The sequence below is a fragment of the Lycium barbarum genome, chromosome 4 (assembly GCF_019175385.1).
Source record: "Lycium barbarum isolate Lr01 chromosome 4, ASM1917538v2, whole genome shotgun sequence".
Taxonomy (NCBI): domain Eukaryota; kingdom Viridiplantae; phylum Streptophyta; class Magnoliopsida; order Solanales; family Solanaceae; genus Lycium; species Lycium barbarum.
Genome location: NC_083340.1, coordinates 145,737,706 through 145,881,884, shown reverse-complemented (window position 1 = coordinate 145,881,884; position 144,179 = coordinate 145,737,706). Strand labels below are relative to the sequence as shown.

At 35.4% G+C, this 144,179-nt stretch overlaps 10 protein-coding genes, 1 long non-coding RNA gene, 1 other non-coding gene and 1 pseudogene across 22 annotated transcripts in view; 3 read left to right on the top strand and 10 right to left on the bottom strand.

The window, feature by feature from the left end:
• The window catches only part of LOC132636861 (mitochondrial carrier protein CoAc2), a 5,640-nt gene extending 1,425 nt beyond the window's left edge, over positions 1-4,215 (bottom strand). Inside the window, exons 1-5 of the mRNA XM_060353916.1 lie at positions 3,887-4,215; positions 1,747-1,832; positions 1,446-1,653; positions 641-767; positions 375-559 (exon numbers count right to left, since the gene is read on the bottom strand). Coding sequence (XP_060209899.1) covers positions 375-559; positions 641-767; positions 1,446-1,653; positions 1,747-1,832; positions 3,887-4,030 — 750 coding nt within the window. The 5' untranslated portion in view covers positions 4,031-4,215. The remainder of the gene's footprint in view (positions 1-374; positions 560-640; positions 768-1,445; positions 1,654-1,746; positions 1,833-3,886) is intronic.
• A 14,230-nt stretch (positions 4,216-18,445) lies between these two features.
• On the bottom strand, positions 18,446-19,246 carry LOC132637991 (uncharacterized). Its single transcript, XM_060354991.1, has one exon. It carries the CDS (start codon positions 19,244-19,246, stop codon positions 18,446-18,448), a length of 801 nt encoding a protein of 266 aa, XP_060210974.1.
• A 792-nt stretch (positions 19,247-20,038) lies between these two features.
• On the bottom strand, positions 20,039-29,311 carry LOC132636860 (probable protein arginine N-methyltransferase 1). Of its 2 annotated transcripts, XM_060353913.1 has the most exons (9): positions 29,080-29,311; positions 27,276-27,286; positions 27,020-27,175; positions 26,216-26,279; positions 25,977-26,119; positions 22,239-22,326; positions 21,717-21,832; positions 21,483-21,633; positions 20,039-20,569 (listed from the first exon to the last, which is right to left on the bottom strand). In XM_060353913.1, the coding sequence occupies exons 1-9, from the start codon at positions 29,228-29,230 to the stop codon at positions 20,364-20,366; spliced, it is 1,086 nt and encodes a 361-aa protein (XP_060209896.1). In that variant the 5' UTR covers positions 29,231-29,311; the 3' UTR covers positions 20,039-20,363. The 2 variants fall into 2 exon arrangements, with proteins under 2 accessions (XP_060209896.1, XP_060209897.1); XM_060353914.1 differs by lacking the exon at positions 27,276-27,286.
• A 2,192-nt stretch (positions 29,312-31,503) lies between these two features.
• On the bottom strand, positions 31,504-33,586 carry LOC132636859 (splicing factor U2af large subunit A). 4 transcript variants are annotated; one of them, XM_060353909.1, is made up of 4 exons: positions 33,430-33,586; positions 32,673-32,808; positions 32,472-32,539; positions 31,504-32,026 (listed from the first exon to the last, which is right to left on the bottom strand). In XM_060353909.1, exons 2-4 carry the CDS (start codon positions 32,800-32,802, stop codon positions 31,889-31,891), a joined length of 336 nt encoding a protein of 111 aa, XP_060209892.1. In that variant the 5' UTR covers positions 32,803-32,808; positions 33,430-33,586; the 3' UTR covers positions 31,504-31,888. The 4 variants fall into 4 exon arrangements, with proteins under 4 accessions (XP_060209892.1, XP_060209895.1, XP_060209893.1 ...); XM_060353912.1 differs by having other exon boundaries at positions 33,454-33,572; XM_060353910.1 differs by having other exon boundaries at positions 33,425-33,570.
• An 11,025-nt stretch (positions 33,587-44,611) lies between these two features.
• Positions 44,612-56,426, bottom strand: LOC132636858 (splicing factor U2af large subunit B-like). Of its 5 annotated transcripts, none has more exons than XM_060353903.1 (14): positions 56,278-56,426; positions 54,846-54,997; positions 53,128-53,363; positions 52,717-52,971; positions 51,785-51,855; positions 51,110-51,189; positions 50,986-51,030; positions 48,047-48,106; positions 46,785-46,845; positions 46,586-46,698; positions 45,853-46,299; positions 45,553-45,688; positions 45,355-45,422; positions 44,612-45,064 (listed from the first exon to the last, which is right to left on the bottom strand). In XM_060353903.1, the coding sequence occupies exons 2-14, from the start codon at positions 54,975-54,977 to the stop codon at positions 44,927-44,929; spliced, it is 1,842 nt and encodes a 613-aa protein (XP_060209886.1). In that variant the 5' UTR covers positions 54,978-54,997; positions 56,278-56,426; the 3' UTR covers positions 44,612-44,926. The 5 variants fall into 5 exon arrangements, with proteins under 5 accessions (XP_060209886.1, XP_060209887.1, XP_060209890.1 ...); XM_060353904.1 differs by having other exon boundaries at positions 51,110-51,180; XM_060353907.1 differs by lacking the exons at positions 51,785-51,855; positions 52,717-52,971; positions 53,128-53,363; positions 54,846-54,997; positions 56,278-56,426 and adding an exon at positions 51,422-51,533.
• A 9,405-nt stretch (positions 56,427-65,831) lies between these two features.
• LOC132638795 (1-aminocyclopropane-1-carboxylate synthase 7-like) lies at positions 65,832-68,965 on the top strand. The gene is made up of 3 exons (XM_060355563.1): positions 65,832-66,246; positions 67,022-67,311; positions 67,944-68,965. The coding sequence occupies exons 1-3, from the start codon at positions 66,076-66,078 to the stop codon at positions 68,830-68,832; spliced, it is 1,350 nt and encodes a 449-aa protein (XP_060211546.1). The 5' UTR covers positions 65,832-66,075; the 3' UTR covers positions 68,833-68,965.
• A 902-nt stretch (positions 68,966-69,867) lies between these two features.
• Positions 69,868-69,989, bottom strand: LOC132638856 (U2 spliceosomal RNA; annotated as a pseudogene).
• A 9,465-nt stretch (positions 69,990-79,454) lies between these two features.
• LOC132638794 (uncharacterized) lies at positions 79,455-81,414 on the bottom strand. Its single transcript, XR_009581891.1, has 2 exons — positions 81,049-81,414; positions 79,455-80,552 (listed from the first exon to the last, which is right to left on the bottom strand). It is a non-coding gene; the product is annotated as an uncharacterized LOC132638794 (long non-coding RNA).
• Positions 81,415-94,199: 12,785 nt separating this feature from the next.
• LOC132636857 (uncharacterized) lies at positions 94,200-99,280 on the top strand. The gene is made up of 3 exons (XM_060353902.1): positions 94,200-94,359; positions 97,697-97,894; positions 98,819-99,280. The coding sequence occupies exons 2-3, from the start codon at positions 97,713-97,715 to the stop codon at positions 99,003-99,005; spliced, it is 369 nt and encodes a 122-aa protein (XP_060209885.1). The 5' UTR covers positions 94,200-94,359; positions 97,697-97,712; the 3' UTR covers positions 99,006-99,280.
• Positions 99,281-100,718: 1,438 nt separating this feature from the next.
• TRNAP-UGG (transfer RNA proline (anticodon UGG)) lies at positions 100,719-100,790 on the bottom strand. Its single transcript has one exon. It is a non-coding gene; the product is annotated as a tRNA-Pro (tRNA).
• A 1,120-nt stretch (positions 100,791-101,910) lies between these two features.
• Positions 101,911-104,997, bottom strand: LOC132636856 (large ribosomal subunit protein eL31). 2 transcript variants are annotated; one of them, XM_060353900.1, is made up of 3 exons: positions 104,864-104,997; positions 104,384-104,505; positions 101,911-102,340 (listed from the first exon to the last, which is right to left on the bottom strand). In XM_060353900.1, the coding sequence occupies exons 2-3, from the start codon at positions 104,464-104,466 to the stop codon at positions 102,061-102,063; spliced, it is 363 nt and encodes a 120-aa protein (XP_060209883.1). In that variant the 5' UTR covers positions 104,467-104,505; positions 104,864-104,997; the 3' UTR covers positions 101,911-102,060. The 2 variants fall into 2 exon arrangements, with proteins under 2 accessions (XP_060209883.1, XP_060209884.1); XM_060353901.1 differs by lacking the exon at positions 104,864-104,997 and adding an exon at positions 104,601-104,736.
• Positions 104,998-107,084: 2,087 nt separating this feature from the next.
• On the bottom strand, positions 107,085-124,638 carry LOC132636855 (zinc protease PQQL-like). Of its 2 annotated transcripts, none has more exons than XM_060353898.1 (21): positions 124,337-124,638; positions 121,994-122,240; positions 121,795-121,920; positions 121,261-121,398; positions 120,688-120,822; positions 120,199-120,456; positions 119,995-120,132; positions 119,778-119,847; positions 119,401-119,614; positions 118,085-118,190; positions 117,257-117,490; positions 116,024-116,188; positions 115,792-115,941; positions 115,622-115,713; positions 109,659-109,740; positions 109,474-109,557; positions 109,278-109,394; positions 109,093-109,203; positions 108,836-108,916; positions 108,074-108,268; positions 107,085-107,560 (listed from the first exon to the last, which is right to left on the bottom strand). In XM_060353898.1, exons 1-21 carry the CDS (start codon positions 124,546-124,548, stop codon positions 107,483-107,485), a joined length of 3,033 nt encoding a protein of 1,010 aa, XP_060209881.1. In that variant the 5' UTR covers positions 124,549-124,638; the 3' UTR covers positions 107,085-107,482. The 2 variants fall into 2 exon arrangements, with proteins under 2 accessions (XP_060209881.1, XP_060209882.1); XM_060353899.1 differs by having other exon boundaries at positions 121,994-122,235; positions 124,337-124,476.
• A 17,019-nt stretch (positions 124,639-141,657) lies between these two features.
• The window catches only part of LOC132636854 (small ribosomal subunit protein eS30z/eS30y/eS30x), a 2,736-nt gene continuing 214 nt past the window's right edge, over positions 141,658-144,179 (top strand). Inside the window, exons 1-3 of the mRNA XM_060353897.1 lie at positions 141,658-141,808; positions 142,584-142,721; positions 144,136-144,179. The exon at positions 144,136-144,179 is cut by the window's right edge and continues 214 nt beyond it. Coding sequence (XP_060209880.1) covers positions 141,805-141,808; positions 142,584-142,721; positions 144,136-144,179 — 186 coding nt within the window. The 5' untranslated portion in view covers positions 141,658-141,804. The remainder of the gene's footprint in view (positions 141,809-142,583; positions 142,722-144,135) is intronic.

Sequence of the window (144,179 nt, the reverse complement as noted above, 5' to 3'; positions counted from 1 at the left end):
TATTGCTAAATTCTAATTTTAGTCCTTGTTATATCTGACTAAACATATTTAACCTCCAATTACTTCAAATGTGCACTTTTGATCCCTTTCCCTATATATTCACTATTTTTCAGAATTATTAACCGTTCCACAGTTTAATTAATGCAGGTGTTATGTTAAACTTGTTCTGTTACTCTATAATCGAGTGTAATATACTTCAAAAAATGGTCTAAATATAACATTTTTTCTACGTAAAGAGACCAAAAACACAAATTTTAATTAATTGAAGGTCAGATGTGAGGACCAAGATTATAATTTACTAATAACTAAGGGACCAAAAGTGTTATTCTCCGAAAAGAAAAGATCTTCGGCTTATGGAATCTCACTAAAATTACCTGCATTTGCCGCCTGACAACATCTAGAGGATAAGTAAAAGTTTGACCTAGAAGCCCTGCAACAGATCCACATGCTAGTTTTATGGTGATGTCCTTCTTGCGCTCCTGGGGGACATGGCTCTTCATTTTCTCATAGAAGTAAAATTTCAGCCCGGCATATGGAAAGATTCCATAGAGTGATGGAGCTGGAAAGCAACATGCGAATTACTTAAGAAAACTTGCCAATAACAGTAAATACAAGCATCGAAGGACAAAGCACGTCATACCAACTCCACGGTATAGGCCTTTTATTCCAGCCTCCTTGTATGTCTTTGAAAAACAATCCTTTATTCCTTTGTAAACTTGTTCACTAGTAACAAGCCCTTGTATATTCAACTTTTGGGATCCAACTACCTAGCTGATCATATGTGAATCAGTCTTCAATTACTCAAGGAACAGTAAAGTGAATTCAACTTAGTTTCATTAGAGTAACAAAGCTAAGCTTGGAAGAAGCTGGAGCTAATCAAGAGAGAAAATAGTCAATAAAGTATGCTCTGAACAGTTTTGATCCAAGTTTGCCAAAAGTTAACACTTTTGGTCTTCGTCAAATATTTAACGAACTTTGTGTGTTAGATTTGACTGGAATTGTGACAAAAAAGAAAATAGCGGAAACTCACATTTGGACGTTAATTTTTTGCAATTTCTGCCATTTTTGTATACTTTTTGGTGTCTAATATAGTTTTCTGTGTTGCAGTTTCTAGGATCTCATGAACTTCCCTAGTTTTTTGATTAAAATTTTTTTCCACAGTTTCTGTCAAAAACTTATAGACGAAGTTTGTTAAATATTTGATGGAGACCAAAAGTGTTAACTTTTTGGCAAACTCAAAAGACCAAAACTGTGCAGAGCATACTTGAGGGACTATTTTGAACCTGCTCCCAAAATTAAGGGACCATTTTTGTCATTCTCTCCTAATCAAGATGCCGACATCTGCTCTGCTTTCACATAGATGTGATAGAGGGATGTTGTGTAATACAAAGTGCTTTCAGATGGAGAAAAAAAAAATTCAAACAATATGCCTTTATGCTTCTCACCTGGTAAGCCAATTTAGTTCGAACTAAATCAAGTGGATAAGTAAAAAGCACAGCTGTCCCACCAGCAAATGATCCTGCTACGAGATCGAGAGTGGGACCCTTCCCAACTCCGGGAATTCCATCTATAATCCAACGGCGATACTCTTCATAGGCCATGTAGTGCAGTGCTGCATAAGGGACAATGCGAGCAACACTAGCTCCATTTCCCCTGAAGAGGAGTTCCACCAAAAAATACATGTTAACTTAAAGACAAATTCATCTGAAAAGTTAAAATCGAGGAAAAAAATGTTGCATTCCCCACCTGAAAAACCCAAGAGGTCCTTCTGTCCTGGCAATCTTTGTAAAGGATCCTAACAGCCCCAAACTCCGAAATTCAGTTTGTCTGGTCTAAGGAAAAGAAAATTAAATATAAGGAATTCAACTTTTTCCTAGATTCAAGAATTCATGCTTACTCTTCATAGCATGTTCTGCATTTTAATATACAAAAGCACCAAATTTTTCTAGATTCTAGAACTCATCCTCACTATCCATATTATTCTTCGACTTTGTAATATCAGTCATGGACCGAGCTAGGGCACCGAAAGGGGGCTCGTCAAAATTTACGTTGTTTCTACAAGGTCAAAATCATTTTTTATGTATATACAGTTGAATCCCCTTGGCTGCTTCGTATGTTTACTTCTTTATATTTTGGATTCCTTAGGGAAAATTTTGGCTCTGCCACTGATGATATCAGCAGCATAAAGCGTGCAAATTATTGGGCACATTTCGAAGCCTTATTTTGGTAGGTCTAACTAACAACTGTCGAACAAAAAACAAACGTATCTCTAATGCTTGTATGAGGAAAATAGAAAAGAACGCAAAATAAAGGAACAAAAAAGTAAAAAGAAATTTTTGCTGGTACTGCCACATCCAGCATTCATTCCTCGAGTTTCAAGCAATTTTTCCTTCTCTTTGTGCTCTTACAGATCAAACTAAATACATTCCGGTAAATGGCAATCAAAGTAAAACTAGTTGATCACATGCATTTTTAAATAAGAAATATCAATTAACTACACCTTAATCCCCATTTAATTGATATGCTTCTATGAATCTTCAGTATTTTGTCTCTGTCCTTAAGTAAGAATTATCATAAATAAATAGCAATTTCTCAAGTGATATACACAACTTAGCAATCACTCTGTAAACCTCCAAATGACTAACAAGTGAGAAAGAAAAGGGGTCCCCTAGCTGCAATTTGAAAACACGCTCTCGAGCAAGAAAGGGCCCCTTATTATAGCTAGGGTATTAGCGCTTTGCTAATAACGGATATAGGGCTGACTTTTTTCAGCTTGATCGGAATGATTCTACGCGCAAACCACATATTCACAGCTAAACAATGTGTAGTGAAAGGTCAGGCAGACAGGTTTATGCCACCTCAGGTACTCGTTCGGGTTCCATCTGGCACAAATTCTTATGGACATGCAAAAGTTCTATAGCATAAATCATAGTACTTCACAACTGAGATTGGTTGATGCTCTTATAAACGCAAGGGCAGAGCTAGAATACGAATTACGGGTTGATCCAAACACAGTAGCTTTGGTCCATACCCTATATTTGTCTTAAACAATCTATTGAATATGTACAAATTATTTATTTAGAACCCAGAAAGTTTATTTAGACTAGAATCCCAAACCCATAAGCTTCAAATCTTGGCTTCCCCTCGGTAATAATAGATGCTAACTAAGCTCCTCAAATCTCCCTCTCTTTCTCAAGAACATAAACAAATATCAAATTCTGAGAAAAATACACTTTGGAACTTGCCAACTACTGCAATTATTTCCATTTAAGTAGTTAATCATCCTCCACTACTAAAAATAATAGGAATTAGCACGGACAAATCCTGTAGCTAAACAAAAAATTCCATCACTAATCTTTATTTAGCTACGGATTATCTACAAGCAATTTAGCAACGAAGTTCATAGCTAATTCCAGCTTTTTTTTAGTGCTCCACATTCAATTCAACAACAACAACAACAACAAGCCCAATATAATCCCACCATGTGTGGTCTGGGAAGGGTAGAGTGTATGCAAACCTAACCCCCACCTTGAAAGATAGGGCGGCTGTTTCCGAAAGACCCTCGGCTCAAGAGGGGAAACAAGACAAAAGGTCAGATAGGGTCAAGCATATCGAAAACAATATAAAAACAAGGAATAACAAAAGCGATAAAGTCACGGTAGAACAGTCCAGAGCATTAACTACTATAAATAAATAAGATAACCAAATATTTCCCTGTAACTTATGACACTTCTAAAACCAAATTCACTACAAATCAATCATCAAATTCCCACCACAAAAGACCAAGAAAAAAATCACCCATAAACCAAAAAGTCAAAACTTTCAACCCCAAAACCACAATTAATCATAAAAATCAACAAAAAAAAAAATTGCAATGAATTAATACCTGAAACAAGATCTTGATACGTTCAAAAGGGGCAACAGCAGATTTCGCAAAGCCACCAGCAACACCACCAGCTATTAGTTCTTTAGCAAATAAAGGCATCCCTTCTATAACACCATCCCAAAATTCATCTTTTTCTTTTGCCATTTAAAACACACAAAAAAAAAAAAAAAAAATTGAAACAAACACAAAAAATTGAGAGAGGAGAGATTAATTGGGTCTCTCCTTCTCTCTACACAATTCTTGAAAAACCCCACAAAGAAAAAGTAAAGAATTTAAGATGTTAAATGGACTCTATTTTCTGTAGGCTGTAGTTATAAACTTGGCTTTGATTTCCAAGCGGTCAATTAATGAAACTTTGGGCTATAATAGCTTCGCTTATTTGGTTAAGTTTTTAAAATTAGCTTCTTCGTTTTTAAGTATTTGTGGCAAAATAATTCGTATTTGACTAATTAATTTAAAAAATATTTTTGAGCAATAATTAGTATTTAACTAAGCTTTTAAAAAGTGTTTCGAAATATATTTTTATCAAAAATGCTTTTCAAAAAGGTATTTATAGACAAAAACTATTTTTTAGCTTCTGAAAAATTATTTTTATTATTCTCAAAAGCTTGATCAAATACCTTGCTTTTTTAAAATAAATACTTATTGAAAAAATAAGCGTGGCCAAATAGGTTATTATCCATTTTGACAAGTCAGATAAGCCAACCAAACGCTAATTGTTATAGCAAAAATATTATAAACATTGCTCCTTCGTTTTTTTTAGTTGTTTATATTTAACTTGACACGCTCACAAGAAGTAAATTACTTAAAATGATTTAATATTCATATTGCTAATATATATTTATATTTCATATTTATCGTGCATAAAATAATAATAAGTCCGTCCCAATATCCCTCCGTTCCAAAAAGAGTATCCCTCGATTTTAATTTATGTGAACTCATTTGATTGAACACGAAATTTAAGAAACAAGAGAAGACTTTTATACTTGTGGTGTTAAATGAGTCACATATATTTTGTGTAGCTATAAATTATTTTCAAATATAAAAAGGGATCATTCTTTTTAGCATGGACTAATAAAAAAATAGGTTCACATAATTTTTTTTTATATATATATATAATTAGAAACAATTTAAAGGCATCCCCTCTATAATTCCATCCCAACTCACCTCTCTATTTTGCCATTGAAAAAAAAAAAACTCTTTGAAATAAACACAAAATTGAGAGAGGAGAGATTAATTGGGTCTCTCCCACTCTCTACACAAATCAAAAGATTAAAGGGACAACTACGTATATATACATCTTAAGGAAAAATATTTACGAAACATGACGATAGTTTTATATTTACAAAACATAACATTACAAACCCTATACAAAACATGCTTTAAAAAAATTAATTTTTTTTTTCGCTAAAAAATTTATGTATGAAAGTTGTATGAAATGTGTATATCTCACTCAAGACTTAAAAAGTTCGCTCAAAATTTAGTATATGAAATGTGTATATCTCGTTCAAGGCTTAAAAAATCCGATCAAAATTGTGTGTATGAAAACAATATGAAATTTGTATCTCACTCAAGTCTAAAAATTTCGCTTACATTTTCGTATATAAAGTTCATGTTAGATTTCTGTAAAATTAATACAACTACAACAACATTGTATACAACTTTGATATCACATTCGAGACTTAAAATAATCGCTCAAATTTTTGTGTATGAAATGTGTATATCTTGCTCAAAGCTTAAAAAGTTCGCTCAAATTTTATGTATGAAAAACGTATGAAATGTGTATATCTCGATCAAGGCTTAAACATTACCATCAAAATTTTATGTATAAGAATGGTATGAAATTTTATGTACGGCTAATTACACGTTGTTTTTTAGCCGATGTCTATTGGAAATAACTTCTCTAGCTACAAGGATAGGGATAAGATCTGTTTACACCACACCCTCCTCAAGTTTATAGGTTTTTACGATGATTTCAAGTTAATATACAATTGTAAATGAGTTCATGATCAAATATTTATAAAATATTATTTAGTAATCTATTAATACATATACAGGGTCCGAATAAAATTATATGCGAATTTTATATAGAATTATTCTTTTTCTAATCCCTAACAAACGACCCTTTATAGCAAAAAGCTTGTTCGGTATCAAACAAAATTCATTTACCTGATTTGCTTTGAACAATAGGATAATTCTTTTTTTATACTTTAACCTGTACGTGTTGATTCTATTCTTTTCCAAAATAGTACACAATGTAAGAGAAAAAAATAAAGTGGGCATCTTTAAGATAGTTGACCTCATGAAAGGGAATTTCTGACATTCCGTGTTGATAAAAAGATTCGATTCCTTGTAAATGCGTATATTTTAGTTTTTTTTTCTTGTTTAAGTTAATGAAAGTTTGCATAATAAATTGTAAGTTGTAAGGAGAGATCTGTGCTTCTTTTTTTTTTTTTCCAGCAAATATTCTTTGGTACCTGAAATTGAAGGTCCAAAATTTCCATTGTTATTAGATTGGAATAATCCTGATTTTATTTACAATTTTGGGAGATTTAGTTTTGGAGTTTTAGGTAAAAGGTATTAAAACGTTGGTGGAATTAATGATGAAGGTAATAGGATTATAACGCAAATTTAGGCACCTTTCCAATTTAAGCACCTAACTTTTGACCAGGATTAAGAAGGACTGTGCTGGGATGGATATGATCCTGTCGTCCTTAATTAGAGGTTTCAGGCTTCAGTCTGAGGACTTAGTGTAAAAAAAATACTGCTAGGGTGCGTTTTCCCCCTTAAATAGACCTTACGATGAGCGAATTCAAATTAGTCGAACCCAATGCAGGTATTGAACGTCGGACGAAAGCAGCAAAAAAAAAAAAAAAAACTTTTGACTTGGAACTTTCTTTTTCCAGGTATCAAAGCCAACAAGAGAATTAGGGTGCTAAAAAAAGCCAAAATCTGCTTGTTTAAAGAATCAAACTGTTCCGGTCTGCTTTTTCTTTTTTTTTTGTTTTATAACCGAGTACCGAACAATACTATTTGGCCGAGATCCATCACTTCAAATGGACTCAAAATATTGTTTTGTTCACAAGGATTTCACACGAGAACATATTTATACATAGATTTTATTCACTTTAATCTATTGTGAATAATGAAACATAAATGTTAGTAAACTATATTACGTGAAAACTCCTTAGTTACATATACTAAAAGTTAATAAATAGATAAATATCTGCAATAGTACTCTGTAATTCTTGCAAATCTCTTTGTATAATGTATACTCTATTGAAAATTTATAGTCAAATAATTCATTCATCTATCTATCTACATATATTAAAAGCACGAATAATTTACGCTAAATGTTGATGGATCAAAATTTCCTCGAAATATTAAACGACTTTTATGCCCTTTAAAAGCTAAAATATCTCTTTAATATAATGTACAAAAATGTAAAACTAAACATTTTTTTCTTAGAAGTCAAGTAATTTTAGGAGTCTTTACGCTAAAAGGACATGTCATTAAACTCAAACATGGTTTGAAAGAAAATCTCACTCTCGCAGATATATAGCGGATACTTCTCCGCCCAAAAGAAAAAGGGAAAATACTAATGGAAATTGAGGTCTAATTGTCCACCAACAGCTAGCACAACATTTGAGATAAATCATGATATAAAGTCGAAATTAAAATTTTGCGCAAATTTCATAAACAAACGTTGATTTGAAATCGGGCTTTCAAATCGTATGGTCAAATGCCTACTAATTATTCTCGAACTTAAAGTAAAGTGTTTTGAAGCCAGAGTATTAAAGTTTGGAGTCAAAAAATAAAAGTGTTTTTTTAAGAATGATTTCAGAGATCACCCCTCTAGTTTTGCTTACTAACTTCCCTTGTGATTTAAATATTATGTTTACCTCTCTTATTTTTATCTCTTTATAACGACTCGTTTCGCCTATTTTCATTCGTGTTAAAAAAATTATGATTTGACAAATATGTGTCCTTTATAATAGTATTGTGAAAATAAAGGGACTAACTATGGTAAAATGTTTGTGTTATCATTGTTTTTGAAGATATAAAATTAAGAACTTTTAAATTCCATGCACATGTTTTGATATAAAATTGAGAAACTCTCAAAGCACGCTAATAATGTTTGCTAAATAAAAATACATTCAACCAAGCACAAGCAAAGTACAATCATCTTTTGATGCATATATATTTAGTAGGCGTTTGGACATGCGATTTCATGTCATGATTTCAAGTTATAAGATGAAATCAGTGTTTGGACATGCAATTTCGTCTCATGATTTCATCTAAATCCCAAATCATCCAAAAAGGCATGATTTGGGATTTCGAATCATGATTTTAAAATTTTTAAATGTAAAACTTGACTCATAAGTTTATATTTTGTAAAAAAGACCCATAAGTTGGTAGATATTCTTAACAATTACTCTCATCAACCTCATTAACTTCTACCAACCATTATTTATGTTCCTACTATATGGGAAGATTATATTAAGGAGTACTTAAATTACTATTCATGTTAAATTTTCCTTTTTATTGATCTAAAGTTTGATCAATTGATGTTATATTTTTTTAGAAAGGTCTTCTAGTAGCGTACTCCTTCCGGATAAAAAAGAGTGTCCACTGAGCCATTTGCACATCCCTTAAGAAAATACTAACTCCTAGACAACAATATGTAATTTGACTAAACTGCCCCTAACTAAATAGGTATTGGGAGTTGATCACTTAGCACTTAATAGGAGCAAATTTGGAAAGATAATGTTAATTCTTTTCTTGATTTGATAAGTGGACACTCTTTTTGACCTAAGAAAAAAAAAGGTTAAGTGGACACTCTTTTTAATCCGGAGGGAGTATTAATTTTGTTATGAACTTGCTCATTTGGTAAGATTGTATAAGAATTGAGAAAGTCTTGATAGTTTTCACAACTTGTGGGTTTTTATGCCTATAAGAAAAAATATAACTTAAGAAATTCAAATTGCACGTCCAAACATAATTTCATCTCATGATTTCAAATCATGTCCAAACGACTCCTTAGTAGCAAACTCTTAATATCAAAGTCTTCTCATGAAAATGTTGTTTTAATATAACTTAACATAATGTCAAGACAAAAGAATATTGCATAAGAGTCAGATTTGCCTATTAACTATTCAAACTTATTATGTACTAGTTTATTGTACGCGCGAATCAAAATGCGTACCTCATTTGACAACAAGCATTACAGAAAAAATTGGACGTAGCTACGAACTTCATCATTAATCAGTTCTTAAATTGCTCGTAGCTATTTTTTTTTATAATTCGTTATTAATCGTCGCTAAATAGAATTAGCAATGAATTTTACCTTTTAACGTTCCGTCAATAGTTCATATTTATTTAGTAGTGAAATAACTTAATATATAGAAGAATATTGAGAGTTTTCATTTGTTAGAATAAGTGTACCAAAAAAATAATGACAATTAATTTAAAATATATTTTGTTTTATACTATTTCATCCTTGTTACTTTAAATTTGCAATTTACCAATTTGACATTTAACATTATACTACAATCGAATTTGCTTAATTTCTAGTTTCTTTCACCACTAATAATTTTTCTTATTTAAGAAATCTATATACTTAATAATTTTGTGACCCTATTCTATTCAACCATAGTAATCACATGGGCATCTGAGATTGAGAATTAAAAAAAAAAAAAATCCCTTCTTTAATTCACTATTTCAGAGCATTAATGATGCATAGTTACCGTGCGACATAAAATTTCTTCCTAAATAGTAGGAGCTTTTATATATTTCAAATAAGGAAAACAAATATTTTAGTTGATGTCAACGAAGAAAATTAATTAATATGGGAGGTGATATAGTTAGGTTACATAGTCCAAATAGGATAGAATTTATGTAAGGTAAACACTTAATTGACTTTAAAGTCTTATATATTATAAATTAGTTCAAATAAGGAATTTAATAAGGTAAAATAATTAAATAATAATTTCAGGAAAATAATAAATGACTATTTTACGTGCTTTTAATATAAACTTTGCGTGTGTACTTATATCTTGAGTATAGATTAAGAAAATTAAATTAATATTATTGAATAATGTGTTTGGGCTATAAGATAATTAAAAAAGGTGTAAGTTCTCGAAAATGATTAATGTTGATCATATTTAGCTAGATCAGCAACGGAAAAGAAATATTGGCCATTCAGAAATCCTCAGACATATAATACAAACACTAATAGGATATAATGTTAAAATTAAATATTGATTGAAAATATTATTCAAATATTACATACGTTTATCCTTGAACCTTACGACCCAGCATAAGCTCTTAGTGATGGATTTGGAGATTAAGAGGAAGAAGAAAAAGAGGGTCGTGGATGGCCGGCAGAAGATCAGGTGGGGGAGTCTGACTTTGTCTAGTGCCCAGGAGATGGGGGAGAAGTTGATGATATGGGGGCTTGGGAGAGTAGGGGGGACACGAGCAGTATGCGGGAGAGGATGGCCAACTGTATTAGGGAAGCAGCTAGAGATGTACAGAGGGTCTCGAGAGGTCATCATGGTAGGCACCTAGGGGACTGGTGGTGGAATGACGAAGTCCAAGGGAAGGTGGAAGCAAAGAAAGTGGCGTATGCCAAGTTGGTAGATAGCAAAGACGAGAAGGAAAAGCGGACGAATAGGGAAAGGTATAAGATTGCGAGAAAGGAAGCGAAGTTGGCAATTTTGGCGGCAAAAACGACAGCTTTTGAACGCCTATATGAAGAACTATAGGACAAATGCGGGGATAAGAAGTTGTTTAGGCTAGCCAAGGTAAGGGAGAGGAAGGCACGGGATCTGGATCAATTAAAGTGCGTCAAGGACGAAGATGGCAAAGTATTGGTGGAGGATGCTCTCATTAGACGGAGATGGCAGTCATACTTCCATAAACTCTTGAACGAAGAAGGTGACAGAGACATTGTGTTGGGTGATTTGGAGTACTCTAAGGGGCGGTGTGATTTTGGTTATTGTAGGAGTATAAAAGTAGAGGAGGTTAAGGGAGCTGTCCGTAGGATGCGTAGAGGAAGAGCGACCGGGCCTGACGAGATTCCTGGGGAGTTTTGGAAGAGTGCAGGCAGGGCAGGTTTGGAGTGGCTGATTGGGTTGTTTAGTGTCATTTTTAAGACGACGAATATGCCCGAGGAATGGAGGTGGAGTACGATGGTTCCTTTGTACAAGAACAAGGGCGACATTCAAAATTGCAACAACTATCGAGGTATCAAGCTACTAAGTCACACTATGAAAGTGTGGGAAAGGGTGGTGGAGATGAGGGTGAGGAGAGGCGTGTCCATTTCAGAGAACCAGTTCGGATTCATGCCGGGCATTCGACTACAGAAGCCATTCATCTTGTGTGGAGACTGGTGGAGCAGTATAGGGAGAGGAAGAGTGTCACGACCCAACCCCGTAGGCCGTGACTAGTGCCCGAGTTGGGCACCCTAACGAACTTATCCAAATCGAATCACATACAGATAGCGTATATAGGCACTCATATCACACGCTGCCTCAAAATTTTTATCAAACTATCTCAGACACATTTCAACACCACCATGTGTACACACACACACACACACACATATATATATATATATATATCAAAAGCCGACAAGGCTATCAAATGGCACAAATATCAAAAGCCGACAAGGCTACCAAATGGCACCACGGCCCAAAACATATACAAATGCAAGCCGACAAGGCTGCTATAGCGAATAGGATCATACAAACACATCTGAACAAAAGTAGGCACACACACCCACAAATACGTCTACAGACCTCTAAACAGACCAACCGAAACATATGACGGGACAGGGCCCCGCCGTACCCCTGAACAAATATATACATACACAGCGAACGAATATATACCAAAATATATGCTCTGAAATGAGAAGAGCACTCCAAACGGCAGAAGAGGGTGTCCTAGACTGGTGGATCACCAAACTGTACGTCTGTACCTGCGGGCATGAAACGCAGCCCCCGAATGAAGGGGGTCAGTACGAAATATGTACTGAGTGTGCAAAGCAGAAGATACAGAAACAAATCTGAGACGTAAACAAAATAGTAGCACAAAAAATAAGTACAAATCCACTATATCGAAATGTTTAATTTTCAAAAATATAAGTCATGCATAGGGTGCAGAAGAATATGGTCGCCCGCCCGTCAATGGCGCCATAACACAGCATAACACCAGAAAGTTTCAAATCTCCATATTCCCCGTCACATATCATAACACAGCATAACACCATACACATCATAACACCAAATGTAAGTGGAACATAGCCCTCTAACGAGTGGCTCGATGAATCATAAACACAGCATAACTCCGGAGTATATCCAAGTGCGCACGACAACAGAACCGGCCCGGGACTCGGCGAAAGAGATAACAGAATGCACGAGTAGAGTCGTGAGTAGCCATATGCATAAAATCATTGTCATGAACTCAAACATAAGTAAAATGATCATACTTGAAAATCGAAATAATAGTCATAACAAATTCTTTCAAAAATTCTCCGAATTACATAAAGGAAAGTCGCGGGACCCACGGACGGGTATCGACCCGAGTCGGGCCCGCCTATGGAAAACATACTCACTATACATCATGCCAACTTCTATAAAAATATTGGAACAATCCGAGCCTTTATGCGAAGGATATGGCATTCCAGAATTTCGAAATTCCTTAAAGTGAAACCTTTCTATGCAAAGTTCGGAAAGCGATTATTTCAAAGGCATAATGGTTCATATTTCACCAAATCATACATAAGAGTGCCAAGGAATGTATAAGGATCATAACATGCTCGGATTTCGAATCTTAGAATTTTCCTCAAGGCTTATAATCTAGCCTATTGAAAACTAAAGCATGCCAAAAGAAAGAAGGATTGGGCTTTACATACCTCGTACGCACTCCAAGCTAGCCAATCTAAAGTAAATCCCAATCTACGCCTCGGGCTCCCCAAGGTCTACAAATATGCCAACGAATATCCAATATTAAACATAGGCACTTAAGCGATTTATTCCAAACTAACTCTAAATTCTACAGAAAATTCGGCAGCATTTCCCCTGTAAATAGGCCAACCCGAGAATTTAACTCGTCCAAAATCAACAACAACAACAACAACAATAACCAACCTAGCAACTCCAACAACCAATCCGAAAGGCCATATTACATTAATAACTCTCTTTTTCATCATTCAACAACATTCATAATAATTAATTCGACGGCTTACATTCAAGCCACATTATCGCTTATACATTCAAATACTAACCCAAACTCATGCTAACAACATTCAACAACACTTTAAACAATTTACATAATATTTCCAACAATCCCACATTGTTCTCCAACTTGGCCGAAAACAGCCCCTAAACCGAGAACCTCACTATAACACACGTTCCGACTTTCGAATCATGATTTGCACCAAAAATCCCCATTCTAACAATGCCATTCTCATGAAAATAAAAATTGTATTAATTGCACAAAATTCCCCAAGTCAGCCCGCACACTTACCATGTCAATTTTTGGACATTAAACTTTCATTTCCAAACTAGAATTCATAATGACAACAACTAAAACACCAAGCGATATTAACTCATCCTTTGCTACAAATTGGAGGCTATATACACGGCCATACACCCATATACACATTTAGATGATTCTAATTTATTTCTTCACCCTACAACAATCAAACATGCTACATGGAACTAATTCATCAATTCAATACCACACAACACACACACACACCTCACACGGCTAACACACCCATCACACAACCCACTTCCAACATACTATATTTCACCAATTTCCTCCATATTAACATACTACAACATGAATAAAATGTTCACAACACATAAAACAAGACCAAAACTTACCTTTCTTCTTCAATTCCACAATGGGTTAGGGTTTGCGATCTCTTAAACGAATGACTTGATCGCTCCAACAATGCTTCCACGCTACTTAGGGACCTCCAAATAGTGGGTTTGTACCAAGGAATTAATTTTGGGGTGGCTTGAAATGGACTTGGTTTTTCATGGTCTTGGCCGTGAGGTTGGGGTTTTGTTTCTCCAACTTTTTTTTTTTTTTGGCTAAATGTAATGAAGAAAGATGACTTGAAAGTCATCTTTTAAGTCACACTAAATATCTCCCCTTGGTTATGGCCCACACATGTGTTGGACCAATTAAAATTGGCCACAACAATGTGTGGGACCATTCCAAGTCCACACGGCCAAAGGCCCTTTATTGTGCAAGATTTTTAATTCCAATTATGTGAATTTTGGTCCCAATTTTTCCTAAGTGTTCAATGCCAACAATTTCATATATAACTTATGTCTCAAAATAAAATCACAAGTCAAAAGTCCCGACTTCAAATCCCGGAATAGTCTTGGCCCTAACTTATCATAGTTAATCCGGGTTGTCCCAAAGTATAAAAATATGAGATATAACAAAGAGAGACTTACACATGGTTTTCATCGACCTTGAAAAGGCTTACAATAAAGTGTCAAGAGAGGTTTTATAGAGTTGTTTGGAGGTTAGAGGTGTACCTGTGGCGTACATTAGGGCGATCAAGGACATGTATGAGGGAGCCAAGACCAGGGTTAGAACAGTGGGAGGAGACTCGGAACACTTTCCAGTGGAGATGGGGTTGCATCAGGGATCAACTCTTATCCTTTTTTGATTTGCCTTAGTGATGGATGGTTTGATGCGACAAATTCAAGGTGAGGTGCCATGGTGCATGCTATTCGCGAATGACATAGTCCTGATTGACGAGACCCGCAATGGAGTGAATACTAATCTAGAGGTTTGGAGACAAACTCTGGAGTCTAAAGGGTTCAAGTTGAGTAGGACCAAAACAGAGTACATAGAGTGCAAGTTTAATGATGAAACACATGAGGCTGGCGTGGAAGTGAGGCTGGGTACCCAGGTCATCCAAAAGAAAGGAAGCTTTAAGTATCTTGGGTATATTGTACAAGGAGATAGGGATATTGAAGATGATGTCACGCATCGTATTAGTGCAGGATGGACGAAATAGAGGCTCGCTTCAAGAGTGCTGTGTGATAAGAAGGTGCCACCAAAGCTTAAAGGCAAGTTCTACAAAGTGGTAGTGAGATCGACTTTGTTGTACGGGGCGTAGTGCTGGGCAGTCAAGAACTCGCACGTCCAGAAGATGAAAGTTGCAGAAATGAGAATATTGCGATGGATGTGTGGGCACACCGGGCGAGATAGGATTAGGAATGAAGATATCCAAGATAAGGTGGGAGTGGCATCAGCGGAGGACAAGATGCGGGAAGCGCGGCTGAGATGGTTTGGGCATGTTAGGAGAAGTGACACAGATGCCCCAGTGCGGAGGTGTAAAAGGTTGGCTATGGACGATTTCAGAAGAGGTAGAGGTAGGCCGAAGAAGTATTGGGGAGAGGTGCTTAGACAGGACATGGCGCAGTCCCAGCTTACCGAGGACATGACCTTAGATAGGAGGCTATGGAGGACTCAGATTAGAATAGAAGACTAGTATCCCGTCGTACTAGTAGTCGCAGTTTTGATATTCATTTTCTTGTCCTTTGATTCGTGCAACTATATGTTAGTCCGTGTAGCACGATTATCGTATTTATCTGTGGTAGCTACTGGTTCTGTTTTCTCATACTGCTTTATCATGGCTTTTTCGCTTTCGTTAGTTTCATTTTCGTATTGCTTTGAACTGTTCCTGCTTATCTGACCTTTTCTCATCATGTTTTCTCTTGAGCCGAGGGTCTTCCGGAAATAGCCTCTCTATCCTCTGAGATGGAGGTAAGGTCTGCGTACATTTTACCCTCCCCAGACCCCACACTGTGAGATTTCACTGGGTATGTTGTTGTTGTTGTTGTACATACGTTTATCCGAGTTCCATTTATAAATAATATTTACTAACTTAATCTAATTATTCATATACCAAAAAATTAAATTTTAATCTACTTCATTCGTCGGCAACATCGCTCGTTTGGTCCAACTTCTCGATCAAAAATTTTCATAAAAAACACAAGAAATTATCAAAAGAGGAGAATCAATTATCAATTGTTGATTTTTAGCTAACTTACATGATTAGAGCAATTGATATAGACAAATCATCTTACACTTATATCATAGATTTTCGAAAGTCGCAAACATGCCAACACAAGTTCTCAAAGTATTGATGTGGAGCAATGCAATCTACACAAATCTTAAGGTCTTCTTCTTGTCAGTTCTGACCGTAATAAGAATTAATAAAAAATAATATTTAATTATGTAATTCATATATAATCTTAAAGGTTATTAAGTAAAAGAAAAAGAAAGTCACAAAGGAAGATACATGATGGTGAATGCAAGAAGCACTTGAATCAAAACTAAAAAGAAACGAAGAAGTAGAAGAAAGCGCATGTTTCCCTCAAATACGATCCAAAATACTACTTAAATAGAATTGTAGAAACCTTTTTTATATAGGGTAAATTTTGAGTTTAAAATATATTAGGATTTCTTACCTAGTTCTAATAAGGATAGATTATATAACCAAAATTTTAGCTAATTTTCTCATAATAAGTAACAAATTTCAAAGACTTCCAAAAAAGAAAACAAATTTGAAAAATATCAATATTGAAACGGAAAAAAAAAAACGTTGGTGTGGGATTGTGGTCTTTTTATCCAAGTTAAACATTAACTCATTAATTTTTTTATTTTTTTTTTGAATATGTAGGAGTTTAAAACAAAGAATAAGGACTTCTAAACGTAAAAGGAGTTTTAAGTGCACACTTTATTTATATTTTCCGATGTATTCTCTTTCAGTTAATTTCTTAAACAAAAACAAAAAAACTTTAATGAAAAATGTATAAACAATTAATGGCTTATAATTCTACATTTTACAAGGAATAAGGACTTCTACCGTAAAAGGAAATCTAAGATGCACGTTCAAATAAGGAAGGATTGTTCAAATAAAAAGAATTTAAAATACAAAATTTAGTTGATTTCGAAATCCTAAATATTAGGAAATTATTATTTTAAATATTATTGGGAAAATAATAAATGACAGTTTTGTCTATCAACGAGTCATTTAATGAAGGACAAAAAGTTCAATCAACATTTCTAAGGTCCTTCGTGCTTTTAATATAGCATAGATTATAGACGGATGACTAATAAAACAAACGGAAAAGGGTCAGATTTGCCCCTATACTCTCATAACTAAGCTATATTTGTCCTTTGTTATACTTTTTTGAAAAATTTGCCCTTGTTATCTAACTTTAGAGACATATTTGCTTTCTCGCAATTTAATCACTGGTCACAATTAAACTCGACCCCCCCCCCCCCCCCCGCGTTAAAACCCCACCCTGTACAGGGGCGGAGCTAGGTAGGCTCCAAGGGGGTTCATCCGAATCTCCTCTGCGAAAAATTACAGTGTAGATACAAGATTAAAAATATTTTTTATGTATATAAGTAGATGTTGAACCCCCTTGGCTTCTTCGGGTATTTACTTTTTCATATTTTTGAACCCCTATGTGAAAATCTTGGCTCCGCTATTTTTTTTTCTCCCAATATAAATCTGATCATAATTAAACCTGGCCCGCCCATTAAACCCGATTTTGTCAGCCAAAAATGGTGTATATATGTCTTCCCTACAAAGAAAGTTCTGATACATTTTAATTAAACACAAGTTCCTTCAATAATCTTAAGTGTTTTTTTTATCAGACGTACTAGATATGTTTTTGCGAGACAAATGGAATAACGTATAATAGGCTGATTATTAAGAAAGTTTCTCTGACGTTTGGAGATCCCACTTTGAACAGTAAACGTTAATGGAAAAGAGAATCTAATTAGTAAATGGCGTGTTAAGAAAATAAGAAACGTAAGGTAAGATTTTCTTGAAACACCTCAGTACTAGTCCCTCACTTTTTATCATTTTTTCTCCTTCTGGTACTCCATCGGTTTCTCCATGCCACTTTCAGAATCAAGAATGGGGATACAAAGGTGGGGGTAAGGGGAATTAACGGAAGGAGGGTAAATATGACCCGAAAATAGAGTATAGAAGCAAATATAATCCTAAAGTTGGATGACAAGGCCAAATATATCAAAAAAATATAACGAAGGGTAAATATAGCTTATTTGTGAGAGTACAAGGGCAAACCTGAAGCCTTTTCCGTAAAACAAAGGATATTTTTCTATGAGGGCGGTGTCAGGAAACCAAGTAATTCTATTCATCAAAGCTTTAGGCTTTAGGGTAGGAATGATCCACGATGCTGGTGGCATTGTGGCGTGCGTATCATGAATTAAATTGTCGAAAGAACAGTGGGTGTTGAAGCTGCCATCTTGAAGGTGAACAATGTCTACCGAATAATATTCACTCCGTGAATTGTACCGATCCTTGTAGTATATAGAATTCGATTTGCATCCCGAAAATTGGAAGCCAAAACAGACATTGAACTATGTCGACACAAGAATAAGGCTTCATCTCCCAAGTTGTCCAACTGTTCAAAGCTAGACTCTCGGGTCATCGGGCTTGCAACCAATTTCGAAATCTTAACACTAACACATGATGGCTTATCATGTGGGCTTATCATGTGGACGAAGTATTTGAACTCTTAGCAACTCATTAGTTGTGGTCTTTACGAGATAAAATTCTCTGAAATCACTACACTCATAATCAATTGATGGTGGTGCAATCTTCTTATATTTAAAAGTAGTGTTGTCTATAGAGAAAACCGTACCAGCATAATCCACAGCGTAGTATCTCTCATAGTAGTATATCACATCACGTGTAGGGGATCCACTGAGAATACAAACGAATTTCCAATAACTACTACCAGGTTTTAGGATAGCCAGTCTATTGTCGTCCCAGTACCAGGACATAGCCATGACCTCATAATCGTTTGGATTGGTCGAAGGGTTCTTGGATAAAATGACTTTAGTGGCCCTAAGTTCAAGACGAGGAAGATCTATTTTCTCGCGTGTGAAAGGATTGTAAAGTGCGAAACTAAAGTCACCTTGAAAAGCCAACCAACCATGAGAAGAACCACAACATCTTTGAGTCCCATATATTAATGGTATCTCGAGATCCATAACTATTTTACCTCTGGTCACACTGTATAAGCTTGTGTTAGTTGTAGACGCGCTAGCTCGACCTTTAAAGATCATTAGCAGAGGAAGCTCTTCGACAGAACTAGAACCGTTGCGTTGTCGTAGGGCGTCATAATTGTTGTTGGATACGAAGAAAAACCATGGCTTGCATACAGCGCCAAAACATAAGCAATCAGAGAGTGAAGGCCATTTTTGAAAAATCATGTCGAGTATCAAATCCGAAACCCTTGCCCAGTCTCTTAATTTTAACTTTGTATCCATGGCCATGTGTATTTCAAAAACTGAATCCTCAGAATGTGCGTGTGTGTGTGTGTAAGTATTTGTGTTTGTGTAGGAGAATGAAATTAAGGTAGGGTTCCTTTGTTTTTAATACTATCTCTTTTTCTTTTCTTGTTTCTGTTGGCCGTATACAGGGCCAAAATAATTGGGCAGGGATCCAACTTCCTTTAAAATAGGAGAGTCTCTATGGCCTGAGATTTTATTCTGAAGCTAAACTAGATTCAATTATTTCCTTTTTCCTGACATTAATTTAAAGAAAAAATGGTGTACCTGTAACCTAATACTACTATATATGTACTACAAGAAACGGGGGTTTCGAATCTGCACAATTCTTAGTTTTCCAGAAATAGAAGATCTTATTTTACTTTTTTGTCATATTTAGGAAAATCCAGATGCTTAATAAGAAGATATTCTAAAGTTATGTCCCCACTAAATTAGGTATCCATTTATGCAAATACACCCCATTAGTGAATTCTCACATATCTGCTTTTAGTTTTTCCTACTTAAGGTCGAATAGCTTACAGAGCTTAACTTGTTCGAGCTCATGTTAATGGAGGAGTTTGCTTTTGAGATGGAATAATATATGGAATTTGAACCTGGATATTCACGGTCGTTGGGCTTGCAATCAACTTGGAAATTTAACACATAGCGGATCATGTTGACGAAGTATTTGAACCCTTAGCAGCTCGCTAGTTAAGGGTGTCTTTACGAAGACCAGGGAGCAAATTCAACTAGAAAATAACATTCACAAGCATGCATGACACGGTTAACAGGGAATAATGACATCGAACATAGCACTTAATTGAGCTTTAACCAGTGTATCAAGAAACAAGGAACGTCATTCTATCAAAAAAAAAAAAAAAATTGGTTACAATTGCCTGTTTGGCCTCAAACATCAGACAATGCAACAAATGAATTTCTTGTTTGTGTAACTGAGCAAATAGAAAGGAAAATAATCAACAGTTTAGTGGGGAAAAAACGGAGAATACATTAACATTAATTGCCTTTGGGAAGCAGCTACCTGCTTCCATGATATTTTCTGCTCCTGTATATCCTGAAAGGAGGACAACGCAAGAACTCATCTGCCTTTTTCAACTTTAACGCATCATCGCATCCGATAATACTGAGTTCTTGAAACGCGACAGTGCCGACCATTTACAGAGTATTTGAGCATTATATCGACATCTCGAGGATTTTTCTTGTTAGGAGCCACAGTCATGCTCCCCTCTACAGCTTCCCCTTGGCAAACAGAAATCACATCTTCCAGGTAGAGAACTGTCTGCTTCCAATGTGTGCCTCGAGATTTTGGCCCTGCATATCATTAATAATTTTCATGGAAACAACAACAAGAAGAAGCCCAGTAGAATCCCACCATGTGGGGTCTAGGGAGGGTAGAGTGTACGCAGACCTAACCCCAACCTTGAAAGGTAGGGCGGCTGTTTCCGAAAGACCCTCGGAATAATTTTCATGGTCAGAAAGGAGGAAAAATACATGGAACCTTTTCTATGGGGAAGGTCAAACATCCTGACCCCACTTCACGAGAAAAACGAAGAGAGCCTTAATATCCTATTGCGTAGATCATTAAGGGGTCGTTTGGTTGCTGCTTAGAGTGATGCCGGTATTAGTAATGGATGGATTAGTTATCCAGAATTTAGTTATTCATATATTAGTCAGTCCATATTTTTCCTTGCATAAAAGGTACATAGATTCCCTCGTAACTCATAAATGTATTAGTTATAAAGTTTCTGATAACCAAACACCGTACTTGGTGTGCTGAATTTTATACGAAGCAACTAAGATGCTAACAAACATGGTACCTAGTTATGTTGATTTTAATACATGAATAATTCGCTCCCTAACCAGCAACCAAATGATTCCTTAATATTCTATTGCGTAGATCATATGGGTCCTTGGATCAACTCTTTTGAATCTTACATACTACAAAAATATTGAGCTGACACGAGAGAAAAAGATGGTCTTGTCTACCGTAATCATCAGGTGCATGTTTATAACTTGTATTATTCCCCTTCCCTCATATCTTCCACATAACCCCCAAAAAATGTGAAAAAATAAAATTACAAAGTGACCTATCTAAGCACCACAGCCCCTTTTCCCCTTTGAAAAAGGAAAGTGACAAAGCAGAAAAGAATAATATATTAAAAAAAAATATACTACAAAGCCTAGAGTCATAATTAAAAGCAAATGCAACGACAAAAGTACAAACCTGTTGAGAAGCCCATCAACTTGTGACACTTGGTGAAAGAGACATCAAAATAGGCTACAAAGGCATGGATGTAATCGTCACGTTCTGCAATGAGCTTAAATGGAGCCGTGAAGGAAGCATCCCCAGAAGTCATCTTAGAAATGTCCATTGTCTGAAAGGAAAAAAGGAAAGATTGTGCATGGGACGGCTATTTAAGTAAAATCCCGAGGCAAACTATGAACTTGACCAGATTACCTTCAGCAACTGGCAGTTTGTAACAATCTGATTTTGATCTACTGTGTCAACGAGAGGTTCCATCATAGCTTGCTTCCGGATGCAGCTCATGTCGAAACCGTACACACTATTCCAAACTGTAATAGAACACAGAGGCCAAAATTAACAAAGGCGAAAAATAGAATATAAGATGACAGTTGAAGCTCAACTAGTGGAAAAAATTCGATGTCACTAGAAAAGATACATTCAAAGTGCATACTAAGGGTGTGTTTGGTACGAAGGAAATTGTTTTATTCGAAAATAAGTGGCTTTCTTACTCACTTTTAGTCACTTATGGTGCTTGTTTTCCCTACATCCATTAGGAAGCCATTTTCCTTATTTTTAAGGAAATTGTTTTCCTAGAGAAAATGTTTTCCAAAATATTTTGACCTAACTAACATTGAGAAAATTGAAAACATTTTCAAGAAATATTTTCCACCATGCCAAAAAAAAAAAATTAAAAATACTATCAAGTACAAACATGAAAGAGGAATAAATACTTACATTCAATCTTATCTTCCTTGTAGTCAGCATCTTCAATAGCTGTCAAACAGAGAGAAGCTTTATCCGGCAGAACAAGACCGTCCTTTACCTGTAACAGGAAAGAAAGAGGACGTGATTAGAGAAAAGCTCTTTCTTTCTTAAGTAGAATCCATCAACCAAACAAGAAAACCTCAAGTGAACACATCCAGCAAGCAAGGCTAGGCCAATATCTCCCGAAAGCAGCAATATGAAAGAGCTGGTTCATGGGGAAAAAACCGACTTCGCTAATGGATGTAGGGAAAACAAGTTCCATAAGAGCCTGTTTGGAAAGCCACCTAAGAATTTGATTTGTGTGTAATTGGGTGTAATTACACAGTTTGGCATGTTCGTCTGGCCAAATAATTACTTGGTCAGCATGGAATTGGGTGTAATTGGAGGAGTGTAATTACACTCTAATTCTCAAGGAGAAGGTGAGAATTGGTGGTAATTACACTGTGTAATTACAAGGTTACTTTAAATTTCTTTTCTTTTTTATGTGTTTATTTTAATTTGTTTTCTTTATCATTTTTTTATTTCTATTATTTTAATTTCTTTTTTATTTTTACTTTTTAATTTCTATTTAATTTTAAAATTTATTTTTCTTTTTCACATTATTTACCATTTATTTCTCTACCTTTACTTCTAGTGATTCCATGTAATTGCAAGTATTTTTTTTATTTCTTATTTATTTTATTTTCTTCATTTAGCGAAACTGTGTTATTATTCTAGTTTTTGAAATTACACCTCCTAATATTATAAATAATGAGTAATTAACAAACTTCCCATATAAGAGTGATGTCATTAAAATAGAATTTCATTTTTCAGTGAGGTTATAAACTTATAATGTTTTCCTTTTTTTTTAATTATATTTACTTAAGTTATATTGAAACTTATTTTATATTATGTTGGAATTTGACATATGTTAAATAATTTATTTATTTTTGGATTTTGAAATTATGTTATATTTATGGTTCCAATTTACTTGCTTTAGTAGAATTGGTTCGTTATTTCACATTGCATGTTATTCATTTTTTAGTTAGAATTGATCGATTAGTAATAATTTATATGATTACCAATTAATGTATTTTCAAGAAAAAAAATAAATATATATATATATATATATATATATATATATATCTTAAATACAAAATCTAACATCATTTATACTTATAAGAAAAATCATTTATAGACATATATTTATCATATTAACTTTTAAGTTTTGATAATTACTTTATTTAAAAGGTAATCTAACTGTGTAATTACACTTCTGCAACCAAACAGTACGCATGTAAATACATTGTGACAAACAAACAGGTCATCATAATTACTATACTGTGCAATTACTGAGCTGTGTAATCACTACCCTAGTAATTACACCAATTCCAATTACCAAGTGGCTTTCCAAACAGAACCTAACCCTCTGTTTGGATGGTTGTTTCCCGTGGTTCATTATTGTACAGTATGGTGTTGTATTGTATTGTACTGTATTAATGAACACAATGTTTGGATAGACTGTATCGTTTGTTGTAGTTTAATAACATTTGTATTGTTTGGTTTGACTGTATGGTATTGTATAATAACTTGTAAGTTTACTAAAATACCCTTAACTCTTAATTAGAAATTAGTTTAACTATATTAAAGAATAAAATAGAAACTTTAAAAAATAAGTAGTTATTGAGTGGGGGTGGTGGAGGGGTGGGTGGTGTGAGGTGGGATGAGGGTGGGGGTAGTGGTGGTGAGGGGTAGTGGGCGGTTGTGGGATGAGGATGGGGGTAGTGGGTGGTAGGGTGGGGTTAGGTGGTGGTGAGGGGTAGTGGGTAGTGGAGGGGTGGGTGGTTGTGGGATAAGGGTGGGGGTGGAGTGGATGGTGGAGCGCGTGGGAGTGGGGGTGAGTGGTAGGGTAGGGTGGATGGTGGGGTATAATGGAGAAATGAAATATGTAACCACGAAAAAATCACCAAATCCGTGGTTATAAAAATTAGGACTTTTCATGGTTATATAACCATGGGATGAACCACGGGTTTACAACACCATACCACATAATTTTAAGAACAATGAAAACAAACATGATTTCATATAAAACCATACATTAATGAACCATGGGAAACCACCATCCAAACAGAAGGTAAGTGTCATTCCAAGTTCATTGTCTCTTCCTTACCCACCCAATGCTCCAACCCAACACCTACCCCTTGACCATCCCAACTCCCGCCACCCCAAAACCCCCGCCCCCCCCCCCCCCCCCATTCTACTCCATAGTGTTTTGCTAGACTACATTTTTTTTTTGAGAAGGTAACAGTGTGTTTTGCTAGATTACATATAAATGCACTTTTTTTAGATGAATGCTCTTGGGATAAAAAATATTTGCTTACTTACTGAACACTAGAAAATAAGTAAGAAACCCGCTTATTTTGCTAGAAAACATTTTCCTTCATACCTAACACACCCTAAATGATAAATCATTAGCACACTCACAGTTTAACACTCTTTTTTACTGTTCAATATAGTTTAATAGGAAATAAATCACCACAGAAGCACTCTATTAATATCCGCTAAACACAAATATTGAAATACATTCAACCAAGCACACACGAAAGTCAAATCACATATTCTTTTCTTTGCTTTTATAGACAGATGAGATGAAAAGGTCTAAGTTGGAAGGAATGAGGATCAGCAAGAAGGTTTGATCAATGCAAGTGAATGTGATGATAGCTGAAATATGTTTCACGTGCGGCAACAAAATGTCGGGACAAAATCTAGATTAGCATTCAATGATAGAATGTAATCACGCCTTTTTTTTGAACCCGTGACCAAGCTTCAATAATAAGCATGGTCTATTTAATGTAGAAGAGGTTGCGAAAGTCACAGTATCATAGCTTGGAAAAGGACAGGGGCCCTCTCCCTTGTTCCACACATATTTCATTACTACCAACACTTCCTCCTGCTCAGACCTTTTACTTTGTGGCATCATTTCCATTTCCTCTTCAAAACGTCAAACCCACAACATATGGTTGATCCATCAAGTATAATACAAGACTTCCTGCTGCACGTGTACTGCAAAGGCTTTCTTACATTGTTTCAGAAAACAGGAAAAAAAACACCACAAAGAAGGAAAATCCACCAGAAAGTCGAGGGGGGAAAAATTCAAAGAATTCTCATCGCTATCCAAAATTATTCGTGCAATTCCACCAATAGATAGTCAAATCAGCTTCCTAATATAAATAAACAAGCTTAGCCACCAAGCAGGAAAACCCGAAAAGAATTCAAAAGTGGCTAGGCAGAAAGACAATGCCTATGCATTGAGAGAAGATAAATTTGAAATATGGTACCGAATGGACAAGTAGAAACAATATTTCACAGGGAGCTACTTTTCAGTTAGTAGTTCAACCAGCAGTCATTTTTACTACACTCAGGGGCTAACGCATCAAAACACTATGCCAACAGTCTTCAGTCCCCTTCATGGTGTCTTCAAATGACTACATAAATTTCTTTATGGATAAGTATCTATTGTGCTACACATTTCTATTCATCCATAAAAGCACTCAAAACCTAATCTCTATGAATCCATGCTTTCTCTTCATCCATAAAACTACTGAAAACTTAATTTCCTATTGATGCATAAGCAGTCTCGTTGCTCGCTCAGAAAACCGAATCTGAAGAGCTAATATCATCGTTAATCCAAGTGACAAGTTATACATCATAACAAATAAAGAAACTTACCAGCCACTTGTCACGAGCATATAAGACTGTATCTAACATGTTCTCATACAGCAGAAAGTATCCCATCCACTCAGAGATTATTATATCTACTTGTGGAACGGGTAGGTCAATCTCCTCTACCTTTCCCTTGATAACTGTTATAACTGAGATAGAAAGAGAACAGACTCAGTAAAGTAACATCAGCATAAACATACCAAAACACATCACAAAGTACATGATGTAGTGATAATCAGTCTCACCGTCGGAAAATCCATTCTGTTTTACAATCTCTTGTGCCATGTCAGCCATACTGGAGCATTCAATCTGAAAATTAAGTTGTAAACAGAGGCGGACCCAGGATTTTAAAACGGCGGGGGCACTATTATCTTAACATAAACACCAACAAAAATTTTAATGACGATTGAGGGATAATACTGTGTCGGACCGGTCACTAATAGAGTATCAATGGCGAAAATACAAGTATATAGGGCAAATATGTGTAATAAATAAAATTTAACACATTGAACCAAATGAAAGAGATAGCTCAGTGGCTAAGGCTGTGCAACATGTGGTGACAGTGCAGATTTGAATCTGGACGAGCTGATTTGACGCTTATTGTTTTCATAAAAATAGGCTCAAAAAAATAATTAAAATTGATATTCGGGTTCAATCCGGGGTGACATGTAAGGGAAGCAGCGGTTGCAACCAACGTGCCCCAAAGCCACTTTCGTTTGTTAGAGTGCACAATTAAATATATACTAATTTTTCAAAGTATATACATAATTTTTTCCGAAGGGTGGGAGTGCACGTGCACTCCACCCTTCCAATGTAGGTCCGCCTCTGGTTGTAAAGGATCAGCCATACCCACTAGACTAATTCAAATTGGCTTCTTCTAGCACTTTTACATATTTAGTTTGATGATATTGCAAAGACAACTGCCAGTTCCACATAGCTTTATACCAGGACCCACCACAAGATAAGAACCATGGACCAATCATGAAAGAACGAGAAATTATATAAAGTGGAAGTACTAAATGAGGACAAGGAACAAGCGGAATGCATACCGCGTAAACATGTTTGGCACCAACTTTTGCGCAAAAGAGTGACAGGATTCCTGTCCCAGCTCCCACATCAAGGACCACTTTATCCTTGAAAAGAAAGGAATTTTTATAGATTACATTTTGGTAGGTCTTAGTTCTTACCACATCCTTCAACATCTCCTGTTACCACGGAAAAATAACAATTAGAACAATGTAAAAATCACCTATAAGCAAAATTGTATCAACAAAAGATACAACTTGAACAACAATGGATGCTTACTTCGTGAATACCTGCAAAAGCATCAAAAGACAAAATGTGGATAGTTAGCTTCTATAAGTAACCTCGATCAAGCCAGATGCATAAGATGTGTTAAGCTGGTAATGAAGTTGAAGGTCAAGCGAATACTATAGGTCTAAGAACCAATGGATACATGAAAAGACGGCTTATCTATCACCAAGGAAACAATTCCTCCAACTCAATATTTAATAGTTAGAGGCAATCAACAATAAAATATATTCCATTTGCCAGACCATAAAAGGAACGGAAGGGATGTAAGTTGAAGAATACTGAATCATAGTGGTAGTCAAAACTCAACCAATTACCCCAAGCAACTCTGACCAAAAGCAAAAAGATGAAACAGAATAACACAATAAGAAGAAACGGCATGTTTATGTTTTCATTTCCATATCGCTTTGAATCTCTTAGCCGTATCTGACCTCTTTTTATGTTTTTATTGAGTCGAGGGTCTCTCGGAAACAGCCATCCTACCTTGGTAGGAGTAAGGTCTGCGTACACTCTACCCTCCCCAGACCCCACGTTGTGGGATTTCACTGGGTTGTTGTTGTTGTTGTTGTTGTATATGCTAAGTGAAAGGGAAAATACATGAGATATCTCCTCAGAACAACGCAAGAACTCTTTTTTATCTCCAACCAAGAAAATAAGCATAAACTAGTGTTTTTATCCGAACTGGTCATGAACTTCTCCAAGCTACTTATTTTTGTCAACTATATCAACCAATCAACTAGAACTCAATCTCAAAATAGTCACTGCGGGTTTATTAAATCCTCTACATCCATTCTGCTCTAGTTGGACTCATCCCAATACAGGTTAATTACAACCTTATCTAAAACCAAGATTGCAAATTCAGGTGGTTAATTTTGCAAGTTATGAAAAACTAACGGTGTTAATTTTGCAAATTATGAAAAACTAACGGCCCATTTGGCCATGGATAATTCTCACTTTTTTCCGGTATAGAAATCATGTCTTTTCACATTTTTCTCTCCAAATCACCCACAAGCACTCAAAATTTATCCAAGTAGTATTCATATCCAAATACAACTCCAATTTCCAAATACCATTTTCCAACTTTTTTCCAAATACTAATCCCCTGTTCCATAATAAGTGAATTTTTAGGCTTTTCAATTTTTTTTCAAAATAAGTGATGCTTTAGGTTTTCAAGAAGACTTTGGGGAGATTCTTCCAAGATTACCCTTATTTAAATAGTCAAGATTCATTAATCAACTTTTCTTTTTCTAAAAAGTAGTAGTAAAACTTAATTAGGAGTAAGTTAGTAAAAACACTCCTAATTTTCGTAAGCAATTTCTTAAGGGGTGTGCATGAACCTAAAATAAACACTTATTATGGAACGGAGGGAGTACTTTTTTTTTCAAAAATTTCACATTTTTAATGTCCAGACACCCACTAAGTTAGGAATCTGAACATTTTGAGTTTTTGCAAGACTCCAAAATCTGAGCTTGCAAACTTCCAAAAAGAAAATTACTTGTAAGCCAATAAAAACAAATACTTTCTCCAAAACTCAAAACATATTAAGCAATAAACTAGAAGAAGCTCAATTTAAGAAAAAGACAGTTCAACTATACTGATTTACTATACAACAACAACAACAACAACCCAAACCCAGTGACATCCCACAACGTGAGGTCTGGGAAGAGTAGAGTGTACGCAGACTTTACTCTTACCAAGGTAACGGCTGTTTCCGAAAGACCGTCAGCTCAACTATACTGATTTACTATCTAACAGATAAAAACGTATAGAAGTAAAAACATGGTGAAAAATGACTGACCAAAATGAGAGTATGAGTCAAAATAATAATCAGCACTAGTCTTATCACCACCAACCACCATAGAGTCACACATAGCAGTATCTTCATCAACTTCAAGATTTGAGCTTGTGCTTGCTGAATTCTGATTCTCATTATTGCTTTGTGAATCCATTGTTTTGATGAGTTTATGTGAATGTAAGGTTTAAGAACAACAAATGGGTGGCTCCAAATTAGGGTTTATGAGAGAGCAAATGTGTGGGACTTCTTTTGGGTTTTTATATATTGGCTACATTTAGGGGTCGTTTGGTGTAAGGTATTAAACTGCATATTCAGCACTAATTTTTATATCATATTTGGTAGAAGGTTATACCTTGCATCAAATATGATATAAAAATTAGTACCTTCTATCAAATATGGTGTAAAAATTAGTGTTGGGATATGATATAAAATAATCCTAATAGATGGGATAAATTAGTTCCGGAATTATAATCCCGGGACTAATGAATCAATCTACCAAACGACCCCTTACTGTTGGACAGTATTACTACTTTTTTTTTTAATTTCTCACCCGGTGTCACGTAAATTCTTTTGTGGTTGGAAGAAAAATATATCTTTATTTTTTTAGACTTGATATTCTTTCATTTTATTCTCATATTTAGACCGACTAAATGTGAATTGCGTCGTAAAATCACATATAAAAAATAAAGTACTCGCTAACAAAGACGGCTGTTAATAATGTTGACAGCTCACCTCTTAAGTTTTCTCTAAATTTTGAAGTAGTTTGACTAGGTATAAAATTGAAAAAGAAAAAAATGATTTTTATAGCTTGTGATTTTAAATATATTACACTTGAGCCAAGAGTCTTTCAGAAATAGTCTCTCTATTTCTACGAGGTAGGGGTAAGTTGTGATTTGTGCGTACGTACTACCCTGCTTCCTAGATCCAACTTATGGAATTACATTAAATATATTGTTGTTGTGATTTTAAATATATTACTTATAGCATTTATGAAACAATAAATCTTCTGAAACTTTTAATATAATAAATTGAAAAGTTTATGTGGGTGTAAAAGCTTGCTATAAAGCGTGAATTTAATAGTCCAGCAAAATTATTTTCAGAATTTAGAAACAATATCTTTTTTTAAAATAGATAAAATAATATGTCACATAAACTCCAAAAAAAAAAAGAGTAATATATGTGTGCATGCAGCCAAGTAAAGTAAGTATTTCACGTCCACCACATTATTTTACCATAAGTTTTTAAATTCTATGTATCTCTCTGTAATATTAAAATTATTGGTTTTGTATTCTTGATAGTGGGGCTAACAATTTTTTAAACAAATTTAATGACTTATGCAGTATGTATAAGGAGTAGAAGCGTCAAAAATAACTTTGTGATAAGTACATACGAATTAAGATATGTAAAAGATTTGGCTGATTCTTCGACAACAAAGTCCGCTGTAGCACTGGCAATTCCCATCGGTTGTAAAGGATCAAACGAACGGAATCCGGGTTCAAGCCCCGGCAGCGGAAATCTTTTGTAAAATTTGTTTCGTCCTTTTGAAAACATTAATCCCACTGATGAGAGGAAAAAAAGTTTCATAATACTCCATATTAAGAATATTTTTAATGGTGTGGTATTTTTTTGAGATAAATATATTGAACTTGGCATGTTACAAAGGATGTGGTGAATGAATGTGGTTTAGTCATGTGTACCTTCAAACTCATGTCACACATTTGTTGATTGGCTGGTAATGTGAAATTTTGAGGAAAATTCAATAAATACGAATAAAAATGGGGGAAAAAAGAGTTTAAGTGCATATACTTTTTCTTGTTTCCCACTCTGTGTCTGATATCATCGTATCGAAATCCGGACTAATCCAAATTCACGCCGCATAATATTCTCATCAGAGGGAAAGCACTCCCTACTGGAAAAAAATATTCATATCCAAAGCTAGACTCCGAAACTTCTAATTAAAGATGGAGAGCGAAATCCCGACTAATCCAAATTCACGCTGCATAATATTCTCATCGGAAGGAAAGCACTCCCTACTGGAAAAAAATATTCATATCTAAAGCTAGACTCCGAAACTTCTAATTAAAGATGGAGAGCTCATATTCTTCCCACCATGGCGCAAATAATTGCATTATATGGAACTTCTGTAAAAGTACAGCAGAATCCATTGACTACAATATGATATAGCTACTTTATTTCACAAAGGAGGAATTCCACTATACAAATTTAGCTAATTTATTTTACAAAAATCGGTTTCTAGCTCAACCAACGATAGCCTGCTGCAAGGATTTGAATTACTTTCAAACATCCAATGAGTTTGTCAATATAGTCTAAATAATAGCTACTAGGCATTGACCCCTACAAACTGGGGCTCTCCTTCACCCTGATGAGGATGGCACAAGGTTCACAACTAACTACTACCCCTATAAATTTGAGATAACAATTTGTATTAGCCACAATAACTTATTAGTTCTACATAGAGAAAATATGCAGGATGGTTAAAGATACATATATCGGAAGTAATAATGCACAGATCAGGCTATTGTAAAGCCATGCACGGGTAAAATACACGATGCCTCTTTGCCTAGGCAAAAACTGCTTTCCTACTAGCTCTATTGATATCTACCACAATAGTTGGCATCAAAGCAGCAGGCTAGTCTTATTGCAGGTTACTTGAAATCCCCACACCGACCTAACATTTCCAACGTTAATGACAGGAAACTAGAGTACAACTAAGGGAGAAGGCTACATTAGCTAGCTATTTAGTACAAGACATCATTTTGGCTGAGTATCAAGGCCAATCCAGAGAAGAAAACTAGCCCTCGTAATCCCCCTCCAAGAACTTGTTCTCTGCATAAAAGACAGCAACAACTGGGTTTCCTCCGAATTTTCTGCCACTCAACCCTTGTTGAGCTCTCGAAGAATTCTCCACGTCGACATACTCCAAAAAGACCTGAAATAAGTAGCAAATGTGTATAACCAACAGCAAACATACTGAATAAACATAGGTCTTTTAGAGGTGGTCCAATAGTATCATTTCAAGAGCCAGTGAATTTGGCAAGTAACACATTATATAGAAGTGATCAAATTAAATTCAATAAGAGTTGCCCAACTATAAAGAAAAAATTGAATGGAAATCTACTAGAACAGAAAATTAGAATCTCAAGAGTAACATCAATTCATCTACATGACCAAACCCTAATTGACAATAAAAATATTATTAACAGTTACTGCTGACAAAACCAAGATAATTGCAGAACATGTATCCTAAGAATACTCGTATATAGTATTTATATTTGTGTAGAATACTGGTGCAAGGTTTACATTACTTTAGAAAGTATATTGGTGCATAATAAAATTCTGCAGAAAGCATCATACTGCATACTAAAGTTACTGACCTTTCCAACCCCTGGTGTAGGTTCACCATCAAGCCTTGGGCGTGGGATGACTAAGTTCACTAAATTACCTGCAAATTGAAGAAAGATAGTATGGACATCACGTCAGACGAAAGAGCTGTCAAACATGAAGCTAGACTAGTTATTAAAACGAAAGAAAAACATGTCTAGCTTGATAGGTCTAAAGTGACTGAATGTACACACCGAACTTTGCACACTCCGTTCTCATATCTTCCGTTATATCTTCATAGTTTTCATCATCTTTGAGCTCATCCGGGCTAACCACATTTGTTAGGCATAAGACTTTCGTAGGAGATCCACCAGGTTGTAGCATGATTCTCTGCAAATCAGATGACACAAACAAGCCAAATTGCCAATGAGCAGTCACCATTGTCCGCGATGCAGCTAAGCAAGATATTTGCAGTAAAATGAGCCATTCAGAAGATGAATATCTTGAATGGATAGTATATTATGCTGCAGCCAATTTCAAAATGTTAAGCAGAGCATCCCGCTCGCAAGTGTATAAAAAAGAAGAAATTCGAAAATCTCCCAACAGCAAGGCTAAATAAAATTGGTGGACTTGCTTATCCCGAATAAAATGAGCCAGAATTATTATCCAACACCTTTGCTACCCAAGGTTCAGGTGATATATGCAGGAAACATAGCCACCCCTGATCACAGAACAACGCAATAGCCATAAGACATCAAATAATTGTTGCCCAAAGAAAAGGAAATAGGCATCTGATCATACACAATCCTTCAGCGGGTTGGATTTGCAGACAAAATTTACAACTTTGTGGGAAAGTAAAAAAGGCCAAAGTAAGCTAAATCTTCCATGCAAGATTCAAAACACAGAACAAAACATTCTTCAAATTAAAACTCAACAAAATCTTAAATCTAAATAACACTGATAATCAAAAAAGATGGAAAGAAGAAAGGGAAACAGGGAAAAAAACCTTACTTAATAACTCTAGGAGCAACACACCTGAGCGTCCAAAAAAACTTATTGCTCTCCTTCACAAGTGAAAAGCGGTGCTTTATTGGAGTTGAATTGACCCTCGGGATGAAGCAGACATTTTTGACCCTGAGATGCCTGCTTATGACCGCTTATCTATTGGTAGTTGAATTAGAAGTTGGAGTAGATATTCCCTCGTGATTAAAAAAAAAAAAAGTCCACTTAGCCCCTTTTTCTTATGGACCGTTGCTGTTAATGGACCGTTGGCAACGGTCCATTTGCAAAAATGGCCGTTGCCAAACGGTCATTTTCTTAATTTTTGGCCCCCAAATTTTTTTTAACACTTTAACCCATCCCCCACACCTATATAAACCCTTCTTCATTTTCATTTTAATTCACATCAATTCACTCTTCTTCATCTTTCTCTCAAATCTCAATCTCCCAATTATAGTTACTTTGCAATAATTAGCCACAAAGTCTTATTATAGTTTCAACTTTCAATTATTAATTTTGCAATTATAATATTGTTGGTGGAGTTGGTGATTTTGCAACAATCCGAAGTAGTTTTGGTGGATTTGCAATTCTAGCCGCCTTCACTTTGTTGGAAATTAATCCGGCAATTTGGTACCTTCGTTCCAACTCTATCTTTAATTTTCGCAATTTAATTCTAGCAATTTATTTTTCGCAATTTAATTTACGCAATTTAATTCTAGCAATTTAATTTGTTGTAATTTATTTTCTTGTGATTTATTTGATTGTGATTTAAATTATTTCTATTTAATAATGTCAAAGAGATTAAGACGTGGTGCCGGTAGTAGTAGTCGTACTGTCAGGGATGCGCTTAATGAGGAAACATTTGTGGAAGAAACACCTAATTTAGGTATTGATGTTGGTGGAAATAATCCACTTTTAGGTCATGAGGCAATGCAACAACATTTTACCGACACTTTTAATGAAGACTTAGATGATGATGATGATGAAACACAACCCCCCGAAAATCCATAGGAGATCCAGGTCCTGCACAATCACATACACAAGACAAACCGCCTAGAACTCGTAAGCCAACAGCTAAAGTTTGGAAATTTATGACTAAGAATAGGGAAAACCAATCAGCTACATGTACCCTATGTGGACAAGTATTTAGTTTTAAGCAAGGAACTGGTAAGGATGGTGGAACGGGTACACTAAATGCTCATATGAGAACCAAACATATGGATGTTTGGGGAGAGCAAACGGGTTCAAATGTGGGGGGGATTCAAATGACGATAGACCCACGAACCGGTAGAAATTTTAAGTATGACAAGAAAAAAAAACGCGTAGAAATAGCTAAAATGGTAGCTTATGATTGTTTACCATTTTCCTTTCCCTGGGGTTTGGAGTTTGTTACTTACATTCAACGTTATTATAACCCGTTATTTGAGGGTATTCCTAGAAGTACTTGTAGAGCCGATGTTATAGATTTGTTTAAAAAATATAGATTTTATTTGCGCCATGTATTTAATTCTTTAAATTGTAATGTTTGTCTTATCGCTGATTTGGGCCTTAGTATTAACCATTTAGATTTTTTTGCTATTACATGTCATTGGGTTGATGACAACTGGGTTATGCAAAAAAGAATTATAGCTTTTTTATACGACGAAGGAAAAGGTCGTCACGATGGAAAATTTTTAGCCGATTCAATGTCTACTATAATGAGATTTTTTAACATTTATAGAAAAACACTTTGTATTGCTTTAGATAATGCTTCTAATAATACAAAGGCAATTGGTCTTTTAAAAAGAGAAATAAACCCTCCTCTAAGAAATATTTTTCATGTAAGATGTAGTTGTCACATTTTAAATTTAATTGTTAAAGATGGTCTTGTGCATTTTGATGATTCTGTTCAAAAAGTTAGAAATGTTGTTGCGTTTCTTTTTTGTAATGCTAATAGGGGAAGAATTAGAGATTTTAAGAATTCTTGTGTGGAAAATAACCTTAGACCTAGGAAAATTCAAGTAGAAATTGAGACTAGGTGGAACTACACTTACATTATGCTACAACAAGCATATGAGTATAGGATTCTCATACAACAAGTTCACAACAAATATAATATTGATAGTGAGGATTGGTTAACTTTTAGGCATTGGGAAGATGTTAAAGAATGTATTGAACTATTAGAAAATTTTTATAATGCAACTCTTGCTTTTTCTAGACAATTCTATCCCACGGTAACCGAAATTTTAGCCTACTTAGCAGAAATAGCTAGAGTTTTACAAGAGTATAAATATAAACCCGATTATCAAGTGGCTATTTTTGAAATGATAATCAAATTTAAGAAGTATTTTTTTCCCATCCCAACTTTATTTATATTGGGTTCCCTTTTAAATCCTTGTTTAAAAGTGTCTTATACTAAAAATTTGGTTAGTCAAATTTATACATTTTTAGAAATTGAAGAGGGAGTTCAACCATCTTTAGCTGAAGCCGATCTCGCTATTGATGATAAGTTTAGAAGAGTTTTTACTCATTATTCTAGTTTGGAAGAACGTGCTACACCCGTTGCTCCACGCCCTACTACTTCTCAGAGTAGCAAAAAGGGCTTGTCGGGTTTAAAAGTTTTACATTCACAGCCAACTTCTTCTTCTATTGCAAACTTTGATGAATTTAACTTTTATTTGATACAGCCAAATGTGGATATCAGCCAACTGGTTGAGGTGGACGTCTTAGCATGGTGGAAGAAGTACAAGGTAAGCTATCCAGTACTTTCAAGAATGGCTCGAGATATCCTTACGGTTCAAGTATCAACCGTGGCTTCGGAGAGCGCATTTAGCCAAGGAAGACAGCAAATTGGAGACCATAGACATTCATTATCCGGCTTTAGCTTGCAAGTACTAGTGTGCATTCGAGATTGGATTAGATCGGAGCTACGCAACCAAAACTCAGAAGCGGAGGAAGGCGAAGAGGAAGAAATTGAAGATTTGATAGCTAGTGGACCGGACCAAATGGAAGACTTTGAAGATATTTCCATGACCGAATATGATGTGGGGGAAATTAACGAAATGGTTCAAAATTGGTGATTTTATTATTCTACTATTTTTGTACAACTCATGTATTATTTGCAAGTTAAAACAAAAATACAACTTGCAAATAAATGTTATCCAAGAATGAATAAAACATATGGCTCATTGAGCTTTCTTTTATTTACTTGTGTTCATATTTTTACTTTTATTAAGTTAGGAATATACCTAAAATATACTAAGAATATACTTATAAGTATATTAAGTTATATAGTATACTTAAACATATATAAGTATATATAGTATATATAGAAAAAATAGTATATATAGTATATAGTACATATATATAAGTATATATATTAAGTTATACACATATATACTTAATATATATGTCTCAAAGTTTTGAAACTTCAATGTTTGTTATACAACCCGATATTTGCGAATGCAATTATTACTGTAAACTAAAAACATCAAAGACCCAAGATAATCTGAGTCGCCGTTTTTAGCGTTGTAAAGTGCCCGAAGTAAGTGTTTTTACATTTTTTAGTGTTTTTTTTTCACGTTATCCATATATTTTACTTGAAAAAACTGATTTTGTTGCAATTTTTATAGGATATGAGCGGTTGCAAATACTTTCGGTGGGAAGATAGCATTCACGTGGATAAAACGGTGGCGGCGAAGTTTAAAAATCCAGTTTTGGATAGAGATACCGCGACTTCACATATCTCTAGAGATACCGCTAAGTTGGACTCAGAATTTAAGCTTGTGGAAGCTGAAGAAAAAATTGAAGGTTTGGAGGTGTTGCTCACCGGTTCCGAAAAAAAATGAAATTTGCTGAAGGCTAAATTAGAGAGGCTCAACATGAGAAAATAGCTTTGAAAGAAAAACTTAAAATGTGGAAGATTATTTGTGCTATCTTGTTGTTGTTCATTATTTATATGTATTTTGTTTATTAAGTTTAATATTTCTATGGATTATGTTTTTTACTAGTTGTACCTTTTCCGCTATAATGTAATCCCCACCCTTTATGTACTAATTTATTTATGTTTCTTTGTTAAATTTTCAATTAACAATAGACTTTAACAATAAAAGCAAATTAAAAACATGCCAAACTGATTCAAATTGATGACTTCATCATAAAATAAAAATACAAATTAACAGCCTTAGTCCGAAACACCAATAATCTAAGACAGTGAGCCTAAATAGATCCTAATCGTCACCAGAATAGAAGTCCTCAATATCGTCCTCAGAACGATATTGGCGGTCTCTTAACACACATCTTTTTTCAGGAGATGCTAGTTCTCTACCGATTGATGATGCTTGTTCTTCGGCCAACTTTAGCATGTAAAATCTACAACGTCTTGCTAGCATTCTGTTGTTTTCTTTTCTAATCCTTTGTACAGCAAGCTCGCAAGTTTCTGGACCTACTTGAGGCATGGTTATTGAGTACCTTGTTGGGATTGGAGCGTTGAAATTTTTCAAGTCACGAACAAGACGTTCTGATTCGGCAATCTGATGTGACCATTCTCGGCGTAAACCGCAATAATATTCTCACGGATCCGAATATTTCACACTGCAGAAATCATCATTACGCTCTACAAAAAGGTGCGGATTTTGCTCGTCTAGTTTGAAATCGCTGGTATCACTCAAAAAACTGCTATGATTTGAACTCTCATCATCACTGCTATTTGGTTCTTTTAGAAGGAGTAAAGACCAAGCTGAGTTTCTATTACTCGACATTGAATATGGTGTAGTATAATAATAAAATAAAGGGCTACTTATATAGTTGCAAACCCCCAAGTACCCTCGGGGGGGGGGGGGGTGTAACACCTCGTAGCTTCGGGCGAAAGTTTGACTCATAAGATGATAATATAATGGAACCAATATGAGGTTTATAGGAAGTGTTTTGAAAACCAATTAAGTCATGAAAAGAGTCTTTGGGCAAAGCAAAGTTGAAAACCACTCTACGGGGCATGTTTACAAGTGAGTTTATACAAGGTCTTACTTCCAATGACCATAACCCCATTATTAATTTGTAATTTGGGAAAACTTCCTTGATGAAAGTTGTATCCCTTTGAAATATCTTTCCAACGGTATATTATGGGGGTCAAACGGACATCTGTGCAAAGAGTTATGCCCGTTTTACTAAACAGTGTTCTGTCAAGTTACGGTGGAACATACGGACAGTAAAAATTATACGGGCCGTATATTCCAACCGTAAAATTGGTCCAGAATGTCCAAATCACTGGAATGGTTTTACGGAATGATATACGGTCCGTACAAATTGTACGGGACGTAAAATTGGGCGTAAATTGGGTCTGAAAATAAGTTTAAAACTTCATTTAACACTTTCCACTTCATTTATTCACACCCCATTCACGAAAACTCACCCCAAATTTAGAGAGAACAAGTCCTAAACTTCAAGAACTTCCAAGGTAAGTTTTTATCATAATTCTAGGATGAATCCAAATCCCTAATCTCTTTCTAACTTGAGTAAACTCTTCTAATCCATAGAGTTAGGATTGGAACATTATTGTTGGATGTGGAAAATCCTAGAACCCGAATTCAAGAGGATTGGACTTCAAAAAGGTAATGTTTCTACTCCCTAATCATTTATAATTGTGAATTGATGAATTCTTGAGAGAATAGTAAATGGGTTTGATAAAGAGAATTATATGAACTATGCTAGGGTTTTTGGATTGTTGACTTGGGATTATTGTATTCATATGGGTGATGAAGAATGATGTTAATTACATCTAATTGAGATTCTAGAATCAGCTAGAAGTAGTAGAATGGGGATTTGGTGAAGAAAACACCATTAATGAAGGTTGTGGAGTTTCATGCCCACCAAGTGTTTGATAAAATTCTTAGATGACCAAAGCATGAATATTATTGCTAATATAGAATCCCTTTGACTTGTATTGATATAGATCAAAGTTGAAAGGGGTGACGAACATTGTATTACGCTCAAAGGCTGGAATTAAGGTATGTGAGGCTAACTATCTACGTTAGGGAATGTTCATGATTCTCCCTACGCCTCATTCTTCATACTTGTCAGTAATTTGACTCAGAATACAATTTAGCCCAGTTTTATGGTATGTTGTAGAACTATTATCTTCTAGGGTTGCAGTTACAGAATTCGTTCATGGTTATCAATTTGAATATCATGAACTCAGCACGTAATCTTTATAGACTTATGTATTGTTACCACATGAGTGTCAGTCTAGAAATTCAGTATGCTCGGAAACAGTCAGTGTATTCAATTCAGTCCAGCATGTCTATTTCAGTTCAGCACTGTTCATTGTTGTTATGGTCTCAGTCCTTATTAATTAACCATAATTATACATATGTGATTTTGCCCGAAGGCACAACACAGTCTTGTGTATACGTATACATGGCCGAGGCCATTGACTGACGCACTACTAGGCCGAGGCCATAGCGTGCATTTATTATTGGGCCGAGGCCCCACATATACAAACACAGATAATACAGATGATTCAGATACAGAGCAGGGAGTATTCATATCTCTACTTCCTTGCTATTACAGTTACAGTTATCAGTTTCAGTTTCAGTATTTTATTGCTTCAGTTGCTTTACATACCAGTACAATTCAAATGTACTGATGTCCCTTTTTATTGCTTGGGGGCCTGCATCTCGCGATGCATGCAACGATACACAGGTTGACGACTCAGCTATTTAGGAGTGCACGTATCAGCTACTGGTGAGCCCCAAATTCCTTCGGGGCGTTGTCAGCTATCCAGTTATTTCAGTTTATAGACAGCTCTATTATTCAGTACTCTTAGAGGCTTCATAGACATAGTTCAGACAGTCAGATGTTGTTTTATGTTAGCCTTGTTGGCAGTCGTTCAGTTGTTTGGTTTAGTCATGTTGGCTACTTTCAGATATGTTCAGATTGTCTAAGTATTTCCGCATTATGATATTTCAGTCAGACGTTTAGTTAATCAGCATGTGTTAGTTTTATTTTATAAATTAGTTATGTGTTGGTATCACATGTTGATTCAGCCAGCCAGTTGGTTCGCTCGGTCACATGCAGTCAGGCACCGGGTGCCGTGTTACGTCCAGGCCCAGGTTCGGGGCGTGACAGGGGGGGTCTTTATGACCCTACCTACTTACCTTATTAAAAGAAAAATATTAATCTTCATCGGACATTTCACAGTCCGAATCCCACTTGGATCTAAATCTTGTGCTACCATGTATACCATATTCTACCCTATGGTAACGTATTTGCATCCGATTATTCTCTTCGCGAAAATGATTAAGAGCAAAATTAAACTCTTGTGGAGTTCCGCGAGGCATTGACATAGCACGTTTTTTTGGGCGTTTAAGCCCTATTGAAGCTAACTTTTGCTCCAGTGCTTCAGCCTCCCTAATACGTCAATTCCACTCCTCTCTCATGGTTTTATTGTATTCTTGATTGAATCTTTTGTTAGGGTTATTTGAGTAATGAAAATCATCATCATCTAGTTCGCATGTCCTACCCATTGCTTCAAATATTTTTGCTGGGGTAAAACATGTAATAGAATCAAGATTTCCAAATTGGTTGTAAAATGTCATGATAACTCGTTTTAAAGTGAATACTAGTTGTTTGTCAATCATGTTATATATAATACTGCATTTTTTGACCGTTTATTTGAATAAATTCATATTACGCAATGTTCTTGTGCGCAATAGGACATGATTTGACAACATATCATACATGTCAATTTCAGCTTTTTTATGACACCTAAAGGACCGATTGGACAACACAATGCTGCATTTTTGACCATTTATTTGAATTAAATTCATATTACGCAATGTTCTTGTGCGCAATAGGACATGATTTGACAACACATCATGCATGCCAATTTCAGCTTTTTTATGACACCTAAAGGACCGATTGGACAACACGATGTTGCATTTTTGACCGTTTATTTGAATTAAATTCATATTACGTAATGTTCTTGTGCGCAATAGGACATGATTTGACAACACATCATGCATGCCAATTTTAGCTTTTTTATGACACCTAAAGGACCGATTGGACAACACAATGCTGCATTTTTGATCGTTTATTTGAATTAAATTCGTATTACGCAATGTTCTTGTGCGCAATAGGACATGATTTGACAACAGATCATGCATGCCAATTTCTTGTGCGTAATTTGATGATGTATTTCGTTGCTAATGGAATGAAATATTTTTCAATTATTATGAACCTCTCGTATTGGATGAATTATTTTTAAATATTATATTTATTTTTGCACATTCAAAAAGTGCGGATTACATAATACAATAACAAAATAAAAAAGACATAAAAGAAAGAAAAAAAATTAATACAAAGCAGAGTAATTTTTTCTTTTCTATCTTTCTTGAACCAAAAAAGTATTTTCATAGCTTTGGGAATAAAACAAAAGAGATTAATTAAAACCCTATAAAATATGACATTTAAACCTAAATATAACAAGTTTTCAAACGTACTTTGGAGCACTTTACAACCCCTAAAACGACGATCCAAATGTATATGTATACTTGATGTAATGAGCCGATATTATTGTACACTAATAAAAATATTAAGTTCTATATAAAATATTTATATTCCGGTGTTTTGAAACGTGACTAATCTTCGATCAAAGTACGCAAAAAACCTTAATTTTTGAGTTTGATTTTCAAAGAGAAGAGAATTAATAAAGGTTGGGTCGGGGTTTTTAGGGAAGGGTTTCACGCACAGATTCTATGTGTGAAAGGGCCAGAATATAAATGTACACTTTGGCCTTTTTATGCACAGAATCTGTGCGTGAAGTCTAGTTTGGTTCTTTTTTTTTTTTTAATGGGTTAGTTTGGTTCCAAAAATTTTTTGGGTTATAAAAGTGTCGTGTCCTGATGAGTATGGCCCAAGATTCACAACTGGGGGTGTTCATGGTCCGGTTTGATTCGATTTTTGGTTAAAATTAAATCAAACCAATCAAGTCGGTGTTTTTAAATATTCAAACCAAACCAAATCATTATAGTATAAATTCTATAGGTTTTGGCTTTGTCGGTTTTGTTGGTTTGGTTCGGTTTTTGCGGGTTTTAAGGATGTATTTTATAATGCAAAATAATTGATACAAGTGAGGTAAAAAAAAATATTTTATGAATAATAGAGTTCCACAAAAGTATTGACATACGCATGAGACAATATCCATAACATCTTTGAACTGAGAGACGAAATCAGAGAGGAAATAATTGACCTCTTGAATCTACCTATATATTTATCGAGTGGGAAGCTCTTGGTTAGAAGTATCAAATCAAGTCTTTTGACTGAAGTGAATAACTTATTATTCATAATTGAAGATTGATATTAACAATTGAAAAACTAAGAAAAGTTTGAATTTGAAATGAAAAACTAAATGAGGAAAATTCCATTTTTACCTTGAGCACTTTTTTAAATTATTTTACCTTAAACATAAATGGGTTAGACTTTCTTCTTTAATTATTTGAGTATGTATTGAACTAGGAATGGAGTAAATTTTCTAAAAAGTCACTCATGTATTGAGAATTGCTTACAAATATCACTTTTGTTTCTTTTAGGACTAAAATATCACTCAACTATCAGTGTTTTCCTCAAAAATAAACTAAACGCACAAAACCATCATTTTCTCCTAGTTGGCATGCCATGTCACATAAAATTCTATTTTTTTAATAATAAATTTATTTAACTCAACCCAATTCAAACCCATTTAACCAACCAACTCATATCTTATACCCATTTAACCCAGTTAAAAAACATCAAAGAAGCATAACTTTTACATCTGTTTTCGGATATTTTGCATTTTGCACTCTTAATGTACACTCCTTTTATGATTTGCACCCTATCTTTTTTTTTCTTTTTTAATGGTATGCACCCTAAATTCTATATTTTCTTACACAACCATAAAAAAATTATTTTCTTTTTCTCTTTTCTGTGTATACCCTGTGTTGAATAATTAGTGGTTTATGTAGTATTACCGTCATGCATTCGTCGTTGAGTTAAAGCACGACAATTAGACTATTTATAGTCGACAAACATTGAGTAACCTATTTTCTCAATCTTAATTTTCAGCTTTTAATTATTAACATAAGTTGTCCTAGTCTGGCTATTCTCACTTAACTAATAAAAGGCAAACTTTGTTGTAAAGAGCTAATAGCCTTAGCTAAGGTACAAGGTATGGGATCAAGAATGGTCTCAAGTTAGCTCGTAATAGGACTGTCTGTACATAAGAGTAGGACCCTAAGTTGAATTTATGTCCAATGAATTGATCTGATCAAGCAAATGTAACATACCAAGTAGGTAAATTTCAAGTTTTATTTGGCAAAACAAGCTATACTTACTTCTTGGTAGTTGAGGGTAAAAATGGATTAGGGTGAAAATACTCCCTTTTATAATTTGCGCACTATTCCTTTTTTTTTTAATTATTTTTAAAAAAATACACTCTAATCTTCGTATTTTCTTACAAAACCATAAAAGATTTAATATTTTGTTTTATTATTTACAAGGGTAAAAATGGAAAAACAAGTCTTCTATTGTTTCCACTTTTTACCCTTGTAAATAATAAAAAAAAAATCTTTTATGGTTTTGTAAGAAAAAATTAGGTAGCATATCGTTTTAAAAAATAAAGCTAATCATAAAAGGAAGTATACTAAGGGTGCAAGATGCAAGAAAATTCAAAATCGGGTATAAAAGTTACGCTACTTGATATTTTTTAACCAGTTAAATGGGCATAAGACATGAGTTAATTGGTTAAATGGTTTGGCTTTAGTTGAGTTAAATAAATTTATTATTAAAAAATAGAATTTTATGTACATTACATGTCAACTAGGGAAGAAGGAGAAGTTTTGTGTGTATTGTGTATTTGAGAAAAATAGTGATAATTGAATGATATTTTAATCCTAAAGGAAAAATAATTTATATTTATAGGCAATTCTCAGACCTTTTGGGGAAATATAAATATATATAATATTTTAAATATGTATATATTCATTGGTTTGGTTCGGGTTCTATTGTGTGTAACACCAAATCAAACCAAATGTTATCAATTTTTTAAATTTTAAAACCAAATCAACTCAAACCGAGCCAGTTTTCAGTTTATTAAGTCGGTTTGACTCGATTTACCGATTCAGATTGATTTTTTGGTCTCATTTGAACAAGCCTAACACAACTAACTACTACCCCTATAAAATTGAGAGAACAATTTGTATTAGCCACAATAACTTATTGGTTCTAGATAAAGAAAACCCTGAAGGAAGGTTAAAGATATCTTTGACTGGCAAAATCTGCTTTCCTACTAGTTCTATTGATATCTACCACAATAGTTGGCCATCAAAGCAGCAGGCTACTCTTATACCTGGTTACATGAAATCCCCACACCGACCTAACGTTTCCGACGTTAATGACAGGAAACTAGAGTACAACTAAAGGAGAAGGCTACATTAGCTAGCTAATTAGTACAACACATCATTTTGGCTGAGTATTAAGGCCAGTCCAGAGAAGAAAACTAGCCCTCGTAATCCCCCTCCGAGAACTTGTTCTCTGCATAAAAGACAGCAACAACTGGGTTTCCTCCGAATTTTCTGCCACTCAACCCTTGTTGAGCTCTCGAAGAACTCTCCACGTCCGCATACTCCAAAAAGACCTGAAATAAGTAGCAAATTTGTATAACCAACAGCAAACATACTGAATAAACATAGGTCATTTAGAGGTGGTTCAAAAGTATCAATTTCAGTATTTACTAACTGTTAAAATATTATTAACAGTTACTGCTGACAAAACCAAGATGATTGCAGAACATGTATCCTAAGAATACTCGTATAATATTTATATTTGTGTAGAATACTCGTGCAAGGTTTACATCACTTTAGAAAGTATATTGGTGCATAATAAAATCCTGCAGAAAGCATCATACTGCATACTAAAATTACTGACCTTTCCAACCCCAGGTGTAGGTTCACCATCAGGCCTCGGGCGTGGGATGACTAAGTTCACTAAACTACCTGCAAATTGAAGGAAGAAAGTATGGACGTCACGTCAGAAGAAAGAGCTATCAAACATGAAGCTAGACTAGTTAAAAGGAAAGAAAAACATGACTAGCTTGATAGATCTGAAGTGACTGAATGTACACACCGAACTTCGCACACTCCGTTCTCATATCTTCCATTATATCTTCATAGTCTTCATCATCTTTGAGCTCATCCGGGCTAACCACATTTGTTAGGCATAAGACTTTCGTAGGAGGTCCACCAGGTTGTAGCATGAGTCTCTGCAAATCAGATGACAAAAACAAGCCAAATGGCCAATGATCAGTCACCATTGTCCGCTTAAGAAACAGTATAAGAATTTGACAGCCTATAATATATTGTCCAAAAGACCCAAGGAACGAATTAAAAAGCTCAACGAATTGAATAACAAAAGGATACACCTTACCTGCAGTGCTATTTGTTGCTGAGCATGCATTAATATACTCTCCTGCTCTGGCTTAGGCTGTAAAGTACCTTGACTTGCACGCCTGACAGTAAGAGTTTTATCACCCATCTTAATCCCATTAAGAGCTGCACAGGCAATATCTGTAACTGACACATCAGAGTAGACACAAAAGGCATAGCCTTTTGAGTTTCCAGTTTCTTTATCTTTGACCAGATTAAACCCCCGAAGAGGGCCAAAGGACTCCAGCAGTTCCCTAATCTGAGCTTCAGTGAAATAGTATGGCAGGCCTCCCACAAAAATACGGTCAGGACCTTCAAGCCCACCAGTGGATCCTGGTGATAATCCCACTGCAGCAAGGTTAAGGTTTGGATTTGGTTGACTCGGACCAAGAGATGCAGCCAGAGAGGGGTTATAGTCAGTCGGTCTTCTGACCTTAACTTGTGTTCCCTAAAGCCCCAAAGAGATGATATGAGCACAAATTTGAGTTTTCTCCAATGTGAACTAAATACAGTCCAAGGCCGAAAACAATTATTCCCAAAGCTAGTACTTATAAAACAAGTCCTACATATGCAAAAGAATTAACCACTATAGAGTAAAAGGAACAAGCAGAAGAAACAAGACCGCCAACATCATATATGCCTCAAACGAAGGTAAAGGGTGTAAAATCAGCTTTGCAGGTGATTCAGGAGCCTTCAGAATAAAAATTGATTCCCTAAACGAGTAGGAAGATTACCTCAAAGATAATGCCATCTAAGGCCATGGCATTGCTGGCCTCCTCCACAGATCTCATCTCAACGAAAGCAAACTTTTTCTCATGGTTTATATAAACATTAACGACAGCATCTCCTGGAAAACACAGTGAAAAATTAAAGCATCCAAGAATGGGTACTGCATAGTTGCTTACGACCTGAACAGAGTACCATGTAACTAACCTGGACCAGCAGTGTTTCCACCAATTGCCGACATAACATGATTGAAGTACGTAGCCACTGACTGCACAGTGATAAAATATTCAGTAGACAGATTATCTACAGCCCAAACAAGTGAAATGCCTCTCTAAAGGTTCCTGTGTTATGCAGGCAGAGGAAACAAGCTGAAATCCGACCTACCCATTCTACGATCTCATTTGTAAGTTCAAAATTTATTGAACAAGTTGTTTACAAGTTCTAGAGATTATTTCCCCTCTTTATAGAAAAAGAAAGTCACAAACCTTCAATATAAGAATAGATTAATGTTAGTAATTAGTCAAACTCTAATTTGAGGCATATAAAGTATATTTTCTACCATCTCTATTTTATTTCCTCACTAGTTTCCCGTCAAACAAATGTTTTCCTCTCGGGTAGCTAGTATATTCCTTGAATATATCTTCTATATAGTTTCTTTGCTTTCATACTCGGGGGTGCGGGCGTAATTGTTGGTGTTGATATTTTTTGGCCTTTTGTATTTGTTGTTTAACTTTATATTGATTGGCGAACTTTTTGGCACTGTAAAGATTCAATATTACTGCGGTAAATGACTTAAATGCAATCTCCCAAGGCATTAGAGATTCATTAATAGTTTAGAAAGCATCACTCACTTTTGTTTTCTAGGACAAAATCGAGAAGTTAATAAAGTGGCATTATAGATGCTTATCCCGCAAGGGTGGCTCAGTTGGTTGAGCATGGGGCTTTCATAATGGAGGTCCCAGGTTCAAAACCCCCTGTCTACGACAGCAGGTTCTGGGTTGAGCTCGTCACACGGGGCTTGCCTAGTGCGTGTTACCTCTTCTGTGTGGTTTGCGAGCTATTGCACAGGAGCTGGGTTTACCCTGTGCGCACCCGAAGGGTAGCGGCTGCGGATTCCCATGTCATAAAAAAAAAAGATGCTTATCCAGCGAATGCTTGAATCATGATATCAATTTTCACATGAATTCAAATTCATTACTTCAGTTGACAACTGAAGCAATTTCTCAATTAGGCACTGCTATCATTTGGGGAAATTGAGACAGGCAAGTCTAGCAAAAACTAGTTATGAAGAAGAAATAGACCTAAATGAGTTATGAAGAAGGGACGACCAATGAAGGAACACAAGTAAAACAGATATAAAAAACACCAGCATACTAATAAACAAGGATAACTCTTTGATATAGGGAGCCCAAGCTAACTATTAGTAAAATAATCAAAACATCTGAACTAGATAGGATGAAAAAGATTACCTGTTCATTTGCAGTCGGAGGAAGTCCACCAACGTAAACTCGCCTTGCATGTCTAGTTGCCTGATAAATAAGCATTCTCACGAAATCCGCCAAATGTTTTTTTTTTTTTTTTTAATTCCACAAATAAATTCGATACTAAATATTTCCTCAAGTCTATCAAAACTATCTTTCACCTCAAACTTTCGGCCAAATGTGAAATTTAGAAAGCATGATTGTTGCACCCTATTTTAAATGGAACTCTAACAAAGTTAAATAGAGTAAAAGAGTAATCACCTAGCATTTAAGGTATACTAGGGTACCTATAAATTATTGATATATGCAACTCAAAGTTTGTCTGCGAAAACAAGTGAGATTTTAGGTAAGGGTTCAAATACTAAAGGGGAGGGATTAGGCATTCCTTAGGATCCGCTAAAGCGCGGTTCCCGGTTGAATCTAATTTGATTATATGAGGGATTGTATAAAAAAGGTTAGATGGTATTTACAACTAATTTTTAAAAAAGTCCGTGCAAAAGAATAACTAACAAGAAGGGGATGTATTAAAAAGAAGATTCCAATGTACTGCGTCCAGGATCAGAATGAGCTTGCTGGCAGACCACTGCCGTCCCGTTCTTGAGTGAGCTGGAGCGCAGCCATAAGTATTTGTATAAGATACGTAAAACTAAACCCTTTTTTGTCCAATTCCATGAGCTCCCAAAAACCATGGGCTCAATATCATGGGCTCAGAGTCCATGGTATTGAGCACATGGTTTTGGGGAGCTCATGGGATTGAGCCTGTGATATTGGACAAAAGGGGGTGTAGTTTTGTGTATAAATAGAGAGGGGGTCTTCCATTTTCTTCAAGACTTGTACACCTGCATTTCTTTCCCTCTCTACATTTTTTGTTTCCACAATTTCTCTTTTCATCTTCACAAGAAGACTAGCACTTCCTTTTTGTCTTTATATTTTATTCATACATTTTTTTTTATGACAAGGGAGCCCGCAACCACTACTCTTCGGGTGCACAGGGTAAATCCCGCTCCTGTGCAATAACCCGCAAACCACACAGAAGAGATAACCCGCACTAGACAAGTGTCGTCTGACGAGCTCGATCCAGAAGGCAAATCCCATGCTGTCATAGGCACGGGGTTTCAAACCGAAGACCAGCATTATGGAAGCCCCCATCCTCAACTAGCCGAGCCCAGTGTTATCAAAGGCGCGCTTCAAGTGCGCTTAAGCCCTGAAGCGAGGCTCAAAACATGTTGAGCGCTTCGCCTCGCTTTATGTGCGCTTCAGTGTCGTCATCAAGGCTCTAAGACATACTTTTCCTTGCCAATGAGCTTCTCTTGATGAGGTGACACTAGATGATTGATATTTCACTTTATCTTAATATTTTTACAATTTCTTTGTCCATATATTTGTTATTCATGCTTATTATTATTAATCTTGGACTAAACATATATATATATATATATATGCATTTTTGCACCATTGCGCTTTTTTTCATTAAAGCCCACGCTTTATATGCGCTTCGCGCTTAAAGCCCCAGCTGACCTTAGAGTTTTTTTCGCGCTTTTCGCTTTTGATAACACTGGCTAAGCCACCCTTGCCTTTACATTTATTCATACATTGCCTTTTACATTCACTCATACATTGTCTTTATATTTATACATATACATTGTCTCTAAATTTTCTTTATATATATTGTCTCTATGCTTTCTTTACATTTGCATATATTTTCTATACCCTTGTATATATTTTTTTTTCTATATATATATATTGTCTCTACGCTTTCTTTACATTTGCATATATTTTTTATACCCTTGTATATATTTTCTTTACACTTGCAAGCATTTTTTTTTACCTTTTCGTCAATACCATCACGCTAAATGCCCATTTTTATCTCTAAACATGTGCTTGTAAACCGAGTTGAATTGAACATAGTACAATTCCAAAAAATATTAGGCTCTCTTTTATTTTTATTACATCACAATTTTTACATTGCTATATTTAAGCTAATTGATTTGTACAATAATTATTTGTTAACTAGTAACATCATTTTTTTAATCATAAATCAAATACTTTATTACAGTATACATCTCTTCAATTCACGTGGACGTAATTTTTTATACCCATTTATTTTGGTAACTTTCTCATGCTCTGCTTATTCTTTAACTAATTTTTTGTTAATCAAATATTTATTAAAGGATTATTTCTCGTCCCTCTAATCATTTTTTACATATTTTAGTTCAAAAAAAGCAATCACAAGTCCTTTTTTTAATTCATTTAAATTCAAATTCTTTGACGTTTAGTTGTTAATACATATTTCTTACACCGTTATTCAGCACATATTTTATTTATTTACCTCATTGCACATATCTTATACTCATATACTTTGTACTACATCCCATTCTTATTGATTATTATTTAGCACAAATTCTTTCTAAAATAAATTGTAAATACTAACATTTTTTACACAATTCCTCATTTAATCAAATTAGGTCCAACCAAGAACCGCGCTTTAGCGGATTCTAAAGGATGTCTAACCCCTTCCCTTTAGGATAATTTGAACCCGTGCCTAGAATCTCACTTGTTTTAGCAGAACATTTTTTGAGTTACATATATCAATAATTTATAGGTACCCTAGTATACCTTAAATACTACGTGGTGACTCTTTTACTCTATTTTAACTTGTTAGAGTCCCATAAGTTGTAATTTAGTTAACCTGTGTAAAATAGGGTGCAACAATGACATTTAACATTCTCCTTCAATTAGATAAGATGGAAGGAAGAAGATTCTGTCACATAACATCTAGAAAAGTCTAGTCAAACACTACAATACCATCCTTCAAGTGACCACTTTGAAATATCATAAATATTAATTAGAGCATCCAATTGAAGCAGACAGAGAGCTACTCATGGAACATCGACCAAAAGGTAAGTGGTTGAAGAGACAACTAATACCTGCTGGGTCATTGCCTGAACTGGCATAACAGGAATAGCTCCAAGCTGCCACAAACAAATATATGTTTAAAATCATTCAACAAATAAAGAACAAAATATTGTTGTTCCGACAAGGAGAAAATACCGGTCCAGATGCCAAAGGGAACATGTTAGGAAAAATTCCAGGAATAGCTGGGGCAGTGCCTGGGAGTTGACCTGCAGAAACTTCTCATAGAGATAAAAATGAGGACATTTCTTTGTTCATCAATGAGAAGGACCATTAGAAACACGTAGATCTGTTTTTTACTTTGGCTGATATAATTAGAACATTTTTTTTATGTTTCCTCAAATAATTCTTCAGTAAATACCACAAAAGTAATTCACAACATATTCAGGTATTCGAGATATTACTTGAAAGCTACCAAACAAAAAATCCCTGGTTGAAGATGAACGAGACCTTTTATTGTCTTCCTTGAACATAAAAGCTAGAGTGGTTGGCTCACGCCCATTGTCAGCACAGTGGGGCTACTAGCCCAACGTTGCCTTCTTAGAACATAAGACATGACATACTAGACAAAGAAACAACACCAAAGACAACAAAACCAAAAGTTTTTTCAGTTCCGGAGTTATTTCACCAAGTAAACAATTGAAATAGAATGTGAACAGTCGAGCAATTGAAATAAAATGTGAACAGTCAATCAAGCGACATACCAAAATGAAACCATGCATTTTGATAAGACCTTTCCACACTACAACCAAAGGAGAAAAAAAATAACAGTTACCAAAATATTGCCAATATAAAAATAAATCGGGTAAGTACCTGGGACAGCAGGAACACCAGGCAACAGAGCAGAAGTAGGAGGTGCCATGTCAAACCCACTGATCCTTTTGCTACAAGCATATCAGTATGAACAGTTAGGTAAATGCTAACACAAAACTTCAACTAAAATAACCAACAGTACTAACTCCCCCACCCACCCCCACCCCCAAAAAAAACAGTAGTACTATTGGAAAGAAATTAAATTTTCTCCACCCACACAATTAGTAGTGATATATCCATGATTTCCACTCCCAATGGAGTCTTTTTCAACTCATCTAAACAACTAAGTTTAGACTCATATTTTAAAAGTTGGGGTCTGAGCCAGCTTGGTGCACCTCCATTATTCCAGGTACCTACATTCTTCCGCTGCTACGATGCTAAGTATGTTTACCATGCTTAAACAGATCGACAAAAAAATTCTAGTTTTTTTTTTTTTTTTTCATATCCATTGAGATTTGAAGTCCCGTTTCATAAAACTGATCATCTATCAGAAGAGTGAGGATATTTTCGCTCAATCTGCTGGGAGAAAAGATCAACGCCAATGAATGAACTAACATTAGCTGCATCAATCTGATTTTCTATGGCAACCAGAATTACACTCATAACTGAAATCACACAAAGCCCAGATTAACAACTACTATTATGTCTCAATCTCAAATAAGTTGGGGTCGATAATATGAACCTTCAATAACCATGTTCCTCCTTGGCAGCTTAAGAAATAATTATCATTTTTAATAATAATAATAGAACCATCGGAAACTATCTCGTCTCCATTACAAAAAGGAAAAAAGGGTTCTAGAAATCTCCACTTCTATGTCACATTCCTAGACATAACCAAAGAAAAAAGAGTACCATCAGTCTATGCAATAGAGAGCAATCACCCCCTAACGGACTACCACTTATCAGTTTTTCATGGACAGCAGAGAAATTACCTTTTGGAGCGTGAACGAGACCGAGATCGAGAACGCGATCTTGATCTATGACTAGATCTTCCTCTTGAGTGAGATCTATGTCCATGCCTTTCCTCTCGATCTCTGTCATAGGATTTCGACCTGTGTCTATCCCTTTCCTCTCTATCCTTGTCGTATGATTTGGACCTGTGTCTATGCCCTTCCTCTCGCTCTCTCTCATAAGATTTTGACCTATGTCTGTGCCTCTCGTCTCTATCTCTATCATAATCTTTCTGCCTGCACCAACAAATAAATCACGCAGATATGAATACATTATGCATGACTTGTCCCCAACCAGAAAGCAAGCGAAAAGCCCAAGTGCAAAACACTGAAAATGTGATGGCACATATATCAGCGCTTCTACCACAAGTAATTAAAATGGGTAATGATTACCAGTATTCCCGGCTCTCAGCACCGTCATCAGAAACGTTACCATCACCATCTCTATCTCTAGTTCTACGCCTCTCGCTTCGATCTCTGTGGTGACGATCGCGATCTTTTTCCCGATCCCGATCCCGGTCCCTTTCCTTCTCTTTGCTCCTATCTCTATCCTTATCACGTCCTTTGTCCCTCTCCCTATCCCTGCTTCTTGAAGACTCCCTTTTGCCCTCATAATCACGGGAGCTGTGCTGAAAGATGTAAAATCATTGGAAATGTTTATTTATCAAAAGAAGAAACAATAAAGGGCGGACCAAGTAACAAACAGATGTTAGAACAATGAAAAGCATATTTTTTGTTTTTTAAGAATGCTCAAACACAGATCTAAATAACCTGAAAAGCATAATTTTGTAGTATCCAACTACACAACTCTGATTTATTTCCCAGGAAATCAAAAATAATAACTCCACTCAAAAGAACAACCATAAAGGAAAAACTAAATATGTGAAAATGACATTCTAGTGAATCCAATGTTACACTAAAATCATAAGGAACCTGCTATAACTGACCTATATAAAGCCTAATTTGCAGAATGAAAAACTAAAACCCCATTTCCTTACATTTGCACTGCAAAGTATTCATTTCCATGATAAGCTGTTCTCCTAAGGATGAAAACCATCAACCAACAATCATGTACACCACTAGTCCAACATAAGATTAACAAAACTTAACAGGTTTTAGATTACCCACAAATGCCAAGCCGATTCATCTCATGTCACTTACATCGTGATCCTAAACACATCAATTTTCTCTCATGTTTAGTATGATCTTGACCATAGACAGAGCAAGTGCCATTTCGAAGCTCCGCATAGTCAGACTTAATTTTGAAAAGAGATATTACACCACAAAGTCATCAGAAGGTAGAATACTAAACAGTTAATCACATGCTAATGATAATCTTCTATCCAATTGTTTCTTCCTTCATAAATATGAAGAAGCTTAAAAAAAGCTAAGTTGCTCGGACTCAGGTGCGGATCTAGAGGTCGGATCCTTCATGATCTAAATTTTAAGATTCGGGGATACAGATCCAGGTATGGATACGGGTGCGGGGATTATAAAACCCAAAGTATGAGATACTATGTGGAAAACTTGAGGAGAAAATATTGATCAAGAGGAGAATCCCAGAATGATATATATATATATATATATAGTATTTCATAATGTTCGTAGATTTCAAGGAATATTATTTAACAAGAGTTCTAATTATACACTCGTTGAGTTTTAATTTCTACTCGTCTTGTGTTTTATGCCAAGTGAAATGTCCATAGAGGGAAAGGCATGAGCAAGATAAGAGACAAAATTTTGCGTGTTTCTATAGAGCAATTTTTGCATAGATCAATTTTTGCATGTCCACAGGAGTATATTTCGCAATTGTTAAGAGTCTTTATAGAGCAATTTTTGCATAGATTAGTTTGCTTACAATCTCTGTAATTATGGCTTCACAGCCCTTTTGGATTTAATACAAAATGTTACCTTCTCAAAAAAAAAAATATATATATATATATAGAGAGAGAGAGAGAAACAGTGCCAGACAATGTTCTACTTCATTACTAATGGATTGTAGTAACATTTAACAGTTACAAAAATTTCATCATTGCCTAGATGTTGATCTTCTACTCCTTAAATACATATAGAATATGGTTAAAAAGAAATTGTCAAAAGCTTCAACACACCTTAGAGCTTGATCTTCTCTTCCTCGAGTCGTGTTCTTCTTCTCTGTTATCCACACCAGCTATTTCGTTCTCATTCTCGCCACCAATATGACTAGGAGTGAGCTGAGATCGCCCATTTTCACTGGAATCCATAGATGATCTAGAGTAAAAACCTGACATTAAGCTAAAAAGTGTTAGTACCACAAAAAACACCTGCTAAAACACACGAGAATTGTTTTTAAAAAGCGAGAAAAAAAGCACTTCAATGATGATGCGTTCATCACTTCTAAGTTCTATCCTGATAATTCATTATTCAGTTGGTGCGAATTCCTAAGATACGATACATTATATCAAGACAAAACTTGAGAAAAACATTTCTCTAAGAAAAACATGTGAAAATCAATAAATTTCCACTGATTAATTAAGCTAAAATGTGTTAATAGTTAGTACCACAAACTTACCTAAGACCTGCTAAAAAACACCTAAGAATTATTTAATTAAAAAATCGAGAAAAAAGCACTGCAATGATGATGCGTTCATCACTTCTCAGTTATATCCGGATAATATTCACAATTCAGACATTATATTATCAACGCAAAACTTGAGTAGCATTTCTCTTAGAAAAACATGTAAAAATCGACAAATTTCCACTGATTATATAGTTCTACTCTCACAATTTATAGAACAGCACATCATATGTGTATGTGTGAGTGAATATGTACAGAGAGCGGGAGATAATACGGAGATATAGAGATTTCACAATTCAGTTAGCGCGAATTACTAGGATACAATACATTATATCAAAACAAAACTTGAAGAATAACATTTCTCTTAGAAAAACATGAAGAAATCGATGAAATTTCCACTAATTATATAGCTACCCTCTCACAATTCATAGAACACAACATCATGTGTATATGTACGTGCAAATATACATTCATCACTTCTAAGTTCTATCCTGATAATTCATAATTCAGTTAATGCGTTCGAGGCAAAACTTGAGAATCACGTTTCTCTCTGAAAAAATTCGTAAATTTCGATAAATTTCCACTGACAATATAGTTACACTTTTACGAGTCATAGAACAGAACATCATGTACGCGCATATAGAAAAAGAGCTAATACATATATAGAGAGAGAGAAAAAGAGCTAATTCATAATTCATTTGGTGCGAATTCCTAGGATACGATACATTATAACAAGGCAAAACTTGAGAATAATATTTCTCTTATAAAAACATGTAAAATTCAATAAATTTATAGTTACACTCTGACAAGTCATAAAACAGAACATCATTGTGTATATGTACGTTCATATATATAGAGAAAAGAGCTAATTCATAATTCATTCGGTGCTACTTCCTATAAGACGATACATTAAGTCAAAACAAAAATTGAGAATCACATTTCTCTTAGAAAACATGTAAAAATGGATATACGGATTGAAGTATTACGGTAAGGTGAACCAGAAAACTGCTCGGTGATCGGTTACACTGCTAGGGTTTGTGAATTGTGTAAGGGGAAAATAAAGTTAGTGCAAAGAAAGGAACAAAAATTAAACAATTCTATTGTGGTTCTAGAAACTACGGCTTTTTATAACATGGGCCATTAAGCTGTGTAAATGGGTCTTGAAATTGGGAACTAACTAGAATGTTGGGGTTGCCATTATTTGCTTTTGGGTCATTTGCACTTTTGGCCCTATTTTGTGTTGGTATTTAATTTTTGCTCTTCAAATGGACTGGTCTTTAATTTTTTTTCCTTCAAATCAAACTTATGCCTGGATAGACATAGGTTAAAGTTATGTCCGCATCCTAAAGAACTTATGTCTTACTAGGCATAGGTTAGAACTTTTTTTTTTTTTGCGCGAAATATTCTTCAAAGGCAGCCCGGTGTACTAAGCTCCCGTTATGCGTGGGATCCGGGAAGGGTCGGACCACAAGGATCTATTATACGCAGTCTTACCTTGCATTTCTTCAAAGGCACTGGTCTTTAATTTTTGTCCCTCAAATTGTTGGTCTTTAATTTTAGCCCTTCGCCTAAAAATCTATGGGTTCCGGATTCAAACCCCTGCTAGCCAAAAATTAAAAAAAAAAACGCAAGGCAGAGTTTTGGATTCAAACTCTACCCTTATAAGGCAGAGTTTGGGCAAAAGCTTGCCTTAAGGCCTAACTTTTGCCTGAATAGGCCTAATTTTGGGTAAAAGCTTGTCTTAAAGGCCTTAAGGCAAACCTCTGCCTTTAAAACCTGACTTTTGCCTTAATAGGCCTAATTTTGCTACAAACCTCTGCCTTGCGATTTTTTTTTTACTGTGTCGGGGTTTGAACTCAGAATCTCGGGATATTAGGCGAAGGACAAAAATTAAAGACCAACAATTTGAGGAGTAAAAATTAAAGACCAGTGCCTTTTAAGGACAATCATGCAAATGAGCCTTTAGATTTTGGAGGACAAAAATTAAAGACCAACCCATTTGAAGGCCACACGTTAAAGACCAGTCCATTTGAGGGAAAACCGTGCAATTACTTCTTTGCTTTTGGCTGCCAAAGGAGCATGCAGGAAGTAATTGCACGGTTTGTCGTTCAATGGCTTGGTCTTTAATATTTGCTCTTCAAAATTGAAAGGGCATAAGTTTTTTAATAGCACTGGCATAACTTGTGAATATTATGATGCATAACCTATGCCCCTTTGGTATAAATTTGATTTTGAAGGACAAAAATGAAAGACCAGCCCGTTTGGAGTGTAAAAATTAAAGACCGGCACAAAATGGAGACAAAAGTGCAAATGACCCATTGAATATGGATGTAGAGCGTTTGGGTCGCCCTTATTTGCTTTTGGACTACATAAGGAGCATGCAGCCATCGTCCTTCAAACGTGGTGAATATTGTACGGCCTAAGCCACCTCTCGAACTGAGTTTTGAGAAGTAATTCGTGCTTGAAAATTTGTTGAAAAGTAGCCATTTTGATGCAAAAACACCACGACCATATCATAAATTTTGAACTTAAATAAGTGACAAATCCATTATATTGTCATGATACTTTTTTGAGTTCGAAATCCATGAGTATCATAGATTATAAAATTTGCCTATTTTTCATTGACTTTTGAATTTGGGGCTATATTTCACGAAATGGCTATTTTTGAGTTTTACCCTCAAACATGTTGAGACTTCGTCTAGGTCTATTTCTTTCCAAGTACTCATGACTTTATGAGAACCTACATTAACTCACGCTATTATTGACACGTGATATAACCAATCAGACTACGTAGGTTCTCGTTCGCCTCAATAGCTATTGGTGATTTTCGCACTGTTTTGTGAAATCTTTATATATTTTTCGTAGTCAGTCATTTACTTCTCTGTTACTATCAAATGAAAACTCATATTCTGAGCAGTTACCCAATTATATCAGTACATGCTTCATAAACAATATAAATTGGGCTATGGTTCGTCTTACACATATTATTTGCCAGTATTTCAGAAGTTATCGCAGAGTTATTTTCATAACTAAAATTTCAGTCAAATGTTACATAAGTATTGAACACGACGTTTTTGTGTTTCTTAATAGTCTTGTATTATTGCATAAACATGACAGAGTTAGAATAGTCTAAGTAGAACAAAATGTTCGCTCGATCAAGTTATTAAAGCATCAAGTGTCGGTCATTGCTCGTTCAAAAAATGGATTGTGACACTTACTAGACATTCTCGAATCATTTGAAGCGAAAATAGTTTCTACCATTGTCGAAGTCATAATTCGTTATTGCATGTAAGTTCATGTCAAACAAATCGGTATTATTGAATAATTGTACCACGAAATTTAAAAATTATCAAATAACATCGAATTAATATGATATAACAATGATATTTTTTTTAAAAGGAAAAAATTGAAATTATCAAATCGTATCATACTGCACAATCAACACCCCTAATAAAAAATAGCCTGTATTTGAATGCATGATTGAGTTGCTAGTTGCTACTAATAATTTTCTCTAGTTCCAATGCCTTTTAAAAAAAAAAAGACATTCATATGATTATTTTGCTTTCAGCTTGCACGGCTGTGGAGCTCCCACAATAGTGGATCTATATCCTTAGATGCAACATATTTTTAAAATTACCAAATCATTCTGAATTTATTTGAAATAATTTCATTATTAGCGTGCCAATATTTACAAGAAAAAATTTATCCTAGATTTAATTTATTACAATTTAATATGTTCATGACTTAAACAACATTTGATTCTGAACTGACTTGTAGCTTCGGATAATTAGTACAACTATCTATAAGGAACAAACTACCTCTTTGAAGAAGTACAGTGAATGAAAATAGACTAATAAGATAACATATAATTAGGAAATGATATTTAGTGACACAAGAACAGATATGGGCAAGGCAGCATGTAAATGGCAATAGTGCAAAGGCTGAGATCCATAGGATGACATTATAATCCTATATATACTACTTGTGGCAAGAAAGAAATCAAAGAGTATTCCAGAACAAGAAAAGGAGTGAAGTAGTGCTGTTAAAATTTGTTGATTCAAGATATACACTGCAAAGGAGGAAAGAAGCCAAGAGTAGTCAAGAAAAGATGGGAACAAGAAAAAAAAAAAAAAAAGAGGAGGAGGAGGGAGGAAGGAACATGAATAAAACAAAGATGAAGGATAAGAACAATAAGAAAAGAATATTATCTCCGAAAAAGATGGGAGTTAAATCTTCAAATATTGACGAATACAGAATTTGGTAGGTTCAAAATGAGTATGATTTGATAGGTTCAAAAGTTGGAGTTCCAAGCTGACAATGATGATTTAGTTAAACTCTAGAGAACCTGTCCTAAATCTGTCTCTCAATCTAATAGTTGTGATTATACTTTTACATACAACTAATGAAAAGTTGATCATGTTGTCTCGTCGGGAGCGGATATACCTTGCTCTAAGTGCTGTCACGAGATACTGTTTTACCGATCTTTTTACTTGATACATGTATATATATGATAAAAGAACAATGAAAAAATTGAATATAAATATAAGAAATGACATCATTATGATGATTTATTCACTTGTTGAAATATTAACACCACTTAAAAAAATCCTGAATACGTCACCGAATCTCAACAAAAACGTTCCCCTCATCTTGCTCTCATATCCAATACAAATTATTCCCTCCCCATCCCCCCCCCCCCCCCCCCCCCCCAAAAAAAAAAAAAAGGGAAACGAGAGGGAAATTCTTAAAAGGATTAATTTCTAGTTTAATTTTTGTTAAAATTAGTCATTAATTATTTTCAACTAGTTGATCTCGTCACTAGATTCCAGCGACGCTTGCGTCCAAAGACCAAAAGGGATTTGCTGGATATCACCAACATCTGTTCAATATAATACTTAGCTCACCAAACACATTGCAAATTTTATTAAGTAAAAAAATGAAAGGAAAAGGAAAAGAAGAAAATGATAAAATCATGGAAATGTATGTCGAAAACAAATTACTCCTAGTACAAAGAAAACTAAATAAATGGTTTCGATATAGCACAAAAATCTAGAAAAACATAATCAAGTAGATTCGGATATTGACTCCGAGAAAATTCGAAGTAACAACAACATATCTAGTAAAATCTCACAAAGTGCGATCTGGAAAGGGTAGATTCCGAGAAAGTCGAAGTAATTAGAGGAATAAAATGAAAATGTAAAGGTGTCGTTTGGTTACAAGTATAAGCAAAAACAATCCTGGTATAAAAATTCATATTGTTTTGTGTAATGTTTTGGATGAAGCACAAACTATATATTCTTTCCGTATAACTTTATACGATGTGAAGTTCCTGTATTAAAATTTGGATAAGATATGCAAACCTTAATATTAGAAACCAAATGTTGATGTATAACCGAGTTATACTCCATGAGTCTATATATTATTTTATACAGGAAAGAAAACAATCTATAAATTATTATTCTCCATATAACAATCCCAATAGAATTTATTCTTTGCATAATTAACAATTCTCATATTATTAATCTCCATATAAACAATTCATTGCATTACAATTTCTGTATAACTAGCATGTTAATTAAAATGCCCCCCAAAAATTATATTCTATACACTTAAATTGTAAAAGAAATTACACAATCAGGCCATTTAATAGCAAATATTAATTAATATTTTGATAAGTATTAATTTATATTTCAATAAAAATGAGAAATAATTAATCTGCTATCAAATATTAAAATTATTGATAATATATAATAAAAAAAAATTGCACTTCCAATAAACAGAATTTAAACCCGAATCCAAATGTTAAACATGGAAATCTCACGAGACAACCTTTGTTCTAATATCTAACCAAAGTCAATATTGGTATCTGATAATATTCTCTGATTCTGATCTTATCATCATTCACATTAAGTTTTTTTTCACAAGTGTCATGTTGTTAGTGGTCCTATATCTTCCAAAAAGATTTGTGCCATAATTTAAGACTACAAAGATTAATTAATTAATGTTCTATTTATTTTTAACCAATTGCATTTTTTCATAACAAAACTTCTTGTCTGCTTCAAGGAGTATTTAGTTTTAATCTTGTGGTATTGGATGATTCCACATATACAAATTATAGCAGATCTGAAGTTTGATAGCATAGTAATGTCAACCATTATTTATTCTCTTTATAAATTTATCTCGTAAAAGCAATATGGAATAATTTAGAAAAATTATGTGACAACCAAAGTTCAAGTTGACATTATAGTATAGAATAATTGAGTACTTTTAAAGAAGGACTCTAATGTCAGTTAATTAGATACGATTAGGTGGATTGCCTCTCTAATGATGTTCTCAAGCTCGCGCTTAAGCAAACTTAACCGCGATAATTATGATGTACGCAATTAGAATTAGTTTGAAAGGACATTCTTAGGAGTTGTATAATTAGTTCAATTTCTAGAGCTGTTGAGAAATTAAGACGAGTTTCTTTGTTAATGATGTAGTTGTCCAAGTTGATTAAGTACCTCCGAATTGGTCACCCTTGCTCATCGATCAAAGGGGTCGAGGGGACATCTAATTGTGTATTTTTTTTCTAAAATTCGGAATGTGCCTGTTTCAATTGCTAAGAAAGACCCTCCCTTAACATTTGACGACGTCTTGACGGAGCCCTTTATTCGAGTTGAGGGGGAAAAAAAATCCTTAGACTTAAAGGCAAAAAAATTGAAACATTTAGATGAGGTCATCTTGTACGTGTCTCCTTAAGGCCGAGTTAGCTTATGGCTCGAAGATGTGCCTTAGTGTGTGTATATATACACATACAAAAACAATAAAGATATTGGTGGGATAACATTTTCTTTGTGTTCCTTTTTACTTTCTTCTTTAGATCATGAGTAGAGGCGGAGCTAGGATTTGAAGCTTGTGGGTTCGGGGTTCTAATTCTTTAGAGTTACTGAGTTCTTAATTAATAATTTGTACATAGTTGACAAAATTTTTAATATAAATATATGGTTCGGACAAAAGTTACTGGGTTCGGCCGAATCCACACCCGAAGGGCTGGCTCTGTCACTGATCGTGAGGCGCTTGTTTCAACTGATCTGAAAAACGTAATCTTAACATATGACATCTCAACAGGGTCCTTTATTAAAAAACAAGAGAAAATAATCAGATGCCCCCTCAATGTTTGACCGGTTTAATTATGACACACTCAACCTTTGCAGGCGACCTGTTACTCCCTTACCTTATTTTTTCTATATTTTTGTACCCTTTTTTGGCCATTTCTTACATGAGGGGGCATCTGACAAACTTGAGATCTATAAACTCTTAAATTAAATAAGGAAATAGACAAACTTAATTTAGACGAGATCATCTTGAAACCTCTCCTTACAATCAAATTAGCTCAGATGCAACCTGGAAATTTCACACCTTAGTATAATTTTAAAATGAAATATAAACTGTATTGAGAATGACTTTTTCTCTACTATTCAAAAAGCACAACAAGAGCTGTTAAGCAGTGAAGCTGTTTATTAATTATTGTTTGATACTCTATACGAACGTCGAAATTGATTAAGTTTATTCCAGTACGTAATGTTGCTCAAAGAAAGTTAAGTTTGTCACATTTTATATATCTTAATTAAAATTGTCACATCTCTTAAGTTAATTGCATGCAATATATATATATATATATAGTACTACCCTTAATCTTCTAATTAGTCCCTGCTTCTTGGTTACTTCATTGCAATGCCTTTTCAGTTGCAGTCCACAATTTGTCACAGATTAATGAGCATTATATTTCATTCTTCAAGACTGAATATTGATTTGATTATGATCAGTATCTCTTTAATTTCTAGGGTTACCTAACACCGCTAGAATACAATTATCTCTTGTGATTCTTTGTAATCTTTTTCTAGGGGTACAAGGAGGTTTTGTTGAGTACTCTTGCATTATTATATATTGTAGCAAGTTACTTTAGAGAAAGGCGCTTTAAGACACTATCTAATCCCTATGATTAGATTAATATATGACATCAAGCTAACTTTCCACATATATATTTGAAGGTAATTAAACAACAAAAAGTATCCTCTTATGTAATCATAAGGTTTTATATTTAATTTGGACAAACATGCACTTCTATATATGCTTAGTTGATAAAGTTTTAGCTGAGGTTCTAATTGAATGCAGCTTAATTAAGGAGCATTAGGCATATCGACGAATCTAAAATTATGACTTATGGTTCTTGATTCTTGGACAACGATTTGATCAAGTACTAGTAATTAGGTTCTCAATTTAATTTTCATACATATTTTAATGACTTTCTTAACATATATACAAAATATGAACTAATTAAAGCTATTAAATTCTGTCGAACTTACGTATTCAAGTGTACATCCGCCGTTTAGAGAATGTCACAATGAACTTCACACTCTGCAAACAATAATTGAGGTTAGTGTTTTGACCTTCATTCATTCCACTAATATAAGTTATTTGAGTGAGAAATTATCAGGCTAGGAATTAAGCTAAAATATTGTCCTGTGTTATCTCTTACATACAACTCTACTGATAGTCTAAGACAAGTCCTAAAAACAATCATCACGAATCACTTTTTTCCTAATACTCAATTTCCCATTAAGCGGCATTCTATAAATAACAAATCTCATGCTGAGGTCCTTGCACATGGATCTTGAGCCCCACTTTATTGATACATATAGTATTGGACTAATAGATTAATAAGTCTGTCTAATAATTATCCATACAATTTTTTAAAAAATGCCTTAGTAATCCTCACAAACCACAGAATCTGATAATATATCCCAAGCTACGTTTTTTGCCATGCCACCACATTATAGACCTTACAAAAAATTCTATTGCATGTCATGATCGGTGCACTAGAAATATTCGATAAGCAACCAATTGCAACTCATGAATTGTTTTTGTAGAACAATTTGGTATTCTATACTTATTAGCCCGATTAATCAAAATTTGCAAGAGCGCATTAAAGGGAAACATCCCTATCAGAAGTCTCTTCATTCCTTGTACCCGAACCGGGGACTTTTGGTGAAGCTCGGACAGATCTCATATCCGTCTCACCATACAGTTGATGAACTAATTAATTAACTATATACAACAACAACAACAATAACATATCCAGTTAAATCTCACAATGTGGGAATTAATTAATTAACTCCACGATAATTGAAAAATGATTCACAAATTATTATAACAAGAATTTTAAGTATATAAATATAGTCTGCCATTATGGACTCTAATAGTTTAGGATATGTCATCTGCTGAAGATCGTATATTTTTGTTAACACTTGAAGAAAGAGTATAATTAAATCCTAATGATAACTACTGATTAGATCATGAACCCATGATTAACATATCTTTAAAAGCCTAAAAGGAAGTTATAACTTCTGGTGTGGGGCCAGAATATCTCCTTGCAGTTTCTTTTTTTAATTGTTTTTGCACCAAAATCAGAATCCTAATGATCTTATGCTAGTATCCCTATCAGGCTACATTTAAACCACTCTTGAAACTTTTCAAATAGTGTGATATTTTTTCGCATGTCGTAGTAGTCAAAACACTTCGAAGCATAAATTTAAGAGTTTATTTATATGATCGTTAATATGTATATAAAAACTTACTCTATCAGATCAATCCAAAGAAATCTATAGGTAATCTCAGTATACAAGTCATAATTGTAATCTTGTAGATAAAGCAAGCAGTTTACCTGCTATAACAGATAAAATTAAGTAATCCAATACACCATGAATGAATATTATTTAAACTCTAATGCCCATGATTTCTATTTCCAGTAGTGAAAGTGCACGTAATGGTGGCATGACTTAAATCTCTAGTCAATAATTTTGGTAGAATTTTAAGTTAAATGTACTGGTAGTACAAGTAGTACTCACTATATTAATGTAAATTTAACCGATTGTAGCAAGTTATTATCCTATTTTTAAGTTCCTATTAGACTTGATGATCATTAGAGTTGCTAGTTATAATAGCCTTTAGATCAACTCAACCCTGTAGTATAAAAGTTTTTTACATTATCCTTGCGGAAAAAGTAAACTCATTTTACTACCATCGCTATTAGAAACATATGTTTTTCCTACCGATATTCAATAGAAATTTTGTATTACAAAATATGATTTTCCCACTCATTCCCACCGAGCCAGTTCACTGAGAAAAACACATGGTGAGAAACTGATTTTCATTGAACCGATGAGAAATTTCCTTATTTTTCCGTGTGAAAACACTACGATTTAGGGTTGAGTTGTGGTTAGCTTCTTCTATGACAGAGACACATACAAAGGTTGTAATCTCATCTATTGTCTCCAGCTAATACTTATTTACTATGAAATAGAGAAATCAACCACATATAATAATAATAATATAATAAAGATATAATTTCAAAACATTATCACTTGTTAGAAACAAAAAACAAAGTGAGAAAAATGTGACTTTTGTTAAAACACCCACCCCATATTTCAACCACCATATTTGCTGTGGGGATCTTTTTGGCGAACAGTTGTCACCAGCAATTTTATTTTAAACTATACACATAATTTTGTAAAAAGTTGATCTTTGATCTTGCTTACTCTATATACAGATCGAACCAATCATTGGTTATTTTGAGGGAATTATCTTTTGCCATTGAGCTTGAGGGCCCCCTTTTTCCGTCAAGAACTTTCTATATATATGAGTAGTTATTTGACACAAAAGCATCATTCAAACAGTTCTAATTCTTTCTTATATTCATATTTCATATTTTCTTATAAAAGACTCAAAAAGAGAAAGAAATAATGGCTATTGAGATTGAGAAATCAATTGTTGGGCTATCAAAAGTTGCAAATTCAGATACTCATGGAGAAGACTCACCATATTTTGCAGGGTGGAAAGCATATGATGAAGATCCTTTTGATGAAGTTCACAATCCTTCTGGAGTAATTCAGATGGGATTGGCTGAAAATCAAGTAAGTGTTGAATAAATAATAACAAATTAAATAAAGTGTATGTTCTCTCTTCCAGTTGAAACTTCTAAATGAGACAGTCATATCGTTCAACATGAGATTAGTGTCAAGTTGCTAAAGTGTGTGTCCTCTCTTCTGAGATTAGTGTCAGGTTGCTAAAGTGTGTGTCCTGTCTTCCAGTTGAAACTTCTAAATGAGACAGTCGCACAATTCAACATGATATTGGTGTCAGGTTGAGATATTGGGTTCAAGTCTCACCATTATTCGCCCCTTTCAAAAGGGATTGTAATATTCGAGCTGTTTTTTTTTTCCTCGACTCGAAATGGAAGCAAGCTTGGAAAAGGTCTTAGAGTAGTGCTGTCTAGGGCATATTGAAAAGAATTTCTTTGATCATGAAAATAATAATAATAATAATAATAATAATAATAATAATAATAATAAGGCTCGCCCGTGAAGCCTGTACGTATTGAAGATAATAATTAAGTTTACTATACCCTCTCTAACCACTTAAATTTTTTGATGAAATGATCACTTAATTCAGACTACAAAAGAAGCTTGAATTAACTACAGACTTCGTCGCTAATCTGTTACTAATTCGTCCCTAAATAGAATTAGTGACGAATTTTGCTCTTTAGCTACAAAATTTGTCTGTCGCTAATTCCTACTTTTTAAGTAGTGCGATCAACAGAAACTACCACAAAATAGTCCAAAACATCATCTAATATTCTCATTAGGATGTTTCTAATCTCATGTTCTTTTCTTTTATCTTTGTGTATAGGTATCATTTGATTTGGTAGAAGAGTACTTGGAAAAACATTCAGAAGCCATTGACTGTGGAAGTGGAATTTCTAGCTTCAGGGAGAATGCTTTATTTCAAGATTATCATGGACTTTTTTCTTTTAGAAAAGCAATGGCAAATTTCATGGAGAAAATAAGAGGTGGAAGAGCAAAATTTGATCCAGATAGAGTTGTTATTACAGCTGGTGCTACAGCTGCTAATGAGTTATTAACATTTATTCTTGCTGATCCTGGTGATGCCTTACTTGTTCCAACTCCTTACTATCCAGGGTAAGGACTATTTTATAGTAATTATTTTATCTAAATATTAAAGTCTTAAATCTCTATGGATCGATAAAGGGTCAAAATAAAATACCCCTTTAGTGTACAAAATATCTTAAACTTACCCTCTGTTATAGTTTGAGAGATCGTTAGTGTTATACTTTGAGATAACGTTAACAAATCATCTCATATTCGTCGTTAGAAGTATAATAGAAGGTAGAGTGTTAAACCATTGTCAAAAGTAACAGGCAAATTTTGAAACTTTTTTTTTTCAAAGTGTTTTGAAACATGACTACTATAAACATGCGAATTGTGGACTAAATTTACTGGTCTAGGGAGGTTCGTCGGAAATATGGGATTTCTGATAGAATGTCTGTGGAAAAGAATTTGACGAACCAATTTCCGATGGCCAATCCACACTAGAGCTCCGTTGAAGTCTAGGGCAAATACAAGATGACTTGCTATTTAATATCAAACCGTATATATCAAAAAGCCTCAAAATATAACAAAAGGATAAAATTAAGATAATTCATACGGTAGACGAGTACATTGGGACCTTTTTCTATCTTTCCATTCACTCACAATCTAAGTTACTATGTCATCATGCTAATAATTAATGATCCTGCTTTTATTTTTTACAGGTTTGACAGAGACTTGAGGTGGAGAACAGGTGTAAAAATAATTCCAATACATTGTGACAGTTCAAATAATTTCCAAGTTACACCACAAGCCTTGGAATCGGCCTATGAAGCAGCAAAATCCAACAGAATCAAAGTTAGAGGAATACTCATAACAAACCCTTCAAACCCTTTAGGTGCAACAATCCAAAGATCAAATCTTGAGGAAATTCTTGATTTCGCCGTCCAAAAAAACATCCATCTTGTCTCTGACGAAATCTACTCCGGATCAGCATTCTATTCCTCGGAATTCGTCAGCATTGCTGAGGTTCTGGAATCTAGAAAATACATGGATTCGGAACGAGTACATATCGTGTATAGCCTTTCGAAGGACTTAGGTCTCCCTGGATTTCGAGTTGGTACGATTTATTCATACAATGACAATGTTGTCACAACCGCTAGGAGGATGTCAAGTTTTACCTTAATTTCCTCCCAGACACAACAATTGTTGGCATCCATGTTGTCCGATGAGGAATTTACTAGGAATTATATTAAGACGAATCGCGATAGATTGAGAACAAGATATGAAAAAATTATTGATGGATTAAGGGGGAGTGGAGTTGAGTGTTTGAAAGGGAATGCAGGGTTATTTTGTTGGATGAATTTGAGTCATTTATTGGAGAAGTCAACAAGGGAATGTGAATTGGAACTTTGGAATTCAATTTTAGGTGAAGTGAAGTTGAATATTTCACCAGGATCTTCTTGTCATTGTTCAGAGCCAGGATGGTTTAGGGTTTGTTTTGCTAATATGAGTGAACAAACACTAGAAGTTGCACTCACAAGATTACATAATTTCATGCAAAAAAGAACAAAAAAAGTAATTAATTCCAGCTTTTTTAGTTTTCTTCTTTAGATCTTTTTGGTTTCAGGAAATTAATTCCACTTTTGGTTGATATTGGATCAGTTCTCTCTATGATGTTACTTCCAAAGATTAGGATTTTTGTCCTCAAATATTGTACATCATATTGAATTCATCAATATACATATAATTACTACTCCTCCTGTTCCATTTTAATTATTTATGTGTTTTTTTATCTGTTTTAAAAAGTATTGACATTATTTTTGTCCTCGGTAATATACTTTTATTACAATAGGAATGTCATGTCATGTTTAACATCATAAGTTTTAATGATACATTTTTGTACTGTCACGTAATTTTTGGCGTTTGAGAAATTTTTTGCTCAATCAACATTTTGGTTCTGTTTAGTTAGAATATTTTGGTCTCGTGTAACAGTTTCTAGAAATATTACCAGTGTGTGGTTGGAGCAACTGCTATAAGCTTATCGCATGCTATACTTTATTAAGAATTGACCAAGTCATTATTTAATTGCACAGCAAGAAGTGTTTTTCCTTGAGCAACAAGGATTGCCTATGCAGTAGGATATTACAATAAAGAAAGTACTTAAATTATATGCATACAATATAGAGAGTAATTATAAAAATATATATATATATATATATATATACTACATTGTCAGTAATCGGTATTCGAGCCGAGGGTCTATCGGAAACAGCCTCCTACCTCCCAAGGTAGGGGTAAGGTCTGCGTACACTTTACCCTCCTAGACCCCACCTTGTGGGAATAAACTGGGTATGTTGTTTTTGTTATTGTTGTCAGTGACCGGTTATAAGTAGAGGCGGCGACAAATTCAAAATTTCAATTTGATGGGTTTTTCCTTAAAGGTCCTTAGCGTTGAGCTTATTGTACTCTACATTATCGGCCTGATTATTGAAATTTTACTAGATTTTTGTATATATTCATGCTTCATGTTGAAAATATTGAGTTCGGATAAAACCTATTCCTTAAGAGCTATTTCCGCCGTTGATAATACTCTATATTTTCCAGATTAATTTTTAGGCCTTTTTTTTCTTTTAATATATATTTTTTATGGGTTGCGCCAAGCCCGTGCAGTAGTGCAACGCATGGGCGAAACTTGAGAGCCCAGATAGCAAGCTATCTTAATGGACTCTCTCCCTTAAAAAATTGAGTTAATATCATGTGCTTGGAATTTATGGAATTGGAATTGTGTTTGGTATTTTTTGCAAAGAATATCTGGAATAATATTCATGTTTAAATGTACTTAAATACAATTTCAAAAGATAAAAGTGAATTGAAAAAAAAAGAGGTTATAAGCTGCTTTCCAATTTTTTGAATTTGAAATTTTCAGGGCCAAACACTGATTTTAATTATTCCATAAAAAAATGAATAATTTTTATTGCCAAACGAGTCCTTAATTTTATCTTTTTCTAAATAAAAGTTACATAAATATAGGTCGACTGAACTTGATATAACAAATCATTGTTGGTGTAAAAAGGATTTGAATGCAACACGAATGATCCACACAACTGAAAACTTTTGTGGACTTCTTATGAATTCTGCCAGAAGAAATTCTAAAGCTTTAATTGGCATATGCACGACGCATGAGAACACAAAAGTCAAAGTTCGAATCTCTAATGGACTTAAACATTTTGGCTTTTCATAAATTGTGTCAATGCCGTGTTGTACCTCTTATTCACCAAACAATCTCTCTAATGTGGCATGAAATAATGTCTAATCCTCAAACCCCCGAAATATTACTCCTTTTTACATTACAACTACGATAAATGGCAAAGCACCCTTTTGATCAGTATACTCTACCTAAGTTTCGATATAATATCTCACATGGTCATTCAACTATGAATAGTTCACTCAAAAAGTCACTCACCTATTAGTGTTTCAACTACAAAGTCACTCAACCTATTTAAGTGGTCTTTTAATTACATTATGCTGATTTTTACTTAAAGCCAAAATTGTAAGAAATAAAAAAGTACTCATTTTAGCCATTTTATTGACCCGCCCACTTGAACCGAATAAATAAAAATAATCATGTTGATAATCTGGTAAAAATAATTACTGATTTAATTACTATACTTATCGTATAGAAAAGCTCTATTGTTAATTAACTAAAAGAATCACCATATTAATTAGATTTCGCAGTGTGTTTGGAAGTGAGTCATCTAAGCCGATCTTTTAAACTGTGATTAAGTAATGCAATTAAAAGTCTGATATAATTTAACTCCATGAAAATGACTGAATCTTTTTCATTATTCATTGGATATTTTGTTGTTTTCCTTAATACAGTAAATGGAAATTGTAGAAAGTCATCTAAGTCGATAACTATGATTGACGTGCGCAATTAAAAGTTAAATATGATTTAACTCCATGAACATATTTCTTAAAGATATTGGTAAATATATTTTTAGTTGGGTCAAGTGGACTGGTTAATAAAATGGTTAACATACGTACTTCTTTATTGCTTATAATTTTGGCTTTAAATAAAAATCAACAAAATGTAATTAAAAAATCACTTAAATAGGTTGAATGACTTTGCAGTGAAACACCAATAATTGACTGACTTTTTGGTTAAAGACAAAGTTGAGTGACTTTCTGAGTGAAACACCCATAGTTGAGTGATTTTCTTGTTAGAAAATAAATTCGAGTGACTTTCTGAGTGAAACACCCATAATTGAGTGACTTTCTGGTTAGAAAACAAAATTGAGTGATTTTCTGAGTGAAACACCCATAGTTGAGTGACCATCTAAGATATCATCTCCCTAAGCTTCAATAGGTTAGAATTAGTTATCTGAATACTCATTGACCCAGAAACAGAGATAAAGAGAGGCAAGGAGATTTAATTGAATTCCTTGACCAAAATATTGTACTATGCAAATAAAATGAAAATGAATATTAATTCTTAATTATATATGAACAGTTGAATCCCTTGACATCGGTTGAGATTCTAACTTAGCCGCAAAATTGCTGAGATCACACGTTGTGAATCTCTTGTTTCTTTTTAAAAATAATTTATTAAATATGCACCCATATTAAATTTTAAATTCAACTGTTAACATTTAATATCATCGTTCAAAAATTTAAAACGCAAAATTGAAATCTTGATTCCGTCTCTCTATCCCATGATACCTATCAATTCATCATAAACACATAAAAAGGGGCACTAAACATATGCGCAATAGGCACGCATAGTCCTTTGGTGCAACGGATAGGGCTGCTCCTCCCTTAATCAGAGGTTTCGGGTTCAAGCTCTGGGTATGAAAAAATCATAGGTAGGGAGCGCTTCCCCCCGAATGAGGCCCTACACAGAGCGAATCCGGATATTATCGGGCTCCAATGCGGACACCGAACACCGGTTGGGGACAAAAAAAAAACATAAGCACGCGTAGAAATTTAATAAGAGTTTTTTCGTTTCTATTCTAATCAATTTGGCGACTATATGAATGTCTCTAATTTCTCTTGTATTACTAGTATTACTTTGCCTTCACGTGAAATCGACGAGTTTTTAAATGTGCAGACACTACTTTGACTCATTACTCATTAAATAAACACTAAAATATTCGGAATAAACTATTGTTAGTTGGAGGATATTACGTACATTAAACTATTAAAGAAATAGATAAAGACATATTATAAAAGGTCAAAAGCTATTAAAGATAAATTAAAACATACATAAGAAGTCGAATGCTATTTAAGCTAGTTATGGATTTTTGCTCATTTATATGATAAATGTAATTAAGAAAGTAAATCATCTAAAGTTTGACATTAATTAGGAGTTGATCATGTCATGCCATGGCTTTTGGCATAATCAATATAATCTGCTGGCTTTTGGCATAATCAATATAATCTGCTGGCTTTTGGCATAATTAATATAATCTGGCTTTCGATTAGGACGTAAATTTTATTCTAAAATGAGTTTAATTTTAATCACACGGACCATGCATGCAACAAACTTCTTGTTCAAATGGTGGTGCTTTGATCAGCTCGGGCATACTTCAATTATTTCGTCATGTACTTGCTACCTCTCACCGGCGCCCAGCACAAGATACTGTGTGATTTTGTTCACCAAGGTTCATCCAGATCAAAGGTAATTACCTAGTGTTTTTATCTATATATTTCGATTTGAACCTTGATTTTCAAAGTTTTCGCCCCCTTCATTGAATTGGTGTAGCGAAATATTAATCACCACAACATTGTTTAACGTGGAATGCACAAACTTTAATCATGTAACTAGAATAGCCTCAACTTTTCGTGAAGAAACGAGAATGCTCATAATTAGTTTAATTCCTTTATGTGAAAGTGCAAATATATTGTATATTATACTACATTAATTTCTATAATTGACTTTACTTTCTCTTTTAAGAACTTAATCAATGCAATACGTAATTCAATTTGACTTTTTGAAAGCCTTTAAAGTTTTAAACTAATCATATTTCTTGAGTTTTTAGAACCATTGTTAGTGTAATTCCCTTAATTCACTTGAAAGTATATGATGAGTTGACTTTTATATTTTATAAGGAGCTGAATTTCTCTTTTTATAATGAATTGGCTTTCTATTTATATAATGTGTTGACTTTCCATTTTAAGACCTCAATCGATACTACAATATTTTGATTTTTATGAAACTCTTAAACTACATTATTTTTCTCGCGTTTTCAATTGGTTTGTGAAGTCTCCTACAATTTCCAGACATCTATAATTAGTCAAGAGACATCTTTATTCAAACAAGCCCTTTGAAGTCTCTTATAGAAAAGGTCTAAATAATTGTGTCTAATTCTAAATAAGCATTCCATAGGGTTCTTGCTGAATAATTTGTTGGCTCGTGCAAAGAAAAATTTGATAATTACTATCATTCTAGTGTCAAATGCGGCTGGATTAGTTGACCATTTTAATTAATTTTGTCACACCACCACCTTTTCAACTTCACGTGATGTCCTTTAATCTTTAGAATATATGAAGAATTACCCAAAAAGAAGAAGATATTTATGAGTTCATACATGTGTATGAACATGCATGTTTGTTATTATAACAATATACGCGCATGCAGAAACTCACGCCGGTAGACACGCTCGTGTGCACCACATGTGCAAGAAAAAAAAAACAGTAGGAGATTTGGTTGGTAGATCAGAACTACTTAATTGCTCCGTTTCAATTTATGTGATATATATTTTGACACTACGTGAAGTTCTAGGCATTATTGAGGGGAAAAGATAGCGAATCGTGTTGAGTTGGTGAACAAAGTGTCACATTGGTAGCTAAAAAGAAATATCAGTTACTTATAAAGTGATAAAATATATGATTCCACCAAACAGTGTAGAGAGCCTGGTTCTCTGTTTGTTCCCTTAAGTAAATACTGAAGGTAAATAACACAAGATATTTACGTGGAAAACTCCTTGCTCAAGGGATTAAAAACCACGACCTACCAGAGTAGGATTTCCCAACTTCACTAACTGAGCAACTTCATATTACAACCTATTGCAACCTAGGAATTAAACTCTTAATCCCTTACTCTATTGTAAGATCTTGACAATAACTCTATTGCAAAGAACACACCTTGACTAACTCTAGCCAAAGAACCTAAACAAACCTTGACTAACTCTAGCCAAGTCAACAAACTCAGAATTGTTGTAAATTTGTCCTACTATTACACTTCTTTAAAGCCGTGTAGGAATACAAGTTAAGAACAAAAGACAAAGACCCTCAACAAACCTAAGGACTTAAGATATCTTCAGTGGTTGAGAACTAGTTCTTCTGTTTGTTGGAGCTTTGTTCTTGAGAAACACTTTGGGAGCAGCGGCTGCTACTTCTTAAGAGTGGATGACAATTTTGATTTTCAAAGTGTTAGGATATCTCTTGCATCATGTTGTTTATATATGAGAGATAAGTGTTGAGATGAAAAGGACATTGCATTGTCCACTAGCATGCTAGAGCTGTGATGCTGCACTATTCAATCGGTACATTGGCAGCAGCTTTACAGTTGTAGAGTTGATCGAGCAACGGCTAGGGGACCTGATTCCATCTGGTCCCTCTGAAAGTGTATCTGGTCCCTATCCAGCTCCTCATCTGGTTCCTTCATAGACATATCCTGCAGCTTGTGTGGTGAGTCTGATTGCATCCGGTTCTTTAGAAGAGAATGTCATCCCATCAGTACGTGATGTATTGTAAGATTAACCGAGTCATCACGAGAACCTTATCACATCTGGTTCCTTGAATGAGATGCGTCAGATCATCACGACACTGGGTATCATATCTAATCATCCTCCCTATTGAGTGAACGTGAACGCATCTGGTTCCTCGAATAAGGTTAATCACACTGCAAGGTATTATGAGTGAGGACACCTGATCCCATCTGGTCCCTCCAATAAGGTTTGTCATTTTCAAGTATTATAACACGTGGTACCACTCAAATGAGGTTTATCAAATCATCAAAACATAAGTTATCATAACTCATCAATTTCTCCCTTTTTGATGATGACAAACACATGACTGAATTCCCCCTGAGGACCAGATGTCCCACTTGTTTGTCATTGTCAAAACATCATGACACAGAATGCCACACAAATGAGGTTTGTCAATTCATCAAAACAGAAGGTACCATAGCTCATCATAAAGTGTTGGATGCTATCTTAATGGTGTGAGACATTTTGGGAGAAAATCATGCAGGCTTAGCCAAATAGGACAATATCACACTATGTTAAGAATATATTTGAGTTGTTTTAGCCCAACAACTAGTATCATAAGATGATTTGACGAGACGAGTATGAATATGACAAGGTGATGACATAGGGCCCGGTTAATTAGTGTTGCCCATCTATGGGCCGGTTTGCTACCTTTCTTGTCCACATGTTTTGTGGTAGGGCCAAATTATTTTGATTCTATTGCACTATAAATAATCTATTACTCCCTCCGGATAAAAAAGAGTGTCCACTTAAACATTTGTACACCCCTTAAAAAAAATACTAACTCCTATACAAAAAAAAGGTAATTTGACCAAACTATCCCTAATTAAATATGTATTGGGATTTGATCACATAACACTTAATAGGGGCAAATCTGGAAAAATAAAGTTAATTCTTTCTTGATTTGATAAGCGAACACTCTTTTTGATTCAAGAAAAAAGGGTAAGTGGACACTCTTTTTGATCCGGAGAGAGTAAGAAGTATTAACTTAAATCCTAACCAGGATAACGAGCGTTCAGACCATTCTTGTCCCTTTTGCAATTTTCTCTCATGGAAATCCACTTCTTCAGCATTTTTTTTTTCCTCATTATTCCTTTTGTAGTCAAACTCCACCAACTAATAGTGACAGTGAAGTCAAATAATCCCTCCAATAAAGTCCTCAAGAATTTCAAGATCAATCAGAACCGTACAAATCAGTACCCCATGTGCCTCGCGAGTGCAACCATATATCGATTGATTATTTGACAAAACAAATTATGTCCCAATCATCCATAGACTAAACTGACCGTAACTCCTCATCTGCCAACCAACCTGCTGCACTGATAATTACTAAAGATTATGTTGGGAAGTGTTGACAACATTGTGTTGTCTTTCTTTTAATTTGTGGTTGGCATCCGCGAGATTGTCGCTGGCAGTCCAATTGTCACTACTAAAAATTCGAGTTTTTTCAACGGACGTTTATGTGGGATTTTTGGACAGCATTTCAATGAATTTTTGTTTCGTAGGAAAAACGGCTTATTGGGAAATTTCAACGATATCTTTAAAAAATTCCTGAGGTTTTCCGACAGAATTCAACGATAAGATAATAGTGAAATGCCTCGTTAGTCATTTGTTTTTACATGCCACTTATGTGTTGCTCTAATTCTTTCTGCCTTCGGGAAACTAATTATCAAAAAAGCTTATACCAAGTTTTGTCTTTAAGATTTTTATCGCCTAACTATACTTAAGTATGTATTTCACCTTAGTTTGTGAATTGTGATTCTTATTGTTAAATTAAATATTTGGTTTGTTGTAAGCACATAGATAAGTGTTTTCTGTTGATTGGCCTTTAATTGCTTGACTCAGGCTGATCCTGGAAATCAAGTTAGAAATAAAATATAATGTTTTTACGAGGAATTAATTAAGATGGTTACAGGTCTTGGAATATAATTCTATATGGATTTTGCTTGGTGCTAATCGGCTTTACGTACTTTACATGGAATTATTTTCATAAACAATTGCTACATCATTCTGAAAACAGCTTAGAGTATACCAAGAAAAAGTAGTTGCATGCGTAGAATAATATGATATATGTGATGGTCCAAGAATATTTTCTTACAAATCAAACAGTTTAGTCAATTGGACATGTAGTCCCATTTCTTAACTAACCACCATCAAGATTTGACAGTTAAAACCTCCCTTACATCTAGCTATTTAGGCATAGTGCCTAGTCGAGCTCACCACATATGAGGTGATCAAACGGTTTATAAACCAGACTGCACCTCAGATCTGTGATGCCTTTAACGTCAATCTTGATTTCACGGCTGTGGAAGGAGGATTTCCAATTGGGGATGAAGCGCATGAACTGTTGGAATATTTTTCTGGGAATGAAGAATATTGTGAACAAGGGGATGATACAATTATTTATGAAAGACAATCGGATGCTACAATTTGGGATGAAGATTGGGGTGATTTAGGTGGAGATGAGGGAGCTGATGCTTCATCTGAGGAAGATTTGGGTGATTCAGGTGGGGATGAGGCAGATAATGCTTCATTGGGACGAAATAGCAAATGGTGTTGGAAAGTAAAATGCCGCTTTCTCCTCAAAAACATAGAAATGAACAGAATATTAGTTGATGAAAAATGGTGTTGGAAAGTACTAAATAATAACCACATAGAAATTATGAGGGAATCTATTTATTATTTTATGCGGGATAATCATTATCTTATGCAGAATTTTATGCTGAAATTAATTGTTCATATACGTCAACCAAACTTCGTATTGTCTTATGCTAGATTTTACTTTGGGGTTAATATATATATATATGCGCTAGTTGTATGAGGTCCGTGCTAAGCCCGAGCCCAAACTCATAATACAAAAGTAATAAATTTAATTAAAAATATATAACTTAGGTCACATTTTTCTATTGCATAATTAATTTAATCTAGTGACACTTTAATCATGTTTTGTTAGTAAATTTTCATAATTATTAAATTTTTTTAGTCACATCATTAAATATTTTGTATAGATTTTTTTTTTTATAAGGAAGGAAGTTTGGGAGGAGAATTAGCAAATACAAAGGGACACAAGATTCGATATTTACTAAAGAAGCAAAACTTTGGAGGTTTAAAACAAATAAAGGTTGTGTTCAGTATGGAGGAAATATTAATGACTATAGTACATTTATCCCCTAATTTCACCCCGCAGATTCTTGATTCCACAAAATTTTTGTAAAACCTATCAAGATCTTCTTCTTCTGAAAAAGACACACCGTGAAGGGTAAAACCCTTATACCCCATGTCGGTCTGAACACGTAAGGACCGACGATCAGAATGTAGGTGTAAAGTTGATAAATGTGTTCCATTTTCATCCGGGTAATCCCGAATTCCGGCAATAACCTGAACGGGGTGCTCTGGTGGTGGGCCTGCTTCTTCCATTTCGAGTTTTGGGGGAGGGTTTTGATGTGGTGAAATTTAGCGGATGCTTTTGATGATGGATTCGAAGTCGAGTGATTTTTTCGGGAAGAAGAAGAAGAACAAGCAGAGAGAAAAGATTTCAAATCGGTTTCTTTTTCCAACAAAGATATTCAACTTTCCGATCAATGGCTTCTTCCGGCCAATTTACTAATTACTAATTATTTTCAGTTAGCCATAAATGACTGTTTTAAATGAATATTAAAAGATTATTTAAACAGAATATAATTTTATTGATTTTATAAGGTGCTTTCGGTGTTGTTCATAGCATTGGATGTCAGTTGCGTCAGGGTCGGGTTTGGGGCGTGATAGTTATTTTTTAAAATATTGTTAGTGAGGTTAAATATTCAAGGTCGCACCTTATGGAGGCCATTCATGCAAGTCAGGTTTTTTTATTTCTTAATAACAAGTTTCTATAGCCACAAATGGTATGACATGTTTAAGACCTTAAGTTTTACAAGTCTTATAATCAAACAAATGTCATACATTTAAAATCTCAGAAGTGTTCTTATTCTGTTTGGTTTTGTATCCAATCAGACTATACATATCATATAAATTGAAGTATAGATAGTAAGTTTTAGCAGTCAACACTAGGAGTAAGTGTCATAATACAACTAATAGCTTCAAATTACTAAAGCTTAACATATGAGTAAATATATATAGTAGTTGGAAATGATTGGTAGGATATAACTTAAAAGGATAAAGCATAAAAATACCTCAAAACTATGGTGAAATTATCAACTATACAACCATAATTATGTGAGGGTCGATCTTATTAACCGTTAAACTTATATTTTATATTATCTACCCCGTTGAACTTATTTTTTATATTATTTACCCCCTTCACTAATTACATAGTAATCAAAATAAGTTTAAAATACAGCATGTGCAACACACGTGTCACGATCCAGCTAGGGGCCGTGACGGGTACCCGGGGCTAGCCACCGAGCACCACTCGCTCTAATACTCATCTTACTCATTTAATGCCCTTTTACCAATTTTATACACGAATTGTAGGAAAATCATATTTTATATAGAAACATAAATACTTATATACATTTGCCTCTCGGCCATAAAAATAATATATACATAATAATAACATCTTGTGAGACCATCTGACCCACACTGCGTATCTACGAGCCTCTACTGACATACTAAACATATAGACGGAACAAGACTCCGTCGTGCCCAAAATATGCATATATACCAAAAGAAGAATCATAAGCACCTCCGGACAATGGAGTGCTCTTAATCAGCTGACAGCTACTAAGGGTCTGGACCAAGCTCACCTCCCTGTCTACCTGTGGGCATGAACACAGCGTCCAAAGAAAACAGACGTCAGTACGAACATTGTACTGAGTATGAGAGGCATAAACAATGAAGAAAGACAGTGATAATATAATGTGAACATCAATATGAAACATCTGAATCTGAATGACAATCATAAAAGAAGTAATGCATGTTGTCTTACTCATACTCATCATAATCTCATATATGCATAATATGCAAGCGGCCCGTCCATATCGGAACGGTGTGATAATTAATAACATTAGCCTGCGTCCAGGCCTCCCGCGTCCGGGGTACCATCTCATGCCGCCCACTAGTGGTGTCTGCCCATGCCAAAAGGTCATGGTGTATCCGTATAGCTGCCCGCCTTGGCGGTGACTGCCCGGCCAACTAGGCGCGGTGTATTATGATCATGACATGCTCATCAAAAATAGTTGTAATAATATGCTTATCACAATATGCTTATCATAGTACATGCATAAGACTCAAGATCAACTATACTCTATCGGGGTGGCGTAAGGTCGTGATCCCCCGATTTCATTATGGAGCAATTATTGACATTCTGCCTCACCTTGAAGGAATTAGTACATAAGGTGAGTGTAAGCAATAAATAGCATTATTATCAATATGGCATCATCATATCATATCTCTTATCTTATATAGACATTTATGGACTTAGGCTTCTAGCTTTCCGGAAAATAGGAACTCATGAAGAGGAAAAGAACTCATGCTATAGGATTCATGCCATTAGAAAGAAAGGACTAGCCTCACATACCTTGAACTCTATCTAATGTCCAACGTCTACTTCTCGAGCTCGCAGGTCTAAAATTAAGACAACATAGGCCACAGTTAGATTATCCACATCACTCACTAACCAATCCAAGTACGAATGGAACTTAACAAAATTCGGGCAGCATTTCCCCTGTAAACTTAACAATCCTCGAAATTCCAACTTAGCCAAACATCAATAAAAATACTAGCAACAACAATACCAACAATTTCATATCAAACTAGAATTAAATCCATTCTTAAATCGCTTCCAAAACAGCCCAATATACATTCGTATACCAATGCTTGTATACACTTCTTTATTTTCGTATATCCATAATATAACAATAAACACAACAACAACAACAACAACTACAGCCCATCTCACGATATTCCAGCACACCAAACAATTTATGACAACCACCAAACAGTCCACATGGTAATAATAGCAATTTATCCGATTTTTCGCAATTAATTTTGTAGTTCCCGTCTCTCAATTTAACTATGGCCTGAATGAATTTAAATATATCTAGTAGAGGAGAATTCTTACCTTATATTCCAAGAAATAATCTTCTTCCACCTTACTTCACTACGAAGAAAGCCCGGATTTAACAACACGATAAGACGAAATAACGAGATCGAAGCAGTGAGCAAAATCCGAATATTGTTCTTGAGAAAAAAAAATACATTTTTCTTCCGTAAAATACCAAGTCACGTTAGTGCTCTATCAATTCAAAACTGTGTTGTTTCCATATAAATGTAAGTCACGTTGTTGCTTCCTTGCATATTGAAACAACAAAATAATTAGCTAGAGAGAAAATAAGGTGTGGTACGTTTGTTATTATGGCAAAATGGGAAAGATTTAAGTTTGAATGCTTAAAAAGAGAAAGGGATTCAGCATCCTTTCTTTTGTACGTGTCATTATGCACTTTAATTTGAATGACTTATCACTCCCATCTGCATATTTTAATGCCACCTTTTTTTTTTTCATGATGTCGTGGGGTTCAGCTCCAATCTTGCTTACTAATTTAATTGTCCCAACTGTCCACCCACCAAATAATATATAGTACAGCCATGCATTGCTTTATATTTGTTTTTTTTTCATGGCCCACATGGACTCATCAATCTTTACACTTGTCCACTTTGTTTCCAAATTGCCTCACTTTGTTTCCCACGATAATTGTGCACCCGTAATATTTATTCAATTCACCTTGATAACAATTATTTTTAATACACTTTATATATTCATTATCATAATTATATGACATAGCACTAGTTTATAGTCCCTTTTGATACACATAAAATATTATTTCCAGTCATCGTCGTCACGCTTTTCCATCTTAAATTATTTCGGGACTTCATCCCTTGTATACATCAAGTTATTCGTTTCATGCTTGAATACGAACAAATTCTCCGGGCTCAAGTAAATTGCTCATGTTGAACGATTAAATTTTCTAGTATAAAAATATGAAATATTATAGATTGGATCGTATTCCACTCAAAATCTACTTCTTACTATTTGAACGAATTTATCCAGTAGGCTTATAGGAAAAGTTAGTCACGTACCATATGGCATTCATGATGAAAAACAATTGATAGAAGAGACATTGTTTAATTTAAAGAAGATGTTGACATATAGTCAGATAACTTTGTATGAGGTGGTGGAACATAATCATTAGGATGAATGAATTTTATTAAAAAGTTTGGCACATGTCCTAAAGTACTAACCAAATTACTTTTTTGCAGAAATACTCGAGTGCATATATATCCAACGTTGAAGAGGTAAGTAAATTAATAATTTTGACTCAGTGATAAAATAATACCATGACTACTTATTGACTCCTGTGTAATTTTTACCAAATTCTGATTTTTCAACTTTATATCAAGAGCATAAATTTTTGTACTAAAACTTATCAAAAGGGGAAAGAGATATCGTTATATTTTTGTCTTACGAGGAAAAGAAAAATATAATGTCTATTGTTACAAGAAATAAAGTCACACTTGTTAAACATAGAATAACTACTTATAACTTCAAACATCATCTTTTCCTCGAATTTATATCGATTCACTGATGACAAATATCATAAAAGTACGGGATGTAACAACACGCTTATTCTAAACTAAAAAAAATGATCTTAATAATTATAAGTGTTGATTGATTGATAGATTTCAACCTTTTGCTAATCAATTTCTGTCAGATTTCACTAATTATAAGTGTCAATAAGCAAAAGATGTATACTCAACATGTGTTTTAGAGATTTAATTTGTCATAGGTTTATGTTTTGTGCTTTTGGTGAAGGTGATTAGAGTTTTGGTGAAGGGTTAGGGATTAGAGAGCCGTATGGGGTCTAACTGTTCCATTTAGAGGCAAAATTTTATCTCAAATGAAAGAAAAATTACGTTTAATATGTGAGAAATGAGACAAAGTTCAGATAATGTGGTGACATAATGGAGTCTACCTTCTGTTGATTTTATTATAATTTATTTCTCATTGTTTAATAATCGGGAAATAGCTTTGATCCTAGGGGTGTTTATCGGTCGGTTCGGTCAGTTTTGTGTATTATTAGTTCGGTTTATTGATTTTCAATTTTTAAATATGCTAAACCGATAACCAAATCAATAAGATATTCGTTATTGATTTCGATTTATCAGTTTTTGATCCTTAACGGTTCGGTTTTCGGTTTAACCGACAAGAAAATGCTCCGCTAATTTTTTTGCTTTCTCTTGTTTTCATTTGTTCATATATACACTGCCTTCATACATAAAGATTAAAAGTCTACACAAATTACAAGCAGAAGCAAATTCAAATACGTTATTGCTACTTGCTAAAACAAACCTCTTTCACGTTAAGTAGCAAGCTTGGATGTTGAAGAAGTAAATTCAAATACGTTATTGCTATTTGCTAAAACAAACTTGTTTTAAATAATTAGAATTTAAAGTCACTATTATATAATTAGGGATTAAAAAAAAATATAAGCTTATTGGGTTATCGGTTTAACCATTAACTAAAGCCTTAAAATCGAAAACCGAACCGATAACCCGATAAAAAAATTTACAAAATCGTTTACAAACCGTTAACTCAATAACCCAATAATGATAAACCAATAGCGTTTTTATTGGTTCGGTTTTTCGGTTAAACCGATTTTTGCACCTCACTATTTGATTGTGCCGGGCTAACCGTGAGTTCTTTCAGCTTTGTTTTTTTATACTATAGCTTACTTAATTATATATTCTTTACATATGATTTAAATTATTTTGCAATGGATTCCTTTGTGAGAGAGTTTCCACCGATTTGTAATGTAAATGTAGGCACCCTTGAAATGCCCGAAGGTGCGCCTCTTCGACTCTAGGCACACCAGTAACACCTCGTAGCTTCGGGCGAAAGTTTAACTCATAAGATGATAATATAATGGAACCAATATGAGGGTTATAGGAAGTGTTTTGAAAACCAATTAAGTCATAAGAAATGTCTTTGAGCAAAGAAAAGTTGGAAGCCACTCTACGGGGCATGTTTACAAGTGAGTTTATAGAAGGTCTTACTTCCAATGACCATAACCCCATTATTAATTTGGAATTTGGGAAAACTTCCTTGATGAAAGTTGTAGCCCTTTGAAATAGCTTTCCAACGGTATATTATGGGCCTCAAACGGACATCTGTGCATAAAGTTATGCCCATTTTACTAAACAGTGTTCTGTCAGTTACGGTGGAAACATACGAACCGTAAAAATTATACGGTGGAACATACGTACCGTAAAAATTATACGGGCCGTATATTCCAGCCGTATAATTGGTCCAGAATGTCCAAATCACTGGAATGATTATACGGAATGATATACGGTCCGTACAAATTGTACGGGACGTAAAAATGGGCGTAGAATTGCCCGACGGATCAGATTTTAAGATGTTAATAAGAGACCCAAGCTCATTTTTTTCATTCCTATTTCTCCTCCACGACTCAAGGGTTCTCTAGAGCCATCCAAACACTTCATATTCAAGAATCCAAGTGAAACTAAAGATCCACTTCATCAATCCACAAAACTAAGTGTGAGAAACACATCAACTCCATTCAAGTCAAGAAATTCCATGGAAGGTGGAATTAGGGTTTTGTTCAAGTGAAGTATTTCAACTCAAGGCTTATTCCTACAATAACTAAGGTAAGTTTTATGATGTTTCATGATGATTAAAGTGTTGATAAATTCTTGGGAGAATAGTAAATGAGTTTGATAAAGAGAATTATATGAACTATGCTAGGGTTTTTGGATTGTTGACTTGGGATTGTTGTATTCATATGGGTGATGAGGAATGATGTTAATTACATCTAATTAAGATTGTAGGATCACCTAGAAGTAATAGAATGGGAATTGGGTGAAGAAATCACCATTAATGGAGACTGTGGAGCTTCATGCCCACTAAGTGTTTGATAAAATGCTTAGATGACTAAAACATGAATATTATTGCTAATATAGAATTCCTTTGACTTGTATTGATATAGATCAAAGTTGAAAGGGTTGACGAACATTGTATTACGCTCAAAGGCTGGAATTAAGGTATGTGAGGCTAACTATCTACGTTAGGGAATGTTCATGATTCTCCCTACGCCTCATTCTTCATACTTGTCAGTAATTTGACTCAGAATACAGTTTAGCCCTAGTTTTATGATATGTTGTAGAACTGTTATCTTCTAGGGTTGCAGTTACAGAATTCATTTGAATATCATGAACTCAGCACGTAATCTTTATAGACTTATGTATTGTTACCACATGAGTCTTAGTCTAGAAATTCAGTATGCTCAGAAACAGTCAGTGTTTTCAATTCAGTCCAGCATGTCTATTTCAGTTCAGCATTGTTCATTGTCGTTATAATCTCAGTCCTTATTAATTAATCATAATTATACATATGTGATTTTGCCCGAGGGCACAACACAGTCTTGTGTATACGTATACATGGCCGAGGCCATTGACTGACGCACTACTAGGCCGAGGCCATAGCGTGCATTTATTATTGGGCCGAGGCCCCACATATACAAACACAGATAATACAGATGATTCAGATACAGAGCAGGGAGCATTCATATATTTACTTCTTTGCTATTACAGTTACAGTTATTAGTTTCAGTTTCAGTTTCAGTATTTTATTGCTTCAGTTGCTTTACATACCAGTATAATTCAAATGTGCTGATGTCCCTTTTTATTGCTTGGGGCCTGCATCTCGCGATGCAGGCAACGGTATACAGGTTGACGACTCAGCTATTTAGGAGTGCACGTATCAGCTACTGGTGAGCCCCAAATTCCTTCGGGGCGTTGTCAGCTATCTAGTTAATTCAGTTTATAGACAGTTTTATTATTCAGTACTCTTAGAGGCTTCATAGACACAGTTCAGACAGTCGGATATTTGTTATGTTAGCCTTGTAGACAGTTATACTCAGTCGTTCAGTTGTTTTGGTTTAGCCATGTTGACTACTTTCAGATATATTTCAGATTGTCTAAGTATTTCCGCATTATGATTTCAGTCAGACCTTTAGTATATCAGCATGTGTTTAATTGTTTCCACATTCAGTTATGTTTTGATATCACATGTTAATTCAGTCAGCCAGTTGGTTCGCTCGGTCACATGCAGTCAGGCACCGGGTGCCGTGTTACGTCCAGGCCCAGGTTCGGGGCGTGACATGAAATGCCGAAGGTGCGCCTCTTCGACTCTAGGCACACCAGTACACTCTCTTTAGTTCCCGAGGATCGTCCATCGTGATACATGGTTGGCGTCCAAATAATCGGGCCCAACCCGAACCTCAACCTCCAAGCTCTTCTAAACCCAAGAAGCTTTATCCCCTTCATAATCTGCAAGCTCTTCTGAACCCAGCCAACTTTATGATGACTGTCATTGATTTTAATTTGTGGTTGACATCCACAATATTATCCTTTGCAGCTGTGGAATTGGCTTGAATTCAAAAAACTATCAATTGTCACTACTAAAAATTCGCTTATTTCTGACGGATATTCCTATAGGAAATCAAGATTTTTAGATGACACTTTGATGGTTTTCATTTTGTCACAAAACTGCTTGTCAAAAAAGTTTCAATGAAATCATTTGGAAACTTTCGACCGATTTTCGACAGTATTAAACGATAAGAAAAGAAGTAATGTAACCCTGTTTTTTTCAAAAAAAAAAAAAAAAAAAAAAAGGAAGAGAAAATACTTACAAGTTGGAGGCTGGCAGGAGGAGGCATGATGAGGAGGGGCAATTCCAATTCACGGAGAGAACCCTATAAGACAGAAATCTCACAATTTCACACTGTTTTTCTTAAAAATAATGTAACTCTATTTAAAAAAAAAAAAAAAAAAAAAACTACTTACAGGTTGGGGGTTGGCAGGAGGAGACATGATGAAAAGGGCTTCAAAATCGTAATAGAGTAATTCCAAATCATGGAGATAAGCCTATATTACAGAAAGCTCACAATTTCACATTGTTTTTCTTAAAAATAATGTAACACTATTTTTTCGCAAAAGTAAAAAGAAACTACTTACAAGGCGTTCATAATCTGCCGTTATGACGTCCCGGTCAGAATCAAATTCTGATTCATTGGAAGGGGGCAAACAACCCTATGATATGACATAAAATATTTAATGAAAATTCAACAATACATTGAAAATTTAGATAAAAGAAAATAAAAAAAAATTACCATTTATGAGAGTGTTGTATCCTCATCATATAAATGTGTCATGATGAGGTCTCCCTCCAAATCAAATATAGGAGAAGGGAGAGGAATCTGTGAAAGAAAGAAAGTGTCAAACTAAGAAAAAATAAATTATAAACAATCACATTTCATAAAACTTGCCAAATACTTGAGAAATAATCATGTTTATCCCCCTCCAAGAGGTGATGCAGAAACAGTTGCTACATCAATCGAAAATGCACTAAGACAAAATAGTTGCATGCTTCGAATAATATGATATATATGATGATCCAAGAATATTATCTTCTTACACATCAAATAGTTTAGTCAATTGGACATGTAGTCCTATTTCTTGACTAAGATATATCACGATTTGACACTTAAAACGTGGCTACAAATCTCTTCACCTATGAACTGGATTCAGGGTTTGAAATTTATAAATTTATACAACTGATGATCTTATGTTATATGTGTGTGTGTATGTAAGTAAGTTTTGTAGAAATTAGTAGTAGAAATTAGTAATGCATAAATTGTTTATCCAGCTCACCACTTTATTTTCTTTTCCCTTCTCTCTCGGTCTTTTATCTTTTATTCCTCTTGTCAACATGTGTGACCACACCAACTTGGAGAGTGTTAATGCAAGGCCTTGGAAACATATTTGGAGAACTAGGATTCCATACAAAGGTTGAGGACACACCAATTTGAAGAGTGTTAATGCTAGGCCTTGAAATCTATTGCTATATATCTCAATTGCCCAAAATGCCACAAAAGTGTTACAAAGGTTGAGGACACGTATTGGTGTGAAAAATGTGACAATATTATTGACATGTGTGTTAGGTAATCTAAAACGTTATTCTATTGTAATTAGGGTCTCCAGTAATTTTTGTAATGTAATGTTCAGTTTTTTATTTTTTGTAGTGATTTCAGGCTTGCTCTATACTTTAAAACCAAGGATGGCGATGATGTTGCTTGGGTCATAGCTTTTGACCAGCAAGTTGAGATTATTTTAGGCTCTTCTGCAGAAGATTTGGTCACAACCAAAACAATGATATTAAACAATTTTCCGTTGAAATTACATTGTATGTTGTCATCTTTTATACTCAAGCTTACATTATGTTTATGTTGCAGGAAGGAGACGCATCTCTTATTGCAAAACTTCAAAGGTATGATAGGGTCATTGGAGATGGCGTCCCAATAATTGGGCCCAATTATAGGTTTCTCAATCTCGTAATGTTATTTACCCCGAACCTCAACCTCCAAGCTCTTCTAAACCCAAGAAGCTTTATCCCCTCCATAATCTGCAAGCTCTTCTGAACCCAGCCAAATTTATGACGACTATCATTGATTTTTTCTTAAAAATGATGTAACTCTATTTTTTCCCAAAAGTAAAAAAGAAACTACTTACAAGGCGTTCATAATCTGCCATTATGACGTCCCGGTCAGAATCAAATTCTGGTTCATTTGAAGGGGGAAAACAACCCTATGATATGACATAAAATATTTAATGAAAATTCAAAAATACATTGAAAATTTCAATAAAAGAAAATAAAAAAAATTACCATTTCTGAGAGTGTTGCATCCTCATCATGTAAATGTGTCATGTTGAGGTCTCCCTCCAAATTAAATATAGGAGAAGGGAGAGGAATCTGTGAAATAAAGAAAGTGTCAAACTAATAAAAAATAAATTATAAACAATCACATTTCATAAAACTTGCCAAATACCTGAGAAATAATCATGTTTATCCCCCTCCAAGAGATGATGCAGAAACAATTGCTACATCAATCGAAAATGCACCAAGAAAAAATTGTTGCATGCTTAGAATAATATGATATATATGATGATCCAAGAATATTATCTTCTTACACATCAACTAAGATATATCACGATTTGACACTTAAAACGGGGCTACAAATCTCTTCACCTATGGACTAGATTCAGGGTTTGAAATTTATGAATTTATACAACTGATGATCTTATGTTATATATATGTGTGTGTGAGTAAGTTTTGTAGAAATTAGTAATGCATAAATTGCTTGTCGAGCTCACCACTTTAATTTCTTTTCCCTTCTCTCTCGTTCTTTTGTCTTTTATTCCTCCTGTCAACATGTCTAACCACACCAACTTGGAAAGTGTTAATGCTACCCTCAGTGAAATTTTGGATGAATCCAAGCATCAAGAGGAGAAAATAGCTAGCTTAGTTGTGATGGTTGCTCAAATGAATGAGCAAATGAAAAGTCTATTCAGGCTTATGATGGACAAAATTGACAATTTAGATGGAAAAAATCCAGAGATGCAGACAACCATAGACTTAATGGAGGCTGAAGCTGAGGTTATGCAGGCTGAAGCTAAGGTGGTGGAGTTACAATTGAAGATGTAGAACTCTACGACTGTCATCTTTACAACGTTGATGGGCATGGTGTGGCAATGCAACCACTAACTATTTTAGTCGATAGAACAAGCCGAAACTTCATTTCTAAATCCTTGGCTGATAAGTTAGGCTGCAAAACAACTTATCTCAACCGACGTTTAACTGTTCGGATGATATCGGTGGGGATGCCAAAATTATCTCAAAAGCCTGCCACAACTGTCAGTTCCATTTGTAAGGCTCCCTATTCACTGCATTTTTCCATGTCATACCGTTGAAATATGGGGACATCATTTTAGGGGATCCATGGATTAACAACTTTGAAAACTCCAAGTTTCGTTTTGGTGATATTGTGTTGGGGTTGAACTACGAAGGGAGCATCTCCATCTCCAAGTGCCTTTGAACGCATCAGTTTCCTTGAAGGAGGCTATGGACTAATATGTTGTTTCAATTTCTACTATTTTTCAACAAGTGTTTCCTCTAGTGGTGGTTACGCTATTAGAGCATGCACAAATTTCTGTTTTTCAAGAAGTGTTTAGTAGTTATGCTATTAGAGCATGCACTAATTTCTATTTTCTGCATTTCTTGTTTTCTGAACTTGCTATAATCAGATTCTGAGTAATTATCATTTGACTGTTTTTCGTTATAAAAAAATGTGGGAATTATTTATACAGTGATAATAATGGATGCATTATTATGCGGTAATTAATATTTAAAATAATATTACACATGAATTAGTTACCTGAAAGTGTATTTTTATCTTTATAGCTTATACAATCTTTGTATTATTGATACACGTATTCTTATTCTACATCCGCATAAAATAATGAGTAGATTCCCACACAATTTTTATATATATCTTGTGTAGAATTTTTTTTTATGTTGAGATTAATTATTCATATACCTCCACCAAACATCGTAGTGTAGTACGCGAGATTTTATGTTGTGATTAATAAATTAATTCTATACTCAAACCAAACGACCCTTATATTAATAAATGAATTCACAATCAAATATATACAGATATTTAATGAATTCTTAATAGATATATATGGTGTGGACAAAAGTTATTGAGTTTATGTAAGCTTATAATAGACATTATAAATCCGCCCATAATCCCCGTTCCAAACTCTCCGAGAGTGGTCGATTTAGAATTTAAACTTGTGATTTTGAAAATACTCTATCTACACTTATTTTTGGACATATACATATAAAGTAGTATGATTTAACTTTGAATCACTGGTATTGTCTTCATGATCAATCAAGTCAACATGATGACTTGGAATTTAAGAAGAACATTAATATTTCGCAAAGAATTGAAAGAAGTAACTTGCATGAAATTAATGGAGAACTTATTAATACACTTAGTGTCAGTGAGTTGAAACAAAGTTCTCTTCGGAAAATTGTCAAGCATGTGGAGTACATGTAGTTAGTGTTACATCACAGCTAAATTATATGAATCGACGAAATTTTATGAAGATTTCAGATGTAAGACGTCACATATATTTTTTAAAGATTGGTAAGATGTCACATATTTGTCAAAGTAACAATCAAGATATTGTGGTTATATACTGAGATTGGCAGATTTTACAAGTAGAAAACAAGATGATAATGACACTTAGAGTTTGAGATTTGTGGTGTACCATGAAATTTAAAATATTTAATTGGTAAGTTTTGTTTTGGTTCTGTAAGTGTGGATTGTTACAACAGTGTAATGTTATTGGGGGTGATAAAAAAAGATTCATACCCTATTGACAGTGTTCCTTTCCCTTAATCATCAGGCTACCTTCGAATTCTTCCCTATAGATATTAATGAGATGGTCAAAATTTGATGGATTCTAAATTAAAGAATTCAGAATAAAGGGGCTCGCGTTGTTCATTAAGATTTCATCCTCTTTCGAACACTTTTTTTAATCAAAGATTTTCATCAGGTTTCATTTGATTTGTTGTGGATTGGATCATGGAAAAATCAGCAAGCTACGGCTTCAAAGCTTACCTGATTTAGAAAAGGAGAAAGGACTTTCTTTCTATATGTTGAGGGTGAGTGTGTGTGGGGGGGGGGGGGGGGGGGGGGGGTAAAGTTGACATTCTTGGTTTGCCCCCCTATGTGATCGGCCATCTTACTAGTGTGCCTCCTTTCTCATTATGGAATATATCAATACCTCTGTTTTATCATTTATTTGTAATTTGACTAGCAGTATGTATGAAAAAGTGAAAGTATTATTAAGTCTTTGTGTGTATTGATGGGCACGTAATAAACTGAGAACAATCAGCTATATTCAAACGGTAGCTGTAAAAGTGACTATTTGTCAAAATTTCTCATTTTTGTAAAGATAAATTTCCCTCTTTCGTTGTTCTTTTCCTCCGTATTGTGAATTTTCATCAGTTGTTTCTTCTCCGGACAGTTTTACAAAATTATCCTATTTTATTTTTTTATAAATTATGAACCTTATAGACCACATTCCTTTTAAGTAGACTAAAAATCTCATAACAAAATATTAAGACTATTGTCTAAAATCTTGTACGTTATTCTAAACGTTAGACAATAATCTAATGTTTTGTTTGTAAGATTGAGCAATATATAAATAAATATTAGACCCGAGTCTAACATTATTCGGAAGGATAATTACCCAAAAGATGTATGTACATAATTTTTTAAAATAAGGATAGTATCTAAATAGTGGCCAAAAAAGCAATGTTTGCATAAATCAATCTCCCTTGTAAGGCCCTTTCTGATATTTGGGTTAAGGCAATTTGCACGATTGTTCATATTCCGGGGTGGTTTTTAATTTTTTTCCCCTCAAATTACTGGTCTTTAATTTTTGACCTTCACCTAAAAACTCATGGGTTTCGGATTCGAACCCCCGGTTAGTCAAAAGCTAAAAAAAAAAAATCGCAAGCCAGAGTTTTGGATTTTTGCCTTATGCCTGAAGGCAAACTCTGCATTATAAGGTAGCAAACTCTACCTTAAGGGAGAGTTTTGCCTGCTTTTGCCTTGCGAAATTATTATTTTTTTGACTGAGCGGGGATTCGAACCTAAAACTTCGGAATATTTTCGGCCACCTTTTTAAGCGAAGGACAAAAATTAAAGACCACTCCAAAAGAAGAACAATCCGCCCAAAAAAAAATGAAATTAAAGACCAGTGCCTTTGCAGGAAAATCCCCGCAAAAAAAAAAAGTTTGGGTTAAACTACCATTGAAATGTTCTGATGGCCCGGCCAATAATATATGAGCAGTTCCAAGTGAGCTATGAAACCATTGCAAAGCCCACTAAAATTTGCTGGCATACAGGGATGAAACAGATGAACTGCACAAATATTTGATTTTGGCGCCATCATTTAATTTGTGTCCGCTTTTAATTTTTTTGTACATTTATTTACTTCGGACAATTTCATATGTATGATGTTTTTATATAGTTAAAGTTCAAGTGTATATGAACTCAACTAAAAAAACTTGTTAGTTTTACAAATAGAACGTGAGCAAACCAAATTGAACTACTAATGAATCTAAATCGAGCAAGTTGACATGACATGTAATATACACAAAAAGTGCATTGAATACCCGATCTAGTTCTAGCACAAATTTAATTAACTATGATGAGAAAACACATTTGTAACTTAAATCAATTATTTGACAACAAATCTCGAACTCCAATTTGTTTAAGGAATCTTTACATAGTTCATAGAGGAAAAAGAAAATATCAATTTCTATTCTCAAGGTTGCAAGTCTCAAAGGACTATATATAAAGCAAAAGGAGAAAGAAAAGAGGGAAACATAAAACATAAATAAAAGTCATAATAGGTAAACAAGCCCTCAAATTTGGCATCAGCTGACAAATATGCCCTTTAACTTTGGGTGTACATAAATAGACATTTTCACCAGTGGCGGAGCCAGTATTTCAATAACGGGATTCAAAATATGAAAAAATAAACACACGAAGAAGTCAAAGGATAACATCTACTATATACACATAAAAATAATTTTACCCATGTATAAATAGTGTAATTTTCCACCGAATTGGGTTCAAATGAACCCTTGGCCCTTCCTTCCTCCGCCCATAACCTTAACTTATATAAAATTGAACATGTAAATACAAATATTAACGTGACATATAAATTTTAAAAGTGTTCAGATAATCATTTTATAAGTTAAAGTGTTCAACTAACAAAGTGGAAGGACATATTTGACAGCTGAAGCCAAATGTGAGAGCCAATTTATTTAGGGAAAAGGGTCAAAAATACTCCTCTACTTTGGAAAAAGGGCTAAAAATATCCTCCGAACTTATTTTGGGTCAAAAATACCCCTCTACTTTGAAAAAAAGGCTAAAAATATCCTCTGAACTTATTTTGGGTCAAAAATACCCCCAATATGTAGGTTTGAAGTTTGAGGGAATTGTGGGAATAAGGGGATCTTATGGGTTATTATTTAGTTGTGTCGGGTTTAAATGATGAAGCGGATTTAAAAAAAAAATTGGGTTATTTTGGGGGATAATTTCCGTCAAGACAGGGGTAGATTTGAAAACTTTAAGGATGAGAGGGGTATTTTTGACCCAAAATAAGTTCGGAGGATATTTTTAGCCCTTTTTTCAAAGTAGAGGGGTATTTTTGACCCTTTTCCCATTTATTATGCATAAATAAAACTAAACTAAGAGCATCACAAATTGATTACTATGAATTTATTGGCGCAAACTGTAATAATCGTAACTTCAGTTGGAAGCTTAGAAAAATCTGCTATTCGTGATTTTCTCGAAAGTCTCTATCAGAAAAATCTTATCGGCGAGTGAAGCAAAAAAAATCTTAGATTTCATCCACTTAACAAAAAAAGGTAAAATTTGAGCTTCCATTTTCATTTTATTGTGTTCTTAATCAATCAATTTTTTTTTTTTTTTTTTTTAGTATAGTGTTTTGTTATGAAATGAAATTGACCTAAATAAAAGTATAATGGATTAAGTAGATTTGTGTGATTTAGCTAGTTTGAGATTGAGGTGTAGTTGATTGATTGATATGAACCTTTTGACTAATTAATTTCTGTCAGATCTCGCTAATTATGAGTGTATTTTAGCAGTAAAATGTATACTTAGTCATGTGTATAAGAGATTGATTTTTTTTTTTTTTGCGTTCTTATTAGTACAGTATTTTGTTATGAAATGAAATTGATATAAATAAAGTGTAATGGATATAAGTAGATTCACGTAGCCGATTTAGCTAGTTTGAGATTGAGGTGTACTTAATTGATTGATTGATTGAGTTGAACTTTTGCTGGTTAATTTGTGTCAGATCTCAGCTAATTATGAGTGTATAAGCAAAAAATGTATACTTAGTCATGTGTGTAAGAGATTGTGCTCTGATTTCTGCTATTATCTGTTATTTCCTGTGCTTTGATTATCCTATGTTATCTGTGTCGCTTGCGTTATTTCATTTCCATATCGCTTCGAATCTCTTAGCCTTATCTGACCTCTTTTTATGCTTTTTTTATTGAGCCGAGCGTCTTTCGGAAACAGCCGTCCTACCTTGGTAGGAGTAAGGTCTGCGTACACTCTACCCTCCCCAGACCCCACGTTGTGGGATTTCACTGGGTTGTTCTTCTTCTTCTTCTTCTTTTTTCTTACTTATTACTGTAGTACGATATTTTGTTCTGAAATGAAATTGACCGGAATAGAGTGTAATGGATATAGAGTATTCGTAGAGGCGATTTGACTAAGTTTGAGATTGAGGTGTAGTTGATTGATTGATAGATTTGAACCTTTTGCTAATCAATTTGTGTCAGATCTCGTTTATTATAAGTGTAAATTAGCAAAAAAATTGTGTACTCTATATATAAGATATTGAATTTCTCATAGGTTTATATTTTGTGCTTTTGATGGGAGATAATTAGGGTTTTGATTTATTGGTTTTGACTCAGCTATGACTGATGAATGCTTATCTATCCTTATTCTTCTGTCTCTTTTATTCTTAGACAGTTTATGTATTCCCAGACTTATATTCTATTTTAGTCTGTTCTTGTACTAGTGACACCAGATTCGGGTACGGTTGTACTTTTTCAGCTTGATCTGTGAGATTGAATCGGTTATCGGAACTAACTAAAAGAAAAAGATCAGCTTTTGTTTGGCGGGGTTTGAGAGAAATTATTTGTATTTTGTCAATGAAACCACGGGAAAAGTGTTGTTTACTCAAGCATGTGTATAAGAGATTGAATTTGTGGTAGGCTTTTATTTTGTGATTTTGGTGGGAGATGCTAAGGTTTTTGGTTTATTGGTTTGACTCAGCTATGAATGATGATTGTTCACTATTCATCTTGTTTTGTGAGATTGATTCGGAACTAGCTAGGAGAAAAAGATCAGCTTTTGTTTTGCGGGGTTTGAGAGAAATTTCTTGTATTTTGTCAATAAAACCATGGAAAAAAACAGTTGTTGACTCAGGTATGTGTATAAGAGATTGAATTTGTGGTAGGTTTATGTTTTGAGCTTGGTTTATTGGTTTGACTCAGCTATGACTGATGATGTTCACTGTTCAGCTTGTTCTGTGAGATTGAATCAGCACTAGCTAGGAGAAAAAAAATCAGCTTTTGTTTCCCGGATTTTGAGAGAAACTACCTGTATTTTGTCAATAAAACCACGAAAAAGAACTGTTGTTAACTCAGGCATGTGTACAAGAGATTGAATTTGTAGTAGGCTTATATTTTGTGCTTTTGGTGTGAGATGATAAGGGTTTTAGTTTATTGGTTTGACTCAGCTATGGCTGATGAATGTTCAGCTTGATCTCTGAGATAGAATCGGAACTAGCTATGCAGCTTTCATTTTCCGGGGTTTGATAGAAGTTACTTGTATTTTTTCAATGAAACCACGAAAAAAACTGTTGTTAACTCAGGCACGTGTGTAAGAGATTGAGTTTGTGGTAAGCTTATAGTTTGTGCTTTTGGTGGGAGATGATAAGGGTTTTTCCCTTGGTTTATTAGTTTGACTCAGCTATGACTGATGATTTTCACTATTCAGCTTGATCTGTGAGACTGAATTGGTACTAACTAGGTAAATAAGCTTTCGTTTTGCGGGATTTTGAGAGAAATTACTTCTTGTTTGCCAATGAAACCACAAAAAATACTGTTCTTTTTTCTTGTGTGCATTAGAATGCCGATGATATGCAGTTAAGTGAGATGAAAATGTTGGACTTGTCTGTTTTTAGTATCATCCCCGGTTTTGTCTGATTTTTCTGGGAATTTCTTTTCCTTATCGAAAAAAAATATATAGATGGGATTGAGGTTCAGTAGACTGTTTTTAGAACATTTAGAATGGACAACAGAAATAGAGGTGATTATGCAAAGTCATTTTGAGGTCTACACATGTAAGAGCACGGCCTTTTAGTCTAGTCAAGTTTGATACAACTTGATCAAAAGCCTCAATCCTGAATTAGATTGCTAAATAGCTTACCTTTGCTATTTTTTCCTGAGAGAAGTCGTATGCGATATTTTGAACCTTATTCAGGCTAGATCTTTATTGGTAACCTATTTTAGTAAGTCCGTGGAATAAAATGGTAATAGATTTTATTTACTGTTGTTTTTTAATTGAAAAAAGCTGCAGGGGTGCATCCAAAACCCCCCCACCCCAAAGAAATCTAACCATCTTCTATACAAATGGGCATCTTCACCTTGTACCAAAAAGCTAAAAGAAACAAACGAGAACTTTTGGCCCTCGCTAATGGATCTCAACCTTTCATTATTTTCTACTCCCTCCATCCCAATTTATGTAGCACCATTTCCTTTTTAGTCCATCCCAAAATGAATGTAAGATTTCCTTATTTGGCAACTATTTAATGGCGCCATCTCTATTTTACCCTTGTTGGTCCCACTTAACTTTAATAGATGTACTTAATGTGAAGAAAAGTCAACAAAAGTAGGCACTAAAGTAAGGACAATTTGGTAAACATAACATAGTCTTCCCGTATTTTTTAAACTCCGTGCCTGGTCAAATGGTGCCACATAAATTGGGATGGAGGGAGTATTTACTTATCACATTAATGACCAAAAAATACAAAAGGGAGTGGCCTTCCCAGCTACTTCCTGCTTGCCTCCAAGTTGCCATCGTACCCGCCACTGTGCTAGGGTGGGTGTATTCTGATCTATTTATTGGTTAGATGTTTGATTTTATATCCTTTATTGCTGAGTCCAGGACTTTCTTGGGATTGATGGCATCCAAAATTCAGCAACTGCAATCTAAGGCTGGTCAAGCATCACAGTTGCTCTCTAAGCATGCTACTACCTACTACAAACAGTTGCTGGAGCAGAACAAACAGTATATAGTGGAGCCACCCACCGTTGAAAAATGCAATGAATTGTCCAAGCAGTTGCTCTACACTCGTCTTGCCAGGTTATACTCTCTTCAGCCTAATTGCTTCATATCTGTTGATAAGCTTATAGGATTAGTCATCGTCCGAAAAGAATCTCTCTATGAGTAGACCGCCATCTGCTTTGATTTTCGTTTTAGTATGCACATGAATCGAGTATGAGTAATGTTGGTCCTCAGGAGATGGATTCGGTACACATTTGTCTGTTTCCTCTGATGCACACTAGATCCTTTTTTTTTTTTTCTTGTTTGCGGGAACTGCATCTTGTTGTTCTTTTGATTTGATATGAATGCAAAAATTTGTGCATTAAATGTTTTTGGTGTCTATGTCCAAACCAAACACTCTCTCCACCCCAATTTATATAGTAGTGTTTGCCTGGACACAGAGTTGAAAGAAAGAAGCACTTTTGAAACTTGTGGTTTAATACAAGCGGCCTTAGACCTTTGTGTGGCTATAAATCATCTCATATACGGTAAAATGTGAAGTTCAAAGTCAAGTTACTTCTAAATAAGGAAGTATAACACTCCTTTTGGAACAGACTAAAAAGGAACATATGCAACAAAAATTGGGATTGATGGAGTAAATAATATAGCCATAGTCATAATCTCATGTTAAAAAACACAAAATATATTAGTATTATTTATAGCCATAATCATAAAATTATCTTGTTAAAGATTTTATAGGCTATTCTATGCTTTATAATAAAATGTTATTATGTGAACTGATCTTCCACAGTATTGCAACCTAATATGGTGTCCAAAGACATCATTATTTGATTTGCTTTATTTTACCCTCCATGAGCCTCCCCTATCTGAGATTTTATCATCATTTTTCTTCCATGGAGCCAAGAGGAGTGGTATGGATCTTTACATTAGAAATATTTATAACTAACTAGCAATTATGAGTGGCATTTGTTCTTGGTTCTGAACCTTTTTAACTCCTTCCAGCATCCCTGGCCGTTATGAGTCATTTTGGAAGGAAGTCGGCTCTGTCAAGCACATGTGGAGGAATAGAAAGGAATTGAAGGTTGAAGATGCAGGCATTGCTGCTTTGTTCGGCTTGGAGTGCTTTGCATGGTATTGTGCCGGTGAGATAGTAGGAAGAGGATTTACATTCACTGGTTACTATGTCTGAGATCACAGTTTCTGAAAATTTGTTTGGGCAAATTGAACAACTGTAAGGTCGCTCTTTTTATTAGGATGAGTTGAGTAACAGGGAATTCATACAACATTTTCTTTCCCAAGAGAGTTTTTGGATCTAAGAATTCCATGTTTAAAATTGATGCAATAATTTACTCGTCTTCGCTCGTTTCATTCCCACTTCAATGGAGAGGCTTAGACTGAACTTTGTAAAACGTAGCTTTATCTTTTGAGTGATACTGCTGCCAATGACAATCTGTGCCTTTGTTAGTGTTCCTTTTGTCAATGTGTGGAGTAGCTGACCCGCCATACTTCTATACTGCTGCCTATGACAATCTGTGCCTTTGGTAGTGTTCCTTTTGTTGATGTGTGGAGTAGCTGACCCGCCATACTTCTTGGTTCCATCGATAGAAATAAGAAACATGCATTCGTAAACAATGTAGTTATGTAGTTATTGTCCGTACAGCGTAGCTTATATTGATTTAACTAATGCTTGAGGAAATTATCAACTAATGTTCATATGGCTAATCCTTTTCTCCCATCATTTGTATCCCTTAGTACTTGGGAGTTCCCTGGTTTTTGCCTTTGTTTGGCATTTCTTTTGTTAACAGCTTTAAGCTACATGTCCTTCAAGCTTTGTGTTTTAGGGGAAAAAATCTCTCTACCTACTGTCAATAGTCTTTCTCCTGAATTATCTGAACGGGTCGATCTCCCATCCGTTTGTTTTAACCACTTATCCTAAGGTCTTACTTTTGCTCTCAATCAACGTGGGACACTTAACATGCTTCCACTCTCTCATGACTCAACTCGACCCTCCACCCAGCCACTGCCAACAATTGCTCTCGTTGTCCCTTTGTTCCACTTTTCTACCTCCTCTTTAAACTATTTCTCTTAGCAGTTTCCCATTCAATTCACTAAACCATTTTTGGGGTTCTTTTAGTTAACTAGACTGTAAATTACAATGGAAATCTTTTACTTCTATACTACTTGCTCGGTTATTTTAATTGTTATGAGTGGAGGAATCACATCCATAATCCATCACACCACATCCGGTTTAATGTGCTCTTATTGTTTCTTCCATCACCATATTCTTCCATTTTTCGTCTTCTTGTTCGAATTAAACAGTACTATTATTTTGAATCACTATTTTAGCATTAATAAATATGTGAATATTACTAACATTTAGCCTATTGAAATGCTAAGTGCTATCAAGAAGGCAAGAAGACCTGACTTAATTGACAACATTGAGTTGCAAGGACCAAAAATATTTGGTTTAAATTTTTGCCCAAGTATATGCTTACTGCAGGCAACTGAAATTAATTATGCACGCACTTACCCCCAAACTGAATAGCTTATAATATTGTTCCCTCGTCTGTCAACCATTGTTACTTTGTACCTTCTAGCGGCAGTGAACAACTTATACTAATAATTTAAAAGGTTCTCTTACTGGAAAAAACATATTATAAGGTAAGTAGCACGGCTTAAATTATACCATGCAAAACTAATTTTCTCCTTGTATATAGGTAAACGCTAGAAGGTAAATGTATTCATTTAAAATATTTTAAACAGAAGGTAAAATAGAAAATATACGAATCATCCCCCTCATATAATCATAATCTAATCTTTTCTTTTCCTCTAACACTAGATTACTAAACAGGAAACAAAACAAGTCATGGAAAAAGGGGGACAAATTATATTAAAAATACAAGGGGCGTTCCGAGAATCGAACTCGGGACCTCTCGCACCCAAAGCGAGAATCATACCACTAGACCAAACGCCCTTGTTGAAATGTGTGCCGGGCCATTTTTATACCATCAATTCGGTTAGGGATCGCTAAAACAAAATAAATGATGCAGCTGTTAAGGATATTAAACGTCCCATTTTTTCTTCGAGTTCTTATAGTTTTTATAGCATATCAGTAACAGTTTTTTCTAATAACCGTAGGTTCAGTTTAGATTGCACGTACCTCGACTAGTTCTACGGGCTACCTGCTACCTTCCGCTAGCATAGGTTCACCTAGTGATTTTGCCTCTGAAGTCGATTCTCCCAAAAAGTTTCTGGTGTCTTGCTCAAACCAAAGGATATGACAAAGAACTCATAAGCTTCGTACCTTGTGAGACAAGTCGTTGTGGTAGTTCATCCTTTTTGCATTCTTGACTTTCCAGTATTGGGAATCCTATTTTATTTAGTAAAAAGCCTTGCTAGCGGATCAAAAGAGTCGGCGACAAAAGAATGGGATAGCAGCTCCGTAAGGTCGCCTTATTGACTGCTAGGTAGTCTGCCCACAGTCAGAGATAGCCTAGACCTAATCATTGAGATTTTAACCTAGACCTCATGATTGTTAACACACTTCATTGAGCACTAGTATAGTGCGGGAAATGCAATACGCGGTAGAAGAGTTTATTTGTTGGGATTATGTAACTATGCTAATCTCGGATGATGCTCATATGTGGAATGACTCTTGGCGGTTTCATGATAATTAGCTGAGCATGCGACTCTTACAGATAGTGTGCTATGCATATGATGCTAGCGGATTATAGCAAGTTAGAAGCATTGCCTTGTTGGGTGTCTATAGTTCCGAGATATTAAGTATGATTCGATGCTCAGTACAATTGTATATATTGAAATTGCTAGTTACCATTGAATCATTTCACGGTTCGAATGGCATGATGCTTTGGAACAGCTCCTAGTCCTTCTAATTCACTCTACCATTGTTTTTGGAAAAAAACAAAAAAGTTCCAAATTTGAGAAAACCCTTTTAGAAAACATATAAATACTAAACAGGGTTCAAGGTCCATTTAGCTGCACTATTGTTGGAACAATAAATATACTAAACAGGGTTTAAGGTCCATAAAACCACTAAACAGGATTATGACTAAAGAGAGCTAATCCATGAGAAATACAGAGACATTGAAAACATGAATAGCACAAAATCATGGTGAGAATTCCAAACACGAAATGACTTAGTATCATAACAAAACTTCGGAGTCTAATAGCACTAAAAAGGATCCCAAAATATAAAAGTAACATTCTTCACCAAAAATGACTGTTTAATCTTCATCCTCGATGATCTTGGTACCAAGACCCTTCAATCCTTCTGCTGGGATCTCAGCAACAGTAACCAGAGAGTAGAGCTCCTCCTTTGCGTCCTCATCGTCATTCCTCTTGCGAGCAATACGAACTCTGACACGCCTTGGAACACTTCGGATGCCCCTGCTCCAGATCTGCTTGTTGAGCTTCACGTCAACTCTGACATCCTTTGTACCCATAGCTTTCTGTGCGAACTTCCTGATCTCCTTGATGGCTGTTGGGGCCTTCTTCTTGAATGTGCTGTTAACAACATACCAGTCTAACATTAGCGAACATTAACAGTCATATGATTCGACAATCAACTGTTTTGCCACGTCAAAAAGGTGTAGTGACAACTTTGCTTACCATCCAGTTACCAAATTAAAGCATGTACAAGAAAGGGAATACAAGGGTTAAAAGCCAAATAGGAAAACCAAAGTTCTCCTCTGACCATTTCTTAATTTAATAATGAATTCAATTAATGAAGTAGCATATATCCTCAATAGCATTTACAAAAACCTAAAGATGGATAATGTTGATGTAATACCAGAACATGATGCAACAATGACAGGCAGGAATCAATAGAGATTGATCTAAAATTTGTTATCTACCCAAATGAGTATCATGCCAGAAATATCATTACAAAAACTTAATGTAGAGCACAACTTGATAGGTCACTTCTCAAAAACATGAAGAGTTTCACTCAAACAATAGCAGTGCATATCAAAATACCAATACACACGGCTATAACATGAAAATTTCTATGCAAGTGAAAGAACAGTTGTTCATTCACTAACACAAAAAAATCAACTTTGACAAATCAAACACATAGATTGATTCAAATTATAATCAATGTTATTTCTGGAGTGTCATAGGCTGTAAATTGTGTTACGAAAACCTAAAGATTGCTACAAAACACAGTTGTGACACACAAGGAGAGATTCAACAGGTCACAAAGTATCATTAATTATATTGTACAACACACATCAATTCCTGATGCCCACCATCTACAACAAGATAACATTTTTAAGCCCTTATTCGCGTAATACAATTTAATTAACCCTTTAGTAGCTTCCAACCTATTTCTGTATCCCACACCATATCCTATCTCAGCACCTCGCAGTTCCCTATGCATTTCTAGTCAGTAGTAGTTTGTTGAATTGGTACAACGACCACAAACTTGATAGACAACAGAACACAAATTACAGATTCCACTAACTCTAACAAATAATTATTAGACGCTTGAAAACAACAATTGTTGTCTGACCTATGCTAAGTCAGGACAGAACATCACCTCGACTCAGAGGTCATCAATTCAAATACACATCTAACAATCCATAGTTGATAATAAAATCACTTTTCAATCAATCAATAAATCAGTCAATCACCTATATACATCCATCCCAAACCAGTTCAGCTCAGTGACATCAATCATTTATACATGTTATACTCTATTCAAGCTCATCTAATCAACAAAAAAATTACTCTTGGTAAACACAGACCTGCTGTAGTAACAAACAAAGAAAAATCTAATCCATGACACAATACAAAAAACAACAAATTAATTGACAGAGTATAAAGCATGAGCAGGTCATCCATTCAGATAAATACCTGATAGTTCAACAACCCATAGTTTACAATAAAACTACTACTTAAGTAATTTACTGCCTTTGTCCTAATTTACGTAGCACTTTTCGCTTCCTGAGATTCAAGCTGCATGAACTTTGACCAACAATTCAAGAAGTCTTTTTCACCAAGAGCCCGTTTGGATTGGCTTATAAGTTGCTTATATAAGCTGTTTTCAGCTTTTTTGAGTGTTTGGCTGGCCAGCTTAAAGCCATTTTGTGCATAAAATAAGCTCAAAAAAATAATTGGACCCATTTGGCTTAGCTTAAATATAACAGCTTATAAGCTGAAAACAGCTTATAAGCCAAAAAAAAATAAGTTAGCCTACCCCAACTTATTTTTTTCCAGCTTATAAGCTGCTTATTTTAAGCCCATCCAAACAGGCTCCAAATTGATATTGCAACTTATACTATTTTTCATCAAGTTTTCAAATATATAAATTTAAATCTTAAAATATTAATTTATTATAATCCAATTTAGCTTCAAAGTTTAGTCAAATTCACTCTCGAAAAACGAAAAGCGCCACATAAATTGGGACAGAGGCAGTATATATATATATAAATCCTCTATACACATTGAACTTCATTAAGCATCATCCTAATAACAACAAAAAAAAAACTGCACAAAAATAACAAATCAATCATCACAATGTATATATAGGAAGCAAGAAATTTTTACCATCCATGTAAACGCTTGTGGAGGTTAATTGTATATTCCCTGGAAACAACCTCTTCCTTTCTTCCTTTACTTTTCTCCACCATTTTCACTTCCTTTTTTTTACACTAAAACTTACCTTTTTCCTGCAATTTAAACACACAAAATCATTTTAATCAAACACTAATTAATCACTTTTAAGATCTACAATGAAAGATAATTATAGACAGAGAGAGCTTACTAGGGTTTTTAAGATAAAAGGAGGCGAAGTGCCAAGAAAAATGAGAAGATTGAAGTATTTATATGGGATGGATTAAAACCCTAGCTGGGCCTAAAGTAATTAGTTTGGCACAAATGCACAAATAGCCTATTTTTAGGACACATATTTAAAGTATAGCCGAAACCTTTTAAATATTTATAAGTTTAGACACTTTGGAAACATTAAGCATCATTAAACACTAATTAAATTTCAGATCTACATTTAGAGAGAGAGAGAAATCTTACTAGGGTTTGAAGGCAGGAGGCGAGGTGCAACGGAAACAGAGAAAATGGAAGTGCTTATGTGAGAATAAATATATTGAAACCCTAGTGGTATGTTGTAATTTTGATCTGGATAAGGGGCTATTTTGGAAATTTGAAATGGATATATGAGCTGGGCCTAAAGCCTTAATTTATGGATACATTGGGCTAGGCTTAAAATCTGGAATACAGCTTAATGTAGTTCTATTCGGTTCATTTGCACGATTCCCTTCGAAGGCACTGGTCTTTAATTTTTGTCCCTCAAATTGGTGGTCTTTAATTTTTGTTCTTCGTGTAATACCATGAGGTTTGGGGTTCGAACCCCAGCTCAGCAAAAAAAAAAAATCACAAGGCAGAGTTTCGTAGCAAAGTTAGGCTTCAGGCAGGCAGAGTTTCAAACTCTACCTTATGCATTCAAAACTCTGTCTTGCGAATCCAAATTTTTGCCTTGCGAAATTTTTTTTTTTTTTTTTTTTTTTTAATGAGCTGGGGTTCGAACCCAAAACCTCGGGGTATTAGGCGAAGGCCAAAAATTAAAGACTACCAATTTGAGGGGCAAAAATTAAAGAGCAGTGCCTTTGAAGGGTAATCCGCACAAAAAAAAAATGGTTCTATTAAGGGCCAATTTGCACGATTATCGTTATTTGGGGGGCGGTCTTTAATTTTTGTCCTTTGCCAACAACCCCGAGGTTCTGGTTTGAACCCCAGCTCAGTTCAAAAAAAATCGTAAGGTAGAGTTTCGTAGCAAAACTAGACATATTTGGGCAAAAGTTATGCCTTAAGGCAAACTTTTGCTCAAAATTAGGCCTTAAGGCTGAGGTTTCGCGAAAGTCTTGTCTTGCGATATTATTTTTTTATTGAGCCAGGGTTCGAACCTAGAACCTTGGGGTATTATGCAAAGGGCAAAAATTAAAGACCAATGCGTTTGAAGGGCAATCCGCACCAAAAAAATGGTTCTATTAAGAATCCGTTTGGCCATGAGAATAATTCTCTTTTTTTCCGAAATGTTTTTTCACTTTATTTGAAATTTGAAAAATAGCTACAACCCTGATTTCACTTTTTTCACTTTCAGTACATTCAAACAACCAAATATTTTTTGCAAAAAACTATAACCAAACACAACTCCAACTTCAAAAATTCCACATAAAGTGAAAAATTATTAGCAGCCTTTGAAATCTTTTATGAATATGCTGTTAATGGATGATCCAAATTTGTACATCTACTAATTATGAAGGTGAAATAAGTTTAGATAAATATCACGAGCACCAAAATTTAAAAATTATTATAACCAATAAAACAAATTTGCAATTATGCCAACATGAATTAATGTATGAAAAAAAAATTCTTTAAACCCACACACCTCATTTCCGCGCAATATTACCCTCAAAACCTTTTTGATTATTCTTTCAAGGACAAGAATAACTTTAGCTCAATCTCAAATTACCTGGAATCAGTTATATGAATCATCAATAATTATTTCCACTCCCTTATATTATTTCCCACCAGAATTCAGCAAAGGTTTTTTAGAGATAGCATTGCAAAGATTATTAGAAATTGGAAACAAGACAAAATGTAAGATGGTAGCCGTAGGAATAATGGATATTATCAAACGTGCCCTCGAAAGGTGAATACAAAACATAGAGCTAGCGTGTTAGAACCTAGAAATATCTAAGTGTAATATTTTTATATGTATATATTTTAAACTTGTGTGTACGTGTATATAGAATTTGAGACAAAAAGAATAAATTCAATTGAACTTGCAAAAACCTCTCTAGCTCTGCCTGTGCGACACCATTGTAGCTTTTCTTATTCTATTTCCCTAGCTTCAAGTGTAAACAACTTGATATTTGTCTACTTATGTTTTGATCATAAACTTTGGTGAATTGGTGTGAACAATAACAAAAAATCATAGACTTTTGTGAAAGAACCAAAGACATGATTAGCAAAATACTTGTCAAATACCGTCATGAGGTAAAGGTTTTAATTCTCCTACATGAAGAACTTAGATGCAAACACAAGCTGTTGATTCATGCTAGCTTAGATGGATTCACCAGAAGGCACATTGGGGGGTTGCTCCGCTATAGGTTGACCTCATGCGAGATCCTGCATGTGCAAGCTTCAATTTGCTACTAAAGCAACGATCTAAAAAGGAACGAAAATGGATTTTCCAGACCAAAGAACTGAAAATAGCACGTAACACCACGGGGAAAAAAGAACCTCATACTTTCTCAATTGTAAAGTAGGGATCAAGCCCAAGTAGATACATTCTTTTAAATATTTTGGTTCATACATTAGTACAAGCAAAAAGAATCACCTATTTTATAAGCTTATTAGTCATGGCACAACCTAATGTTCTTTGTAACATTCACCGATAATAATGGCGCATCTATCTATGGTACAAGAAGGCCAAAGCTGAGTATGAACCGATCTTTTGGCAAAGAATACATTTGAGATCTCTCATGCAATCCATCTGAAGAATACATTTGAGATCTCTCATGCAATCCATCTGACTGCACTACTGTTCGGGTGGATTAGCGAATGTAGAACATTGCATCCTTGTTCAATAGTTTCCACCAAGTTTTTTTTTTTACTCAGCAAAGATCTCTACGATTTCAGTGTGCTTCGGGAGTATTTCCATAAACTGATGGACAAAACTGTTACACCAGCAATTCCAGCCAAAATCTGAAATAGTAGGCAAGCCGCAGAACAGCAACGTAAATAAAAGCAGAAAGTGAAGAATGACTTCGAAGGATGAAGGTTATGGATGTATAATGTACAGCGTAGGAAGAAATCTTCTTATAGGAGCAATAGCACCAATTTGTCAAACTTCTATTCATGCATGTTTAACAATTTCAGAGCTCCAAGACATGGAACTAAGTTGCGCGTAACTTAAAAATAATAGACAAAAACATTAGAAAATGTTTAATCATTCCATACTACTGGAATACTAGTGCAGTTGAGCAAGCATAGAGTAGAATGTCTCGGGCACGAGACAACCTAAGTGAACCGTCGATGTTATGTAGTTTTTCTTGTTTGAAGTACTGAGGGACGGGGGCAAGGCAGTAGATCAGATTCTTTTTTTTTCTTTCCGTGGCAAGGGACACGTGAAGAGGGAAGATATTATAAAGATCTACGTACCTTAGTCCTAAGATCATCACACTGGAAGAGGAAATACGAGAACTAGATGAGACTAACCTTTGCATCTCTTGAATAATTCTTGGATACTGATTGCATCAATGACTTGAACTTTTTTATAAGAGATGCCTGAGGCATTAAAATTACTACGGTATACTGCTTTTTACAAGGGAATGGCAGAATTCTTTGCAAGGCTAGTTGGGCAGTTAATGGCGTCAAGATATTTCTCACTTTGGAACGTGCAGCATCTTGGACCTGCATAAGAGAATTAAAAAATCACAAAAGGCATTGTTCCATAGGATATTCAATTCTAAGGCCATCTGTACATAATTGAAATTAAAGAAGTTTCAAAGGAAGAACAATATGGCAAACTCCGAAGGGTCCACTGTGGCAGAGAAGGGGAGCTTTTACAAATCCGAGTAAACCATTTACATATTAAATTTCTAAACAACTCTTGTATAAAATAACAACATACCCAGTGTAATCCCACAAGTGGGGTCTGGGACTAGTGTGTACACAGACCTTACCCCTACCTTGGGAGGGAGGTAGAGAGTAGACCCTCAGCTCAAGAAAAAGCATATCAAAGCAGGAAAAACATGTGATGATAGGCATCATTCATAAACCCATGACAAGGAAAAACGCGAGGACCTCAATAAAGAAGGAGCCACATTTGGCAGTATTCATAAACATGTCAGGGCAATTCTTTAGATACAGCTAGGCAATGATGATATATAATGGGATATGCAATATGCACGAGGAACAAGAAGGACCAGACTCAGCAGACTGCTAAGGAGTTGTACGAGCACCGAACTAAAAACGAACCTCAAAAGAATTGCCAACATCACCAGAATAGATCCGTGACTGGTAGCTGCGCAATATTCTATCTAGCCAGTAGTAGTTCTCCTGAAAGAGAAAACAGCAATCAGCAGTGGATCAAATGGACATTCAACTCTAGAATTTAGGTAACAACAGAAAACTGGAATGTGTTAAATCCGTAACACTTCATATCCATCTTCCCACATATTTGCAATCAAATGAAACTTTGAACCTCTGTAGACAAAGATTCTGGTAAATGTTACCTGTAATCCATTTTCATGTGCTCTTTGCTCGATTTCTAGTACGGCCATAACGTCGTCATTTGAAGGCCCTTCCTCTTGAAGATGTAATATTTCCTCCAAAGCAAGATCAACCTTGACAAAAGATTGTGATGTTAGGATTAGCTAGCCATTTTTTGCAACATGCGGATAAAAAATTGCAAACATACCAATGTCGATGAGATGTCTGGATCACAGGAGAAATTTATACTAATATCTCCACGGATATTCCCAAGTCTGGAAGGCTTATTGCCGCCAAGAAAGACAGAAACTCCAGCAGAATAAATCTAAGGCACAAAAAATTCCAAGAATAACAAGTTATCGAAATGCATTACAGAATATCACACAGATCACACAAGAACACACCTGTCCATACTTGAAGCGGAGAACCTGTACTATCTTTGTTTCCAGAAGCTTGCTCAAAAATCCAACAAAATGAACATCTTCCATCTGAAAATAAGATGAGATAGTGTATATGTCAATGCAACCCTAAACAAGAAAAGCTTAAGATAATTAACATAGATATTACATTAGGTATCTAAACCACATACCATGTTTTCATTCTTTAATTCGACAGGAAAGCATAACTGCACCGAACATTGTGCATCCACCATTGGGCTACGAACAACTTCTCTACAATCACATGCAACGCCTTCAATGGGGATGAATTTTTGCACATAAAGCACATCATAGAACTTCAATAGCTTAGCAGCTTATCACATTCAAGAAAATGGACAGTAACATATCATGTTGGATCTTTCTTTCTAAATTTTTATATTTTTGGGTGTTAGTGGTTGTGACAAAGTATAACCAATGGTTCCTGGCAAAAATGTAGTAACTTCACACACTGCACAGGAATCCTCTCCTGATTAAGTACTCAAAGAACCCCCCCACCCCCAACCCCCCGGTTCATCAAAACATAGAAGTATAAACGATATGCACGTGTCTGTATACAATTTGCTAGTTTCGGAAGAACAATATAATAGTAAATCATATCATTAGATCACCAAGCCTCCAACTCAAAAACCTCAAGGCATCAACGAAAATATAAACAATGAAAAAGGACAAGGTGTGAAGGAAAAATCTTTGAAGCTAAGGTATCTGCAATTAATAAGCTTCATTAACTGAAAGAGCATAGCAGCAACAACAACAACAACAACAACAAGGCCAGTATAATCCCACCATGTGGGGTCTGGGAAGGGTAGAGTGTACGCAAACCTAACCCCCACCTTGAAAGGTAGGGCGGCTGTTTCCGAAAGACCCTCGGCTCAAGAGAGGAAAACAAGATAAAAGGTCAAATAGGGCCAAGCATATGGAAAACAATATGAAAACAATGAATAACAAAAGCGAGAAAGTCATGGTAGAACAATCCGGAAAGAAAGGAGCATTAACTACTATAGATAAATAAGATAATCAAAGTACAACGGCCCAACAAATATAAGCAGAAATCAAATGGCAATAAACAAATGAGCAAAACTACAACTACTATGGTGAAAGGATAAGCCACCTAGCCTTCTATCCTAATCTGAGTCCTCCACAACCTCCTATCTAAGGTCATGTCCTCGGTGAGCTGAAAATGTGTCATATCCTGTCTAATCACCTCTCCCCAATACTTCTTCGGCCTCCCTTTACCTCTCCTGAAACAGTCCATAGCCAACATCTCACACCTCCGCACTGGAGCATCTGTGTCTCTCCTCTTCACATGCCCAAACCATCTCAGCCTCGCTTCGCGCATCTTGTCCTCCACCGATGCCACTCTCACCTTATCTCGGATATCTTCATTCCTAATTCTATCCCTCCTAGTGTGCCCACACATCCACCGCAGCATTCGCATTTCCGCGACTTTCATCTTCTGAACGTGAAATTTCTTGACTGGCCAACACTCCGCCCCATACAATAAAGTCGGTCTAACCACCACTTTGTAGAACTTGCCTTTAAGTTTTGGTGGCACTTTCTTATCACACAGCACTCTGGAGGCGAGCCTCCATTTCATCCACCCTGCACCAATACGATGTGAAACATCGTCGTCGATATCCCCATCTCCCTGTATAATAGACCCAAGATACTTGAAACTTCCTTTCTTTTAAATGGCCTGAGTACCAAGCCTCACTTCCTCGTCAGCCTCACGTGGTACACCACTGAACCTGCACTCTAAGTATTTTGTCTTGGTCCTACTCAATTTAAATCCTTTAGACTCCAACGTCTGTCTCCATCCCTCCAACTTATCATTAACTCCGTTGCGAGTCTCGTCAATCAGGACTATGTCATCCGCGAACAACATACACTAAGGCACCTCACCTTGTATTTGTCGTGTCAATTCATCCATCACCAAGGCGAATAGAAACGGGCTAAGAGCTGATCCCTGATGCAACCCCTTGTTCTCTGAGTCTCCTCCTACCGTCCTTACCCTGATCTTAGCTCCATCATACATGTCCTTTATCGCTCTAATGTACACCACAAGTACACCTTTAGCTTCCGAGCATCTCCATAGGACCTCTCTTGGCACTTTGTCGTAGGCCTTTTCTAGGTCAATGAATACCATGTGCAAGTCCCTCTTCCGCTCCCTATACTGCTCCACCAATCTCCTTACAATATGAATGGCTTCTGTAGTCGAGCGCCCCGGCATGAATCCAAACTGGTTCTCTGAAATAGACACACCTCTCCTCACCCTCATTTCCACCACCCTTTCCCACACTTTCATAGTGTGACTTAGCAGCTTGATACCTCTATAGTTGTTGCAGCTTTGAATGTCTCCCTTGTTCTTGTACACGGGAATCATTTTACTCCACCTCCATTCTTCCGACATCTTCGCTGTCTTGAAAATGACATTAAACAGCCCAGTCAGCCACTCCAAGCCTACCCTGCCTGCATTCTTCCAAAATTCCCCAGGAATCTCATCAGGTCCGGTCGCTTTTCCCCTGCGCATCCTACGAACAGCTCCCTTAACCTCCTCAACCTTTATACTCCTACAATATCCAAAGTCGCGACGCCTATCAGAGTGCTCCAAGTCTCCCAACACAATGTCTCTGTCCCCTCCTTCGTTCGAGAGTTCATGAAAGTATGACTGCCATCTCTGTCCAATGCGGGTTTCTTGTACCAACACTTGGCCATCCTCGTCCTTGATGCACTTCACTTGATCCAAGTCGCGTGCCTTCCTCTCTCTCGCCTTGGCAAGCTTAAATAGCTTCTTATCCCCACCTCTGTCCTCTAGTTCTGCATAAAGGCGTTCAAAGGCTGTCGTTTTAGCCGCCGAAACTGCCAACTTCGCCTCCTTTCTCGCCATCTCATACTTTTTCCTGTTCGTCCGCTTCTCTTCATCATCCTTGCTATTTACCAACTTCACATATGCCAGCTTCTTTGCTTCTACCTTCCCTTGGACTTCTCCATTCCACCACCAATCCCCTCGGTGCCCACCACGGCGGCCTCGTGAGACCCCCAATACCTCTCTAGCTGCTTCCCTAATGCAACTGGCCGTCCTATCCCACATACTGCTCGCATCCCCCCTACTATCCCACGCTCTCATAGCCATCAACTTCTCCCCCATCTCTAGGGCACTAGACAGAGTCAAACTCCCCCACCTAATCCTCGGTCGGTCATCCACGACCCTCTTCTTCTTCCTTCTTATCTCCAAATCCATCACCAATAGCTTATGTTGGGTCGTAAGATTCTCACTCGGTATGACCTTGCAGTCCTTAACAGAGGCCTTTATCATCTTTTCTAAGAAGCAAAAAGTCTATCTGCGTCGCAGCCACCGAGCTACGGAAGGTTACTAAGTGCTCCTCCTTCTTCGGAAAACTCGAGTTGGCTACCACCAATCCAAAAGCTTTTGCGAAATCCAGGAGTGAGACTCCTCCACCATTCCTTTCCTCGAAGCCAAATCCTCCATGCACCTCATCATAACCCCTCGAAACAGACCCAATGTGCCCATTGAAATCTCCTCTTATGAATAACTTCTCAGTAGGCGGTATACTTACCACCACTTCGTCCAAGTCCTCCCAAAAGCGCCTTTTTACCTCCTCGTCCAAACCCACTTGTGGCGCGTAAGCACTAATAATATTCAAGGTGAACCCTCCAACCACTAACTTAATCGCCATCATCCTGTCATTAATCCTCCTAACCTCTACCACCTGATCTCTAAGCTCACTATCTACTAAGATCCCTACCCCATTCCTATACCTCGACTTGCCCGAGAACCAAAGCTTGTACCCGTCCACATCCTTAGCTTTAGGTCCTACCCATTTAGTCTCTTGGACGCAAGCTATATTAATCCTCCTCTTCTTAAGAATCTTAACTAACTCTATGGACTTTCCCGATAAAGTCCCAATATTCCAAGACCCTACTCTCAACCTAGAAGCTCCCTCAACACCCTTAACCCCCCCAACCCTAGCCCCCGATCCCAACCGAGAACATGACCCTAGTCTACCATCCCTCACCAAAGCCAGTAAAGCAAATATACGCTAGTGAAAGGTTAATCTAAGACAAACGAAGGATCAATACTAAAGCACAAGTTAGCAATAGTCTATAAGCAGTGAAATAGGTATTCAATTAGGCAGAGCAGGCAAAATTTATAAGGCTAAAAAACAGGAAATGGGCTATTGGAGGTACCGACTCCAAGTAAATAAAATCTGTTCACCACCGAGAAATCTCTGTTTGCCGCCGGAAATACTATTCTCTGCCGGAAAATACTATTCACTGGCCGAAATCACTGTTCACCGCCAGGTCAACAACAACAAAACAACATACCCAATTGAATCCCACAGTGTGAGGTCTGGGGAGGGTTAAATGTACGCAGACCTTACCCCCACCTTGGTAGGGAGGCTGTTTCCGAAAGACCCTCGGCTCAAAAGAAAACAAGAAAACAAGGGGAGAAAAGTCAGATACCGACAGGCAAATCAAAGCAATGCGAAAATGAGAAAAAACAAGGGCAAAGAAGTCATGATAAAACAGCATGGAGAGACATGACCCAACACATAAAAGCAGGAAGCATAGGGCAATAAAAAGTAGAGCAAAGCTACGCCTACTAGTGCGACAGAAAAGCGAGACTACCTACTAGCCTTCTACCCTAATCTGAGCCCTTCACAACCTCCTATCTAAGGTCATGTCCTCAGTAATCTGAAACAGCGCCAAGTCCTGCCTAATCACCTCTCCCCAATATTTCTTTGGCCTTCCTCTACCTCTCCTAAAACCGTCCAAAGCCAACCTCTCATACCTCTGCACTGGGGCATCTATGCCTCTCCTCTTCACATGCCCAAACCATCTCAACCTCGCTTCCCGCATCTTGTCCTCCACCGATATCACTCCCACCTTGTCCCTGATGTCCTCATTCCTGATCCTATCTCTCCTAGTGTGCCCACACATCCACCGCAGCATTCTCATTTCCGCGACTTTCATCTTCTGCACGTGAGAGTTCTTGACTGGCCAACACTCTGCCCCGTACAACAGAGTCGGTCTAACCACCACTTTGTAGAACTTGCCCTTAGTTTTGGTGGCACTTTCTTGTCACATAGCACTCCGGAAGCGAGCCTCCATTTCAACCATCCTGCACCAATACGATGTGTGACATCATCGTCAATATCCCCATTTTCTTGTAAAATAGAGCCAAGATACTTGAAACTTCCTTTCTTTTGAATGACCTGGGTACCAAGCTTCACTTCCACGTCAGCCTCCTGAGGTACACCACTGAACCTGCACTCCAAGTACTTTGTTTTGGTCCTACTCAACTTGAATCCTTTGTCTCCAATCCTCTAGCTTAGAGTTGACTCCGTTGCGAGTCTCGTCTATCAAGACTGTCATCTGCGAACAACATACACCATAGCACCTCACCTTAAATTTGTCGCGTCAATCCATCCATCACCACGACAAATAGAAATGGGCTAAGGGCTGATCCTTGATGCAAACCCATCAGAACTGGGAAGTGCTCCGAGTCTCCTCCTATAGTCCTCACTCTGGTCTTGGCTCCATGATACATGTCCTTGATCGCTCTAATGTACGCCTAAGGACTTGATCGCTCTAATGTACCCATCACCGCCAGGAACTGCCGGAAAACTCGAGTACCTGTGCAGAAACTGCCCGGAAACCTACTGGTGGAGGGTTTCCGGTCGCAGGGTAGAAGAGAAAAAAAAAGGAAGAAGGAAAGAAAAGAGAGAACAGAGGAGAGAGAGAGATCTGCCCGGCCGGAAGCGTATTACCAGTGGTGGTGGTCGTCGTCGCCGGTGGCCGTTTGGGGTGGGTGGGGTGGGGGTTGGGGGGGAGCTGCAACTTGCCGTTGGTGAGAGATGAGAGGAGAGAGAAACTAAATTCAGAAAGAGAAAAAGGAATCAAGTTTCTAAAATCTATCACATTTGAATCTTGATTTTTGTCCAATTTCAACCTCAACTTTATTAATCAATGCTCCTCGTCTTGAACATTTTGGGACTAAAATAACTTTCAAGAAACCTAGAATAACCTAGTTAGAAAGAGCATAGAGCATAGCAAACTACATTATTAATTGGAGAGAAATCAACACTCAAACCACCTAGTTATTGTTGTCGGGAACTGGAAAGGCAAGCCCTTGAGGTCATCACGGCTGAAATGTAGAACTGGTTCTGGAGGTCTTGGGATTCCACCCTGCATAGTGAAGAATTAACTACTGACAGATGCTAAACAATGCTAGGGACTAACACCATTAGAAATTGTAGTACCTACCAAGTACTGTAAAATCAATGGACATGCTACAGAAGGATCAATATTCCCAACAATCACCACCGTAAAAGTTGAGGGGTCCTTGAAACAACTATTGAAATATTCGCAAGCTTTATATGGGTTGACTTTTCGAAGGTCACTAAATTTGATTGGCTGCAAGACAACACTCAACTCTGTAAGTCATGAATACACCCGATACTACAGAATTGACAATTCAGATTGAAAGTCATATTACCCTGAAGAAGTAGGAGTTCCCATAATTGAGCTCCCTCACTCGGTTAGCAAATGCAGTGTAAGGATCTCTCTCCTGAGCACGTATGGCTTCTTCAGCCATTTGCATCACTATTTTGACATCTTCTTCCCCAGGCTCAACAGTTGTCGTGAAAAGTTGATATACAAGCTTTAAAGTTTCCGAATAAAAGAGGTGAATATCACATACAAGTAGGACAAAAAAAGACCAAGAGAGCCAGTTAACGATTTCTTAATTAAAGTAATGCTCTCTTTTTTTCTTTTTTGGAATAACCGTGGTGTCCGGGCCAGCTCGCGCACCTCGACTAATTCCACAGGGTACCTGCTATCTCCCACCAGCACAGGTACCAAGTAACAAGGTTAAAGTAATGTGCTTTTTTTAATACTGTTATTTTCATAATTAATATCTTTTAAAGAATATTACTACTATTATCAAGAAAGAATATTTTTCAATAGATGGGAAAGAACTTCCCATAAGAAGTCACTTAAAGAAACTGGTTTTCAACTAAAAGTTTACGAAACAGAAAACATTTGAAGCAGCTAAAGTTTGAGATCCCGAACATTGCCATTCACAGCTACTCAATAGCTGAGCGCCCTTTGAAAATTTTAGTCTAAAAAACATTCTGACTTTGGAATAGCTGCTCGTACTGGAAATAAAACACCACCAGGAGACAGCAGCGGCAGTACGCCATTGTTGCTAGTATCTGCCTAAAGTTGTTGAAATTCCATTATTAACGCTCACTTGAAATAATTTTTTAAGAAAAACATATGGGTTCACTCCAAAAGAAATTATTTTTTAGCTTTACAATCACTCATACTCGTAATTTTATTTGTATATCTGAACTGTAATATTTAGGATTCCATACTCTTATAGAGACACCCCCACACGATTCCTTGTAATATTGGTACTTAATGACATGTATGGAATACTCAATAAAGAAAATATCTAACTACTCTTTGAATAGAAATCTTCATGAATCGTCTGCAAAGCATCCCAAGGAATCATTATGAATCTTAAAGCTCCTGCTCAATACTTTCTAGGTGCAACCAACTCATCCGAATTTATCCATGAGACAACTGATACGGAGGATTTATCATTTAGACCTGCATGCCTTTTGTTTTCTCATGTGATATGCATAAACTTAGACGGATATATGTACATAGAGATATACAAGATAACGAAATAGATGCCATGTGCACTTCCAGAAAAAGGTCTAACCTGCAATGCAGTTTCTAAGTCTGTAGGCGAACAATCACCAGAAAAAGTTCTCATATATGCCCCAAGTTTTGTACCAACTTCAGCTCTTTTTCCAGCAAGTATATCCATGAGTACTGATGGTCTGTAACCAAATATACCAATTTCTCCAGCAATGGTTGAACCCATTGAACATGAAAAGTATTCATTCTCAGGGAGTTCAGACAAACCCCCATATGAGAAGCCTGTGAATAAAACCTATTTAAACAAGATGTTAATAGGAATAACAAGTACCACATCAATTTGGGACTCAAAAAAAATATGTTTACAGAGTTACTATTCCAAGAAGTATCTTTTATTTTTTTAATGAATCTCTTTAGTGAGCAGTGAAAGCTATATTTCACAACTTATTTCACAACTCATGGGAATCTTGGGACGGAAAGCTTGGGTTGGTAAAGAAAGCAGAAGATTTGTCCTAGTAACTAGAACAACAACAACAACATACCCAGTGTAATCCTACAAGTGGGGTCTGGTAAAGAAAGCAGAAGCATTGCCCCAGTAACTAGAAAGAAATTATAAACTTAATAATCTGCAATGACATGTTATTAGTCTTAGGCAGCCAAAACAGTGTTGCTTATGTTTCATGAGCATCCATAAGGTACTTTTTTACCAAAACCATCTTCAACGACAAGAATGATTATCCGCAATAGTCATTCACTAGTCTATGACAGCATCCTATAGGAAAGATGATGAGAAACTTTATCTCCAAAGAGAAATAAGACATGGAGACCGCTGGCATAGAAATCTCATAAAAAGTTTCCACCTCAACCTCTGTGCCTAGGAAACTTTTACCTGGTCATCAAGGAAGTCTGTAGATTTATAGCAAACTCGCATTCCATTCGATAAAATCAACTCAGTGGCTCCAATATTGGAATATTCAAGCTGCTGTATTATATGCCTGAAACAAGAAATTAGGATCAGTTTCAGCATATATCATGACAAGAATAAGACTGAAACTGCCACATGATTACTTTTCTTTTAGATGAGCAAATCTGTAAACTTGATGACCAAGTGTAAGGAAAACGTTGGAGTGACAGAAGGTGCTTAAACAACTGCGCAGTCTAAGTCACTGTGGGCAAATTGTCTGCCCAGAGAAATCATTTGGGCTTCTGGTAATAGTAGTATAGGTACCAAGACAATGTTGCTTTGTCTACAGGTAACTATCATCCTAAGGTATTTTCTTTAGATATAGGTGGAACAACAAATATTTACTTTTTGGTCTTTTACCTCTAACAATCCTTATGGCCTCAAAGACTAATTCAGGAAAGTCAAGTAATCCCACTTGGTAAATCTCTCAGAATACAAAGAATGCTGATAAATAAGTAACAATCAATAATATGAACGCACTTTTCAATTGCCTTCAATATACAATGGATCGGTACAGTAACTCATTGCACAAGCTCAATAGTTCTTTTATTATTTTATTCTTCTTTTATTTTTGGAGGTAGGTCAGGCTCAAATCTCAATAGTTCTCTTTGATATCATAGTTTGATAAACGAGAATAGATTTTACTCCAGAATCTAGTCAGCGTGGAAGTCATAGCCAGTTAAAATAATTGCATAATAGATGCATCTTTATACATAAGTAAGACACAGGTTTTAAATTATTATTTTTAAAGCCAAAATTACTAGGGACCAAAATCAGCTAAGATGATTCAGTGAGCTAAAAATAAGCAACAGAAGTCAAATTGTACCTGAAAACACCAGATTAAAATGTAGCCATGGCCATATGCCTTAGTAAAATATATAAGCATACTATGTGAACAACATGTCACAACTCATTGGTCACGCTTAACCATCCTGTATTTCATCCCTATATTGGACGAAGAAATTCCCCAAAATACACATGCATATTTTATTTAAAGAACAGAGTAGCAAATGGTGACAGAGAAAAAGTTATCAAGGACATCTGCTAAGAATGATGCATTGCCTTGCTGATCACATTACAAGTATCAAAATCAAAATACAAAGGCATAAATACCAATGAACTGCAATTCGAAATTTTATAACATATCACCCCACATATTTAAAAAATATATTGAGTTGCATCATGTTGTCCATTACGTATGGAGTACCGGCACTAGGTAAAATAAGAGATTAATAAGTTACCCCGGATCTGGTTTTGCACAGACAATTTCTTCTGGGATGTTTTCATCATCCCAAGGAGGAAGGCTTTTTTCTTTTTCAAGAGAATTAATCTTGATTACAACAGCTTTCAGATCATCCACTGCAGCAGTTGCTCGGGGCTCAATTGTTTTTACCACGCAGCTAGTCGAAGTCTGAAATTTCTCAGAGTATTTGGACACCTCAGATGCTGATATGTCTATTCCATCAAAAAAGATTTAGCAATATTAAGATCCCCTCCATCAGGTGAAATGAGAGCAAAATACTCTTTTATTTCCCTCTTTTTTTCCTCCTGAATACAATGCTGTCTCAAAAATATATAAGAACTCATAAATAAAAGTGAAATACTAGCAAACACTCACGGGGTAGTAGAGTTTTCTGGAGTTGTGCCTCATACTCAATCCCAACAACAGGTTCATTTCGAAGAAAATGCTATAAAGAAAAAAAAATCACTTGAGACTCATATATTGCGGAATAGGTGTATTCAACTTTTTATTAAATTTATATACGCTCGAGATTCATCCAATTGAGTTGTGGCAAAGCAACTTGAGAGAAAGGAAGGAAAGTAACTAGATGCACCTGCAAATATTCATCACGTAAGCTGGTTGATTGCATTTGATCTCGCTCCAAATATGCAGATTCAATCTCTGACATCAGAAGAGCCCGAACAACAGATATTTCACGTTCAGAAAAGCCATGAATTCTTACTCTAGCAACCTGGAACCAAGGTATCAGAAACAACTATAAAGCAGAATATCAATTCATAAGGATTTCGAAGCACACCTCTGTCAACATTGATTCTAAGGCCTCAACGGTACCCTTCTCTTTACAGGATGATGACATGATATAGGCCTTAACTGGACGAACAAGGATATCCGCTGCAGCCGAGCAAGAATAATAAGGAGGGTCTTTGTTACGAGATATTTTAAAAAATCTCTGGTTTAAAGCATGAAAAAACATGGATTCAGTGAGCAATTCCCGGTAATCTTTCACTGTCTTAAGCTCTTCCACAGGCATTTTGCAGCTGATCATCACTGCTGACTGTTACAACCATTTCAAAAGAAACGTCTTAGAAGGAACCCAGCGCAGCCAAAAGCTATGTGCTCGGACTCTCCAAAAATGTTGCCACACTCGTGTCGGATTCTCCAAAGATGCACTACTTTTGGAGAATCCCACACACACCCGTCAACATTTTTGAAGAGTCCAAACAACATAGGCCAAAAAGGCACAATGTATCTACCGTGATTGATGAAAGATCTGCAGAATACTAACCCCAGCTGCCTCGGATTCCACAAAGCATGAAAATCGGGGCTCATTGTGTGATGGAACCGAATAATATGGTATAAGAGGAGGATCAACTGCTGAAATCTTTTGTCCAAAGTGAGCTTTTATCAACTCAACAACACTCTGCCAAAGAGAAAGGTGAGTGGTTAATATAGTTGATAATGTCGAATTCCAAAACTTTATGTAAAGATAAGATATAGGTTAACTTCATCTCAGTTATAAGTTGATCCAATAAAGTCTTGGGCAGCAGTTTAGGCTTAGGTAGTAAGTACTCCCTCTGTCCCAATTTATGTGACACTTTTTGCTCCCCGAGATTCAAACTGCATGAACTTTGACCAACATTTTAAGATGTATTTTTTCACCAAATTGATATGAGAAAAGTTGCAACTTATAGTACTTTTCATGTGGAATTCAAATATATAAACTTTAATCTTAAATATATATATTTCTTCAATAATTTCAACAATACATGATATTGATGGAAATAAATCAAATTAATTGGGACAGACAGAAAAGGGACATATTAAGTATTTCAGGAAGGAGACAAAACAGTCTATGAACCTGCGTATCAGGAAAGTCCCCAACAGCAATCACGGCCATATTCTGCAAATGGTACCACTTCTTGTAAAATTGCTTCACTATCTGAGGAGAAACTGTTCGGATCACCTTTTCCAGTCCAATAGGCAGCCGCTCAGCATACTAATAAAGAAGGAGATCAGGATGAGGGCATTCAGTGGAGGAAATAACTCCAACAACATGGTTTAAAATCAGCAACTGAAGTCAAGATATTATTTTATGGTATATTCATGAGTACGTCAACTCATGCACGATGCTTTTCTCAAAGCCATATAAAATAAGAAGAAAAAGAGAACACCTCTTAGCGTTGCTTTCTTATTAAAAAATGAAAAGAAAACAACTCATAGCTTTATATGAAGACCATTTCCATCTTGTTAAAGAGAAATATAATTAGCCATCTTATTGGGCTTTATGTTTCTCTCTAGTCAGTACCATGCATACAAAGAAAAATCACTGTAGATGGGTGCAGAAAAGGACAAGTGGAACTGAAAAGAAGTTAAGAATAGCTAAAAATTTTACCTTTGAACCTTCCATCATGAGAACCCAGTGAGCATCCTGCATCCTTCCATTGGCATTCCTGGTTCCTCTATACTCTTCCATTACTGCTCCTCTTTCCTTTTCCAAGTCATCAGGTGACACTCTGACCTATATGTAGCAATGTCAAATAAGAAAACTTGATATTATCTAAATGATACCATTAGGAAGGCACTAAATGCACCTCTGAGCTGAACTCAGCCAACACCGAGATCGCCTGAGATAATAGTTCAGGTTTGTCTACAGGGACAAATAGCTCATAAACAGTTTCATCAGCAGAAGTCACTGCATTCTGGCAAGCACCAAATTCTGCCCCGATACTCTCTAGAAACTTGACAATATCGTGATTTGTGTATTTCTCTGTGGCACTAAAAGCAAGATGCTCAACTATATGAGCAACTCCACGTTCTTCTTCTTCTTCTAAGACTGAGCTGCCATGAATTAAGGACTTGAACTTAATTAGCATGTCAACTATCCCTTATCAAAAGAACTAGTACATCAGCTATCATAAAGGAAGAATGCACTGCTTAAATAGGCAACAACGAAGCAAAGTCAATGTCAAACCACTGCCGAGAAGAAACTCTAACCAGTTAAGCAAATACTCAAGGGCATGGAGGCTCACAGTTAACAGGCAAGTGTTACTTATCAAAAATAAAAGTAAGCTCTTAAAGGCAAGTTTTTGATAGTTCACTTGAGAATTTCAGTAACTTCCATTCCTAACTTTCCTCCCACACATTTTCTGTCAACAAATACATAATCATGCTTGTGAGTTCCCTCGCATCGTGTACCAAGAAACTTAGTTTTCCATAAAAGACTTATGGAATACTATTTCAATATCCTGGTCGCTTTATCAATAAAGTCCAGAAATATTTGCGACACCAACCATAACAGCCCTTCCTCTTTTATTCACTAGCAAGGAATGTGATTCTAGAATATTGTTCAGTTTCAAAATTTTAGCTCTAGATTCAAGGAATTTTCTTGCCAATAGAAGTTTTGATGCTTTTCTTTTGACAAATTACGAGAATTCAGATGTCCGATGTGCATTTCTTTCTTTTTCACTCTCTCTTCTTTCTTTTTTTTGGGCGAGTGGGGATCAGTCCATCACATGGCTTAAATGAGCAAAAGAGGACAAATTTCTTCAACTAGTAACTAATATAGAAAGGAAAAAGGGGACTTGTGCTAGTACTTAAGGAAGAATAAGTGACATCAGTGAAAGGACTTCATCAAGATGTATCCAGTTCAACTGCCTTATTATGTTTCTTCAAAGTTTAGATATGATTTGTTTGTCATCGGTGATGAACATGTGATTTCTTTACCCAGATGTACATTACATGAATGTAACTCCTGACGTGACAATATTAATCCCTTTTCCGAATAATTCATATCATCTCTGATGTATACTATTATGTTTCTTCAAAATATATGTGCTCATTCAAGCCTCATAAGTCCTTTCATTGCTCATTGGCCCAGAAGAAAGAGTCTCAAAGCAAGAAAAGCAGATGATTTTATGCTCTGCTGAGAGAGCAAGAATTTTACAAGGTTCACATTTTGTATACCGACTGCATAAATGAATTTTACTTATTATGTTGCTGGATATGTACACTAGCAAAATGGGTAACCAAGTTAAATTGCACTAATAGAGAAGATGAAAAAGTTATCACACAACTTGAAGAGATCTTTTTATTTTATCCAATTAGATTCTAAACTAGTAATATCTATTAGGTTCCACATTGTGTACACCGACTGTGTAAATGAATTTTACTTTATTATGTTACTGGTATGTAATCTAGAGAGGGAAAAAAGGAACCGAGTTAAGTTACACTAATAGAGAAGAATAAAATGTTATACATGAATTGAAAAGGTCTCTTCTTTTCTTTATCCAACTAGATTATAAAAATAGTAATTTCAGTTAGGTTCCCGCATTTTATCTTTCCATACTGTTCCAACCTTACTACTAGATCAAGAAAGAACCCTGTTTCACCCTTAATTGACAGTATTCGAACAATTAAACACTCTGTCTTGATCCAAATCGAATAACATTTCTCTTCTGAGTGTCCATTCGAGTTTCGAAAAATCCAAACATCTCAGAGATGGATTAGACAAGTAGGAATCTCTCAAAGTAAAAATAATTTACAATGTCAGTTTACTTAACTTAATCCCATTTGATATCGTTAGTCGTGATTAGCATTGCTAGCTCCGATAATTTTCCGTAGATAATTGTTAGTTTTCCATGCTGCTATAACTACAATCCCCAACAGAGACTTATGTAGCATTTCGTTATCGCGTTCATCTGAACTCAGTACTACATATAAACCCGATAAATTTAAAAATATAATACTAAGCCTTAAATGTTGAACCACTAAAACTTGCAAAACACTCTATCAAAGGGATTAAGCAAATCAAATAGTCCAAATACAACATACATATCTTACTTTACATCAAGGGACCAAAAACAGACATTTCAATTAATTGAAGGTTAAAAGAAGAGTTTACCAATAATTGAGGGATTAAACTAGTAAAAACATACCCAGCTTTAACAGCAAGTGCAAGTGCAGCTCTCATTTTGGGTTTAGAATTGGATCGGACATAATAAGTTAACCCGTTTTGTAGCTTTCCATATTCAACTCCTTGTGGAGTTTCAGATAAAACTTCATCCATATTCACATTTACAAGCTTTAATGAACGAAATCTATGCTTTTTTGGTAGTATTTGTGACGATTCCGTCGGTATTAAATCCATTTTCCGGTCTCCTCTCTTCTCTCTTTTGATATTGAAAAACGAAACTATTTTTCAATTTAACTGTTCTGTTTTGATTTTTCAGTAAGTACTTTTATTTTACTGATTGAGGAAAAGTAATCCTATATAGGGGTCTTGTTTTTCAGACAAGTTATGTGTTATGTTTGAAATTAGTATTGTACTTACTGTCCCTAGTCATGTGATTTTTTTATTTTTTTTGTTACTCTCAAAAATACTATATATTTTTATATTTAGTAACAATTTAATTTTAAAATAATTATAATATCCTTAATGAGATAATGTATAGCAACATAAATATTTATGGCTTATTTTTAGGCATAAATTTCAAAAGTCTTCATTTATTTCTTAAACATCGTGTTCGTCTTTCGGAAACAGTCGTCCTACCAGTAAGGTCTGCGTGCACTCTACCCTCCCCAGACCCCACGTTGTGGGATTTCACTGGGTTGTTGTTGTTGTATCGTGTTCAGTCAAACACCTTCACATAAATTGAGACGGATGGTATAATGCAAGAAAAGGTAATTTAAAATTGAAATAAATGCATTCTTTGTTTTTATTAATATTAACATGTGTGAATGTGGATACTAAGATATATTCATTGATATTAATAAATTATACGGTGGGTGTGATGATGATGTCTAGATATTGTGGTTAACTAGTTATGGGTGTCGATTAGGGATGTTCACTGATGGTGGTTGTAGTAATTAGTGATTATGATAGGGATTCGGGTTGATAAATTCGACTTGTGGGAGCAAAATAGACTCATGCGTATTCATGGGAAAAATTTCCAGTCCCCTCATTCCCTTTCTAGGAATCTAAACTTCTCATCCCCCTTCCAATTATCTTCTTCAATAGTTCTGTTCTGGCCATGAAAATTTCTCACTTTTTTCCGGAAAACGTTTTCACTTTATTTTGAATTTGGCAAACACCAAAAAACTTGTTTTCACTTTCAATACATTCAAACAATCAAATATTTTTTGCAAAAACTATAGTCAAACACAACTCCGTCTTCAACTTCAACTCCAAAATACCAAATAAAGTGAAAAATATTTGGTTCTCATGGCCAAACGCGTACTTATTTCTTGAAAAATTATTCTGCCACGCAATGTTACTGTAACACCTCGTACCTTTAAACTAAGATATGTTCATGATTCAAGACTTAGAAAATCACACGGGGAGTGTTAGAATTAAATTTGTTTCAGTTCAGTGAAGTTTAAGTTTTACGCCCACGTTATACGGTCCGTATAAGTTTTACGGACCGTACTTCCCCTCGCATAAATAAATACGGACCGTACTTTTGTCTGTATTGATGCATGGGAAAATCTTAGTTTCTGGAAATTGACAGGGAAATACAATCACTTTATACGGACCGTACTTCCTGTCCGTAAATCTTGTGGGAAAATTCTGAATTTGAGACTTTGAGAAGAGAGATTTTATTAATTCTCAAGTGTGTCTATACAACCAATTACAGAGGTATTTATACACAAAACCGAAGCCTAACTAGGAAATATACAATTAAGGAAACAAGATAAAATCTCTATAATAATGGAAACTAAACTAGATAAGAATCCGTCTAGTTATGATTTAGAATCTGATCATATCAAAATCAGATTAGAATTTGATCCAATCTTAATTATAGAATCAGATTTGTCAACACTTCCCCTCAAGTTGGTGCATAGATATCACACATGCCAACTTTCAAACTAACTTGTGAAAGGTTCTATTGCTAAGCCCTTTAGTGAAAACATCAGCTAGCTGCTTGCTGGATGTCACATGGAACAGGCTCAAGGTATCTACAGTAAACTTTTTCTTGATGAAGTGTCGATCAATTTCAATGTGTTTTGTCCAATCATGTTGTACTGGATTATGGGCTATACTGATGGCTAGCTTGTTGTCACAGTACAACGATAGTTTATTAGCTCCAGACATTTTCAGTTCTTCTAGTAGCTTTCGCAGCCACAGAAATTCACACACCCTGAGCCATAGCTCTATACTCTACTTCAGCAATTGATCTAGCAACTATACTTTGCTTCATGTTTCTTCAAGTGACTAATAGCCTGTTTGGCCAAGTTTCTAAAAACAACTTATTTTAAATAGTACTTTTTTCAAAAGTACTTTTGGCTAAAAGCAGTTTGTGTTTGGCCAATTTATTTAAAAAGTACTTTTGAGCAGCAATTAGTGTTTGGCTAAGCTTTTAAAAAGTACTTCTATGTGTATTTTCTCAAAAGTACTTTTCAAAAAAGTGCTTTTGGGCAAAAGCTATTTTTTTAGCTTTTGAAAAACTGCTTCTGCTACTCCCAAAAAGCACTTATTTTCTCCCAAAAGCTTGGTCAAACACCTCACTTTTTTAAAATAAGTACTTTTGGGGGGGGGGGGGTGGGAGGGTGGGGGGGGGGGGGGGAGAGGGGAATAAGCTTGGCCAAACATGCTATAAGTTCCCTCCCACAAGTGTGCAATAACCAGTTGTAGACCTCCTATCATCTAGAGATGCAGCCCAATCAGCATCTATAAAAGCTTCTATATGGAGGTGACCATGTTTGGAGAAAAGAAGACCTTTTCCAGGAGCAGATTTCAAATATCACAGAATGCAAAATACAGCCTGCATGTGAGACTCACGAGGATCATGCATGAACTAGCTTACTATGCTAACTGCATATGCTATGTTAGGTTTAGTGTGTGAAATATAAATGAGTCTTCCAACCAATCTATTATATCTTTGTTTATCAATCGACTCTCCTATCCCTGCTTATAGCTTGTGGTTGCTCTCAACTGGTGATCTTGCTGGTTTACAACCCAACATACCAGTTTCTTCCAAGAGATCTAGAATATATTTCCTCTGAGAAATGAAGATTCCTTTTCCTGATCTAGCCACTTCAATTCCCAAGAAATACTGCAGATTCCTTAGATCCTTGATATCAAACTCGCGAGTCAAAAGCTTCCTTAGCCGACCCATCTCTTCTTTGTCATCACCTGCCATCATTATATCATCAACATAAATTATTAAAAGAGTGATATTACCCTTATGATGTCTTATAAAGAGAGTATGATCAGCATTGCTTTGTTGATAATCAAAAGAAAACATGGTTTTGTTGAATATGTCGAACCATGCTCTAGGAGACTGTTTTAGCCCGTATAAAGCTTTCTTCAATCTACACACCTTTCCTTGACTTGTTTCATTATCAAATCCGGGGGGAATCTCCATATACACTTGTTCTTCCAAGTCACCGTGTAAGAATGCATTTTTTACACCAAACTGCTGCAGTTCCCAGTCAAGGTTAACTGCACAAGATAACAAGATTCTGATTGTGTTCATCTTTCCAGCAGGAGCAAATGTCTCTTGGTAGTCCACTCCATATGTTTGAGTGAATCTCTTAGCTACCAATCTGGCCTTAAACCTCTCAATTGAACCATTAGCTCTATGTTTCACAGTGAACACCCACTTGCAGCCAACCAACTTCTTGTTTGGTGGAGCAACAACTAATTCCCAAGTCTTATTTTTTGCTAGAGCCTTCATTTCTTCAAACATCGCTTCTTTTCACTTGGGATCCTTGAAAGTTTCCTTCCAATCCTATGAAATAGATACAGAGGAAATTGATAAGGCAAAGGCTCTATAGGAAGGGAACAAGGAATCATAGCACACAAAGTTAGAAATAGGATTTTTGGTACAAGATCTGACCCCTTTTCTTTGAGTAATAGGTCTATCTAAATCATCAGAAGAATCATAAATTAAAGATGACTCACCAGAAGAGAAGGATTCTTGGCAGGGAGTAGGTGCATGATGTCTTTTTGTCTCTTGTTTCTCCTCGAATATCTCATCAAATCTGGTTTGTCCAGGTGTCCAATAGTCTCTTCGTGAACAGTAGTCTCCTTCTGAGTAGTACGTCTCACAGTTTCCTCCTGAACACATTCTCTGATGGAACTCTCACCTGGAGTTATGCCATCAAGAAATCCAGAATTAGGTATCACCTCTTATTTTCATTACTGCCCCCCCCCCCCCCCCCAAAGAGGTGATTGGATTCCATTGAAGTAAGGTTCAGATTCTCTAAAAGTAACATCCATACTTACAAAATACTTCTTTGATGGAGGATAGTAACACCGACAACTTTTCCAGTGTTGGAGAATACCTAAAAAAACACACATTTAAGGGCCCTTAGATCTAGTTTTCCTGCATTCCTACTATTAGGGTTATACAAGGCAAACCGATAAACCGCACCAAACCGATAAACCGCACCAAACCGATAAACCGAACCAAACTGAAAAAAAAAAACTCGCCTAGTGGTTTGGTTTGATTTGGTTTGGTGTTGGGAAACAAACCCGACCATTATAGGGTTGGTTTGGTTTTAACTAAAAATGGTCAAACCGAACCCAAACCGACCCGATTATATGTATACTACTTTTTTTTAAATTACCCATCTGGGCTTTTTGTTTATCTAAAAAACAAACAAAAAGATGTTCAGTAAACAAAAGGGCAAAAAGGTAGCTGGCCCAAAATTGGTCCTGCCCAAACAAAACAAAAAGGAAACAAAACATTTGCACTATTCTTCTAAAATTGGAAAATCGGACATTTGACATTTGTTGCCCTAAAATATCGCTTCTTTGTCTCTTTTCCACTTCAAATCTCCATTGTTAGCAGCGCAAAAATGATGATTGGTCATACATAGCTCTAATTTGCACCTTATCCCCATCTCCAATGTAAGTAGCAGCTGGATTTTGAAAGAGATAAGTGTTTCCCCTTCTAAAAAACCACCACCAATGTTGCGTCTGCTGCTTTGAGCTTAGATCAGTTCCGATTTCACTTTGTTTTGATGCGTATATCCTATGACTATTCAGTTCTTCTCTTGATTTGTGTATTTTCATCTAATTTAAGCATTCTTGTTGTTGTGCCTGATTGCCCCCGCGGTTCGGTGAGCTCTGTACCCGCCTTGAGCTGGATTATGTAGCAGACTTCCGTTGATCTCCTCTGGGCTGATTTACTGAAATAAAAAGTAAGCAATGGCCCTCTTTTTGTGTTGTAATAATCCTCTACCTGGAAATGCTGCTTGATGGCATATATATCTTCAGTATTCTGTGGTTTTAATCTAAATAATATGAAAGTATGTCCCTTTGAATGAGCACCAAAAGATGCTAATACCACAAAGATGACACCCATCCGGATTATTTGATCAAAAAATACTAGAATACTGTTACTATAATTGCTCTGAAACTGCTTGTGTTTTACTTTAATGGAGCATGATGATGGAAACTCCTGGATTCTTGCTTCTTCCTGTTGAAATCTGTTATTATTTGCTTGTTGAAAAATGATGTCTCATGTACCTGAAAAAAATAACAACCAATTAGATAAAAAATCCTTCCCACTCTCCTCCCATAGGATTTGAGTGTAAGGCCATCCTACTCCCTTTCCCTCTGCTCTCGTCAACCTCATTATCTCCTTTTTATTCTCAAATATGGAATTTGACTCTTGTCACTATTCAAGATCCTCCTCATGAAAGCTTCCAGCTCATCAAAATCCTGATAGGAAACTGCCCCATGATCCAAAGCATGATTGGCCAAAGCATCTGCCAATTTATTTGCCTCCCTCAGAGTATGAGTAAAGATTATATCCATATGTATACTACTTTTAAATTATCTAAAAATATTTATTAAAATGTAATTTATAAATATTTTCTTAAAGTTTTTCATAATTTTTGTTTTCTTTCTTACATCCAAATTTGGACTTAAGAAGCCCATCTAAATAATACAAAAAAAAAAAGCCCAATAGAAACCAAATGAGAAGGAAATGAAAACTAAAAGTCCAAAACATAAGTAATGCAAGTGTAACAAAAGAAACCCTATTCGGCTACAATACCTTTTCTCCCAAAATCAGAAACCCTTTCTCATTTCATAAAAAAGCCATTGTTCTTCCTTTTCTCATTTCACAAAAAGCCATTGTTCTTCCCTCTTTTGCTTTCCTCTCAAATCACCAACCCTACAAGATTCAACTCTAAACGAAACTCTCATTTTACATTGTAAGCCTTTTGTTTTTCCTAATTAGCTTTGAGGTTTTACAAATTTATTTATATTGCTGTCAATTTGTCGATTTATTACAAATTACAACTTTTTAATTATGTGCAGAAATTGTCTTTCGCGATGGAAGCTACAACTTCTAGAACTAAATCGTTGGTGATTGACAATAACCCTCCGATTGTGCCAACAAAATCTCAACAACAACAAGGTAAGAACATTCCTCATCGACACACTCCTCCTAAAAAACAAAAAAGAACAACTCCTAAAGAACCTTCTAAATCTGAGAATACTGGTAGAGAGACTTTTGAGATTTGGGATCACTTCTCCAAATTTAAAGCTAAAGGAGGTAAATGTAGGGCGAAATGCAATTAATGTCCAAAAACGTTTGCTGCCAAAAGCAAGAATGGGACTAGTACATTATGGTCACATCTAACTGATAAATGTAACAAATCTCCCTTTAGAATCGTTGATAAGAGACAAACAACATCAAAACCTATTAAAGAAGGATGGACAGAAGGTCCTTCGGGTTCTAATGAAAGGGTAGTGTATAATGTGGATGACATTAGGAGGGCCATTGTTGAATTTGTAATTATTGATGAGCAGCCATTTAGAGTTGAAGAGGGAGAAGGCTTAAGGAAATTAATGACTAAAGCCTTACCAAATTTTGAATTACCCTCTCGTGTTACTGTTGCTAGGCATTGCTTGAGGATTTATCAAGATGAGAAAGATAATCTTAAATATCTTATCAAGAACCAACGTATTTGCCTTACTACTAACACATGGACATCACTTCAAAATTTGACTTATATGGTTGTCACCGCACATTGGATTGATGATCGATGGAATTTACAAAAGAAAATTCTAAACTTTTTTCCAACACCAAATCACAAAGGTGAGACTATTGCTAAGGGAATTGAGGAATGCTTATTGGGTTGGGGCGTTGAGAACCTGTTTACAGTAACCTTAGACAATGCGACTGCTAATGAAGCTGCCATTAAGCATTTAAAGGTGCTGATGGATGATTGGAACGGGGTAATACTTGGAAATGAATTTTTACATGTTAGGTGTAGTGCTCACATATTGAACTTGATTGTAAAAGAAGGTTAGATGAACCAATTGAACCCATTTCTCGTGTAAGGAATGCGGCGAAATATGTTAGATCTTCTCCTTCGAGGTTTGCTTCTTTTAAGTCATTTGTTGAAAAAACTAGGATACACACTCATGGTCTTATGAGTCCTGATGTAGAAACTAGAAGGAACTCGACATATACAATGTTAGATTCGGCTATAAAATTTGAAAAAGCCTTTATAAAAATGTATCTGGATGACCATAAATACCAAAAGTATTGTCGAGAAATAAGTGCATTAAGAGGAAATCCATCAGCAAATGACTGGAAGAATGTGAGAGCTTTTGTCAAGTTTCTTGATCTTTTCTACCATACCACTTTAAAAATTTCAGGGACTTTGTATGTTACTTCCAACTATTTCTTCCGTGAATTTTTTACTCGTTGAAGTTCTGTTAATAAGTATTCTACATGCGAAGATCTTATTTTGGTTGATATGGCAGAAAGGATAAAAAGTAAATTTGAGAAGTATTGTGGTAAGTTTGAGAATATGAATATGTTGTTGCCTGTTGCTCTTGTGTTAGATCCCAGATATAAGATGAAGTATGTAAACTTCACTCTTTCCAAAGCATATGGTACTTTGTTGGGAAGATTAAAGTCGGAAGATGTGGCAAGTGTTTTAACACGTTTGTATAATTCTTACAGTAACTCTGCCTTCGATGCTTCTTCTGATGACAATATTGGAGGTGATACTAGCATGAGTGAAACCGATGATTTGTTGGAATCTGAGTGGGAGAAACATTTGGAAGACGAGGGAAATATTGCAAAAAAAAATTAATCTTCAGATATACTTGATGGATGATGTGGTGAAGAATAAAGATTTTGATATCTTGTCTTGGTAGAAAGTTTCGTCTAGTAAATATCCAGTTGTTTCAAAAATTGCAAGAGATGTTCTTTCGATCCTATTTCTAATGTTGCATCTGAGTCGGCATTTAGTACAAGTGGTCAAATTCTTGATTCTTACTGGAGTTCTTTATCGCCAAAAACAGTAGAAGCTCTAATTTGTACTCAACAATGGGTACGATCACCTTCTAAAGAATACAAGTTTCATGACAGTTTAGAAGAAGTCCATAAAATTGAGCAAGTTGAAGAAGGTATTTTATATATTCAGTTTTAAGAATCTGGTTATATTTTTATATTATTTACCCAATTTATTAATTTATTCTTTTTTCTTGCAGAGTATCGAGACTCATCTTTGAGCATTGATTAGCCAGCTTCGTTCATGGTGCATTATCTGTGTGAGAATTGATTGCATTATTCTTCTACAAAAAGTTGCAGGCTTCTTCTACAAAAAGTTGTTTTGTACAACTTAGCTTCTTTGATAGTTATGAATTAGCTGGCACTTATTCTCCTATATTATTTCAGTTGGTAAAAACTAAATTAATTTTTTGCATATTTACATTGCTTTAGTTTCTACAAGCTTATACTCATATAAACTAATACAATTGATAGGTGATTGTGCTTAGTTTTATTGTTTGAGGGATGATTAGTCTTGTTTGGGATATAGGATTGCATACTAACAATCTTATTGAGCATTCTTCAAATCTCTGTATCTTTCTTCTGATATCAGTCTTCCAACGGTTCATAGTGTTATTATCTTGATGTGTTGTATAGTTGTGTAACACAATTTATACATTCCTAGAGATTCTTGTTATCTTTGGAATTTTACTTGCTTTGGATCACTATTTCTAGTGTTTGTAGTCCTTGTACATGAAAAGTTTTTCTTGTGGGTAGACATTGAGTGATCTTTCTAGTGTTTAATTACCTTTCGTTTATCAACCCCGAGCAAGGTATGATAACTGAAGTCTAGTTAGGCAAGTAACAGTTGTGCTTGCACTGACTCTACAGTTCTGGGATCTTTATTCTGTTTAGTAGACACTAGTATTGGTTCTACCATCTCATTGCATTAGAGTGTTGCGTTCTCCATTATGCTATCTGCAAGAGAGCCTGATCATTCAAGTATAATCATAAGAAATGAGTAAATAAACCAAGATCGTTATAAGCTTATTTGGAAACCTTTATACCTCATTTAGAACTACATCTGACTTCACTTTTTATTTTGCAGATGAGGAAATAGAACCAAATGTGCAGATTGCTTCCAACATTATGTGGCTTTTGTTTAATTGAGAGTTGAGACAACTTCAGTTGTAATAGTCTAGATGATTTAGAGTATACTCAAACTCTAAGGTGGATTTTTGTTTTTGCGACATCCCATTTTGTCTAAAACTATAGTTGCTTAATTTTATGGAAGAAACTATATTAGTTTTTGTTTATGTGTGATCAAGTCAATTGGCAGAACATCTGGTTCCATTACGTGCGACATTTACCTCATATTTACATACCAAACAAATTTTGGATGGTGTTATGAACACCTTTGAGAGTAAAAATATGGCTATTTAACATTTTAGTTGTATTATAAAGTTAAAACTTAAAACAATGTTCTGCCTCCATCTTATATGTTGATGTTTTGTACTAAAACTTTTTTTAAGAAGCATTGCTCTGTGCTTTTCATTAAATACTATGAAAAACTCGAGAAATCCGAAAAACCTGAGAAAAACTTATATTGAAAAACCCGACTGTCACGACCCAACCCCGTGGGCCGCGACCAGTGCCCTAGCTGGGCACCTATACGTACCCGATACCTAAATTAGCATATTATCAGAATAATAATATAATAATAACATTAGTGGATGCTACAGAATTTAGCAGAAGAGCAGACTTGGCACACAGAAGCCGATAAGGCTATCATAAAACAAAACATCCCAAACATATGTACAGAACCCACACAGATGTATCCACAGACCTCTACAGAACATATCATAATCATAAGACGGGACAGGGCCCCGTCATACCCTGAACAAAGTACATATCCAGATAGCAGTGACAGACTGTACCAAAAGATGGGCTCTGTAGAAGAGAGCGCCCCAAAATAGCAGAAATGGGATCCTAAACGTGCGGATCAGCAAACCTGTCGTCTATACCTGTGCGGCATGAAAACGCAACCCCCGAAGAAAGGGGGTCAGTACGAAATATGTACTGAATATGTAAAGCGGAATCACAGAAGTCAAATCATAATGATTACAGAAGATGGGTACAAAATCCAGAGTGTCAAATGCATATTTCCAAATCAGACAGAATGTGTACAGAAACATATGTCATATCATATCCGATCCCTGCCACGGGACTCGGTAGACAGAACGTGGTCACCCTTCCGACACTGGTGCCACAATACAGAGGAATCAGAAAAGGGGCGTGGCCCCGTATCATATAATATCATATCAAAATGGCCATAACAGATCAGATCAGAATAGGCGGACATGGCACATCATACTCCACAGACCCATGTACGCGTATACCTGCCCCCTCACATCGGGACGCGGCGAACAATGCAGAGAATTACGCTTGACAACATATCCTGGCCCGGGCTCAGTGTGGGAAACATTGGGACATCCACGAATGGAGTAGTGAGAGACTAATGCAATTTAAAAATATAATAAATGTTTTCAAAGACTCGATGAAGCGTATCAAAGACAAACAAATCCAATGGGGTCGGACGGATTCATAATACATGTATTTCGGATATCATAATAAATTACAGAAGTATAACTTTCCCGAAGTCATTCCGAGTGTCAAGATAATTTATAATATTTAACAGAATATTTAAAATAATATTCGTTAAGCGATTAGTAGGGTAATTAAAACATTTCTTTCAAAAATCGCTTAAAAAGGAAGCTTTAACACATTAGGGGCAAAACCGGAAATAGTGGGCCCGCCTCAGAACAAATAAGGCGGCGGGTTCAAATTGTGCCCTCTAAACATATAATATCATCTACGAAGGTTATACAGACATTCTATGACTTTCTGAGTAATTTAGAGCACAATTGCATAATTTCAGAAAAAGCGTATCAAAATGGTTCAATTCTACTGAAGGAAAAACTGAAATTTTGTCTTGCGGATTCCGAGGGCCAAGAGGTCCTTCGAGGCCCGGATCCGACCCTAATACACTAAGGGCATGCCAAGGGAAGAATTGAGTTTGCTTTACATACCTTTCACGCCCCTTAAGCCTTTCCAAACTCACTTCCCGTTTCGTCGAAAAACTGCAATTGGTCAAGTTTACCAATTGTGAGTTATTAATGCCATTATTACAACTTTAATCATATTTGGCTACCGAAATTTCGGCAGCACTTCCCCTATGCATATGGCACCCCGAGAATTCAACTCGGCTAGAAATCATCAACAACAACCCAAACGACGACATTAACATCAACAAAGAACATTAAGAACACAAATATCCTTCAACTAGACATTTTTCTCACAAGTTGACATAACCTTCATTTCAATCCAAACTTTCACTAATATCAATAATTTCACATTCATCAACAATCAAGATCATCACCATATAGTTCTAGATACATTTCATATCGTTTGCCTTAAGATATACACTTGATATACATAATATACAATTGTCCGCCAAAGTCTTAACTTATGCAAAACATCAAATCTTTGGCATGCAATTCCATAACAAGTTTCCAACTTCCAAATTCATCAATGATTATCACCATTAACAACCAAACAACTTCATTTCCTTAATGTCGGAAAATCATACTAAAACGACATAAGTTTCTACATTCCAATTCAATACAAACTTATATCATTCTAACTTCATTTCTATGCCAAGCATTACAACAACACTCCAATACACTAAACAAACTTAATCAATTCCACTCCATAGCCAACATACCACACGGCCATATGCTTATTTTTCCATATCAACTAAATTCATCCAACTTTCAATTCCCACATGCATTTCATCACAATCATAACTAGAATATAACATAAATTCAATACAATTTGGCTATACAACATGCATATACACACGGCTACAAGCCATATACCAAACCCACATTGCAAACTTCCATTTCTTCATACAATCAACACATTTCCATATACTACAACACAATCAAAACTTCACAACACAATAAAAAGGTAGAAATTCATACCTTTTCTTCAAGTTTCCTTCACTTGGAGATGTAGTCACTTTGATGATTCTAATGCTCCCCACTCCAATCCAACTATACCAAGTTACAAAGGAACCTTGACTTAGTAGGAAATCAACAAGAAATAAATTTTTGAAGCAAGATTTTTGGTACCTATTTTTTCCTAGCAAACCCGAAACCCTCTTCTTTCTCCTCTTCTATTTTTTTGTTCTTGGTTATCTCCTTTCATACTTATCATAGTCTTCAATTATATAAGTATTGAAGTGCTTGGTCACATGACCAAGCACATGACCCATAAAATGGGCTTGGACCAAGCCAAAGTGGCCGGCCAAGCACCCCATTTTGGGCCTCACTTTGCTTCAATTTTTTTTTGAGCCCAATACTTATGGATCACATTTTGTAATTCCCGAAACTAATTTCCAAAATTCCAAAATTACCCTTAACCTTGTCCCACACTTTCATGACTCTATTCTTTCATGCATAACTCCTATGATCAACAAAATATCAAATTGATCTTATATCTCAAGAATCCAATGTAATTCAAGTCTTTCCAAACGTGTGAAAACACGGGTCATAACACCGACTTTATTGGTTTGGTTTGATTTATAGATTTAAAAACTCGACACGAATGGTTTGGTTTATAAAAAATTCAAATCAACCCGGTTCATGTACACCCCTACCTACTATGAACAAAACAAACACACCCAAACACATTTGGAGGAACAATATAGACATAATTCCCTCGTAAAATCTCTAATGGACTCTTAAAATTGAGTGCTTTAAGAGGCATTCTATTGATAAGATAAACAGCAACTAGAATTGCATCACCCCAGTAAGGTTTTGGGAGATTCATAGTGAACATGAGGGATCTAGCAACTTCCAACAAATGTCTATTTTTGCGTTCAACCATTCCATTTTTTTACTAGTGTAAGGACAACTAGTTTGGTGGATGATCCCGTTAGACTCCAAATAAGTACCAAATCAACTATCCATGTATTCGGTGCCATTATCAGTTCTCAAAATTTTTATCTTAGTTTCAAACTTAGTGCAAACCATCTTATGAAAAGATTGAAAGCAAGAAAATACATCACTTTTTGCTTTTATCAGGTAAACCAAAGTCATTCTAGTGCAACAATCAATAAAAGTGACAAACCATCGACCACCGGACAGAGATGTTGTCTAAGTAGGCCCCCAAACATCAGAATGGATAGTCATGAAAGGAACTGTGCTTTTATTATTACTTGATGGATAAGAGTTTCTAGTATGTTTGGCATACTCACAAGCGTCGCAAAACAAAGAATCAACCTAAATCCTAGAAAACAAACTAGGATATAATTTTTCTAAGATAAAAAAGGATGGATGCCCCAACCGCCTATGCCACCATATCATTTCTTGATTGGCATTCTTATTTTCTCCAAAAAAGCCTTGACATGGAACATCACTTTGATTCTTCTCCAACATATATAATCCATCATGCATTCTACCACTGCCAATCCTCTTCCCTGTTTGAAGATCTTGAAAGACACAGTGATCAGGAAAAAACTAAATTTTGCAATTTAGAGCTTTGGTGGTGGCGCTGACTGATAAAAGGTTAACTATAAACTGAGAGACATGAGATACAGAAGATAGCTTAATATTGGGAGCATAAAAAATAGAATATGTTCCAGCTATCGAGGAAAGAGAACTATTGGCATTGTCTGTTTTTAAACATGGAAAGTAGTTAAGAAGTTCTTTAGAGGAGCCTGCCATGTGTCAATTCGCACCAGAATCAATAATTTATGAACTAAGATGAGTAATAATAGCAGTACCTGACTTCACCAAATTAGATGTTGCACCGGAGGAAGAGTCAAGTTGCGACAGAAAGGATTTGAGATGCTTGAGTTCACTAGGATTAGATGCTTGAGTTCTCCAACATATATAAGCCATCATGCACTCTACCACTGCCAATCCTCTTCCCTGTTTGAAGATCTTGAAAGACACGGTAATCAGAAAAAAACTAAATTTTGCAGTTTAGAGCTTTGGTGGTGGCGCTGACTGATAAAAGGTTAATTGGAAACTGAGGGACATGAGGTACAGAAGATAGCTTAATATTGGGAGCATAAAAAATAGAATATGTTCCAGCTATCAAGAAAAGAGAACTATCGGTTATTCTAACATTGTCTGTTTTTAAACATGGAGAGTAGTTAAGAAGTTCTTTAGAGGAGCCTGTCATGTGTCAATTCGCACAAGAATCAATAATTTATGAATTAAGATGAGCAATAATAGCAGTACCTGACTTCACCAAATTAGATGTTGCACCGGAGGAAGAGTCAAGTTACGACAAAAAGGACTTGAGATGCTTGAGTTCACTAGGAGAGAAAAATTCACCAAAGGTTGTCTCCTTAGATAACTCTACTGTCTCTGACAAATTTGCTTGAGCTCTCGTTGAGTTTACTCATTTTCCTCCACGACTTCTAGAGGGTCGACCATGTAACTTTCGGCAAGTTTCCTTGGTATGGCGTGGCTTCCCATAATAATCACAATGTAAGTGATCTTTATCATAATTGGTAGCCTTTATATGCTCACGAGAATCACTAGCGTTCAATCGAGACTTCTCAATTGGTGTTGTATAATCACTAGCAGTCAACCCAGACTTCTCTATTGGTGTTGTGTAGAGCATAACACTCTTCCTGCTGGACATAGGAATAGGCTTTCTCAAAAGAAGGAAAAGGGGTTTTACCAAGTACTTAAACCCTTATCTTGTCAAATTTGTGGTTCAACTCGGCCAAGAAATCATAGATCCGCTCCCTTTCAACCAGTTTCTAGAACTTTACTACATCCTTAGTACAATCTGCTTGGAAGTCTTGACAATAATCTAGTTCTTGCCACAAACCACTCAATTTAGAAAAATACTGAGAAATTGACATCTCACCTTGCTTTGTGCCATGGACTTTGTTACGAATCTCAAAGATCGGAGCATCATTCCCCATGCGTGAGTAGGTGAGCTTAGTTGCATTCCAAATTTTTTTAGCAGTGTCTAGCAATAGATATTGTCTGGTAATATGGGGTTGCATAGGGTTGATAAGCCATGACACGACAAGCGAATTCTTTGAGTCCCACTGGTTGTAGGTGGGATCATAGGAAGCTGGTTTTTTCTTATCCCCATTAATGTACCCTGCAACTTTCTAGCTTTGATAAATAATAAACTGAATCTAGACCAAGCAAGATAAGTGGCACTACCATCAAGTTTCACAGGACTAATCTATAGGTGTGGATTAGTTTCTGACACGGTGGCAAGAAAAAGGCTAGAACTGTAGAAAACAAAAGGAAAATCAAAGAAAAACTTTATAGCTACTCAATAGTGTGGGAAAGAGGAAACTCTATCTCCTAAAAAGACACGAGCTCTGATACCACAAAGACTTTTAGAAGAGAGATTTTATTAATTCTCAAGTGTGTCTATACAACTAATTACAAAGGTATTTATACACAAAACCGAGGCCCAACTAGGAAATATATAATTAAGGAAACAAGATAAAATCTCTATAATAATAGAAACTAAACCAGATAAGAATCTGTCTAATTATGATTTAGAATCTGATCATATCAGAATCCGATTCAATCTTAATAGAATCAGAACTTTTTACGGACCGTAAAAAGGGATCGAAAATCTTTTCTATGTATGAACATTATAAATTTGTGGGTTCAGTCTTTTATTCAGTTTTTCATACTCTCAAGCCTTAGCACGAAGTTACTCTCCTCCCACTATTAAAGTACACCAAGGTAAGCTCATTCCAAGTATTTCAAGTGAATTCTAACATGTAACCATGATTGCTAAATAAGAATTCATTGTTCCTAACCTAGGGTTTTCAAGAAAACCCATCTCAAAGATTCAAGATAAAAGCTTTTGGATTTCTTCTTCAAGTTCAGACCTTTTCTACAAGTGTTGGAGCGATTAAGGTATTTCTATCTACGTGTGGAAACATCGTTGTTCTTCCCCACGTCACGTTCTTCCATAATAATACGAAATTTCACTAAAACTAGGGCTTCCAGCCATGTTCATGATAACCCTAAGTTCATGTACCATGCTATACCATGTTGTATTAATAATTCGTTATTGTGTTCTACTGTTCTTAATAGTCCATTTTGGTTATTGAGAATATGTCTATAATCCATGGAAACCCATACTTTGCATTTCATGAGTTCTTAAATACAAGATATGAACTTTTATATTTATTTTCATGAAATTCTACATGCTACCATGTTTTCATACAAGTTACACTATATTTTTATCTTCATGTTATAATATAACCACGAATCAACTATTGGTGAGCCCCATTCAATTCGGGGTATTATCTTTACTTTGCTTTCATGCTAGTTATGCAGTTAAGGTATGCCAGGGGCTTTGTCCCGGAAAATAGTTTAGCAGTTCAGATTCATGTCTAGAGTTTTCATAGACTGGTCTAGCATGTCATGTCAGATGTTCAGAGTTGTATAGCCAGCATTGGCTTAGTACTTGATATATATTTTCAGATTACTTCCGCATCATGATATAAACAGTATTTTCAGTATTACTACGATGTCACATGTTTTATTCAGACTATGCATATTTATCTTATATTCCGCATCAGTTCATGCCCCATATTTATTCATCAAGCCATGATTTGCTCGGTCACACGCAGCAAGGCATCGAGTGTCGCGGTACGCCCAGACCATGGTTTGGGGCGTGACAGTTACATTCATATCAAATATTTTTCTCATATACCGTTCAGCTTTCCGATAAAATATTAGATATCATATAATATTTGTAATAGCTTAAAAATTTTAGATCGTTATTTAACATTTTCTCATAACTTTGAAGTTTGCTCAAAAGAAATCTTTAGATTGTGGTCTAAAATGTCGATAAATTACAAGAAAATAATGGCCTAAAAAAAAGAACATTTGTGTAAATTGGCCATCGTTTGGACTCTCTTCCAATGGCCCAAATATTTTGTTACCAAGGCCCAGCACAGTTTGCAGGCCTTACCAAACTTCCTATAAATAGTTCTTTATTCCCACAAAACCCTAACCCTAGCAGTCTTAACCTTAGCAGCTCCAAACCCTTCCCATCTTCACAGACAACCGGCGACTCACAAATCAACCATGGGTAAGCTCCTGTCTTAACCGGCGACTCAGAATTACATTCTATGTCTATTTTTGAAAGTATTTACGTCACGTAGCCAATACTTTGAGTTTGTTACCCGATTTAGCCCACATTTGTGTATAAACACCTTTTTATACAGTGTTCTACACTTTATATACAATATACTATGTATAACTCGTTTCCCCCAGATATTATGTTGTATCTTATTGTATATTGGGCTACTTGACATAATAATTTATGTTGGGCTGTATATTTTTGAAATTTTCTTGTGAATACGGATTAATGTGAGATAGAATCTAATAATAAGGACTGATTTGTAGTATTTGATTGCTTAATTGTAGCTAATTAGTGTGATAGAGGAGCTAAGCTCCCGTTTGGCCATAGATTGTGAAGTTGAAACTTGAAAATTCACGAGTTTTTAAAGTTTTGTTTTATGGAACTTGAATTTGTGTTTGGACATGCGTTTTACTTTGAAAAAATTTGAAGTTTTGTGAGTACAAATGAAATTTCTCCAAGAAAACTGGTCACCATTTTTTGGAACTTGAAAATATTTTGAAGATAAATTTTTAAAATCTGATCAAATTTCATGGCCAAACAAATAGTTGAAGCTAATTTTTTAAAATCTGATCCAAACGCTAGCTAAAATTAATTAGTAGTTGAATGAAATGAGATTAAATGGATCTTTTTCCACAGAGAAGATTATATAGCCTATATCAACTAGTTAGCAATTGTGATATGAATGAAAATTGATTTGTAGTTTTTGATTTCTGAATTGTAGGTAAGGTTCACGGTTCACTTGCTCGTGCCGGTAAGGTTAGGGGTCAAACTCCCAAGGTAGCAAAGCAGGACAAAAAGAAGAAGCCCAGAGGACGTGCACACAAGCGTATGCAATACAACCGCAGATTCGTCACTGCTGGTACGCTTGTTTTTCTTTCCGTATTTCACTTTGTGGATATTTACTGCCTTCTGCTTGAACTATGTATGTAAGCTAGAAATAAACAAAATATATGGATTTAACCAAGCCCGTATCTTTTTGTCTGGAAGTGGTATTAGTTTCATTGATACACAATACCTGCAAACTTAAAATTGTTGTTCCTGTGGTATACATTTGCAGTTGTAAATGTAATCCATATTTCACTTTATGGATGTATACTACCTTCTGCCTGAACTGATTATGCAATTGAAAGATAAAAGATATATGCATTTAACTAAATCTGAATCTTTTTGTCTGGAAGTAGTAGTCGTTTTGTTGGTACGCAATATCTGCAAATTTAAAATTGTTGTTTCTATGGTATCCATTTGTATTTGTAAATGTATGTGAATTTGGGGGACATACATTAGTTGGCACTCACACATCATTTCCAGGATTATGGAAAGCTTAAAATAGATACAAACTGTTAACCAGTTGTAGGCATATACACAGTGATGCATAAAGTACATGTGTGTTTGTGCAAATTGCTTATGTATGATCCATATACATAGAGTATGCCAAATTGTGCATTTCTGAAGAAACTGCTTTGCTGGTGTACCACCGTTATAGTGAAAATTTACCACAGCTTGAACCTCTCTAGTACTCGTTAGTTTCTCTTCAGAATCATGAATCTTTGCTATTAAGCATTCTAGTTGAGTTTTGGAATTGGAAAATCTTAATATAATATAATGTTATTTGGTTTAATTTGAGTTCTTACGTTCTTTTCAGCAAAAATTAAAAAAAAAAACACAGCCATGTATTTCATAATGATGCTCAGAGACTAAATGCGTGTGTTCTGTACAAATTGCTCAAGTATAATCCACACTTATTTGTGCATATACTCGAGTATCATATTTATGCTTTTATTACCATTGAAATTTAACCATGGCTGAGATCCCCCAATAGGCATTAGTTTTTCCAGCATCTTTGCTACTAATTAGTATTCTAGACAAGTTTTCTGATTGTACCAAGTAGTTTTTCCTATTTCTCTGTTCACTATTGTATGATACTAACAATAGATTTATTGTGTTTATATAAATAAATAAACAAATATGATAATTGTTCTAAGATAAAAAAAGGCTTTGCTAGTTCGGTTGTCAAATCTGTGTGGTTTTATCTGAGTTTTCCTATTTCTCCACTCATCATTGTATGATCTTAACAGTAGATTTATTGTTTTCCTATAATAAACAAGTTTGTTAATTGTGCTGGTGTGTTTTCCTCTAATTGATAGTTTTATGTCTGTATTTGGTGGATACTTGTATGTGTGCTTTGTTTTGATTGGGAACTTTTTGATGCTTCTCTTTTTAACATTTAATAATAAAAAAAATTCTTATGGAATGCTGTTATTTTCTACTTGCAGTTGTTGGCTTCGGAAAGAAGAGAGGGCCAAACTCTTCTGAGAAG

Coding starts and splice junctions, on each gene's coding strand:
- LOC132638795 (XM_060355563.1), top strand. CDS start 66,076: ATGGCTATTGAGATTGAGAAATCAATTGTTGGGCTATCAAAAGTTGCA. Junction 66,247..67,021: donor TGGGATTGGCTGAAAATCAA/GTAAGTGTTGAA, acceptor CTTTGTGTATAG/GTATCATTTGATTTGGTAGA. Junction 67,312..67,943: donor CCAACTCCTTACTATCCAGG/GTAAGGACTATT, acceptor TATTTTTTACAG/GTTTGACAGAGACTTGAGGT.
- LOC132637991 (XM_060354991.1), bottom strand. CDS start 19,246: ATGGCCATGGATACAAAGTTAAAATTAAGAGACTGGGCAAGGGTTTCG.
- LOC132636855 (XM_060353898.1), bottom strand. CDS start 124,548: ATGGATTTAATACCGACGGAATCGTCACAAATACTACCAAAAAAGCAT. Junction 121,921..121,993: donor TGGCTGAGTTCAGCTCAGAG/GTGCATTTAGTG, acceptor TGCTACATATAG/GTCAGAGTGTCACCTGATGA. Junction 120,823..121,260: donor GGGACTTTCCTGATACGCAG/GTTCATAGACTG, acceptor TCTCTTTGGCAG/AGTGTTGTTGAGTTGATAAA.
- LOC132636856 (XM_060353900.1), bottom strand. CDS start 104,466: ATGGTGGAGAAAAGTAAAGGAAGAAAGGAAGAGGTTGTTTCCAGGGAA. Junction 102,341..104,383: donor CACAAGCGTTTACATGGATG/GTAAAAATTTCT, acceptor TGTTGTTAACAG/CACATTCAAGAAGAAGGCCC.
- LOC132636857 (XM_060353902.1), top strand. CDS start 97,713: ATGGCATCCAAAATTCAGCAACTGCAATCTAAGGCTGGTCAAGCATCA. Junction 97,895..98,818: donor CTCTACACTCGTCTTGCCAG/GTTATACTCTCT, acceptor AACTCCTTCCAG/CATCCCTGGCCGTTATGAGT.
- LOC132636860 (XM_060353913.1), bottom strand. CDS start 29,230: ATGGATTCACAAAGCAATAATGAGAATCAGAATTCAGCAAGCACAAGC. Junction 22,327..25,976: donor ATGCTCGTGACAAGTGGCTG/GTAAGTTTCTTT, acceptor TTCCTGTTACAG/GTAAAGGACGGTCTTGTTCT. Junction 21,634..21,716: donor CAAACTGCCAGTTGCTGAAG/GTAATCTGGTCA, acceptor TTTTCCTTTCAG/ACAATGGACATTTCTAAGAT.
- LOC132636859 (XM_060353909.1), bottom strand. CDS start 32,802: ATGCTACAACCTGGTGGATCTCCTACGAAAGTCTTATGCCTAACAAAT. Junction 32,540..32,672: donor AACGGAGTGTGCAAAGTTCG/GTGTGTACATTC, acceptor TTCAATTTGCAG/GTAATTTAGTGAACTTAGTC. Junction 32,027..32,471: donor CTACACCAGGGGTTGGAAAG/GTCAGTAACTTT, acceptor TACTTATTTCAG/GTCTTTTTGGAGTATGTCGA.
- LOC132636858 (XM_060353903.1), bottom strand. CDS start 54,977: ATGGATTCCAGTGAAAATGGGCGATCTCAGCTCACTCCTAGTCATATT. Junction 52,972..53,127: donor GCTGAGAGCCGGGAATACTG/GTAATCATTACC, acceptor TTGTTGGTGCAG/GCAGAAAGATTATGATAGAG. Junction 51,190..51,784: donor TGGTGTTCCTGCTGTCCCAG/GTACTTACCCGA, acceptor CTCTATGAGAAG/TTTCTGCAGGTCAACTCCCA.